This window comes from Fundulus heteroclitus, chromosome 10 (genome assembly GCF_011125445.2).
Source record: "Fundulus heteroclitus isolate FHET01 chromosome 10, MU-UCD_Fhet_4.1, whole genome shotgun sequence".
In the NCBI taxonomy this organism is placed as follows: Eukaryota; Metazoa; Chordata; class Actinopteri; order Cyprinodontiformes; family Fundulidae; genus Fundulus; species Fundulus heteroclitus.
This window is the reverse complement of record NC_046370.1, coordinates 6,708,789-6,850,706: the sequence shown is the minus strand read 5'-3', so window position 1 is coordinate 6,850,706 and position 141,918 is coordinate 6,708,789. Positions and strand designations below refer to the sequence as shown.

The window sequence follows — 141,918 nt, the reverse complement described above, 5'->3', positions numbered from 1 at the left end:
AAAGGCAACTGGTCCTGATGATGAACCCATGGAGCTATGGAAGTGTCTAGGAGAGACGGCAGTACACTTTTAGACCAGGCTGCTAACTGAGTTCTTAGAAAAGTTAGAAGATGCCTGAGGAATGGAGGAGAAGTGTGCCGGTTCATATTTTCAGGAACAAGGGAGATGTGCAGAGTTGTGGCAACTACAGAGGAATAAAGTTGACGAGTGATACAATGAGGTTATGGGAAAGAAGAGCGTAAACTAGACTGAGGTCAGAAGGTAGCATCTGTTAGCAACAGTATGGTTTTGTGACGAGAGAAAGAACATTACAGGTACATTATTTGCTTTGAGGATATTGATGGGGAAGTACAGAGCGGGTCAGACGGAGCGACATTGTGTTTTCGTAGAACCAGAGAAAGCATAAGACAGAAAAAATTGTGGTGTTCTATGAAGATGTCTGGAGTAGCAGAGACGTTAGAGGGGTGCAGGACATGAATGAGAGCTGTAAAACAGTGGTGAGGTGTGCTGTAGGTGTGACAGAGGTGGAAGTGGGACTGCATCAAGGATCACGGCTCTGAGCTCCTCCTGGTTTGCTGTGGCGATGGACAGGTTTGACAGATGAGGTTAGACAGGAACCTCCATGGACGACGATGTTTGCAGATGACGTCAGCGGTGAGCACAGGGAACAGGCGGAGGGACATCTAGACAGATAGAGGTTCACCCTGGAAAGGAGAGGAATGAAGATTAGCCGCAGCAAGACCGAATATGTGTGTGGATGAGAGGGACCCAAGTGGAGCTGTGAGGTTACATAGAACAGAGATAAAGAAGGTGGAGGATTTTAAGTACTGAGTGTCTACAGTCCAGTGTGGGACATATGTGAAGCAACATGGCCTCCTGGTTGTAGGCGTCCTAGCTGGCAGGAGGATTAGAGTAAGACAAAATAAGAGACTTATGGAGAGAGTGAAAGAGGACATGAAGGTAGTTGGTGTGAGAGAAGAAGATGCAGAAGACAGGGTCAGATGGAGAAAGGAGACTCGCTGTGGCGACCCCTGAAGGGATGCGTTTCTCAGGGGCTGTGCACTTTGGCTCTGCTTATCTCTGCACTTTACAGTCCATAAAGACCAAAACACGGTAATCCTTTATAAGTTATTGCGTTTTTTGCATGCAAAGTGTCAAGGTGCAATTGTGAAATAGGCTGTTGCAAGTTTCACTAAATTGCATGCTGTTGAAAATTCACGTCGTTTAATTAAACCTGAAAAAGGTGATTTTGGGCAGAAAATAGTGGATTATGCTCAGTTTTGTTTTTCTAAGAAGGTAAGTGAAATTATTTGAAAGCTGTTTGAATTATCTAAATATTAAAGGAAATGACATTTGAGCTGTCCTCATTTGCTCCCTTAGCATAATTGACACCAAAGGAAAGCAGTTTACTACATCTATATATTAATAAGTTCAGAATTATTAGCGTTGTCGTCATGTGAAAATATTTGTTTAATTTTTTTTTATTTCTTAACATTAGCATTAAGTAAAATTTTAAAGTATATTTTCATGTTGTTTGTTTAACAAAGTTTGTATATATCAATGCTGTAAAATGCTTTAAAGATCTGTGCTTTTCACACTGCGTTAATGTAAGCGCAGCTCAGTACCTCTATCCACTTATCCGATCTTCACTGCTAATAAGATAAGTTTTAAACTAGTTTAACTGTCTTTTCTGTTATATGCTATTCAGATTTTCTAATGAGGTCAAAGAGGAAAGACCAGGAAATTGCTAAGTTATCCATTCATCCATTATTTATGATGATCTGTTCTTACAATCCACCCATGCATATCTATCTATCCTAACGTCAGTGTCTGTGGGCAGCCAATGGAAACCAGCAATCCAGGAGGTAAAACCTATATAGATTCAAGCAGATCATGCTGAAAAGCCCCAATAAGAAAACATTCAGACATCTTCATAATAAATTTACAACATTCATCTATCTGTTTTCTTCACCAGCTTCACAAGAGGCCATTTAACCAAAAAAATCATGGTTTTGGACCATGGGAGGAAGTTAGAGTACCCAGAGAGAACCCATGCTTGCACAGGGGAGAACATGCAAACTCTATGCATACAGAACCCAGACCAGGAATCGAACCTTGCACCTTCTTGTTGCAAGGCAACTGTGCAAGCAAGAGCACAGAATTCACAGCATTGCAGGGTATATTTAAACAAAGCAAGAGTAATGTGTGTTATTTTTTTTTATGTGAAGATTAAGAACTGGTAGTTTAACAGAGAAGGTTGTCTCTATCTTTCCATCGAAATCAATAAAAACGGAAACAAAATCCATATCTCTCAGAGTGCGAGTGAAAAGAACTTAATGACATCCTATCTTTATCTTCAGGCTGTCTGCGAGTGACATTTGGAAAAAGCCACTTTTCACTCCGTACCTGTATTTATTGCGTCGCGTATAGCCCTGTTGCCAATTGTTGGTCTGTTTAGGCGCGATCAACATGACTGAGAATCTGAATAAAAAAGTGCCAGACAGCAGTGATGTGCTACACAAATATGCGTGGGACGTACAAGATGTCTTGTGCATCTGTTCAGAGTGCGTGTGTCCGCCAACCATCCGTTTTTTGCAGATGCATCGAGAAGAAAGGCAACGCGGCGACATACAGGCCGACGGGCCTTTTGGCAGCCATATCTGCAGCCTGATTTATTACTTTTCTCGCAACCACCTGTTGTTTTTCATGGGGCCTAATTAGAGGACGACCGTTTGTGTCGTGATGTGGCGACAGTCACGCAAAAGGAGTGCGGGAAATATTTGCCACCGTCCGCCATGTGAGGCGACGGTACCGGAGCGCGTCGTGTAAAACTTTGGTGCTTTTAGGATAATCTTATCTTACTTTATAATTTAACAAGCGAGCTATTTCTGCCCTTTTCTCCCACTCTCACCAGTCTCTCTTTATCGCTTCCACACGTACCCTTTCCCTCTCCCGCTCTCCCTCTCTTTTCCGTTTCTAGGCCGACGCAGATTGTCACTGTTATTTACCAAATATAGCCTGACAAAGAAGAAGTGGGATTTTTTACTGATTGAAGATCAAAGTGGCAAAGTCTCCTCCTCGAAGCCCGCCCCTTCTATTAGTCGCCCTTAAGAACAGAGGAAAACATCAATTTCTCACACATCAATGGCGGCTTCCTAATCAATTGAAAAAGACACTTGTATGGGGATGCAAATCTTATCTTTGTCTTATTAGAGCTTTCAGAAGATGCATGTCAGGATTTAATGTTACAAAATAAAAGGGGGTACGCTTTTTTTTTTTTTTTTTTTTTTTAATCTAAAGATGCAGAGGCGTTAGTAATGGTCCAAATCAAAGCCCAGAGACTGTGGTAATTACTGGAGGAGTTTGCCTATCCTTATTAATATTGATCAAATATTACTGTGATCTGATCCCCAGGCTTATGATAAATTTGGAAGGTGGTTAACGAGCACAAAGAGGAACATGGCACTCATTTCCCCCAATCCACCAACCGCAAATAAATGCCCGCTTTCCCCCCCCCCGTTCATGACAGTGATTTTGAGGGGGGGAAATAAAAACGCAGTGGCCCTGAGTTCTCGGTTTCGCCCCCCCGCCTTGAGTCCTAACAAGGTGATGCACCCTCGACTGGAAAAAGACGGCTGTGTCAAAGGGAATTCAAGGTTGCCTCTTTTTTTTTTTTTTTTTTTATTGACCCGTCGATGATGATGTGCCGAGCTTTCAAATGGTCCCAAACAATCATGGCGTCCTCGCGGCGAAAGGGATGCACAGAACAGGCCGATTCATCCACCTACAACGATGATTACAGACCGCAAAAAGATCCTCGTTTTGAAGTGTAAATAAGGCCAAGCTCAAAAGTGTTGCCGGTAAAGGCTGCGGTTTCTACATAATACGTCCCCAGCTCTGGAAAGCTCAAGTGCTATCTAAGCGGTGGTTAAATACAGGATTTCATGCTCTGAAATATGTATCCGGTGGCACATGGGACGGTGAAAAGGTGGATAACTCATTAATGTTTATTTCATTTGAAATTCAAATATCGGAAAACCTCCAGCTATGAGCACATAAACAAAAGAGTGAGTGAGCTGTGCAGCCACCCATGTGGAAAGCATTGATTCTCCCCCACTTGAAGCCTTCAGGAGCGTATCGGACAGAAAACTTTAGGCCAATTGATTTTTCTGCATTAATTTCTCAATTAGGAGCTTCGAAGGAGACCATGAGGGCTCCAGCCAAAACACAGAAGCTTTGGGGTGTTCATTAAATGACCGCACCGCATCTGATCTGCCTATAAGACAGAGCTGTCTGTGTAATTTGGACGACTTTTTTTATTTATTTATTTTCAAATCAATTTTAGAGAAAAAGCAAATACCTAAGAGGTGATCAATATTTGAACCAAGTATGCCCTTAAACTTTTTACACTCCTGCCCCTCCATCAGAGTCGAGTGTTACAACAAAAGGCCGACGGACCTTTGAGAGCAGCTGTGAGCAAAGAGTGTGTGTTGTATTGACAACAAAGACCGTTTCAGTAAAAAGAAAAATTACACAGAAAATATGTGCTCTGTTGTGTCTTTTTTATTATTATTTGATTTTTACAATCTTTTCGGGACAAAGAAGTGAAATATAAATTGCTGAGTGGTCTCAGAACGCCAAGATGACAATAGATTGGATATTTTCCTTTAAAAATGAAATTCGACAACAACAAAAAAGGTGACGGGTATTGACCCGTTTACTGCAGAAATGTAGAACAGGAACTGTAGTTTTTACTTCTTGTCTGACATTTTACAAAAAGTTAAGAGGATTTGAAACTTTTAATCCTTGGTTTGTGGAGCTTTTCAACTCATTCTCTAGAGGCTGACTGTAGTATTAGTCTGTTCAGCTAGACATAGTTTTAAGGGATGGCTTTAGCAGAGGGGTGAGGGTGACTGTCGTAAGGCTGGTGGTTCAACTTCTAGTTTTCCAAGTTCATGGGCCAAAGTGGCCTCAACCAAGACACCGAACAGCACTTTTTTTATGATGCATTTAATGGCGTGCAGATAAGGTGGAGAAACATTGCAACTCCTCTTAAGGAACCTAAACTGTCAGAATGGGAATGGAGAAAAAGCAAAGATGACCGTGGAAGCTCAGGAGGAGCAGCTGAGATCCACAGCTCAGGAGGGGTAATCTTTAAAAGGACAACTATCAGCAGTACATTGTACAAATCTGGTCTTTATGGAAGCATGGTAAGAAAAAACCACTGTTGAAAGACAGCCTTACAAAGTCTCGAGTAGTTAGCCTCAACCTATATTTGGGGCACAACAAACGCATGGAAGGAGGGGCTCCGATCACATAAAAAGAAGAGTAAACTTTCTTTGTCAGCTAGTACTGCTCATCACCTTGAACATGCAATCCCAACTGGGAAACGTGGTAGTGGCAGCACCATATTTCTAGGAAGTTTTTCTTTAACTGAGACAGGGAAGCTGGTTAGAGTTGATTGGAGGATGGATGAAGCTAAATGCAGGGGGGGAAAAAATTATCGTCTGTAAAACACTCAAAGGGGTTTAGATCTGTGGTCTCAAACTCAAATCCTGGAGAACTGGTGTCCTGCAACGTTCATATGTGTCCCTTCCCTTACATGAAAATTGCTAAACAAACTCACTGGTCGGGAGTCAAACTCTACAGAGCCACCCGTCGAGGACTTGAGTTTGAGACCACTGGTTTAGGTCAAACCATTTTCATGTGTAGAGGCCTATACAAGAACAGAGACATCATTCTGTTCTTGCAGTTTCCTCCTGACATCACCTGGGCAGTATCTGACAACCACTGCACAAAAACTCATATACTCCAGTCGGTGAGACCTAACAGGACTCAGCAGGAGTTCTGCACTTGATTGCTTGTGATGTATTAATTGTCTCGGTCAGAAAGAACTTGCATTTTTGGTCTTACCATCAACATTCGTCTGTTCTTCTGGCAGAGTATGCATTAGTCTTTAGAGCTGAGTCAAGGTCCAGACCTAAATCCAGTTGAGACTCTGAGGTGAAACTTGAAAATGGATTTAATTCTCTAGATGTGCAAAAACTTGGAGAGACATAACCACAAAACACTTTAAGTGGAGCCTGAGCTGTTTTTACAAAGTACTGACTCCCGTAGGCCGACCACAAATGTATGTCTCAAGTTTTCATGCCAACTGAAAACCATGTGTCATTTTTCTTCCTGTTCACAATTATAGAATACTTTTTGTTTTTCTACTACATAAAATCCAATTGGAAGGCTTTGAAATTAGGGTTTGCAATGGGATAAAATGTTGAAAAGTTCAAGGAGGACCAGCTTTGGCAAAGCATTGCACGTACAGTGTCAACTGGTGGTTTGAGAGGAATGTCAGATAAAGCTCTATAAGTAAATGCGAAAAGTGTCCTTAATACCCCAGTCCATAAGATTTACCCACTGGCAATTAATTAAAAACCACCTCGTTGTTAAATATGTTATAACTACTACAGAAGCCATGGAGTTTCATAAAAGTGACAATGTAAACATGTCCTCAATGTATTTGGTACCAAGCTGCTAATAGCTACGGTCATCATGTGAAATAGTTTTTGTCACTGTTGCCAAGTCCACTTGTTTTTTTTCTAAAGTCGCTTGTAAATTACGGGAGCTGCATTTTTTTTTTGGCCTAACTTCAGAATGGGTAGTCGCTTTTTGCTGTCTAATATAAACGACTATAAACATGAGTAAAGAGCTTGCGCTGCTGCCCATGAATACCGTGAACCGGCCGGCTGAAATATCCCTCCGCCCCTTCACATTCACACATACTCGACGAAAAAACTAGCGTCTCTGCTTGGAGGACAGAGTAGTTGCTGGACTACACTGTCCTCTTTCAAACATAACGTCAAACTAAACTTCACTGTTATACTGAATTAACTTAACTGTCCAGCAGAAAGCCTGTAACCTTCACATCCGTTTTAAATCTCCGCTCCCTCATAGTCTTCACTCCATAGCTCGTTTTCTCCTGGTCATTACTTCTTTTTCTTTTTTTGGTTACGTTCTCTTCCGTCTCGCTGGGCAAATAGTATGGACGGTCCTCCATTTCAACAGAAATCTATGGTTGTCTTTGCTTGTTAATACTCTTTCTCCATGACAGCACATCTTCATATAGAAGACAGATAGGAAACACGTATGGCTGACAGTTTGTCCCTTTTTGGCTACTGAAATCAGAAATAGCCACGTACCATGGCACCTCCCAGTGCATGCACCGACACCTATGTATTTATAAACTAAACTTTTAAGTTATGAGAACGCTTTCATTTTTGATGTGATGTTATTAGAATTTCCTAGAATGTGTATTTATGAAAGCAATACTTGATTTTTGCTCATTAAAAGCCAAATTTGTCACACACTGTCCCTTTAACCTCCTCAAATGGACTTTTTGCTTATAAACTGTATTCATGGATGTCTTGTAGTTCTGTCTACATGTCCCGATCATTATTTGAACAATTTATTGTGCACGTTGAAATCCTGCTCTTGTCTAAATAAGTCTGTGTGGCAAGATACGGCGTGACATCGGCCAGAAAAACTGAGGTCAGTAGTTCTGCCGCTTTGGGGTATAAATGCGGCTCCGTCTTGTACATGCATCCGAATAGTGAAGGAAAGAAAATCTGTGAACTTTGTGATCTTCCTATCAACTTTCAGGTTAGCAACGTATTAGCATTCAGTTTATGTAGCATTTATTTACCCTGTTCTAGTAACCCAGGCCACGCCCTCCGCGCTTTCCCTGGTCTGCCTGGCACAACCTGGTACCTCTTCCTTTAGGTACATTTTTCAAACATTAGATGTAATGCGCTGGTACAGGAGCTTAGAAGGTCTTTATCTGGTAGAGTGAGATTTGGTCAGATCAGAGGAACATTGAACGTTTTGTCAGGTGGGGTACTGGCATCAAACAAATAGAAGAGTAAGTTGTTTTATATATATATCTATTGATATATGAGGACATTTTAAATAAAGAAAAGGATTCAAAACATGACCAAATCGACACAGAAATGGTTCACATGGAATAACAACAACCTTTTTCTATGGCCATCTTAGGCCATAGATCTAAATCCTATAGAAAACCTGTAAAGTAAGCAAAAGTGAAGAGAGGATATAAGAGTAAAATCTAGAGAGATTTTGCAAAGAGGAATTGTCAAAGAGCTTTATTTCTCTCTCCATATGCTCTGACATTGTGAAAAATCATAGGAAAAGCCTAAGAGGTCTTATATTGGTAAAAGTAGTTTTACATGATATTAAAGGGAACATATCATGCTTTTCAATTCTTCCTTTTCACACTGAAATCATGCAGTTGGGGTCCATATAAAGTGGAACGGCAATGCTCTGGTCTGGATTCCTCATTATTTTACCCCCACATTCCCCCCTTTTTACCCTTGTTCTGAGGTGCTCTGAGAGCAATTTGTTTTGGTGCTGTCGCTTTAAATGTACAGGAGGCACTTCACACCCGGACTCCCTCCAGGTCGCAGATAATTCCACCTCACCCCGTTCGGCCATTTTTGTAGTACGCTGGGGGACGGTGTGATTATCCACTCGCAGTTTCAGCATCCTTCAGCTTGGACTACAACGTCGCTCCAAGACATAAAAATGCCAGATTTGAGAGACTGGTGAGACAATGGCCTCCTTTCGCAGCTCCACAGCAAATACTGTGATGCAATAGTTCAAAAAATGTAATAGAAAACAAAAGAAAATCGCCTGAAGAAAATTCCCAAAAAGCCTGAAATGTATGGCCCAAACAGAATGTAATGATGTCTCTGCAGCTCCTGGACAGACTACATAAAATGTCTGCATTCTTAGAGAATCCAAGTACACAACAAAATGCATTGGAGGGCTAAAAAGGGGTGATTTTACATGATGTCTCCCCTTTAACAACATGGGGGCCAATAATTATTGCACTGTGATAAAATAGTCTCTTAACGTAGCAAAGTGATGAGTTTCTTTACTTTCCTTATTATCAAACTGCAATGTACTTTTACTGTTATTTTCTTGTCCTATGTTTTTGTCGTGTAAAGCACTTTGAATTGTCTCTTTCAGCTGAAATGTGCTATACAAATAAACATACCTTGCCTTGACTGAGGTTATGCTACTGCACTTATAGATTTAATTATTGTAAGATTTTTTTACACACTGCACATGTGCTGAAACATACGCATTGTTCATATTCATTTCCAGTAATATTAGGCTGAGGGATAATACATCTTGTTCAATATGTTTGCATTTAAATGCATGTATAGCAAAGTGTTAGTTTATAGTACTGTGCAGAAAAGTGGGGAAAAAAATACAATTTCTGACATTGAGGTCATTTCCTACCTTCCTCTGATATTTTCTTTCAACAGATCACAAAATATAAGCTGCATTTTTATCAAATTGGTTTGACAAATCAAAGAAAGCCTCAATGTTTTTTGTGATAATAGGACAGTTTGTTTATGAGTTGATGTATTTCGCACACTGATCAAGTCACTGTATGCCGTTCTCCTGCTTATATTGTTTAAACATAATGACTGCAATATGAGACAGCTTGGAAATGATAATTTGCGTCAACTTTAACCTGCTCTCAGCTTAACATTGGATGATGTTCAGCTTTCTCTCCTCTCGTTTTGCGCAAAAAAGTCTCATTAATGGGCTCATTTTCCAATCTGTTAATAAAACCGTGGCCAAATGAACACGACGCGAAGAGGCCACTCGTTTGGATCAAGGTCACGGCTCGGTTGTGTAACAAGTGCAGCTGGTCCTCTCCAAGAACTTAAGGCATTAAGTAGAGACAGACTCTACTTTATACGTGAGGAAATGAGCTGTAATGTCAAGTTCAAATGAGCTTAGTGTATGAGTAATTATGATTTTATTTGTTTCTTCTGAGAGATGATGAGAAAACGTCAGCTTTCTAAATGATGTTGTTTACCTCGAAGATTCAGCCAACAAATGCTCTCAAAACTTTCCTCAAAACTCAGCTTACACAGAAACTTTCAAAAAGACACAATGGACATAATGAATCTTAATTTAAGAGAGCCCAAAAGGTCAACTTGCTCTCGCTGTGATTTTAATTAAATCCCCATTGTCAGAAAAATGAAGCAGACACATTTTGCCTATTTTTCTTCTCTCACAATAACGGCTCCTGCTTCCTGTTTGAGGATGTACCTTCCATAAGATGTCCCTAGCCTCCTAACCAAAACTCAGAAAGGAGATCCTCGTATTAACAGCACTGAGATGTGTAGGGTCCACCTAACATGACCGCCAGAAAAGGGTAGTTTCCGATTTTCTCCACAGACACAAAGCACGGGGTCAGCAGGAAGAGTCGCTCTCCATGTTTGTTCACTAGATCTGTTTTTCAATTTGGTTTTGCTCTGGGAAAAGGTCAGAGATTAAGCTCATTGTGTGACTTTTCCTCTAGCGGTCCACAATCTGACACCCTGAGCATCTCGGTTGTGACTGAAAAACTGAGATCAGACCTCATATCACTCACTCTGTGGGGAGGTCAAGCTCAAAGGGAGAACAGAAGGACTTATCCGTCTATCTTCATTAGCTTTATTTGACTCAGATATATTGTGAATAGGAAAGAATCCAGAACCTTGAAAATTAATTGATCTTTTTACCCATTTAGTCATGCTGTAGCCTGAAACATCAATGTATTTGATTGGGGATCTTAGGTTAGAGACCGATACCAATTTTACCGTGATTGTCCAAGCTGTATGCAAACGAAATTTTGTTCTGTACGCACTCTGTGGATGCAGGATGACAAATAAAGTTGTCTAAGTCAAAGTCTAAGTAAGTCTAATACATAAAGAACCTTGATTTGGGTATTTAAAGAAAAGGATGCACGTTTCTTTGACTGTTTTACAGAAATAAATCTCTAAAGTGTGGCATGCATTTATGTTACGCGTCTCTGAGTCAATTTCTTTCAGCCCGTTTGTCCAATTTCGTTGCAATTGCAGCTGCAATTCCTTTAGGTTATTTCAGTTCCACGTTTTGTACATCTGACTGAGATTTTTATCTATTCCTTATTTTATCTATTAGACAGCGATTTTCAGGGCTTTCCAATTGTACTCAGTTGGATTAAGGTCTGGGCCATTATAACACATCAATATAATTTAAACTAAACCGTCATTATAGCTCTGGATGTACATTTAGGGTCGTTGTACAGCTGGAAAGTGAGACCTTGACCCAGGTGCATGTTTTTTTGCAGTTTTTGTTCCAGGATTATCCTGTATTTAGCTCCATCCATTTTCCCATCACCAGCTTCCATGTTCTTGGACAAGAAAAGTATCCCCACAGCATGATGCTGCCACCACCATGTTTCAGTGTTTGGCCACATGTAGGCCAAAAGGTTCAGCTTTAGTCATATTTAACCAGAACACCTTCTCCCTCAAATGCTTATTGCACCTCAGATAGATGCTTGAATGACGCAGGTATCCATGACTTTGTGTTGCTCTATCACATAAAATCCCTGTAAAATTAACATAGGGAATGCAGTAGTTGTGTTGGTGACCCTGCTACACAGTTTCTCTCCAGTTTTAAGACATGAATCAGAGAATAAAAATCCCTTTTGGTTACCTGACGCCTTCATAGCAAAGCCAGCGAGAAAACCTTTCCCAAACCAACAAGCCATTGGCTTCTATAGCGCTGACCTTTAAGTAACATTTAGCAGCTAGCCGGCAGCAGCCTGGCTCGCCTCTCCCTGCGAGATGCTGCTGTGACGGACAGGTGAACGGAGAATGTGCGCTGGCCTGCAGACCTGCAGCAGCGGAGAGCACATAAGTCACCTCGTCTCTCAGGTGGATTCCATGTTTAGAGAGTCCAGGGCCATGCCTGTGACCTTGATTAATGACTATCGCGTCCGTTTCTGAAAAACGCTTGGCTGTTTGTTTTGGAGGCGACGGGAGACAGCTCACGTAGCCAGCCGATACGGTTCCCACGATGCCGGGGAGGGTGGATCTGGAGACACTCAGGCTTCTCCTCGTTGGGTTTTGGAAAAAGCATGTAGGTCTGCATTAATCACGCACGTCCACGCTGCCATCAGGAAACCTTAAGACTTGCATATTTATATGAAATAAAAAAAATGGTATCTGATCTGATTATTGGTTAATAAACTTTTAGCTCAATGAAAACCTTGTTGTGGTGTTTATTGCACTTTCTCAGAGATGAATATTGATCTTAGGTGAGTAAAGACCAACAGCTCATGTTATTTTTACTTTATTGTAGCCATGTGTTTCATCCTGATTGATCATCTGTTTATTTCTGTGCAATGATGGCTTCAGACATACCTGTCTAATATCAGGAGATCATCATATTATGAGCATTATTATTATTAATATTATTGTTGTTGTTGTTATTGTTTAGGCAGTTTTCTTAAGGATTTAAAAAAGCAGATCCAGCATGCAACCTTTTAGTTTTAAAGCACAGTATTCTATGGGGGGAAATATTTATAACTATAAGAAGAAGAAGAAACATATATGATTGTTTAGTTCTTTTGCTTCAGTTTGCAAAATGAGCACAGACAATGATAAATGGACAACAAGTGGGCTGACATTTACATGTATATTTGTCTTCTGATTTGTTTTTACTCTACCAATTACATACAGCATGAAACATGCTGTCAATAATCAGATAATTCTGCTGTCCAATCCCTGTTTTAAAAGTAATGATAAGCACCATTAGTTTCGAAGTAATTGCAGCTAACTATGGTATTATCCCACTGGTTAAATTTACATTAGCCGTACTGCCAGTAAATGCCAAATATGTTATACGGCATGAGTTCCAACAATGGAGAACATTTATAATCCACTAAAAGCAACCGAGGTTAAACAGAGAGTTCCACTCAGGGGAGAGAGAGAGAGGGGGAAAACACATGCAGGAATACACATGTTACATAAAACAAGATGAGTTTTGTGTGTGTGGGGGAGAAAAAAAGGCAGAAAATGTCCAGCAGTAAAATGTTAATCAACTAATGAGGGACCTTTTTACTGGCCATGGCTGGCACCATGGATGCTTGATGGATAATTAACAGTTTGGGAGAGAAATGTGCTGCTGATGCTGGAGGTAAAAGTTGGTTAGACACAAATGTTTTTTTTGTGTTTTCGTACTGCAAATTTGAAAGCATGACATTTCCTTCACATACGTAGTAGTTATGAACAAATGCGTGATGTTAAGTAAGCAAATATTTCATGTGACTCTGGGAGAACTATTTTTGTAAAACCTCCTTGAAGGATTGTGTCGACTCTACATTTGTAGTTAAAGTAAATAAGTGCTTAGAGAAAGCATTAAACTTATACAACCTCTCTAAAAATCTATACTGCTCCTGAAGTTCTTTTATTAGGATTTAGGCATTTAACTGCAGCCTTCAACTTTTCAGGCAGGTCTGGTAAACATGTATAAAAGCCATGAAATAAATCCAGGTTTTCTTACAGTAGCTTATTTTCACACTCAAAAAACTCATGCAGTTCTTTAATAGTTGAAGGATATTGTATTATTTTTTTTATCTCCCTTACCAACCTGTTCAGTGTACACTGTGGCAAGATAAACTAAGGACCTTCAGCCACTTTGCAGATACTTTAAATGTTTTAATTACCTCTCTGACTAAATATATATACAAATTTAGGCAAGAAGCTATTCTATTGCAGCCGTTTCCAGAATAAGGAAAATCAATAGATCTCTGCTTTACTTATACAGCATGTTCTCTTGTGTTTTCCATTTTGAAGATTGGCTAATAGAAATGAGCTTGAAATTTATGCCTTATCCTTGTATTCCTACTGCAGAGAAACAGGAAGTCAAGGATTACTACTTACTTATCTACTTTACATAAAGTCCACCCGTAAAAAGTTCAAGTAAAAATAGAAATTAAGGCGTTTTCAATTTCTGGTTAGAAATAAATTAACTCCACATTTATTTTGACTTTAAGTGGCTTAAATAAGCGCAAATATATCACATCAGATGCACATGATCAGAACGTTGCTACTCAGCATTTTGATGGAAGTTTGCCCTGTTGGAACCTCAGGCTTTTGTTTGGTGTGTTCCTGACTGCTCAAGAGGCAGCGAACAAATGTTGAACTCCAAAGAGCTGTAGGATACTGTAAGAAAGAAACATGTGGTCATGGCTTTAGATAGGTCTCAAATGAAGTTTCAAAACAACCATCAGCATTCCCAAGTTCACCCTAAAAGCAGGCTGGAAAATGCTAAAGAAAGCCTCCAAAAACCCTGAAATGTTATCACAGAACCTTAAGCACGCTCTTGCTGTTGTTGATGTGAAATTTTGATGTAAAATTTTGTCTGTACAATTATTAATAGACAACGCAAGTTTAGCCTCCATGGGAAATGTTCCCTAGTTATTTTACTTTGTTGTGTTTTATGGTTTTATTCTTATCAATATTTAACTTTTTACACTACTGTTAAATTTATACCCTATGCAGCATGTTGGCCAACTATTGTTGTTTTTAATGTGCTATGGGCAGTAGAAATAAACTTTAACTTGACTTGACATGTTTTCACATGTCAAGTCAAAACATTTTATCCCCAAGAAAAACATGAAAGCCAGACTGAAGTTTGTCATAAAGAATGTAGACAAAGACCAGGACAGATGACTCGGAAATTGAAATACTTGCCAAAACAGAGAACGTGCTTGACATAAACCAAATATAGCACTCAAGAAAATAACCTTTTAATCACTGTGAAGCATGGTGGTCTAAGTTCCATGGTCTGTTTTGGGGGGGTTCCTGACCAACAAGCATCCAAAATGGACTCCACAGACTATATATATATATATATATATATATATATATATATATATATATATATATATATATATATAATGTTGGTTATAGGTTGCTTAAAGGTTTTTTTTTTTTGTTGTTTTTTTTCCAAAGGTACTCTTATTCTGACATACAAGCCTCTTGGAGGATATTTTTTCAAAAAAGATTTTTTTAAAGAAATTTTACTAATTTGCACCAAGGCTGCTAAATGTGGTGAGTGCTGTATAAATAAAAATCATTCAATTTTAGGAAAGTGGGAAAAAAACAACAAGAATCATGAACAAGGCAATAAATAAAATAGAAAAGACCAACATTACATAAACATTTTAATTGAAATCCGACAAGCAAGTTGTCCGGTATTTTGTAATTATTTTTGTTTCCTTTACCATTGTTGAAAAGTTATTTATCTAAAGAAAGAAACATGCTTGGAGAAATAAAAAAAAATAAAAAAACGATGAGACAAATACACTTTGACACTTCAGAAGGACACAGAAAACAACAATCCCCTCAACGTTTCCGGTGAGGTCACCCAGTTAGATGAGGTGCTTGTGTTTTGCATTTTCCAACCCAAAAATGTGATTGTTGTTGACAGAAGAAGTGACACTGAGATCCAGTAAATTCATGCTCGGGGCTGTCAGGGGATCAGAAGCTGATGTTGCCTCTTGAGATGAGGGTGGTGGACAATCCTCAGTTTGTACCAAGGAGCCACCACAAGGGGCAGAGGTGAACATGCAAAACCCACAGCAAACATAAATAACAGCAGCAGACGCCGTGCTCGCCTCATCTAGAGCAGTGGCGGCGGCTGCAGCAGCAGCAGCAGCAGCAGAGCCTATCATCTTGTTATTAAAGGGTCCTGTAGATTAGAATCACTGGGGCGGCATCAGAGGCAGGTGTCCCCATAGCATGCGTGATAACACGCTGCCAGCCCCCCAGTAAACTCTCCGCTACCTGCTGAGGCAATCCGGGTAGAGGCCAGCTTGGAGCCCCCTCTACTTTGGTCTGGGCTGCGCGGGGTCCGGGTTTTGAGGGCCCCCGAGCAGCAGGGTGCATCGTCTTCCTCCATCGGCTGCCTGAGCACAGACGAGACTGGATGAGAACCAGCGCCTGCAACACCTCTCTCTTTTCCTTCACCTCATCCAGACATAAAGCACATCGGCGATCACTGAACGCAGTCGTCTGCTTTCATGGTGCAGCCTGGCCTGGGTGCGTCTGTGAGCAGACTCCCAGCGCTTTTGCTGCTGCATGCATGCACAATGATTCCCCACCGGTGCTCTCTGACAAGCCCGCTGACAGCAGATACAGAGGAATTAGTGTCATAATATTTAGTTTTCATACGTCTTACAGCATGAAGGCACCAGACAATATTTTTTAATCAACAATTCCGTGTTCCTGTTTTGATCTCGCTCTGCTTTATTTGGCGAGACTGTAAGTGTCACCTGAAAGGATGTTTTAGCTCAATTTCTTGCAGCTAAGACTGAATTACTTGATGTTTTTTTTTTTTTTTTTTTTTGTGTGTGATTGCAGCATCAAATTTCTGGCAGATATCAGAAAGTGTATTTTCCCAGCTGATGAGATAAGGAAAGTGTGTTGCAGCTGCTGAGCTCATCACTGCTATATACCTCCGTTTAACAGGGTTAGCAGGTATGGACTCTTCTTTTAATTTTAACATATATTTCAGATGGCAATAAGCTGTTTGGAAAATGGCTATCTAATGATTATACTCCTTTTACATAATTTTTTCATACCTATTAGTTATTTGATATGTAAAATATTAAATACTATGTCTACAATTCATAAGATACCTGCGATTTCTAAAAGAATTAACCAAAGCAAACATTGTTCATTTCTATCAGTATCAAACCTAAAATAAATTAAAAAGAAAATCTCTCCTTTGTATCTTTTAAAAGATTGATCGGGACTAAAATAAGACGCGGAAATGGAGCATCCAAATCTGAATCTGTTATTTGTGTCCAGACCGGCTGCTGCTGAGGGAGGTGGAAAAGAAAAAACGCGAGGAAAAGTAAAATAAATAAATAAGAAAAACAGCTCAGTCTTCTGCTGCCAGTGAGGAATTCAGGTGCGTCCCAGAGGACATCACACCTGTCAAGAAAGTAGGATGCAATAACACCCTCCATCCCAAAAAATAGATCTAAGGAAACATTAGCCAATATAATGAAAAATAGATCTAAGGAGCTGACAAAGCAGATAAAATGATATTGCTAAAAACAGCTCAGAGTAATTTTGCTTCTGATACAGGCCTCGAGTATTTAGTGGGAATAAGAACAAGGAAAGAGGGGGAAAACAGGATGGATTCCAGGCAGAAAAACTATGTAATAAAAGCTATAAAATGTTGTTTATTTGGTGTACGTGTGAAAGACTATTTGAGAAAACTGGAAAAGGCCTGACGGAGGTATTGAGTCCCAAAAGGGTCACAGTGTCATACCTAAAGGCATTATAGAATAACTATTAAGATATAATAGCATATGTAATAAAGCCACATATAATTGATTCCTTGTTCAGTTCTTGCTTCTTCAGAGCAGTGCTAGCCCCGCCCACTTACTCTGATGCAAGGCTCGCCCAGGGCTGAATGTGGGCCACTGGGCTAGAACCAGTTCTGGTGCCTTACCCAAGCAAACTACAACATACTGATAGTTAAGTACACGTCAACGTCGAGCACTATAAGCGTGGTCTACATGAGAACAGAATGTTTCTGATACAATCTTTGTCTTTTTCTTGTCTAGGAAGATCCTTTCTAGAAGTGAGCTCACACAAATGTCACAGTAACTATTCCACCTTGTTTGCGGTGATGTAAAACAGTCCCTGAAATACACCAAAACTATGGAGGGAGGGGTGAAGAATATGCTTTTGGATAATCCATCACTATATTTTCATGTTTTTTATGGATAACAAAACAAACATTGTAAATGTGACGTTCAAAAAAAAAAGAGGCTTTTAGATGCTTTTGTCATCCTATTGTGGAAGGGAGGTCTTATGTCACCTTGTTCCGTCAAAAGCTGCTCAACCTTTATACAGGGATGACTGGTAATTACATCAGGGAGACCTGCATAATAGGCTTCTTAATGTATTCATAAACAAAATAAAATAATATAATGCAACTGTGAAATAGTCTTTTTACTTGTAATGCACAAAGAAAATACCAATAAATGTTTCAAACATAGGAAAAAAATCGTCACTTCCTTCTTAATTTCCCTCAGAGGCTGATCTCTTTTGGAGCAGGAGAAAATGAGAGTATTTACAAGGTGCTCCAGGATGTCCTTTTCTACTCTGATCAGAACAGATAATTAACCTGTTGCCAAAACGGATTCTTCTGTTGCAATTGTGTTAGTGGTATGAAAGTGATGCTGCTGCCACCATCTGTTTTGGAGGGGAACTGCTTGTTTTGAAGGAACATTCTGCGGTGGGGTGGCCTAAGATTGGCTTATAGCTCCGCCACTGCCTGTTATGTTTGGCTTGCAAAATAATAATAATAAAAAAAGGACCATTCACGTGTGCCTCAAGATGCTTTATATGAAAAGCACAAACCAAGTCATTCAAATAAAGACAAGAAAATATGCATTTTAATTACACTAAACAGCCCACCTGATATGGGCTTCTATTTCTTGCTGTTGTTATATATAAATAGAGTATTTGCTAAACTTCCATTAAATAAATACATAAACATTTTTGGGCCCAGGGCTACTGCCCCTGTAAGCTTTATCTAAATGTCACAGCAAATTGCTGTTAAAATGGAATTTTTTATTAACAATATAATTGAGTTAAATTATTGTCTAATATGTTATCAGTGTATTTGTCCTTCCTGCAAATATATATATTTTTTTAGTATTCACATATTCAATGTCTGACTTATTTTGATTGAACTGTGCCACTTTTGGACCTCTGTATCAGCACATGACCATGTAATAATAATAATAATAATAATAATAATAATAATAATAATAATAGTAATAATAGTAATAATAATAATAAATTACTTTGATAATAAAATGTGTTTTATGATTAACCTTTTCATTTAAATTAATCTTAAACAAACAATCATTAAATATGATTAAAATGCATAAATGAGTAATGACACATTTAGGTAACCTGATTGATTTATTTATTTTAAATTTGTGGTTCTTTTGGATCAATTTATTGGCATCATGAAGGCATATTTTTCTTACAGTGCACATAGCTAATGGGGGGGTCTGCCATTTGTTGTTGATCAAGAAAACAAGAGGTTTTGCAGAAAATTCAAGAGCTGCAACCCCTTCAAATCAGCTTTATGTAGAATTATAAAAGCTTTATTGCATGTGTATCTTGCCAGGTGGAGAAAAACACAAACCAAAAAAAACACTCGAAGGTATGCCCATAACCAATCAGCAAGTCAGACATTTTTGATCAAAGCCTCCGATTTGAGGTTTTCTTACATATTTCAACAAACTCTTTCTATGGATCTTGATGATTCAGGTTTAGCCTTCTTTCCTTAAAGCCTTGGAGATCAAACGCCTGAGTTTTCGTCAACAGCAGCCGTGTTTCCGTCACCATTTTTTTACTGCTCATTTTGTATGTATCTCGCATTAGAAAAAGATTTTTACGTAGCAAACATTTACCTCACATGACTGATCAGCTGTTTCCACTGTCGGAAGTATATTAGTAATGCGGATAGAATTGCATTTCTTTCTCTACGTCTCCGGACTGCAGGTAACAACGCCGTTGCTAGCTGACATGACAGAACAATTACAACTTGCCCAATAGCAACATTCCTAAAAAACCTCTCTTCTTTGTTTCTTTCTTTCTTTCTTTTTTTTTTTTTAGACGTGTGGTCCATGCTGGCTTGCAGCCTCTGCTTCCTGTTTATTACAGCCGTGGGTAACGTCAACTTTTGATGACATCACGCTCTGTGAAGCCAGGTTGATTTGCTCCATAGCAGTAGATGGAAACATGCCCAATTCAGTTTGTTTTAAAATTCGAAAGATATTTGGATGAAGACCTGGCTAAAGTGGAATGTGGGGGGGGGGGGGGGGGGCAGATTACGTTGTATGTTTATTTAATTTTAAAACATTTTTTGTGGTGGGGTGCCACCCCCGATGGTGTGCCGCCCTGTGCGGTAAGCCACATCTCCCATTTCAAAACCTGACAATGCATTCAGGCAATCAATGGTTTATTTACTCTTTTTCTTTACGGAATTACGGGCACTTTTGGAACGCCATAAAAAAAAGGGCCTTCTTTTCATTGTTTCTTTTTTGTTTTTTTTGCACAGAGACCGCCCATATGTGCGTTTAATCCACATTTACAAGGAAATCCTATATCTTCCTGCTATTCTACCACCACTGTCCTACTCCCAAACTGGCATTTTTTACTCCTCACATGCTTTTTTCCCCCCTCGCTGCAGCCGGCTTCCTCCAACCAGCACTCCCTCTTCACCCTCTCTCTCTCTCTCTCTCTCCCTCTCTCGCTCTCTCCCTCTTTTTTTCCTCCTATTTATGAAAACGTCACTTCAAGTCCCTCCCTGTTTGAATCTCATTAGTTTCTTGTGTGTTTCTCCCTGTCAATAATCCCGAATCCAGACTCTCTCTATTTCCATCCCTCTCTATCTGTCAATCAGCGCCGCCTTTGAACTGAAAACCACTCCGACCAACTTCAACTCACTCAATCCGAGCGGCTCGGCTCCTTCTCCGGCTTCCCCATTTTTCTGCCAACATTTTTCCCCCTTCTTTTTTCTCCCCCCTTGTGTTTTTGAGTTTTATATACCAGAGCTTTTGGAGAACGCCAATACGAAGACCCCCTTCCTCTTTCTTTTTTTTTTTTTTTAAAAAAAGAAGCAAATTCCCCTTAAAAACTTAAACTCTCGGACTTTCGAGCTCGCAGAGATCAAGGGTTTGAAACTTTTCGGTGGGGTTTTTTTCGACCCGAGAACGATTCTTCTGCTCGGGGGAAAAATGCCGCAGCTCAACGGCGGTGGAGGGGACGATCTGGGCGCAAACGATGAAATGATTTCCTTCAAAGACGAAGGGGAGCAGGAGGAGAAAATCTCCGAGAACTCCTCGGCAGAAAGGGATTTAGCAGACGTCAAATCTTCGCTCGTAAACGAGTCGGAAACGAATCAGAACAGCTCCTCGGACTCGGAGGTAAGTTCGGATCGATCGGCTCCGTTTAAGTTCGCATTACATGTTGTTTCGAAAGGGGTGGCCTACATTTCTTAACACACTTTTTTTGATAGAAAAGCCCCCACCGCAACTTTTAACGCAATCCTCTCTGTTTCGTTGCATTTCAAGGCGGAAAGACGGCCTCCGCCTAGATCTGAAACTTTCAGAGACAAAACAAGGGAAAGTTTAGAAGAGGGTGAGTTTCTTGCTTTATTCTCCTATCTTTGTTTATTTCTCAACCGTGACATTATGTGTTTCTAACAGAGGGAAGGGGTCTCCTCTAGATTTACTCCTCAAATAAAAAATTCCAGGGATAATAAAAACACATTCCAAGGCCGGTTTATTAAAAAGTTTTCCTCTTCTTTTTCCCCCCCCTCCTCCTCCCCCGCCATGTTAGCTGCGAAAAGGCAAGATGGAGGGCTGTTCAAGAGCCCACCGTACCCGGGCTATCCGTTTATAATGATCCCCGATCTCACCAGCCCCTACCTCCCCAACGGATCACTTTCTCCAACAGCACGCACAGTAAGTTCACTTATTTTACCAGCTGGATATCTGCACACACTCTTCCTCTCTCTCATATACACACACACACCGAGGCTGCAAAGCTGTGCTTGTCACCCAGAAAATGCAAAAAAAAAAAAAAAAAAAGATAGGGGAAACCAAGTTTTCCAACTTTTCCTGAAGTGCACAGTACCGCGCTCGTGAACATGGAAGCTAGCATGCTAATTGTGCTAATGAAAAAAAAAAAAAAAAAAAAAAAGAAATAGACATTTAAATCATATGCGGTAGGGGTAACGGAATAAAAGCAATTCTAAACAGTTTTGTGAATTTATTTATTTATTATTTTGTTTGTTTTGGATGACAATATTTGGCCCTGCTGTATAAAAAACCAGACTAAAAGTGCGTGATTTTCCCCCCCTCGTAAATAATGCAGCTGATTTGTGTTTGCATGGCCTCATCAAAAATGCCCTTTTTTAATTTCCCCACTAACACTACAGGGAGCTGCACTTTACACTGGCTCTCTGACACACTGAACAGTGTTTTTTTTTTTTTTTTTTTTTAAAGGGAGGGGGGTGGCGAAAAGGCAACAAATATGCAAATTAGGTTTTGAGAGTGATTTGCATGGATCACATTATATATATATATATTTTTAAGTTGCATTCATGCATCTTTGCAAAAAAAATAAAATAGTTTACGTCTTCTGTATAATATATAGGTATTAAATGGAAAATTTCAGTTTAGGTTGGGATTTGTGTAACGCAGGTGATTGCTGTTATGCATGCTACCGCTTTTGCTTCCCGAAGGAATCTGCTGGCCTTTTTTTTTTTCCTTTCTTTCTTTCATTTATTTATTTTTTAACCTTTTTAAAAGCTCTGTTGCAAAACAAACTCATATTATTTATTTTGACACAGTCGGCCCTGTGTAATTATGGACCCTCACTCATTTAGCTCGGCTGGTCCCACGGGGGCCAAAAGCAATCCTTTTTTAAGCGGCATCATTTTTTATTTTTATTTTTATTTAAACGCCTGCTGCGCTTTAGGAGATGCCATCTCATTTTACAAGGCTAAAGCAAAGACCGGGCGCTAGGAAATCTGACCCACAACCACTAAGCAGAAATTTATTACCTCCATATTTTTTGGTTTTGTCGTGCTCGCCTTGAAAAATGAACTTGCACCTTGACACATAATGCCTTTTCTTTTGTGTTTGACACAATTTCTGCCCGTGGTCTCACGTGAGACTACCCACTCTCTTTGTGTGTGTGTGTGTGTGTGTGTGTGTGTGTTTGTCTTCCGCATAGGAGAGCATATTTTGTCAGCCTCGTTAATGCTGCCGGCTGGTATGTGGAATTAGTCACTCGTTACTCTCATCATCAGGCTCTGACACAAAACTCGCCTTCGTAACGTCGAGCCTGCTTTTTAAGTGAAGGGCTTCCTGCCACGGGTTTTTGTTTTTGTCTTCTTAATTAACATTACAGCGACGTGTGTCCCGCGGCCTGCTTGCTTCCATCATGCAACAGTTCGATGGGGAAAACACCCCCCCCCCCCAAAAAAAAAAAAATTTAATGCGTCCTAAGAGATGCTCCTCTGAGACTCCATCAACCTTTGCTCTCCTCATCATGCCCTTGAATCCCTGTTTTCACATCTAACCGACAAAAGCAGGGCTGTTTTTTTTTTTCTTCTTCTTCTTTTTTTTTTTTTAAAACAAAAATCATGTTCTGTGATTTATTACCTGCTATGTCATCACCACCAAAACTAAAACGAGGAGGTGCTTGTTTGCGGGCTACAACGCGACATTGAAACCGGTAATTCCAACAAGCGCACCTAAAAAGAATTTTTTTTTTTTTTTTTTGGCCCCTACTGTACTACCTCGCCTGAGCCCCCCCCCCCACCCCCCCTTCCGTCTGCGGCGCCCTGTGTGTCTGAGCTGTTGGAGCTTTTGAAGTCGGCGGTGGCTGTAATATAAATCTATTAAATTTAAAGCCGGGATAAATAATTCACCTGGACATTGATTAGCTGTCTTGCTCCCTAACGTGTCCCGTTAGGCTGCAAATATGACTGCTGGTGTTATTAGAATGAGACACTGTCTTGTCCTAAGAAGCCTTTGATTCTAAAGGTTTTTCTTTTTTTCTTGCTTCCGTATCTTTTCTTTTCCAGTTTCCCCCTGCGATGCAGTGCTAGTTCTCTGAATATGATTCAATCGTGGAAATTATTTAAACAGATGCTTTAATTAGAAGTAAAAAAAAAGAAAAAAGAAAAAGTGTTCCCCGGTCCATCAGCTTGCGTTTTCTCCTCCTAATCTGCTTGGACATCTTAAGTCGCTCGTGTTATTTTCTGTGTTTGCACGACTTAAGAGGCGGTAAAGGATTCCTGCACGAGGCCGCCTGACCTCTGGGAGCCACAACCGGCGAGAATTTGTTTTTCCTACCACCTAAACCCAAGGAGGCTCACAATTTAGTATCATTTAAGCAATTTGACATGAAGCTGTGCCCGGGCTTTAAAAAGCTCTCCTCCTCTCCCCACCATGCAGTCTCCCCTCCTCCCCTCACCCCTCACCCTACCCCCCCCTACCCCCCCCTCCTCACACAAAGACCTGCTGAATCACTGGGTGCAGGTTGAATTGGGGAAGTGGCCTGCCAAGTTCAGCCCCCGGTTTTCCATCTCCTTTTTGCGTTCACCTTTTGTTTCCTGCAGTTGCTAACGCGGGGGGGGGGGGGGGCTTGTAGGGGAGAACATAAAAAAATAAAAAGAAGAAGAAGAAGAAGAAGAAGCTGGTGGGTTAACTCCGGTGCTTGTGGGCTAACATCACACCTCAACAGGTCTGGAGACGCTGAGGAAAAGAAGAAATGGGGATCTGGGCACCCGGCTTTTCTGAGTCGGGCCGTAAATCCACCGTCTTTTTTTTTTTTTTTTTTACCTTAGTGCCCCTCGGACTTATGAATGTTAAGATGTTTAACGTGGCTCCTGGCCCCCCCCTGTTAAGCTTTTGGCGGGGGTTTTGAGTTTGGACACGTAATTACGATTAGTTTAGGCACAAGTAAGAGGTGGGGCAGGTGTTTTCCTTTTTCTTTTCTTTTTTTTTTTTTGTATAAATCCACACTCTAACTCACCCCCGCTAACTTCTGTTGAATAGGAAATAACCAAACTCTTAAGTGAACGCGACACGTCCTTTTGTGCCAGCCGTATTGCCGTGGCCTGATGTGCGGCAAAGTGGCGCGGACCGCATCGCTACGACAACACGTGAGCCACATGAGCACGACAATGCCCCCCCCCCCCCCCGTATGGATTATGTGCGTTTGGCCGGGGCTCAATGGAGCCTCTGCCAGAGACCGGGAGGAAAAGATGAGTTTTAATGCGGATTTTAGGGGATAGGGCCCACACCTTATCAAATGGGCTTTACATGTTAATCGGGCCTAATTGATGTCCGCGGGGCTTTTTTTTTTTTTTTTTTTTTTTTTTTTTCTTCTTCATGGCACATCGTTGCTGCTGTTTTTTTTTTTCCTCTCTCTCTCTCTCTCTCGCTAAAGAATACACTCTGAATTTACTCGCAAGGTTGCGCTCCTTTTGTCTTGCAAATCACTTTTGTTTACAAAGTATGGCGGAAGCGGCTCCCGGTCTCCACCCCCCCCCCCCCCCCCCCCCACCTTTCTCTTTCTCTCTCCTCATCCTGTGTGAGCATAAGAGAAAGAATAGGTCCTTATGTATATATATATTTTTTTATTTTATTTCCTTCAACTTAATAAACAGCCGCAAAAAGTACAATCTGCCTTGGATTTAAGGAGTTGGAAGCGAGAGGGAGCTGGGAAGCAAAAAAAAAAACAAAAAAAAATTGGCACCATTAAACTGAAATTGGGGTCTGCTTGACATTAGCGGTGCGCAGCAACATTCTCCGAGCTTAATTAGTCCAAACTGTAATTGTTCATGGTCTGCCAATAGCAGTATTGCTCAGGAAAAAAAAAAAGAAGAAAAAAAGAAAAGCGCCGTTGCTTTAAATTGGCCGGGTGTTTTTTTTATTTTTTTTATATATATTTAATTTTTCCCCCCCCGAAACAATAAATCATTCGCATATTTGCGCCGTGATTCAGTTCGAGGCTCGACCTCTCCCATCTCGACATGTGGTAAATTGTAAAGTCAATGAATCACAGATGTAGGGATGGTGAGGAGGAGAGGTAGTGGTGGGGGGGGTTAATACAGTGAGGTTTTGTTAGCGCCCGGTTAAGGAATGGAAACAAAAAAAAATCTTTTTGCTGTGAATATTTACAGAAGATATGTGTTTGTGTTAGGAAAATCTAAAATATCAGTGGGGCCTAATTGTCCAACGCTGATGATGTCAGCACGTCGTCGGTCTGTGTCTCTGGGCTCCAAACACCACAGAGGCGGGGCAGGGGGCGCGGGGGGGAAGAGAAAAAAAAAAAGCCCATCCGTTTTGCGGGGTGTGTTTCTAATCAGATTTTAAACTAGTGCGAAGGGAGCCGAGGCTCCCTGGTGGGACTGTGAGCTGCGTTTGGCTGCAGCAGCTGCAGTCGAGCCTAGTGTTCTGGAGCCCCTTTTTTTTTTCTTTTTTTTCCTTCTTTTCTTTTTTTGTTGTTGTCTTCAAATTAAATCACTGACTTCAGGGTTTTTAACGCAATAACGTCTAATCTGAGGCCTAATTTTGACTGCGGCGTGACAGATTACGCCTGTTACTCATTAACACGGGAGTGCAGCCCGGTCAAACAAATTATTCTTTAAATGAACAAATCCATTTTCACCTTTTGTATCTCTGCCTGTTTTTGTCAGGGAGCCCCCATATCCTCTGCTTTTCTTTATTAGTTAGTTAAGCAGCTGTGCACCGGGGTCTCTCTCTCTCCCCCCTCCTTTTCCTCTTCTGCTTTCTCCTTCGCCTCTCCAGTGCATTTCTATAGAGCGAAACAGCGAGATAGCGCTGTACATCTGGAATGCAACTTGTGTCATCTGTTAAATATAGGGTAGCTCCGCTGCTGGCCCACAGGACTCGGGGCTCCATCGAACGTGGAACTGAAATCATCCGGCGTCTGTGTGTGTGAGCATGTAGCGACCGGTTAAATCTGCATCCAGCCGTTGTCTTTAGACGCTGGGTTCTCTCCAGTCGTACCCAGTTGTGTGTGTGTGTGTGTGTATAAAGCCTGAATTCACTGCACATCGTTCCGATCATATATGTTTACATCCAGGTTTCAGAAAGGCTTTCCCCCAGTTCATTTTTTGACGTCTGAACACCGGATTGCGTTGCCTGTTCTTTTTTTTTTATCCTGTAAAGAGGTCCGTCTTTTGAACAAATGTCACCATGGTGAACACGGTCCTTTTTAAATGGATCTCACATACTTGGAGGAGCGTGGACGGTTATTAGGAGGCCCGGATACCCGTGCAGGTGTTTCCAGTCCTTTCTGAAGCCATGCCTTGAGCATGCAATAGCGGATCCATCGTAGGTCGTTTTATGTCATTTTCAGCTGAACGTCATGGTTCTTAATGGTTGCCATCGCTTATACGTTTGGTTCTAAGGTGAATTTACTAAAATAGCACGTAAAAAGGAACCCAGATTCCTCAAATGCAGTCGTTTTAGCTCCATTTCTAAGAGTTTAGCAGGAAATGCAGCTAAAACCAATATGGCCGCTGGGTAGCCCGGTGGTTCTGAGGCTTTTCACGCTGAGCCCACTCCTCTTTAACAGAACGTTTTCCACCACCTCCACCCACACCGAGGAGACGCTTACCTTGTGTCCTCCAGATTATGTCTCCCAACATAAAGCAGCGACCCAGTCGGACCCGCCCCTTGCTAAAACGCTAAAGATAACGGAGACTGATGCATCGGCCCTTTGCTGCTTCAGAAACACATTGCGTTAGGTTTAACAGGTGCAAAGGCACACAGAAAAGATCTCTATTGACAGCATGATACTTTAGATGTAAGGGGGGGGGGGATCAAATGTTTGCCTACGTCATTAGAGAGCTGCTGATGTGCACCATGGTTCTTCACTGAGGCTCTGGTTCCTTTAGACGAGTTGCATTATGGTCCTGTTAAGTTTTCAAGCTTCTGGTCATGATAGCCAAGTCTGTTTTTTTTTTTTTTTTTTTTTTTTTTTGTTTCCCGCTGGGCGTCATGTCTCCATCCATCCTCATTTGTCCACTAGGGCTGGACGATATAGAAAAAAAAACATTGATAAAATATAAATCATATTGATAGATATCGATATTTATCAACTAATTCAAAACTTATATCTTAGGCGCAGCCCTGGCCATTTTAAACTTACTTAGCGACTCAATTTTAGATACAGAACACAAAAACACTGAATTCAAACTCAACCTTTTTATTCAACCAACTTTTAACCAAAGCTGCAAGGATTTAAAAAAAATGAGAAAGAACGCGTGATCTCTGAACTCTTTAAATAGGGGCGGAGCGTTCCTGGGTCTGCGATTGTGATTGGCTGGGAGGATGTAACGACTGTAATGATAACTTACATGATAGGCTTAAATGCAAAAGGAGAAAAAAAAGCTCTATTGAACTTTTTATTTACCCCTTTTCTCTATCATCGATATATATTGTTATTGAATTATCGTCCAACCCTGGTGTCCACTTATCGTTTCGTGTCCCTCTTTCCTCTTTAAACGTATCGCCACGCAGAGTCGTCCATACGTCTTTATTACTCGGACAGCTACTGCCCCCCCCCCACAGGGAGACACTTTGACATTCGGTTTTGTAACCAAAGTAGATGACTTAAATGGAAATGGCTTAATCAGCACTGGTAGGCAACACATGAGGTCCCATCAGTGGTGCACGGAGCCGTGAAAGTTTGGCTCTTCTGTGGGTTTTGATGCGCGCGCGACTGATGTCAGAGTTTGCTCATATTTTGGCTTCATTGGCCACCAATCACCCGTCGCCTGTCATCGAAAACAGCCCAACCTCTACAAACTTGCAGAGAACGGCGATAAGATGAACTAGAGTGTCTGTTGAGGATTTGGCGTTCTTTGTTGGCAGCGCTGCATCTGCAGTAAACGATAAAGTTAATGACTATTGATTACTTTCTTTTAGATATAAAGGTTATGGGTGGGGTTTTGGATGAAGCTGGATTCGAGAGATTATCTCGCTGAGTTTTATTATTTATTATTTTTTTCTCAACAGATAAAAAAAAATAAAGATTTTTTTTTCTCTCCAGAAAATGTGCATCTGGCTGCATGTAAGCAGTCTTTTGAGCTCAGACATCAGTCCAGAAATACTTTCGGTGTTTCTTTTCTTTTTTTTTTTTTTTGCCTGCCTGAATGGTTCTGTAAGTTCATTCATAATGGCTCCGGTAGCCAAATGAGTTCACCAGCAGAAGAGTGGGAGGGAGCAGAGAAAAGCGGGAAATGTGTGTTCGGCCTGTGCGTGTGTGAAGGGCCCGCGGTGGGGTGGGGGGGTGCGGGGGTGCGGGGGTCCGGGGTCGGACGCACAAAAGCCGCCTGAATAGACCGCATAATTGCTGTTAATGCCAGGGCAATGAGAGCAGCGACAGTTCCTGGTTAGATGTCCAAACAATAGTGCCCCTGGGCTTCACATTTATCTTCCTCTGTGCGAAGAAGAGGGAGGGGGGGGGGGGGGGGGGAAAGAAGAAGAAGAAGAAGAAGGGGAGCGAGGACGGATTGGAACGGGAGAGTTTAGTTTTCAGTCATCGCTGGACGACCAAGCGTGTGTTTGTGTGTGTGTGTGTGTGTGGCTTCTGTCTTTGAATGCACCCCCCCCCCCCCCTCGGGTTCCTATATGAAGAAAAAGAAGAAAGTCCGCCCTAAAAGCTCCCGGTGCGAGGGCGTCCGTGATGCTGGAGGAATTCCGGTAGCGTAGGCCTTTCTGTTTGGATTGCAGCGCGTGTTTGGAAGGGGGTTAAAGTGCAATGCCGCTGACATGAATTTCACCACGAAAGGAAGTCTCCCCCCTCCCCTCCCCTTCTTCTCCTCCTCTTACCTATTTTCTTTTTTTTTACTTGGACTGATAAAAATCCTTGAGTCTGTTTAGGAGTTTTTCTTCCCCCCCCCCCCCCCTCCCTCTCCAGATTATGCATGTGTCTGCGCACACGAGGAGGAGGCGCCACGCTGCCATCTCAGCTCTTAATGATCACATTGGGCCAGATAATGACTAGCTGTGCCAGTGTGCTGGGAACACCTGTGGTACACCAGCCTGTTATGGATGTGGTAAAAAAAAATGCCCTGGAACATGATATGGAGGAGGAAGGATCTCAGTCATGCATATATCATCTGCCGTTTTTTTTTTTTTTTTTTTTTTTGCTCCACGAAGCCCCGATTATCTCCTTTATCTTTATAAGCAACTTAGAATCTGTGCAAAAAATCTGCGACCTTGCAGCTTTTTAATGTTAATACAGCACGTTTCATACGTTTTTCATAAACTTACACGGATTGTGTGTGATTGGACCTAATTGTGGAAAGAAAAATTATTTGTTTTTCAAAATCTGACAAGTCTGGCATGTATTTATACATCCCCTCCTTACTATATAGCTTTTAAACATGCATCGCGTTTCCTTCAGTCATCCGTTGGCATTTTCACAAACGCCGCTTGAATTTATGTTGGCGTGTGTGGATCGACGCCTTGCAGTGAAACACGGTAGTGGCAGAATCATGCTGTGGGGGGGTCTTTCTTCAGCAGAAACCAGGAACCTGAGCTACGACCTAAGGTCACAGCTGATGATGGATCTAAATGCAGCCAGCCAGCCAATGTTATACTGCTGCGGTCCAGAGGTTTTAGCCTCTGGGTGTGCGATCCTTATCGACACACTGCTGTAACTGAATTAAAATAACTATACAATAGCAATTCAGGCGTTTATTTGTGGAAATAAATGCGAAAGCCACGTATTCTTTTCTCTCCTTTCACACAATTACGCTCTACAGTCTGTAGGTCTGGCTCATAAAGTCCAATAAAGTCCTGGAGTTTTCTGGTTGCGGCATGGAAAGAAAAAAAAAAACAAAAAAAGGTGAAAACGTTAATGGGGTGCAAATAGTTTTGCAAGCCTTACTTTTCATTTGACATCTCCTTTTTGGCCGCGCGCCATCTGCGACATATTATGCAAACTGTTTTTTTTTTTTTTTTTTTGTTTTCTTTTGTGTCCAGTTTATATCTGCGCTCTTAAAGCAGCCAGGGGGATTTTCAGCGAGCAGATAATCTGTTCACAAACGGCTCAGATGGGGAGAGGAGGCAAACGCGTGCGATAAAAACCAATAATGGCCAGAGTTTAAGGTGATAAAACTCCAGTCCATGTATTTTTAATCGCACTAATTAAACTTTTAATTGTGGCCGGATAAGCTCCGAGGAGCGAGAGCGCGAATGCGCGTGGGGTTTTTTGCAAGCGAAAGGGGCTAATGAGGTGGGCGCCCGCTTGTTTTGCTCTTGTATTATTTATTTATTTTCTCAATAAATAAAAAGGTTTTGGTTCTGGAGCTGCCGGCGAAAGGTGAGGCCCGAGGTTTTAAGAGTGCAAGCAGAAATAATTTCATCTGCTAATCTGAGGATTATGTCGGGATTTGGAACAGAGAAAAAAAAAAATGTTGGCAAGATTACATGAAAATGCACAAGGCTAATAAAATGTAACCCCTGCGACGTGGAACCACGCCGGATTTCTCCTCTTTTTCCTTTTTTTTCCCCCCCTTTCCCTCCTCTAGTTGATGAACCAATTCCAGTGGAAAACAGATTAAGAGTAAATTCCCATGTGAGCTCTTTAACCAGCTGTTAGAAACCTATTTACACACAATAATAAAGTGCCTCTTATAAAGAGACAGCTGTCAACTTGTGTACAGCACTAAATAACATGTCATGTGAACAGGCTGCCACGTCCGCACATGCTGAGTTCGGTTCGCCGGGCTTTAAAACGCGCCGTTGAGCAAAAAAACAGCTGAAAGGAAGAATTTCCCCAACCGTTTTTTATTCCGTTCACTTCCCCTCCTTTTTGGCGGCAGTTTTTAAAAGAATTGCTTCGGAATGTAATTAATTTATATTTCTGCCATGTCTTCTTCGCCTGTTGTCACCCGCTCCCCTCATTGTGTATTCAGCCCTCCGCAGTTAGAGGCCAGCGTGACAGCGGCACTCAGGGTCAGCTCCGAAAGTGAACAAATTGACTCGTGGAAGTGAATTGTCAATTGTCGTTTTCCCTCGAGGGGTCAGCAGTGAAAGGAGCGTCTTGTTTGGACAACTGTCCCGAGGTGAGACGAGTGGCCCTTACCGTCCGGCCTGAAGGGATGCACAGAGACGGACGCGCAGCCAGAAGACGGAGCAAGTGGAGTGGCAGACAAGCAAGCAGGGAACCGGGGGGGGGGCACTGCGGAGGCAGGAAACAATGGAATCTGGCCACCCTGAAATGACTGTCTGATTGGAACAATGACCCGCGGCTGGCAGCTAGGGCCGAGTCCGCATTGGGGAAAGCTGTGATTGGAGCCATCCCATAATAATAATAAAAAAAAGAAACGAGCCCGAATGAGTGGCAGCTGATTCACAAGCCCTCTGCGTTAAACATTAAACACAGATTAGTGCAGCACATGTTTCCGAAACTTAAATTTACATGCTTTGGCTCAGGCGCGGTTCAGAGCGAATATTTTACGTGCTGGTTCTCTGAATGATGATGGATCCTGATCCTGAGTTGAATAAAAGTCTTATTCCACGCAGGTTCCCCCGGTGACTGATCCCTTATTAAAACTTCAGATTCGGTTTGAAAAACGGCCAAACAACCAGTAAAGGACATTCTGGTCTCTTAGCCACAATTCTTTTTAGAATCCCTGACACTGATGTCTATAGAAGCTTAAAATACATTTAAACGTTTTATTTAGATTTTTTTCCCAGCCTATTTCCTCACTCTTCTGGTTGCTATGAGCCCTTTGATCTCAGCTCTTCCTATAGATATGACCAGATTGCACCTGTCTGATTTCCTTGAATGCCATATCTTGTCATGTTTCCCATTTTGAAAAGTGTAATTTAAACCACAGTGAAGCATACCTCACCTATTTTTAAAGTCATGACCTAAAATACAGTTTTGTGGTTTATATTTATCGGTGATGGGGTGCTAATAATTGTGGCACCGGTAATTTAGTGAAGGAAATAGCCCTTAGGCTACGTTTTTCGTACATATGTGACCTGTATTCGTCTTTTTCATGGCAGTGTGAACGCCCCAATCCCGATCTTTTTACCCCCACCAAAAAAAATTGGATACATGCCACTTCCATATATGGTACTAATTCAGATACGTATGGGATTGTTTTCAAAGCGTCGCATTTTATCGGGCTTTCACATCTTTTCACGTAGCGGTTAGCGCTCCATAAAAGACCGTTGTTAATAGCTGTGCTGCTCTCTTCTTACCTTCCTTCGTCTTACTATGACGTTGCTCAACAACTTTTTAAGAATAAGGAGAGACACCAGCCGGTATCTGCGTTGTTTTTTTTTTTTTTTAACAAAACTTTATTGAACCCTTCTAGAAACAATTACATTCATTGTAACTTCCATAAACGGCGCGCTGCTGTGTGATGTCTCCTGCTATCTGCGCGTGCGGGTCGCTTTTTCGGTCTTGGACCGCTCAGACAGCAGTATGATGGCGGTTGCATTTATTAGTAGTATGAACGTATGAAAAAAGTCTGATTCCAGCAAAAAAATCGGGTTGAGCATCAAGACCTGCAGCGTGAACGTAGCCTAAGTCGACGTTTCTTCAGCGTGAAATGTTGCCGAAATAATAGGTTATTTTTGTTATTTTAAACCTTTTTGCCAGTGTTGCCAAACATTGTGGTCTCATAAGGTGGAATACTTTTTCAGCTTGAGTAAAAATGTCAAAGTAGCCCATCAGATGGTTTTCATTTTTCACCCTTTATCAATGCCCGTTCTCACGCAAAGCTGTTGACTGTCCCTTGGTAAGTAAACCAAAGGTTCATTCATTTCCGTGCAGCTCACTCATAATGAAAGTTAAGGTCGGGGGACCAGCATCACTAAACTGGCCTGGCCTTTGTGTCATGTGATGCACGTCACCGTGCACTTTAGAACCAGGAGGCCCTTTTTATCTCCTCTTTACTGCGTCTTCTATCTTTATTGTCTGCCACGCTTTGCATATTTCAAATAACAATAAAGATAAATTTCTAGCCATGTCATTACGCACGGAGTCGAGCAGTTTCAGGAAGGATCCTTTAAGGGGTTGGGATGATTTTCGCTAATCTCCCTTTCCTTGGGAGGTCCGCCGGACCCGCGTCGGTCGGCAATTGCCAGCAGTGAGCGTCGCAGGCCCTCGGGAGCGTTTTGCTGGAGACGAATCTGGGCTTGGATGTGTATAAAAGCTCTTTTGTTTGTTGTGGATGACCCTTGCCGGTGTGAGGCCTGTGTCTGTCTCTGCTCAGGCAGGCGGGCCGGCCGGGCCTGCAGTTAGGATGCAGCAGCTGGCCAGGGCCCAGGCACAGGAATGCTGTGTGCGCTGTTTAAACAGTGACTTGTCTCAGTGCAAGGCCTGAAGGACTGGAGGGAAGGAAGTCGCTGCATGTTTACATAGCCGAATTGTCCATTCCCCTCTCGCCCCCTCCTCCAGTGTCTAATGCACTTCTGTTCAAACACTCACAAGTGTGGAGATGACCCCCACTGATGCTCACAGCTCTGCCTCTTCTGGTCGGGATCAGTCCGTGAATAACCGAAACTTGTAGCTGCTACTTGCTTCCCCGCTGTGGGTGTTTGCTGTTTAAACCTGGACGGCTTGGATGGCAGATAAAAAAATGTCTTACAGGCGGACTCTGTTCATCACACTGAGACAGAAGAGGAGGGTAACATACAGACAGATGAAAAGGTGGAAAGCACCTCATTGCTCTTGCCGAGGGCCCGTCCAACAAAGATCCAGACATTGACATACGGCGGTGGTGTCAGGCTAATTGTTGTTTGAATTACCTGTTATGATCCAATGACAAATCTCTCGCACTCTCGCCACCAGAGCGGAAAATGCATCCGGGGGTGGGGGGGATTGGCACGGGGGGCTTTGTGCGAGTGTGTAAACCTGGCTTCAACAAGATGGATAAATGCAATTATTGGACAGACCTGGAAAGGAGAAAATCAATTTAAAGCCCGTAAAGCTAAGCAGGGGCCGTGGTTAATTCATTTGGCCAATTTACGGGTGATGTACGAGTGTCAGGGCACATTAGTCAGGCAGGGTGAACGGGCGATGTGTGTGTTGGACCAGTAAGATGGAAGGGGAGGGGGGGAGGGGGGGGGGGGGGGTCTTCCTCGCGTGGAGATGCTCTCTGGATGCGGAGCAGTCTCCTTGAGACCCCGGTAACACTCTCCTCCCGGCTCCACGCCGCTTGGCGTCTCAGCGGACAAAAGCCAATGGAGCCTGCTTGTGGGAATGACAAAAAGATGCACTGAGCGCACCGAGTGGGAGGGAAGTGGAATTGCTTTGCAAATGAGGTGCGGAAACGTGGCTGTGGTCTGCTGGGCAGCAGAGTGAGTACCAGAGTGTTTTGCCACACCAAGAGCTCAATCAGGTCCTGTCAGCACCCCCCTTCTCCCCTCCACCGCCACCACCCCAAGTTAAATGACTGCTTTTTCACTGAGCAGCAGGTGTACCCATGCTATAACCCACCAATTTTGGCTCCCAGCTTCTACTTACTAAGTAGTAAATAACGCTGACTCCGAATGCTCTGAACTGGTTTCGTAACGCCTTGAGTGATTTTTTTTTTTTTTTTTTACTGGGATTCCTTGTATTGGTTAAAGATTGGAGAACGCCGACGTTGGATTGCTTTTGTCTGCCCGGTCTGTTAAACAGCCCTTGTCTCGGTGGTGCAAAACCCACTGAATGGTTACACAAGCTGAGTGGTATGCAAAAACAGTGGTTAGAGCCTAGTTGGGCGGGTGAGAGGCGTTGAGGGAAGCTTTGGTTTACAGCTTCAAGCCACAGCCGGAATCATGGGCAGGGTTTTGTCTATCAGAGAGAGAGAGAGAGAGAGAGAGAAGTGAGAGAATATGACCTCCCTCGCTGCAAAGCCAAAGCTCTTCAAGTAGCTGCCACCGTGCTCGAGTGCATCTCCGTTTAGTCGGTGGGATCGCAGCCCGTGTCAGGCGGCGTGCACGTTAGCATGCGTCGCCTGGCTGTGAGGCCGTCGCCCTGAAGAAACCAGAGTCTGCGTGAATGCCGAGGCTTTCTAAAGACAGGTGCCACCCGTGACTGCCCTACAGCAGCTGGGGGGGGGAAAGACTGCAGGGTCCGCGGTCATGTGTGGGCCGCCGGCACACGGCATCAATCCTCGGACAGAAGGACCTGAACAGAAACATATTCATCCATCCTGTCTCTGCTATCTTAACCTGCAGCCACAGAGTCAACCCTGCTTTTTGTGCTCGTGTCAATGCAATGATAAAAACCCCTTAATACGTGCGGGTAAAAGTCTAGAGTTTGTGTTTTCGTGCACTTGGAAGGAAAATGCATGGAGCGGTTTGAGTATTTTAGATATTCCAGCTTCTCTTCCACAATGAAACTCAAGCAGGAAACCTTTCCCCTTCCTCTTCGTTTTAGTAACCGTACAGTGGATGAAACCTGCAGGTCCTCCTCAGAGGAGATTTACAAGCCGTTTCCCTCAACCAAAACTGCCTTTTGACATAAACCTGAGTCATTCAAAATCAAAAAATCGCGAGGTGTGACTTTGCAGATCTTGGCGCCATCTTCTCCAGATTTGCCTAGGAGTTTCTTCCCAAGTGCTTGCTGCCTGCCGCCCCTCTTCCACCCCATGGGAGAACAACTGTTGTCTACCATCTTGGAGCCCGTGGAATTCCTCACCCTTACTCATACAGGGAGGGGGGGGGGGGGAGAAATCATGTGAGTGCTTAATGATCCTGGATATCATTTTACAATTGAGAAAAACCTGCCTCTCAACTGTTTCCAGTTAGTAGAAGGCTTTCAGACAACAGTGCTACAAAATAAACTCAACAAGTTTTGCTTCTGTGATCTAATAAGAAACTATTCTTCTTATAAACGATCTAGCAGGGATATCCTGACTGCTATCGAGTCGGGACGTTCCAGTTGAGATTAAGGGATTTGGTTGAACAGGTCTCCCGTACCTTTGGCTTCCATTCAGCCGCGTTTTTAAAGCTAATTCTAAGCAACTATGGACTGTTTTCATGTGCACGGCTTGCAAAATTCTTTATTTTGAGGCGTGCATATTACAGGGTTCCCACGGGTCCTTGAAATCCTTGAAAGTTTGTGAATCTGAAAAAAATGATTGAAGGCCCTTGAAAGTTCTTGAAAACAGCCAAAAAAACACCTTGTCCTTGAAAGTCCTTGAATTTTTTGTGGGGTTGAAAGTTCACACGGATGACGACTCATGTGTCATTATTTTATTACCACACGATCTTTTAAAATTATGTTGATTCCGCAAACTTTTAATTTGCAAAAGTACGTTCGCTCTTCTTCGTTAGTTGGTAGGCTACGGTTTAGGCCTACGTGCGTCCAATAGGTTACATTCACGCAGTGTTGCCAACTCAGTGACTTTGTCGCTGTATTTAGCAACTTTTCAGAGTCAAAGTCAAAAACTAGCTTAATCAAAGATGAAAGTAAGTGAAACAAATTGATATAATTCTGAACATCTCAATGCTGCACTGTTTTCCATAAAATTCCATGAAACGGTAGGCTAATGTACATCTTATATGTAATGTAGTATGGCATAGCCATGTACTGTGGATATAGATGTAGGCTATGAATATGATCAATATCAATGTAGGCTATAAATTAAGTCCACTTTCTTGCATTGCTTCTGACCCAACAACTTCTATGCCGTTTAGTCTTTTATTGAATTTGCATTGTATTAAAATATGATAACCTATTCAGCGGTCACAGTAAGTAAATGCCGCCACGTGTGGTCCTTAAATTTGAGGAAATTGGTCCTGGAAAGTCCTTGAAAGGTCCTTTTAATTTGATGTTCACCAAGGTGTGGGAACCCTGATATTAATTTGTTGGAACGGGTAATCTTTGATTGAGTTCACAGTTGAGGTCGTCCTCTCGCGTATTCAGAAATCTTTCGCACTCGACATTTACCAGTCGAGTCAGCACTCTCGTTTTGCCGTCGTTTAGCTCCGTGGTCGTGGTAAATCACAAACAGGCCGACAGACCTGTCTCTGTCTCTCTGTCTGTCTGTCTCTCTGCGAGCCAGCTTGAATCGCTGGAGCTTCCTGGCCAGAGATTGAGATGGGCTGTTCCTAAACGCTGGGAAACTCAACCTCTAATTGTTCACAGAAGCCGTTGGCAGGATGAGGGAAGAAACAACGAGCGAAGAGGAGACATCTACAGGGACCCGCCGTGGATGTGGAGATATGAGACCGCTCGCACTTGTCTTTCCCGGCTTTTCAGGAAAGGAGGCGAGAGCCCGCAGGGTGTCTTCCCCAATGTCAAGCCGGTCGCCCTTAAGAGGAAAAGAAAACTCTGGAAAACCAAAACTCTGGCTTTTTCTCTCTCTCTCTCTTTTTTTTTTTTTTCCCTGACCCTCTTTTAAGAAACAGACACTTTCCTAACATTTTAAATTGCCCTTGTCATGCGGTTTCCTAAGCGGAGCTGCCGGGAGCCGGCTCTTTCCACACGGGCCGATGTTCTGTACCAGGGCCTGGTTTTCAGAAAAGAAGAGAGATGTTTTTTCTGGCCCTCCGCACCGCTGCATTAAACCTCCAGTTCTCCCCAAAAGCTAACACAGTCATGCTTGTAGTCGTCACGCTTTTTGATCCGAGTCACAGTTAGCTTGGCACGAAGTACATCTGCCCCCTCTGTCCCAGCACCTCGCCGCCTCAAATCCCGTTTTTTTTTTTTTTTTAACGTGTTTTTGCCCCATTTTGGTAAATAACGTAAGTAATGATTCAATTGGGCCTAAAGTAATTGAGCTGCGCCCTGCTTGCCATCTGTCTGGTGAGATTACCACTTTCTGTGTAATTAATCATGTGACCTTGTGGCCGGTGGGCAGCCGCTGCCAAAGAGCCAGGCTGTCTTACTTGAAGTGGGGTTGTTGGGGTGGGTGGGGTGGGGGGTCGTCTGTGGGGTGAGAGCTGTTGTGCCGTTTAAAAAAAGTTTAGCCCAGCTGCTAAAGATAGCAGAGGCTGATGTGAGCTGAGCTCCAGTGGCAGCATGGCTGTCCCCCCCTTGCATGTGTTCGTGCACACGCACCAACAAGCCGACGACAAGCCTCGCTCAATTTGGTGCCTCCAGAGTCTCTCCGCTTAGGTCGGCGTGATCCCTGTGTGCACACAGTGTAACCGGGAGAGTATAGACTCGGGTCAAACGGTGTGTGTGTGTGTGTGTGTGTGTGTGTGTGTGTGTGTGTGCTGCTGGGGTCATGGTAGGCTGGATACAGACTGCTGATTTTATGTGTGGTTTGCTGAGCTCCTGAGGTTTGGTTTCCCTTGGACAGAGTCCAGAGACTCCAGGGCCTGCTTCTGCTCAGCTCCCCACGTGAGGCTGACGTGATTGGATTTCGGTCGCGATCTGGTTGTTTCGCGCGGTACACAGGACATTAAAGACAGGGAGAAGATGTGGAGGGGGGGCTGATGAGCCTTTGAGTCAGCGTGTGTCGACCTCGATGGATGTTTGTGTGGTTTTTGTGCTTTCTCCTCCAACCTAAATGCGACCTGATGCGGTTTCACACACAAAGCCCAGAAGAGGAAGCAAAACCTGTGTAGTACCCCGATGACATTCAGTTCATGCGCACACACACACACACACACACACGAGTATGCAACTTAACTGTGGCAGTTCTTGCATGAATGACGCTCTCAGCGAGTCCCTTTCTCTGTGCCCTGATATAACAATAACCCATATATGCAACAAATCTCTTCCTGACTTTCAATCTGTTAAAAGATCCAGTGGAACTGTTGCTCTCTTTTTTATTTTTTTCTTCCCTCAGAACATAAAGCACTTAAAACACTGACGTATCACTTCGATTGACGGATTTGCCCCCTTTCTCTGCCCGTAAGCAGACGTCGATGGTTTAAACGCGTTTGCAGCTAAACGTGAAGGGAAAAAATTCAACCAGTTCACAATCTTTAGCACCGTCTCTCCACAAAAACTCATTCTGAAGTTCCTAGTAAGTGCTAGTAAATTTCTATATTGGGAATTAGTTTTTAGGCTGTTAAATGCAGTAGAAATGGAGATGGGTAAACGGCATCTGCAGAAAACTGCGCAGCTTCCCGCTGTCGAAACGCACTCCGAGTTTGTAATAAATCAGTCGCTTTACGTTTTATCAGTCGTTACAGTGCAGTTACCACATATGTCTCCTTCAGAGGCGGCCTTAATGCCAAAAAACCTGCTGAAAACGCTCTATTGTGGGTTTTAACAAGTAAACCAGAGGTTCCGTGAATCTCAAATTGTTTTAAGGAAGTTGTTCAGTGTACAATCAAAACCTTAGACATGAGTTTAAAAAATTGGGAATTGGATGCCCCCCAATAGTGTACGGCTAGAGGGGGTCACCTTAACCCTATGGACCATGGCTGAATGTGTGATAAAGCAACAGAAAACCTATTAGAAGGTCAATGTGCAGATGTTTTTATATTGTTTTTGTATTGCTTTTTGCAGTCAACCTCCCATTAGCTGTGCCGCTCAGGGCAACGGGCCTTATCGTCCATATAAAAAAAACAAAGCAAAAAAAAAAATTTGGTGTACAAGAAAGACATCACGACAACCTTCATGAAGCATGGATGTTTTTTTTTTTTTGCAATACTTTGGCTGACAGCTAAGTCAGAAAAGGAAAATCCTCCTTTCTTCGCCCCCACCAGACAAAAATAAGCAATTTAATTACTATGGTTTGCGTTGGTGCCGCCGCAGTACGGCTGGTAGGACACAGCTAGGGTGGCGCTGGCCGCCTGGGGTTGGGGACGAGGTCTGGGCTGGCCTCCAGGGAAATTATAGGGTGACGTCGAGGGCGGGGAAGGGGGACTGAGTCCGACTTCCACTCCCAGCAACAGGAAAGCTTCTGTTTGCAAGTTTCTGTTTCATTTTCAGACCAGGTTCGATGCGTAGGGTCCGGCTGTCTAAACATTTTGTTTGCAGTTATTCCAAGCTCTGCATATCTGCTCCTCATCCAGAGAAATGGATCATTTTCTTCCATATATCAATGTGCATCTGTTTTTTTCTTTTTTTTTTTAGCCTCTTCAACCAGCTCTTGTCTCCCTTTTCTTTTTCCACTTCCCTCCGGCCAGCCATCCCTCCCCTCTCCGGCTCTCTTCCCTCTCAGTATGTGCTCTGATTACCTCTCCAAACTGGCAATAAGTTGATTGCTTTACAGAGATGATGTAAGCCCCTGCCCTAGGGTACATCAGGTTGGATTTCTCCCGCTTTATCTTGTAAAGCCTAAATTAACAGCTGGTTTGGTTGGAGTTCTCCTGGATCTGACTAAAGGATTAGGCTTGGTTCTCATGCGAGTCAATCCGGTTTGATTTATTGCGGGTCTATCAAAAAAGATCAATGGGAGTCCTTTTGAAAGTAAATCCTTAATCGCTCTTTGCACTTACGTGTCATCATTGTGAATTTTTTTCCCCCCGTCTTCTGTCTCTTGCGCTCTGCTTTCTACATTTCTCACTCCCTAATTCTTATTCTGCCCTTATGCCGCTGCCTTGTCTGTATTTATTTCTTTTTCTTGCCTCCTTTACCGTCCCTAACACGATACGTTTTTAGCAATCTGCCCTTGCCAGTGGTATTTCTTGAGCTTTTTTTTCCTCCCCTCTGTTCTCATTAGCCAATCATCTCATTTTTGCATCTTCTGGTTGAAATCGGAGCCATTTAAGCGAGGTGAAGAGTTTTTCATTTGCAGATCTATTAATCTTGGATTTCCCTGTCAGTATAAGTGGACACAACCGTTGGGACTGAGATGCCTCGACTGGTGAGAGTTAATATGAGATGTTCCGATATTTTTAGTTTGGAAATTCTACACACTTAATGTGAGGCTCCCTGCGAGTCACTAAATCAACTGAGCAGCTTTGGCTTTCACCTGCCAGCGACATTTGGTTTTTCAGATTTTCAGTCCCACCCCCCACCCCCACCCCAACACCCCAAAGCATTGGCTTGAACAGAGGGAGTTTATGGAACCGAGTCTCTCAGAGAGTAAGGTTGCTTGGTATCCACTTCCCGTTTGGTCGTCTATTCTCTCCGTGCCACAACTGATGCAAACATACCGTGACCTTGCAAAAGTATATGTATGCCTGGAGCTTTCTTAGACTTAGACTTAGACATCTTTATTTGTCATATTCGTATGTACAGAGTGCATACAGAACGAAATTTCGTTGCATACAGCTTGTAATTAAAAGTAAACAATTGCTGTAACAACCTCAAACTGGAATTTTATATATATTTTTGGAATATTCTATATGATCGACCAGCACCAGGTGGCACATAATTAAAAAGTGAAAGGAAAAAAAAACAATATATGTGGTTTATAGTATTTCCCTTTTACATAAAAAGGCGTCTGAAGGGTGTTGTTCGGTTGTATTTAACCGACGTTACTGTGCTGTCCCTTTATTAAAATCCAGTGCAAGCCAAAGCTTTTATTAAACGCTTAGTAAACATTCTGTTTTAATCTAATTTTAGTGTTTTGAGAAGGTCTCAGGGGTCTTTTTTGGAGAAGATTGGTGAACAAACAGCTTCACGAAGACAATGCAGAGTTGGATTGTAAAGCAATAGGAGTATGGAACAGCCGCAGATCTACCAAGACATGGCCGTCCGCCTAAGCTGATGGTCGGAGGCATCAAAACTCTTGGGACAAAGAATCACCGTCTAGCTGGACAGCGATCGAGCATTTTCATGTGTAAGAAGGGCCTAGTCAAAGTACAGACCTAAATCCAATTGAGAATCAGTTGCAAGAATTTGCAATGGCCATTAGGGCTGGACGATAATTCAATAACAATATATACTGATCGACAGACATGTATTGATGATATGAAAAAAAGGGTCAATAAAAAGCTCAATAGAATAACAGTTTTCCTTCCCTTTGCATTCTAGCTATGTAGATTAATATTATAGTCATTGCATCCTACCGACCAATCACAAACGCAGACCCAGGAACACTTGGTCCCCTTCAAAGAGTTCAGAGATCACACGTTCTTTATTTTTATATTTTTAACTTGCAGTTTTGGTAAAAAGTTGGTTCAATAAAAGGTTGAGTTTGAATTCAGTGTTTGTGTGTTCCGTATCTGAAATTAGGTCGCTAAGTAAATTTAAAATAGCCAGGGCTGCACTTAAGATATACGTTTTTAAATTTCTTGATAATTATCGACATCGATCATTATGATTTCTATTTTATGGATACGCTTTTTTTTTTTCTATATCGTCCAGCCCTAATGACCGTTCACAGATACCCTTCATCCAGTCTGAGCGCTCTGGACATGATAGCGATGGCGGAACGTGCACTGAAATGAAATGCAGACTGAAACTACCGAAAGTCCGTCTGGCCTACGTCCTTGAGGCAAACTTTGGTTAAAGAGGGGCATGTTCTGGTGAGTCCTGCTGCCATGTTGCTAGGTGAGCAGGTTGGCCAGGGTTGGGGGGGGGGGGATCCAGTGGAAGGAAGGCTGGGGGTGTATGTGTATGTGACAGAAAGAGCGAGGTATGGGGGGTGAGATCGACGCGATACGTGGGAAGGAAGGGCTTGCTGTCAGCCAGCTGGACCTCTTAATCCCACAGCCTTGGGGAAAGGGTGTGTTTGTGTGTGTGTGTGTGTGTGTGTGTGTGTGTTTGTCTCGTGTAGATTTGTCAGTTTCAGCGCACCTCTGCTCTGCTCTTTGGCCCAGCTGAGCCCACAGTGTGTGTCTCCGCTCCGGCGAGACTCGACCGGGGCTTCATGTGCACTCTGTGTTTACCGTCGCTTTAACGGCGCACCTTACAGTACATTCATGTCAAGACGACACTCTCTCTCTCTCTCTCTCTCTCTCTCTCTCTCTCTCTTTCTCGCCCTCCTTGATGTCGGAGAGCAGCCGGGGTTTGGTTAGAAATAAGGGGGGGGTTGGATGTGAGGTGCAACAAACACTCTCGGCACCCACCGCTCCGCCCCGCTCCTCTAAAACTTGTGCACTTTATTCGCCCCTACGTCATACCTTGGCCGCCCGATTGCGTCACCCTCCGTGTCATTCGTTAGGCACACATCGCAGCATTAGGCCGCATTCCACGCGCGCCTCCTGCACCTCGTGTTCTCCTCCGTCTCTTCCTCTTCGCCCGACTCGCTCTCTTTTTGGCGTAGACTTTTGCATATATAACAGGCTGGCAGGCTAAGAGCTTGGGACTTCCCCACGCCACACTCCAAGCCTTTGATCCTTTGCTTTGGAGGTAACATCAAAAGGAGAGGCATAGAAAGGCAGCTACTACTGTGAAGTTCAATGTTCAACTTGATGGCTTGGCTGAGGGCTTTTTTTTTTTTTTCTTCCTCTCTTCTCCTCCCCCCCATACCTCACCTCCCTCCTCCCATTGCTCCCTCGATCCCTTCGCTGCATCCCTCAGCTGACAAAAACACACAGTTTGTAGCCGAGGGTTTTTCTGTGTTTTTTTTTTTTTTTTTTTTGTTGTTCTTTTGACCTCGGTTCCATAGCTATCCGACATAAAACAAGATCACGTCCCCATAAAAATTCAGGTGGACTGATGGTGTACACAAACCACTCAGATCTGTGTGTCTTTTTTTTTTTTTTTTTTTTTGTAGGTAAAAGGTGTTCTTTCTGTGTGGCTATCATGCAGCATTCAGCGTTGCAGCTTGTTGCATCCGCGCCGAGGCGGGCCGCTTGCTGCAGCGAATGTGGAAAGGTCGGGAAAGGTTAACGGCTTCGCGCTGCGGTTTTTGTCTTAATTGTTGGAAGGATTTTGGGGATGTGTGGAATGCATGTTTGAGAGTTGGATAGCTCAGAAAATCCCCAATCTTTGTTCTGTTCGAAATCCATTAACTTCCTCTAAGTCATATCCACTCAGTATTAAGCAAAGGCTCAGTCCGAATACCCTTACAGAGTAAGAACTCTTTAGCCAAAGTGCCATGATAAGTGCCGTCCGAATAGTGCTGTCAGTAGGTGTGTTTCCATCCAATTCTCATTAATGAGTTTTTTTTAAATATCGCAAAAAAGAAAATGCACATCAGACGTGTTAGCAATTTACTGGCTTGTAGCAAATTAATCAGAAGACGCACAGCGTAGCGTCGTCATACGTTGTTGTTCGCTGTAATCAACAGGAAGTAGATGTTGCTAAACTAGCACGGATCAGTAATGGAGCGAGACTTGAGACTTAGAAATGCTCGCCTCTCTTCGTTGGTCTACATGTACCTGTTGTTGGTTCCAGACCTGTTTTTGATCGTTATGGGAATATCTGAGAAGACGGCGGCAGCAGAAACAGCTGATTACCCATGTGAGGTTCGCTACGTCGGCACTGATTCGACAAATGTGTTTCCATTTCCTCCTTAGCGCATTTACTGTTTTTCTAAAAAGCCAAAAACCACCTCAAGCGAGCGTAAAAACTATTTTGTAAAATTTAGTGAGTTAATTACAATTTTACTGTTTCCATCAACCCCTTCTAATGGGATACTTCAAAATGCGCATTAAAAAAGTTGATGAAAACGTGACTAGTAAGGAAGGAGGTAGGAAATGTAGCCTGTAGCCTCTCTCCCACGGCTAGTTTTGTCCAAGGAACCCTGCGACGTCCCTTACCAGCACTAAGAAGCCTTAGGGTATCCCACAATCCTTTGCGTGACATACCGTATAAGCACAGCCCCCTCATTGAAATCAACAAAAATGTCCAGAAAGAAGAGATTGCGCACTTTGTAGTTAATTATCGTAAGGCTGTAGGCCTGGATTTGACTCCTAGCAGAGATTTATGGTGAATTCCTGACCTGTTGATACCGACTTTTTTGCAGATTCAAATGTTTTCTAAAGAACGCTCATTTGTTTCAGGAACAGAGGCAACGCTGTGCAATGGATAAAAGAGTAATTGTGACCAAAGTCAAATTCCTTAGTCGTGCACACAACCATGGCCGCATAGAGATCATTCTGACTGCTAATATTTTAAGGAGTAAATAACCTGCACACACTGAGGTCTTGGTCTCTTGTTGCAGCCTGTATGAACAGTCAACACCACTCCAGAAAATACATCTTCTCTTACCTTTTTCTGATTTTAAGCAACATGACTTATATTAAAAAGAAAGACATAGACATAGACAGCTTTATTTGTCATTTTGTATGCACCATCTGCGTACAGAACGAAATTTCGTTTGCATACAGCTTGAAAAATCACACTAAATTGCACTAATTTTCAGGATAAAGATTTTCAGGACAAAATAACCTTGAGTATTCATCCTGCTGTAACATCTTCCACCCCAAACAATGTTGTCAGTAGTGCAAACTGTAAGCGCTTAGGCCTGGTGCTTTCACAGAAATCCAAATCTGGGAATGTCTGTGAATTTCTGAACAAAAAGGGGCGGTCCAGTTGGAAATAGTCTGATTCGAATCGGCAGAAATTTGTCGGTGCGGCTTTAGTGCAAAAGACCTAAAAGATTTTTCCCCTTATAGAGACTTGGACTCCAAGACTCCACTCTCTGCTGCGGGGCTCTAATGCCTCCCTTACCGTTCTCCTCGCTCTGCGTTGTGGCAGGATGAGCTAGAGTCTTGGTCCAGCCTGGTTTGTCTCAGTTCCAGTTGGTCTAAACTTTCAAATTACCGCTGTGACTAAAATGTGAACAAGTTTGGGCAAGAGGCCCTTTTCCTGTAGGCGTTACCCGACCCATGAAGATCGACGCACCTTTGATGTGTTCTCCTGTCTTTTCCATTTTGAAGAGTGGCTAAGAGAAAATGGCCTGTGTGTGAACGCATTTCTTCTCCTCAGGAACAGGAAGATTAGATGAATTACTAATTAAACCGTTCTTGATTCTTTGATCTTCTTCAAACAGAAAAGTATTTAAAAAGAAAAAACAAGACACGGCTGTCTTGGGTTCGAGTCCGGTTCCATTGACCTCCCCCCCCCCTCTCTCGCTCCCATTTCCTGTCGGCTTACTGTCAAGTAAAGGCGACTAGAGCCAAAAAAAAAAAGAAAAACATGAATCACATCTTTGAGCTACATTTATGTCACAGGAATCGTTAGCAGCGTCAGGAATTGCTGCATCTGTAATTTCTTGATATGGGATATTTTTTTTCATCCCACCCGTGATAAATTAATTTTTAAATTTTTAAATTAATAAAAATTACACTCAATAAATGCCTGTGCCAGATTGCGTAATTGCAATAAAGGATACTTTACTTTGAGACTAATAAGTGTGGAGAGTGCCAGGAGTACATGCACCAAAGAGAAATTGGTATTGGAGAGTTAAGAAATGAACCACTCAGGCGTAGTTACTGTATATTTGTTCAACTCCATTGATTGTTGACGTAATCTGACCATTAAGCTCTACTTTAGGGGTTATTTCTATGGCTTTTTCCAGCTGCTGTGAATTGCTGTTTTGACATATAAAGCTCGCAGTGAGGAAAAAAACAAACGATTTATTTTTTTTATTTTTTTCATAATGAACAACACAGCCCAGTTCCTTTTTTACAGACTCTAAATGAAGAAAGCGTGAGATGAAGCTGAGGAATTCAGGTCAGAGCCGTGTTTTTTTTTTTTTTTTTTTTTTTTTTTTTTCCTGAGGATGTTATCAACTGTATTTAAATGACACAGACTTGATGAGGTGATCTAGAAAGCTGAGGTACGCCACTAAATGTTTTTTTTTTCCCCCCGTCGTATCCTTCATGATCGTCGCCGTCTGACTGTGCCAATTAGCAAAGGCGTGTGGCCTGCCTTTCTTCTCGTCTTCTCTCCTCTTTTTCTCCCCCCCCCCTCCTTCCTTCTCTCTCTCTCTCTCTCTCTAGATAGACACCGCTGCACGCACGGCGAGCACACATTCGGCGTATCATTAGCTTAGTGTGCGGGGAGGCGTGCGAGCCAGGGCTCTCTCCTGCCTTATCTCCATGTCAATCACAGCGTGTGTGTGAACATCAGTTGTAATGATCTCCATCCAGCCTGTCGGTGTGTGTTAGCGCCCGGCTTCCCTCGCCCCCGGAGCAAGCCGTTCCCCAGCTAATAGATGCAAAATTAAGCTGATCAATAGATGGCCTCGGCTCATTATTGACACGTTATCGCGGCGTGGGATTTTTGTCCGGGGTTTTCTTTTTTTTTCATACAGACGTAGCCGAGAGATGCAAGAAAAGAGGGAGTGATTCTTTTTTTTTTTTTTTAAATAAAAAAAAAAAAAAGGGGAAGAAAATGAAGCTATCTGTCTTCTCCCAGTGATGCCGGCCACTTTATTCCAGCCCTGCAATGATGCTGCACATAATCTGTTCTCACTCGATATTTTTTTTTTAGCGTAATACGCAAGACGCCAAAAGCCTCTCCTGGATGTGTAATCGTCCGCTCAGTTGAAGGAAATGAGATGTAGACTTTGCAAAACGGCATATTAAAGATTCATCAATAATTGGCATGTGTGCTGCTGTTTGTGTTGAGGCGGGAGGGAGGGAGAGAGAGAGAGGGAGGGAGGGGGGGGGGGCTCTTATGGCAGGATCACCACGTGATTGAGCTAAGTGGTAATTAACTATGAGAGGTGTGTGTGTTTGCTAGCATGTGGTTGCAGCTGTGTGTGTCTGTGTGTGTGCAGATTTATGAAGATGTATCAGGGAGTGCAAAACACCGACTGGGTTGATTTGGAGGTGAGAGCGGGGGGGGTGGGGGGGCTCCGTGGTCAGGTCATCTATGGGTTGGGTGGGTTTCGGTGGCGGTGGAGGTGACCCAGCCCCAGTTGCACCACCACTTTCACCTGACCCTCTTCAGGTCTTTTTTTTTTTTTTTCTCCAACTTCGAAGCATCAGCCATTTTAATGAGCTCCAATAACTAAGTCCTTATTACTTATTTATTCATTAAGCTGCCGTGGCAAAGCGGCGCTACCCCACTGTGTGACTGAGCATGTAATTGCTTCTGTGGGATCTTTTTTTTTTTTTTTTTTTTTTTTTTTTTTTGCAGCATCATTGTAAATACGCTAACGACCTAATCCGACAGAAAACAGACGGCTTGAAGATGAATTATCCCAGGTGTTTGGTTTGAGTCGGTTTGGTTGGGTGGAAACCATTAAAATCTCGGGTTGTAGGTATGCTGAGGGAGCGGGGCCTCATGAATATGGACGCTGAACTGCTTCAAGGCGTACATGCACACGTGAACGAGGCTAAAAAAAAAAAAAAAAAAAAACCCAGCTGTTTCGTATGATTCTCCTCTTCGTATTAATTGTCTGCCGGTATATGCGTGCGATGCCTTCGACGTGCTGCTTTCTGATTGATGAATTCGCGTAGGTGGAATTGTGTGATAGAGCGCGGCGCTCTCAGAATATCGGAAGTCTTTGTTAAGCCTACCACTGTGTGTGTGTACACATTCTCTCCCTCTGAGGCATGTTTCGTAGCTTCCTTATATCCAGTCTGCCGTTTAACTAATTCATAGTGAACTCTCGCGGAACAAAACCAGACACCCAACATCAAGGGCAGCGTTCGGCTCTCCTCTCCGGCAGAATGTGGGCGCTGCAGTCGGCTTTACTCCTTCTCCTTCAGCACAGCTCAGCTGCTGTTCAGACTTCTTTAGTTCTCCTCTCCACACCCCTGAGAGTTTTTCTTGCAAACAAAGGTAAGTGTGTAGTAAGCGTACGGGTTTCCCAACCTTTTTTCTTCCCAATCACCTTTCCTCCGGGGTCTCTGACACACCTTGGGCTGGAGACACTCCTGCTCACCTCAGTTCTGGTCTTGGCGTACGTCAGTGTGTTGAGAGCTCAATCTCAGAAGGATTTCACTGTGCCACCTCTGCTAAAAACACAATGCTGGCATGCAACTTTTGCTGATTCCGTTTGGAAAGTATTAGTTGACCATATTTTGTAGCCCAATGAGTCCTGTGTGACATTAGTAGCAGAGATGCAATAAGAAATTGGCTTTTTACCTAAATCAGATGATTTTTGGCTTGATTGGCCCCAATCCATCAAAAATCCCAGCAATGACAACCTTTATCCCATCAGTTACTCAAACGTACATAAGCGCTTAGAAGTTGAGCTGACATCATTCTTTTTGTGAGGATTCTTGAAGATATCTCTACTGCCGCTATGTGTGATGAGTTTGAACGTTGGGTCAGAGTCAGCTCAGAGATGCAAGGAGCTTTTTGAAAGGAAAGCCTATTTTCATAACATGTCTTCGGTCCATTTTGTCTGCAAGAGGGTGAATATTTCTGCAGATAACAGGAAGGGTGAACTCATTATACGCAAGTTGCGCTTTCATCCTTTTTGAGCGTTCCACCTCAGTCCTGGATCATACCGGATTTGGAAATGTTAGCAGCCTTTTTAAATCTAAGAGCTGAACTAAAGGTCTACGTTCTTTAGGAATGCATATGAAGACCACCTCAAATTATGGATTTGACAACATACAAGTCTTTTTGATATATTATTCTACCCTACTTCCAGGTTTTATTCCTTTGTGAACATGTGATTTAAACGTTCAGATAAGTCCAGATAAGTGATAATAGACACATTTTATTTGAAACTGTTTAGTTTTCCTCTTGATCGGCCTTTTCCCCCTTTCATAAACGCACACAAACCAAGGACTCTTTTCTTTCTGGTTAATCCAGGAACCAGGAAACTGCATGTTTTTTGGTTGGCTCCCTGCCTATTTCCAATACAGACATGTATGCAATTTTTACTTAAAAACTAAACCATTGTATATCAGGTCATCTCCTTGGTAGTAAGGTACTGTGGATGAATTGTGGAGATAAGTAATCATATGATGCTCAAGTACTTTAATTTTATAGTACATCCGTAAGGTTTTTGTCTCACCTCCTTTGATCAGTTGTTATGGCCACCTGATTTTATGGAAATGAAAGAGAATGTTGTCACTGATGAAACCAAAATAACTCTATTTCTTGGCGTCACATAGCCCTGTTTCCAGACAGTAGATCATAGAATGTTAGTTTTAATTATGGGTTATCAAAGCAGGTATATACCGTCCCAATTGCAGGTACGAATTGACACATGGTCGCTATGTAATGTCCTGAGAACGATGGGTTGAAAGCGACTATAACTCAGAAGTATGAAATGACAAAGCTGGAAAAATAAACACTGACTTAAACGCAACTAAATATAACATGATTTAATTTGTATTCAGTAAAAACATTGGGGATATGAATAATATTTTAACCCCTTAATTTGTTTTCAAGATTTAGACTTACTACCTCAATTATAATCCTAGGGAGCAAAGTTTTGTTATGGTTGATGTTTCAGACATTTCATTGTTGAATTAAAACAAAGTTTTAATGGAATTTGACAAATCAGACTTAATATCCTCCATGGAAGACAAGGCAAACTCGCTGAATCATATTATTTGCTGACGATGTTCTCCTTTTCATCACCATTAAACAAAAAAAACGGTAGCTCTTGTTTTATTACTCCTCACTCTGTTTCTAATTAGAGAAAGTTAGATGGCACTGAGCTTTTAAGCGGGAGGCCCCTAAAGAGAACGAAAATAAAAACGTGGCTTTTCAGACAGGAGGGTATCATGTGCAAAAGTACTCTGGAGAATGATTATTGGTTTGGCAAATAAAACTAACAAAATAGATGCATAAATGTTGATTCAGTTGCTTCACTCAATATACAAGCTTAAGACAAGTCAGTTAAGCAGCATGTGGTGCCTTTAAAAGCACCACAAAGGCCACGTTATCATGATATCTGAGTCACTTGTAACAGATCAGCTAGTGTAGCTTTGGGAAGCAGGAGAAACACCCGAAGGAACAAGCGATCTTCTGCAGCTCCTGATGCTAAGGGTACCAGACTGACTGTTCATTAACTGATGACTGATGGAAGACCAACCAACTCCGGCTGGCCTTTACCAATCACCCCCCCCCCCCCAACCCCGCTGCCCGTGCCACTATTTATAGAGCCGCCAAGAAGCACTCTTAATGACCTGGGACAGCGGTAAAGAGAGCGGTACAAAAGTCGGATATAGAATGCTGTTTTCAGCTTGAACCTGTTCAGGAGTCGGGGTATTTATACGTACATCCACCTAATGTCAAATCAAAGAAAAGCGAGACCGCATTTTCGGTAAACATTTGTTGTTGGAAAGAAATGTGTCGCCTCGTGTTGCGCAATCCTTTGAAACTTCTCGGTCAATCAGCTGGTGTTTGAACAGCACATTTGCCCACACCTGCTAAGTAAACAGTGTCAGAGTGGAGCCTTGCTTATCACATGGACCGGTGTTCAAGAGAGCGAAACTAACTACCAGAATAGGCTTGATAAAAAGCCAAGTGTCCATGGAAACATGTTTAACAGACAACACAGAAACATATCAGCTCAAAACTAAGTACTTCTCTTGTTTTTTTTCCCCCTCAAAGGCTGTGCAATGCTCTGAAATATTTTCAACAATAGCAGTTGCACAAGCCTGTCTACAGCCTCATTTTATAGGGCAAGCAAACTCAGAGTCTGGTGGAAGGGAAAGGAAAGGTCACATGCGCCCCCCACCCCACCACCCCCTCCATGGAAAGACAGGCCTGTATGAAAGTATCAGGTTCAGTTTTTTTTTTTTTTTTGTTAGAAAAAAGGAGAGAAGGGGAGTTTGGGGTTGAGATGGAGATTGCCGGCAAAAGGAGGTTGGAGGTGAGATTTCGGTACAGGTCGGCGGCCCCAGCGCTGCCAGAGCCGGTGAAACCCCCAAGCGGTTCTGGCTTCTGAGTAAATACGGGCCCAGCGGACCCCCTTCCCGCCCCAGGGCAAGCAAACCCCAGGCCTTCCCACATTTCACTTTTATTTTCCTGGTTGCAAAATGCCTCTGGCTATCAGAGCAGGTGGGGCGCTTCCCCCCCCCCACCCCCCTTTAATATTTACTCATAAAATGTGCATTAGCAGAACCAAAGGAGCTGTGATGGGCCCTCTAGTGTTGGCTAACTTTCTCTGTCTTATCAAGGAATTCTGACACTGCTTTTTATTTGCTTTACTTCTCAAAGGACAAAGACTGGACAAAACACAACTGTGTGTTCGCACCCCTTGAAGTTTTTGTCACGTTGCAACCACAAACTTTGATATGTTTTATAGGGATTTTAGGTAATTGGAACAACACAAAGTTATGCAATTATGAAGTAGAAGGAAAATTATGCATTTATTTATTTTTTTACAAATAAAAATCAGAAAAGTGTGGGCTGTATACATATATTAAGTAAATACTTATATATTTAGCTGTGATTTCAGCTACAAGCCTTTAATGAGCTTTTCAGATTCAGGTTGGATGGAGAGCATACGTTTTGTATCTCTGGCTGTATTTTTAGGGTCACTATCCAAAATCAACTCTGAGCAGCTTTTCCTGTTTCTACAGAAGAAAAACCTGCCCACACAATGATATTGCCACCACCATGTTTTCATGGCGAGGATGGTGTAGTCAGGAAGTCTGTTTAACTCCCTCCTCAGTGTTTTACACGTAGACCAAATAATCTTAGCAGAACCCCTTCGTCTACATGTTTGTCATGTCTGCCACATGGCCTGTGGTAAACTCCAGAGGGGACTTTTAAGCCTTTCTTCCACTAATTTGATCACTCTTCCATAAAGGCCAGATTTGTGAGAGGCATTACCAATAGCTGTCCTTCTGACAGATTCTCCTGCCTGTGCTGTGAACCTTTGCAGCTCATCCAGACTTGCAATGAGCCTCTTGGCTACTTCTGTGTTGATGCTGGACTTGCTTCTCAGTATTGAGCAATGGGATATTATTTTATATCTTCACCCTGCTTTAAACTTGTCTTCTTCATCTGTGACCCGTCTGCTGTGTCCCTTGGCGTTCATGAGGTAGTCTCTGCACTAATGTGACGTCTCAAGGCAATTGGTTGCGTTGGATTAGGTCTCGGTAATATCAGAGTAAAGGGGGCCGAATCCAAATGCATGTCGTGCTCCTCAGTTTTATCATCTGTAGAATATTTTCCATTTCACAACGATGCAAAAGTTTCCCAGAAGTTCCCATAAAATACAGCAAATTAAAGTTTGTGGCTGGTATGTCGCAAACCACACATACCATAAAGTGGCATTTTTACTTTTGCAAGGCACTAACTAACAAAAGGGATTTTGAAGCGTCATTTTTAAACTATTACTTTCACCCCTTTTCTCTTTACTTTGTTTGCTTAAGAATGTTGCTGCTTATTCAGTTGCACCTGTGCGTGACAACAAAGACAGAGAGTATTATCTGCTACAGATCGAGACAATATGCCCGGCTCTCATTTTTCAAGGGATAAAATTGTAGTCAAACTGGATAAACTAATCTTTTAAGCTCTTGGCTGTTTACTTACCAAGCTTTTGAATGGGCTCATCTTACCAGCCTTGATCATTTCCAGACTTAAATAAAGCTCTTTATAGTAGCAGTTTGATTGGTGTAATCTGCAAGCTGTCAATCCAGTCTCCATGGGGCTCTCCCAGCTGGGCCATTTGGCCACGAGTTTGTCAAATACGGGTGGGTTCTGTTGATCAGGTGTGAGTAAGTAAATGTGCATGAAGAGTATGTCAGGGTGGCGATGAAGGGGAGGTTACACTGAATGTATAGGTTTCGATCAAAGCCGTGTTGTGTGCGTGATATGGAGGGAGAGCCACAGATGGCCAGAAGATCCTTTAGCCTCTCTGGAGCAACACCCAGCGTCCATATGCTGACTCTAAACCAAAGCTGCTATCTGCCTTTTTTTATCACTCCCTCCGCTCCATTCTCACATTGCACACATGTCTGGAACGCCCCACTGGTGCTCATCGTTCGCTCCGTGGTCGCCCGTTGGAGAGGAGAGCAGTGTTTGCGAGCCACATTGGCACATAAGGAGCCCTGTTTGTTTGATTGGTCTGGGGCCCTTTTTTGCTCCTAATCCAAAACAAAAAAAGGAACAAGCCATGCAGTGGCTGCCGCTCCGGCCCCGTCAGGCAGCATGTGATAAGCACATCAGATGGGAGCTTGATTGGAAAGAAGCTGGTCGTTGACCACAAACGGTCTAAAACGAGTTTGCGGCTGATGTGTTCGCCAGAAAAGGGGAAAACTGGGTGTGAACGATTTTATTTGATCAGCTCCAATCTGTGATTGGCAGGTGAGACACCGACAAATTCAATTTCATGTTATTAAATGTCTCAAAATGAAAATGCTTTGCATTTTCTGTCTATAAATGCTTTAACCCCGAGTGAGTAGTTTTTATCGGATAAAAATTTTAGACATACGCTTTTTTGTGCGTCCATAAAGGTAATTGTAAATTCCTGAAATTTCTTTTTGTTGCTCAAAAGTTCTACTTCTATCAAGGACCTTGCAGTACATTATTTCTCTTCAGGCCAGACGTCAAAAGAAAACAGGGAATCGGTATTGATCATAAGAAAAACAATCAGCAAATCTCTAATTTAGTGGGACAAGAAATACCAATTTTTCAGAGTTTGCTTTTGTGGCTAAAGAAATCCAGAAGTTTTCATGACCAATGTATTACTTTATAATTGACTATACAATATTGGTTATATACAAAACCCTTTTGCATCCACGTATCAAACTTTCTTTCTGGTCGACTTTACCCCAGTTTTTCTATGCGCTGAACAAAATCTGTTGTTTTGTTACATGGATTATGACAACGGTAAACTAGATTCTTCATTCAACTAAATTAATCTTGCTTAAAAACAACAGAGCTAAATAAACCTATAGCACTTTAATGGGGGTGTTTAATTCTGTGTATATTGTTGTTAAAATCAAAACCTTTGACAACTCCGTACTGTAAGTCGGTCAATCTTCATTTATGCCATGTTTTGTGTTCCTTTTGTTTAGTGCTCGATTGTAGGAAATAGCTACAATTTAACTCCTCCCGACCAGTAGGTGGTGGACTCGTGCTCAGCCACTCTCGTTACAACCCACAACTGTACAGTTTGCCAGCCGGTTGCCATGTCCGGTAGCATTAGCATTAGCATAATGGTTAGCATCAGCAAACATTTAATTTATCAGTCCAGAAGGAAAGAGGCTTCTAAGCCACTTTGCTTCCTTAAGTTGGCACCGATGACTGATGTTCACCCTCGTTTTGGTTGTTTTTTGGCCTGCTTGAATCTGAGAAATGTAACGCAGAGAGGAAGCCAGTCATTTCACTCATTACATTTTAATGCAGTTCCAGTTAGTTGTGCGTATGCAAAAATTAGAGATTAAGTTGTTCTCCTTGTTGTCCTATAAACTTCGCTTATTGGGTCATAATTGTTAGTGGCCAGTGTTCCAGCTGCTCTCTAAGATTGGTGAACGTTGTGCTTGCATCCTCCGTGTCAACTGGCAAACCTCCCCTCCCCAACATGCTAGCATGTCTACAACAACAAAGTATTGTTTGATAGAAAGCTTATATTGTTCAACAACTGCATTAGAATCTAGCACAAGTACCAGGCCACGAGTAAATTGAATTGCTTCAATGCCAGTTTAAGGTGCATAGATCAGTGATGCAAACAGGTATGTGTAAACGCAAAGAGAATGAACCCTGCTTAGGTCCCTGTCCTGCTACCCTCTCTGGTCGTGACTATAGGGCCAGAGACGTGGCTTGTTTTCACAGTGATGATGACCGTAAGGCAAGGCAAGGCAAATTTATTTATATAGCACAATTCAGTACAGAGACAATGCAAAGTGCTTTACATGATTAAAATATAGGAATAAGAGCAAGTAGGGATAATGTAGAAACAAAAAAAGAACATTTAAAAACAGTAAAACAGTTTAACTTGAACATTCAAAGGCAATTTTAAACAAATGTGTTTTTAATCTCGATATAAAGGAACTCAGGCTTTCCGCACTTTTACAGTTTTCTGGAAGTTTGTTCCAGATAAGTGTAGCATAGGAACTAAATGCTGTAAGGATCTGGTTTTGCACACAGTGGTTATAACACGGCAAAAGCAGTGAGTTCTAGACTGGTGACTTGCTCAAACATTGATTCCAGGGCCAACCAAACTGCAGAAAAATAGGTTGAGTTATCATTAAAAGAGAATTGATCGTCCAGAAATGCCTTTCAGCGTTAACTTTGTTTGAGACCACCTTATGATGGGCAGAAAGATAAGCCGTTGGGAGTTTTATTGAATAAGTTTTTAACTGAAAAATGCCACACATTTGATAATGCGGCCGACGATGAGAGAACTGGGTCAGGGAGCGTGAGTTCATCCCTGTGTAAGGATTTAGAGGACTCCGTTGTCTTTCACTTCATAAGAGACAATTGAGTCATTCAGCTCCCATTGTGGGGCTAGCCGGGCGAGGAGGAGGTGCAGGCAAGGGGGGGGGGGGTGGAGAAGAACAACTTTGCGAGGCAAGTCTGAAAGGGAGAGGGGAGAAGGAAGAAGTGCCGCTGTGAGAGCACGGCTACTGGTTGCCTCTTGTTCGGTGGGGTTCTGTCAATCGGGGGGTTGGGGTTAGGCTGATTAGCGTTTGTGCATGGGTGGGGTTGGGGGCGGGGTGAGACAGAGGGAGAAGCAGGCGGGAGAGCTACACTGGAACTCTGGAGCAATTTGTCACTTTGGAATGGCTCTTGAGTTACATGGGGGGCCCCCCTAGCAGGAGAATTTTTAGGTTGCTGAGTGGGGAAGTGAGGAGGGGCTTGGCGCAGCAGAGGGAGGGGGTCAAGGGTCGCAGCCTTACTCGAGCCCAGCCGGTCCGTCCGTTAGCAGGTCAGACGGGTGGGTGGGAGGCGGAGAGCGCATGGAGGGGGGTGGTCTGGGAGCCTCCAGTGCTTGCCAAGGGTCCGTCTTCCTCGACATGCCTATAAAATCTTAGCGTGTGAGAACATTTGCAATTGGTGAGGCTGAAGTGGAGCCACTTATCAGAGCATGTGCTCCGGTATCCGTCGTCTCACTTATCATTTGGTGTAACATTCTGAGGGGGGAGCGGGGGGGTTCACCTTCATGCTTCTTCCACTCCTCTTCAGAATGTCCTCTCGTTTGACCCTTCTCTCCCGGCTGCAGCGGTGTTTCAGGATTTGCATCTGTCAGCACAAGATGCCTCAACCTTTCCATGAGTGGATTACGATGAAGCGGCAGTGGTTTTCCCATCAGGGATTTTATAAAGCTGGGACCTTCTAACACTGATTTTAGCCAAACTCTGTACTGTTTATAATTTCTACCTTCTGCATGACTGATTTTATTTATTTATTTTTTTTTTTTTTGTAAAGGCGTTCATATAAACAGTAAAGTGGATCAGAGGCAGCGTCATGCATGCGAGAGAGCAGTTTGTGTTACACAGCTCTGCAGTTGAGCAGGACTTCAGTATTAATTTAAAACAAGGACAAAATAATTAGAGTTGACATGTCTAACTGGTTTTTAGCAATCTTGTTTTAGCACCTGGCATGATTAGCACTGTTAGCTGGGATAGCAATAATAAATCAATACCTAACTGTAAGATTTGCTAACGAATGTAACTGAACATGTTCCACGGCATATAGTAACTCTTTAAAAAGATTTTAAAAATCTTTGTCATGAAGCTTAAAGTTTTGTAAAACTGGCACTCTGAACAAGCAGCCTACTTACCTCTGTAGAAAAGTAACTTTCCTTTCCAGAAATGTCTTTGTGTTTCCTCTGACTTAATGTTTAATTGCCTCAGAGACACTGAAAATAGCCAACAATATAGTCTTCTTCGCTCAGTAACCGCAGCATGATGGCTTAGCTCATAGACATGGTGCATTCACTGATTGTAAAAATAAAATGTAAAGTTTTTAATCAGCCTGGAGCTGGGCCATATATTGAGATTTTAAAAATATCGAGAGTTATAAAGTATAAGATGAGACTATATTGTTTATATCCAGGTGGTCTATGTTGCGTTATAATTCAGTTTTTATGTGTTCCAGTATTTCTTTTTTTTCTAGCGGTTTCTCATATTTATCTAAAGCTGTTTGTTAAAAAAACATGTGCCCATGAGACATTTGGGATAAAGCTTTGATTCATGGATGCCTTCTTATAATTTGTTCATGAAAAGAGAAACATATCGAGATAAATATTGTATATCGGCATTCAACCTAAAATTATCAATGTTACTTTTGGTCCATATCGCCCAGCCTTAAATCAGCTCATCACTGATCAGTTACAGTGAAGTGTAAAAATGGACTGATCTCTGCCCAGTTAGCAACATGTCTTTGCCCAGTCTTTAATAAACGGACACCCTTTTTCTTCTTCTTCTTCTTCGTTTTTCTGTCGCAGTACCACCCTCCTCTTCCAGTCATACAAATGAATACCTAGTGTGGGTAAAAGGGGGGTAGCGGTTTATGGAAAAAAAAAAAAAAAAAAACCCGCAGGAGCTTTTATAAGCTTTCCTTTTTCCACTCATACAGACATACAAACAAGCATAAACAGTTCTAGTGCAGTAAAAGTCGTCTTTGGGTCATAAACGATGCTGGAGAGCGACCCGGCGGCAGGCAGTTTTCTCCGCGCCAGGGCTGTAACTGAGGACACGCAGTCAATAACTCCCTCCAGCGTCTTCCACTGGCAGGCACCCCACAGTGAACTCTTGGCTAATTACCACTGATTTAAACACAGTCTCAGGAAGGGTCGCGACACACTCACTCTCCAGCCAGCACCGAGACGGGCGCACACGCACACGAAAACCGGAGCGCACGCATATAAACCGGTGACCGTCTTTGCAAAAAAAAAAAAACAAAAAAAAAACGGCAGCACAAAGAAACCAAATGTCTCCGGATAATTAAGCCCTGCTGCCCCTGCGTCTCATTGATCGTACGAGAAATGGACAACAATTTATTAAACTTTTTTTTGTCGCCTCGTGCCAACATGCGATCCCGGGTTACAATAATTACGGCAAAATGTAACAGAAGCTGCTCGAGTCATTATTGCGGAGTCTCAGCGAGTCACCAAATGGTTCTGGAGACGAACGGGAAGAGAAGAAAGGCCTCTTCAGATTTTCTTTTTTTTTTTTTTTTTTTGATCATGTCAAAAAGTTCGTGTCCGACCGACGTTGCAGACGCAGCTCAGAGTTCAGGCTCGCTTGTCGCAGCTCTTTGGTTGCATTGTCTTGAAAATGTTTAATGAGTATTGGTGGCAGAGAGGTTACAGCATAGGCCTGCTGCCCTACTGCATTAATTACCAGACACCAGTGATTGGTCCTGTTTCTTCATTTGGTTGCTTAAAACCCAATCTAACACTTTAATTTAACCAGCAAACTCTGGATTCTAAACCAGAGTCTGCCTATTACGCTACTTAATTAAAGAAAAAGCAGCAGCTCTGGCTTGAATATGGCATTAATTATGGCCCTTTAACAATTCATCTGAATTTTGTTGTGTTTTTCAAGGATGGAACGGTTATACTACATACAACTCAAATGAATAAAAAATGCAACCAGTACTCTGGGCTTCATCTTATCCTATCAAAGTCAAAATATAAATATACACATACATTCAAGGAAGTCTTTCAATAAGGAGTGCTGGAGGTTCCAGCATTTCTTATAACCCGCAAAGGCTGATTAACTTCTTGGTAATACAGCCGGTAGGTTCTCTGTAGCAGCATGAAAATTATTTGTTTGCCAGCACTTGTTTTCTTGACAAATACCCAGAACAACAGAGATCTAAGAAGAAATTTAGTTTTGCACAAGTTGGGAAACTCTGTCGGGAGTCATTTGTAAACCGCTGCTCCTCCCATATCAGTTCAGATAATTGCCCGGTAAATGCAAATCGTAGTGTCGCTATTTGCCAAGGGTCTGTTGCCCCTCAGGTGAAAAGGGAGTGGATTAGGGTTTTCAGGAACCACGCAGGAACCAGTAAGGCTCAAGGCTACCATTAACTGGAAAGTGCTGGAACACCAGTGTCATTATCCCCAATAAACCCGAGTTTTACGCCGCCGCGGAACCGAGATGGGGGCGTGGACCGAGAAAGAAGCAATTACTCAAAATCAGCGGCTTCAAATTGGACCGAGATCTGCCGCTGCCCACGTGGACAGACTGAAGAAGAATGCGGGACTTCGGATTTGGAGCGGGTTGGCCTCAGTCCCGAGAGAGCGGTGTTTGGACGAGGCTTTTCAAAACCGTGCTGGTGCTAGCTTCCTGCTCAGGACTGTTCATTTTTTTTCCTCCGTCTGTGCTGGTGCATTGCACATAACTAATAAAACAATTAAAAGGGGGATTTATTTCTAGCCTGAATTATGCAAAAAGCTTGTTGATGGCTAAAGAAGACTTGTTGCTGAGGTGCAAACCAATAAATTCAACAGATATCATTGGTAATGTATGTGTATGCTTTTCAGAATACACACATAGTTTTGGTTGTGTGAAACTGAGATAATCCACTTTTAAATCAAAATTGTGCACCCGGTGTTTGTCCTTTTTAAAAAAATAAAATTCTTTAAATATATATTTCTTATTTATTTATTTGCACGTTCTTGTTCGCTGGTTTTAAAATGGCTTGGATAGATCATTATAAGACCCAGATTATTGTAAAATTTTTGCCCACGTAGAGTTTTTTTTGTTTTTTTTCCCCCCTGTAGCGTTTCTAAACGTTTGACTTGACCTCTCTACCCCAGGCTAGGTTGTTGTGACACTGATGAGCAAAGTTTGGCTCTTTTTTAGATTGTCGCAAAGTCAATAGCAGGCATCCAGCGGCTAAAAATCAATTCAGGTGACTTTATTATGGCAAAGGAGGAGAAGATGAAACGAAACAAAAGTGTTTCTACGTAACTAAACGCTACAGTTGACTGTCTATGTCAGGGGTGTCAAACTCATTTTGGTTGAGGGGCCGCATACAGCTTAATCTGATCTCAAGAGGGCCACACGAGTTAACTCATTGCAAGATTAAATAGAACTAATAAATGTGGACTTGTTGTTGATTTTTATATTAAGTTAATTTCACTTTTACACAATATATTATGAATAACCTCAGCGTTTTTAAGAAAAGTATGTGCAATTTCAACAATACTTTTACTCAGTTAAACATTTACTTGTGCATTATGCATAAGAACTGATCACAGTGATTATACAATGTTGAAAAACATTTTTTCACATTTTTTGGAACTTAAAAACTGTCCTGCATGACAAAATACATCAAACAGATAAAAATTAAGAAATGATTTTAATTTTTCCACACCATCATTCTCTTCCTTTTATCTTGTCCACTTGTGAAAGTCAAATCTGATGAGCTCTTTGTGGCATCTTATTGCCACATTGCCAGACAGGACACTGAAAAAAAAAAAAAATTTTTTTTTTTTTTTTTTTTTTTTTTTTTATAATGATAATGCATTTAGCCACAGGGCCAGACTAAATTGTTCGGCGGGCCGGATCCGGCACGCGGGCTGTATGTTTGACACCCCTGGTCTATGTAGATGTCTGCAGGCGGATAGGTCTTACAGCCTTGTTGCTGCTGATCCGTTGTCTTCTTTTTATACCTTAGTGTAGGTGTCTAGAGAGGAACGACGGGGGGGCGGCAGACATTCTGACTTCAGATCGAGGCCAGGTCGATCATTTATGGGAGCAGCCAGGTGGTTTGGCCTCACAGGAGCGTGGCGAGGGACCACACTTTGCCTCTTTTTTTATGGGTTTCAATAAAAACCGTCACACTGATGACACGAGGTTACCATAAAGCCGTAGGAAAAAGGGAACCAGTTTAGCGCCGGCTCCACGCGAGCGACTCGGGGATGTTTTTAAAAGTCACCTGTCTTGCTGCTCTAAAGTAAATCTGGCTTTCCGGCTCCAGGAGAATGTGCGTTTGTGTGTCTGAGCGAAAACGCTGTACATTATTTAGTCTACGCAGCCTCTGTGCGCGCTCCTCGCTCAAATCTGGGATGCATGCTTCAGGCCATTCTCATCGCCTCCACCATCTGCCTTTTTTTTTTTAAAGTTTTGATTTGCGTCTCCACGTCTTTAAGTTTGCAGGACGCAGCCCTCTTTAGGTCGCGTCCTGCTGTTTTTGGTTCCTCCTTTTTTTGGTTTTTGACCCCCCTTGTTTGTTTTTTTTTGCATTGTTTAACATGTTTTGTTTTCTTTCTTTCCATTCTGTTTCCTTTTCTGCCATTCAGTACCTACAGATGAAATGGCCCCTTCTAGATGTTCAACCAGGAGGTCTTCAGAGTAGACAAGCACTTAAAGATGCCAGGTCCCCGTCACCGGCACACATCGTCGTAAGTAAACCCTCCGCTCGGTCCTTCTTCACCCTCTCAGAAACAGCTTTCCCACCCAATCCCCCCTACCCTGACCCCCCCACCCCCCCGCCCTCCTCCTTCGTCTGTTTTTGACTGGACACCTGTGTTTGTTTCGCCTAAATCACAGCCACTAACACACCCCAAGCCACACTAATTCTCCTAAAAAGTGCACGCGCGGACACTGAGAGGCGTTGTGGTTTGTGGACGGGGTTGATCGCGAGGTGAGTGGCAGCGGCGGAGACGCCGCGGCAGACGCACCCGTTTGGCCCTTTGCACCTGGCCGTGTCGCCTGTAATCTCTGGGAACGATAAACTCCCAGGTCAGGATTGCAATTAGTCTGATTTTTTTTTTTTTTTTTTTTTTTTATGGGCAAACTATTTGTTTAATAGGAAGAAACAAGATAACGGACTGCAAAAAAAAAAAACGCATGTCTGCAAGGGAAGCGTGGGCGTTCCTTTGCCTCCGCTGATCACGACGCCCGTGGCGTTGGGATTGTCGGGGCTGGCGGTACGTACAGATAACGGCAGGATACCTCGGGCATGTCGATATCTGCCCGCTCTGAGAGTTAACAGCGGGAAGTGGTTGGTTTAAGGCTGAAAGTTTGGAAAGAGGTCAATGGAAGCGTTTCAACGTGAGGAGGTATATTCATGTGGTCACATGGTTGGCGAGAGCGAGGAAAATCGATGTGTGTGCGGGGATGGAGAAGCAGATCTGATGTGACCGTTGGTGCCTCTGAGCCATAAGTAGCTGGTGCTTTTGTTTTAAAGTTTCACATATCTTGTCTGTTTTGTTGTGCGTGTGTGTGTGTGTGAGGAAAACGAAGAGTTTGGACGGCACAGACGCTCTTCAGAACGCTCTCCTGCGGTGCCACGTGGCCCTTTTTTTTAATCCAGCGTCCTGTAAAGTGGCGCCGGCGAGTTGCCGGTACGGCTCCGGAGCTCAGGGAGGAGGATGTGGGGCTTTTTTATCACACTGATTACAGTATTGAGACACGCTGTCCCCTCTGAGTCACACTTGACATTTGATCATTACAGCCTCGTTTATGGTCCGTTATAAATTCCTTCTCGGAAAAGAGAATTTCACGTGCTATTTAAGGAAGCACGTCTGAAAATGGGGAACGGTGCTTCGCTTGAAACCGAAATGTTGTCAAAACGTTGTGTCGAAGGACAGGGAATAGCTAGAGATGGGCAACGCTGTTCAGGTAGAAAAAAAGAAGCCCAGCTAAGGCAATAATTATCCTTCTCTCGCTTGCTGTTGGTGTTATCGTGCCAAAGAGTTCAGGGGCATCTTTCTTTTACCCTGGTTAGTTCAGGAGATGATGTTGGTGAAGATTCTCAGTCATCCGGGTCACGATCAGTCCAAAAAAAAAAAAAAAAAAGGTTTAAAAAAAATAAAACAACTGGACCTCTATTCTGAAGCTGAAACAAACGATGATTCTAACGTCTCTCCGGGTGAATCTACATACGGATCCAAGCTCCGAGGCCTCGTCGGCAGCTCCTGGAACTCCACACTGCTCCAGACGTTTTGCACTGAGAACGCTTCCTGGATGGGAAGCGAAACGTCTTCGTCATCAGAATAGAAGTCCAGTTGTTTTATTTTTTTTTTTTTTAAACCTTTAGTTGGATTCAGGAGATGTTGAGAGAAGGAGTCCCAGCTCGCATGATGTAATTAGACCAGCAAATGTGTAGCAAATGCTGCAGGTAAATGTAAATCCTTCAGGTTTTCTCCAGCTAAGAGTCATATGACCTCCCCGTTTGGTTGTATGTATATACAGTATGACTCTGACTATTAGGATTTGTGGATTCCTTACTGCAAAATCGGATCTAAAAATAAGTAAAATGTTCTTAAAGTTAGTGTATTTGTCCTTGATTTGAGCAGGTAAATAATATGATCTGCCAATGGAATTAGTATTTTGACCCCTAAAATAAGATAATTAGACATCCTGCACTTGAAATAAGATGATGGAGATGAATTGTTCCTATTTTAAGTGCAAAAATATTATTCCATTAGCAAATCATCTTATTTACCTGCTCAAATCAAGGACAAATACACTACCTTTAAGAACATTTTACTTATTTTTCGATCCGTATTTGCAGCCGTCTTGCTGCTTTTGCTGACGTGAACCATGATTATAAGGAACGGAGATGCGTGCGGAAACTTGATGTGCTACAACTCGCATCAGCTGGGGCGAGAGCTTAACTGTAGGACAGCGCTGCTGCAGAAAACACCACTCCTTCATCGTATTTACTGGAGATGCGCCCTTAAGCCCGCACCTGGCCGGTACCCGTTTCTGGTTTTCTTTCAGGTCCGACCTGCCCATTCGGATCCTGTTTATTTTATTTATTTTTAATGTCAAGGACAATAACTGGTAAATGCGAAAAAGGTTGTTTAACATAAGGGGTGGTTTTAAAACCAGCTGATTCAGACAGGAATGCTCAGGCGTGTGAGATCATGGGGAGGCTTCCTGTCCTGTCAGCTCGCTTTGCAGAGTGCTCCATCCAAGCATATTAGTGGGAAGTTGAGTGGAAGGAAAAACTGTTTGATGTGAAATTGGCATCTGAAGCTCTTCTTTTTCCATGTTTCTCCTTTTCTTCTACTAAAGTTCATGCCTCGGCACCGAGCAAAAAAAACCAAACCAAAGAGCAGCGAATCAAATACCCTGTTAAGTAATGGCGCTGATCAATACAAGAAAAGCTATTGTGGTATCTGTGCTCCTATTACCCACTTCTGTGTTGATGCGTTTGATGCACAGACTGGTTAAGATCAGAAGCTCTGCCGCATCGCAGCGCTCCGCTGCCTGTTAGCAGCATTGATGAAACCGAATGTGAAATGCGGCTCGTATTGTCGGCTGCTCCTCCTCGGCTGCTCCGGCATCCACCTCTGGCTGAGAAGGGGAGGTGGGCTCTCCGGATGTTTCTCTCGTTTGCATCATGCATGCCGTGGTACGTATAGAAAAGGAAAGATTAGCTGCGGTACAGCTGCTGTGAGACGGTAACGCCGACCTCGTGTGGAATCCTGCAGGTGTCACTCGCTCGGTCCAAAAAAAAAGAAACGTTCGGGAGCGATATTCTCTTATCGGCAAACTTGGCCGCCAACAGTAGCTCCCTTTTTTGTTTGCAAAGGCAGAGAATCACTCAGGTACCTTGACCTGTGTTTGCCTGAAGCATGAGCAGGCTGCGCTGTCGGTGATAAGACGGTTGAAACGACCGTAAAACAGCCCCGGATGAAAGCCGAGATATACATGGCTGCAGATGAGGGGCTTGGATGGAGAAGTAAACGGGCCCTTCAGTGCTTTCACTTCGGTCTGGACAGCACAGGTGATGATCCACCTGTTGATGTGCGTTTTTTTTAGGGTGAGCCCGCAAAAACAACTTTTGTGCATCGCGCAGCTGCTAAGGGGTAAAGATCAACAATGCTAAGCGTTTATTCGTGTCTTTACATGATGCTGCACCCTCTTTTTAGCATAAATTGGCCTGGTAGATGTTGAAAACTTTTTTTTTTTTTAAGTTTTGTGCAGAGCTTACAAAAGTATAGACACCCGGTCGATGTTGTTCACATTTTCTCTCATCATAACCAGAAACTTCAGTGTATTTTATTTGGATTTTAATGTGACCGATCAATGAAAAGAGGAATAAAAAGGAAAGCTGTCCTCTAATATCTGTTACAAAGAAAGATCTGTTCAGCTTACTTTACATTGCTACCCCTAAATGAAGGGGAACTGATTACAGTAATTATAAAATAAAGTTTGTCCGTTTTTCATTAAATTTCACTGTAAATGGAGGCGTTTCTTGATGGTTTCTGAGGTTTGGCTCTTTTTGGAAAGCATACACTGACTGAACCCAATCCACGCGGTGAAATCTGAAAAGTGTGGCATACCTCTGTATTCAGCCGAGTCAATATTCAGCAGAACCACCTTTTTGCTGCTACTACAGCTGTGAATCTTTCGGGGAAGGCTAAATGTCTCGTTTCTTAACGGTTGCCAAAGATTCTCTGTTTGATTGAGGTCATGGTGCTCAGGATGATGTTCAGTTCATTTTTGGTTTGCATGTATTTCAGTTTTGTCGTTGTAGGAGCTAGCTTCTCTTTTTTTCTCTGCCAGCAGTGGCTCATTTTGCCACTTTACCAGATTTGTGGAGAGCAAAAACGATGGTTATCCCATTTGTTACCTGAGGCGTGGGTATCTGCAGCTCACCCAGAGTTACCCTGGGGCCTCTTGGCTTCTTCTCTGATTAATACTCTCCTTTAATCGGCTTGTCAGATAACTTATAAGACCCGGCTTTGGAAAGTCGGGAGTCCTGCCATGCTCTTCTAATTTTCAGAAATTTTCAAAATATCATCATCGACCAATGTTAATAATTTTTTTCATCGTATTGCTATCTGTCCCATTAGTGTGACTGGGCCGATATTAAACTGATGTTTATTTCGATCAGTTTTTTGCCACTTGCCAGTGTTTTAAGAGGGGAAGTGGAGCGGGAGGTGGTCATTTGTCATCAGCCATAATAGCATTATTGGTATTGGACATCGATGTTGGCCCAGATTGTCATATCGGTGCATCTCCAGTTTGATCAGAGCTCTGTGAGACGATCGAAGGTTGGGATATTCTTCTGTAACCTAACTCAGCTTTAAACTTCTCCACAACTCTCCTCGTGTTCCTTCTTGGATTTTCCCCAACAAACCTCAGAGGCCTTCAGCTGGATTTTTGCCGAGGTTAAATACCAAGCAGCTGGAATTAATTTATAGGTATTGGAGTAAAGGGGTTTGGATAGAAAAGACGCACCACGGTTTTCAGAATATACTCATAGAATCGACTAAATCCTGCTGAAATACAGCGAAGTCTGTGGTCGCAACGCCACAGACTTGGCTGTATTTGTATTTATCCGCAGCGCATAACCTCAATGAGACAACAGGCCCGTCCCGACTGTTTAGTAAACCTGCAGGCTCGGGCCGCGCGCGCTGATGTTATCAACAATAACACAGCGGAGGCGGCGGCAGGAGTCCAGGCTTGTGCCGGTGATGTCACGACGGCGCGTGACGGAGGAGCGTCGGGGCCGACCTCGTCTCCAGAGTCAGGAGATCAGAGTCGGGTTTTGATTTTTTACATCCGCCGTTGCTTTCGCAAAGAGCTATGAAAGCAAGTTAAAGCAGAAATACTTCTCATCTTAAGCTTTAGGAGGAGAAAACGTCCTCATTTTAAGAGCGTACACACTGATTTCTGCCACACACACGCACACACACACACACACACACACATGCACGGGCGCACAGCCTGGGAGTCTAGAGTCTAGCCCTGGCCAAACAATGTCTCCATTGTTTTGTGGGCTTTCACTGGCAGCAGGGGGACGGCTGGAGTGTTAACCATTTCCCAACTGCACCTTACTGTCTGTGTCGTGTCGTGTGTGTGTGTGTGTGTGTGTGTGTGTGTGTGTGTGTGTGTGTGTGTGTGTGTGTGTGTGTGGTAGAGTGCGCTCGCTCAGAGTGTATCGTAATTAGGATGGAGGAAGTGATGGAATGGGTCGGTTTTGACCTCCCAGCCGAGTGTTCAGCGCCGCCGTACTCGCTGATTTTTGTTCCCATTCAGACGAACCGGTTCGCCTGAGGAATGCGAGCTGCAGAGAAGGCTGACGGACAGAGCCGCGTCTCAGTTCAGAATAGGCCGGTTACAATGACTCTGGATTCCTGTAGTGGGTTAAAGAACTCCCAACTCCAGTTCGGCTGGGCGGGTAGAGGAGGGGGGGTTACATTCACCTTCTGGGACCACTTCTCTGTCCATCCTTGAGTAGTAAACCTTTAGTTTGGAGTAAAAGGGGGGCTTCCTGTGGTCTGAATACCCCATACACCTGGGCTGTCCAGACAATTGCAGGGGATTCTGGGAGGCCCAGCCTTCCCTGTTGTTAATGAGCGACCCCCGCGGTCAACAGGCGCCACCCATGCTCTGTCCTTACGCCGCTGTCTTTACCTAGAGGCTTTCTCTGTCCCTAACTTACGCTGACCTTTTACGCTGTTCTTTCCTGCTGCATTTTAAAAGCCTTTATCCAAATTACACCCCCCCCCCCGCCCCCCTTTGCTCCCCCGCGCTTTTTGCTCTTCTGTTTGTGCATGCAACCCTCTATCCATCCATCTTTCCCTGCTGCCTAGGACGGCTAATATCCCACGCGTTTGTTTATTGTTGCTCCAGATACTCCTAGCATTGCAGGGCTACGTTTACGGCAGTTTTATTTTTTACACGCATGTTTTGCATAACGTCGTATCCTTATCGACTCGTTAATTTCGATTTCGCCGCTGTTGCCCGTGCGTAGGGTCACGCTGGCGTCATCGGTCCGTGCCGAACACCCGAGCTCGGCGAAACGTTGCGGGAATCCCACAACGGCCGACTACAGAGTCTTTTTTTTTTTATTTTTTGTGTCCCTCGGACTTTAAAGAGAAGCTTAGAATCATTTAAAAGGCTTTTGCCTTCCAGGGGTAGTAATTGTGAAACTTGTTCACGCTTTGTCACAGCCAACAGACTGTCGTGTATCTCATGCGATAGACCAACTCCAAGTTTGAAATGAAACTCTAACATTAATAAATAGAAATCTGAAAAGTGTGGCATGCAGCTCTTGGAGCTTTCTCTGCTGTTATAGCCGTAAGTCTCTGTAATGAATCAGTCTATTCATGTGAGCAGTTGTAGTTTTATTGTTGCCCTTCCGTCTAGTTGACTGGTAAATAACCCCCATGAACCTCAGTCTACCCCACGGGGGGGGGGGGGTTTGACTCTGCGTTGGACATGCACTTTAACGAGGATAATGGATATTTGTGTGTAGAAGCGTGCATGCGTCTGCGCCAGTAAACCGCACTGTTTACTGACGAGCTTTTATGAGGAGCCGTCTAGCTGGCCCCGGGGGGTCGACACAAGTACGAGTAAAGCCCGGTGATCTGAGTGCACCAGAGATCCCTTCAGTCAACTAAAAAAAAAAAAAAGCCCTGTTGCTTCCCTTTGCATGTCCTTTGGCTTTGACTAGTGTATCCTTTCTTGTGTTTTAAATCTACACCTTCTTTTCCTCCTCCTCTGTCCTCTTGTCATTTGTTTGGAGTCTTATTTCTTTTGCTTTAAGTTACAAGATAGTCAGAGCTCAGATTGCCCCCTGCTAAATTAAAATGAATAGTTGTTTTTTTTACATGCACGCTCTGAATTGGTAAAGTTTTTAGATATCTGCTTCGGGAATGTCAAAAGTCATTATAACGCCTCGTATAATTGGGATTAAAGGAGCTTTGAGCCTCGGAAGCTATGTTGCCGATCAGCTAACGCAGCCGAAGCATCCCAGCTCTCACCGAGGAGGTGAGATGTTTTACCAAAGCGGGACGGTTGTTTAAACCACCGAGCAGCTGTAGAACCAGTTCAGAGCCAGCAACGCTCCCGTTTTTCCCCGTGTAACATTAGTTATGAAAGGAGCCGACCGTGCACCCGGGAGAGAGAGAGCGCAGAGCGGAGCCAGCACGGATGAGGTGGTAGTTTAAATTAGTAAAACAGCCAGAGGATGCAGCTTTTTCCCCCCCTCTCCCAATGCGAACATGTTTCTTTTTGCATAAAACCTGGTCTGCTGAGATTATGTGTGTGTGTGTGTGAGAGAGAGAGAGAGAAATGGAAAGGAGAGACGGAGAGCTGATATAATTGTGTGACTTGGGAACGTCCATCTTTGCCTTTCAGGGGCCCTTCTGCTGGGAATTCCCCGGACAGTCAGATCTGAGCCTTCACCAATTTCATTTGGTGAGAGACCTTTGAATTCCAAAAATAATGTGATTTATTTTATTTTTAATTATCATTCTTTCTTTTTTGATTGATTTACACACTCAAATTACCAACTGATTATTTATTGATTGATTTTAAGAATGAGAAGAGTAGCGAATGAAAAGCCTGAAATCGTGATGATGATGTTGAGCTCATTTTCATCCATGGCTGCTGATTTGCTGCTTTTATGCTTCTGAATGTCCGCACTGCCTTATCACATGAAATCAGATGTTTATGTCAGATGGATGGTGTTGATCATGCATATTTTGTTTTTGGAAACTGTTTAAATCTGTTTAGTGCCTTTCAAAAAGTATTTCCAGGCATTTCATGTTGACGACTACAAATTTCTGTTTATTTAATTGGGATTTTTTTTTCCTTCTCCAATAGACCAACACAAAAAAAGTGCATCATTGTTTCTAATTTTTGTTGCAGCCATTTGTATTCTGCCTCCTTCGCTTTGGCACCTTAAAGTAAAATCTATTACGAACAGCTGTGTATGATTTTCATCTCGGTATTCTTCGGAGGCCGCAGAGGTTTGTCGAATAACATGAGTAAGTAAAAGTAATTACAATGACATGGCACACAGGTTGCGGAGAAGCTTAAATCAGGGTGAGGTTTTAATCCCGTAGCCTAAGCTTTAAACACCTCACAGAGCAAACATGACAAGAAACGCACGTCCCACTTAACGGGGAGAGAGACCCAGACACTCTGGAGGAGCTGCAGAGATCAAAAGCTCAGGTGGCACCCCACAAATCTGGCCATTGTGGAGGAATGACAAGAATAAAAGTATTTTTGGACCAAAGCCAGGGGGGGAAAAATGTGACACAGCAGCACTTCACCCTGAACTCACCGCCCCCGATGTGAAACATGGCGGTGGCAGGACCCTGCTGGCGGGATGAGGAAGCTGGTCAGAGTTGCTGTGGAAACTGGATGGATCCTGCAGGCGAAGGCGCTGGAGGCGGAAAAAAGAGTCTGTGGCAATGCGGTCTCCATCCAGTCGGACTGAACTTGAGCTCATTTGCAAGGAAAAATGCATAAAATACGCTGGTAGGACCCTAAGCCAGAAGACGAGATGTCCATGCAGTGGACGGTGGGACTATAAAGTCTTGACTCAGGAGGCCGAATACAAACATCATTACAAAGTTTTGTAAATGACGTGAAGCATATGAGCTTTTCTCTGTACTCCATTGTTGTGCGCTGCTTTGTGTTGGTCCGTCACGTAAGATCCTAATAAGATACGTTGTAGTCTGTTTCAATGTGACGGCGTGTGGAAAATGCCCTCTGTCTTTGTTTTGGTGTGCCTTTTTGTGTCATGTCTTCACAGTTTCCGATTAACATCCATATGCCAGACCTTATTGCACCAAAAAAACAACAACAACAACAACCCTGTGTGATATATTTCTGTTTGTGTTTGCACTTTCCTGCGCAGCTGCTTTCCAGAAAACTCCTCTGTCCCCCGCGCAAACCGGCTAACAGGCTCTTCTTTATGCAGAGAGGCAGTAAACAAAGTGTTTACATCCACCGGCTGAAGATTTAGAGCCGAGATAACCGCGTTCGACACCGAAGGTCCCTCTCTAGCTCTAGTTTTCTTGCATCTATTTAAAAACCCTCAAAGTGATATATATATTTAAAAAAAAGTGGAGCCCCAAGGTAAGGTTAGTTGTTGTTTTTAGTGCCGCCGAGCTGACGTGCTGAGGGACTTGAGTAAGCCTTGTTTGGATTCGCCTCAGTCAGGCACTGTGAAGCCAGAAATAGGCCGGGGCATTACGAAAACCCAGAGGAGAGGAGGCTTAATCTCCTCTGAGGCGACCGTGGCCTTCTGGAGGGCCCACTTGAATTGTTTGACTAATCAATTGCTTGTTGATTATGCACACTCTGCTGGCGCCTTTGTTGTCTGTAAATAACACTAAATAAAAAAAGAAAGGTAGTATATAAAAAAACGGTAAATCGTGTTTGATAGATGGGGGTTAAAAAAAAAAAAAAAGCGAACACCTTTTCCTCATGTCAACTTGATGCCTCAGTTCCCTCCCTCCCGTCTCTGCTAAAACTTGTTTGACAAGGTCTGGCAGGATCAACTTTGGGTGTGCCGGTCTGTCTTTAGGCATCCGCGTGTGTTTGTGTGTGTGTGTGTGTGTGTGTGTGTGTGTCTTACAAACACGCCATTGTCTGCACCGGTGTGGACGTAGTGTCCTTGAGCCTAAGGTGTGACTCGATGTCTTGGATGACGACTTGTCAGGGGTGAAGCCAGACAGGGATGCTTCCCCTGTAACAAAGACAGTCGGCCCGTGCAAGCTTAAAAAAAACAACAAAAACAAAAAAGCAAATTGGTCTTAGCGAGGTGTTTCTAATTGCAGCCCTGCACAAAAGGACCAGGATCAAGAATAAGACGCGTCGCTGATGATTAATCTTAATTCCTCGACGAACCGCTCCCCCAAACGCCGACTCGCCTGCCGCGTTCATCTCCCACAAATTCCCCCAGATGATCTGCATTCTGCGGGGCGACGACGGGATCCGCACGCTCCCGGATTAATACCGGAGGCCGTTTTGTGCTGGGGGAACTTGTTTTGACAGAGCTCCAGGTGTCTCATTGTTGGGGATGGCATGGTTCAACAGATTTACCAATTAGCAGCGGGGCCGAGGGCACGGGGAAAGGGTGGGAGTGAACACGCGCGCGGGGAGGGAGCGGAGTAAAAACGGGGGCGCTGCAGTGATGGAATGAAGTTCAGAGCGAGAGAGGGTATAGGAAGGGAGGGAGGTCGGAGTATAACGAGTAAGATGATCCCAGACCTTATTTTTTAGGTGTTTTTTTCCCCCCCTTTGCCCCAGCTATAGCATGTCGGGGGGAGGAAGAGGGGATTACGTAGGAGAAGGAGGAGATTCCAGCTGAAAGTTAGTTTTCACTCTGCCATTTGTTGAAACCCATTGCTGTTCTCCTGTTATTTAGAAGGAAAAAAAAACCCTGCGTCTTTTTATTCAGGGTTCCCACAGGTCCTTGAAATCCTTGAAAGTTTGGGAATCTGAAAAAAAAAAAAAAATTCAAGGCCCTTGAAAGTTCTTGAAAACAGCCAAAAAAACACCTTGTCCTTAAAAGTCCTTGAATTTTTTTGTGGGGTATAAAGTTCACACGGATGACGACTCATGTGTCATTATTTTACTACCACACGATCTTTTAAAATTATGTTGATTCCGCAGACTTTTAATTTGCAAAAGTACGTTCGCTCTTCTTCGTTAGTTGGTAGGCTACGGTTTAGGCCTACGTGCGTCCAATAGGTTACATTCACGCAGTGTTGCCAACTCAGCGACTTTGTCGCTATATTTACCGACTTTTCAGAGTCAAAGTCAAAAACTAGCTTAATCAAAGATGAAAGTAAGTGAAACAAATTGATATAATTCTGAACATCTCAATGCTGCACTGTTTTCCATAAAATTCCATGAAACATTAGGCTAATGTACATCTTATATGTAATGTAGTATGGCTTAGCCATGTACTGTGGATATAAATGTAGGCTATGAATATGATCAATATAAATGTAGGCTATAAATTAAGTCCACTTTCTTGCATTGCTTCTGACCCAACAACTTCTATGCCGTTTAGTCTTTTATTGAATTTGCATTGTATTAAAATATGATAACCTATTCAGCGGTCACAGTAAGTAAATGCCGCCACGTGTGGTCCTTGAATTTGAGGAAATTGGTCCTGGAAAGTCATTGAAAGGTCCTTGAATGTGATGTTCACCAAGGTGTGGGAACCCTGTTTATTTGTTTAGCAGTTAGGGAGTTGGGAAGGAAACTTTAGCAAAGTGGTTAAAGTCATTTTGCAGCTGTGCTCGAAGACTTTCACGCAGTGTCTGGCCGCGGGTCGCCATAACCGTTGAGCATGTTTTTTTTTTGGGGCTGTGGACGCGTGAAATCAAACCGCTTCATCGAGTCAGAAAAAGGACGCGTCTGATTTGTCTGAAGTCGAGATCTGCGCTTGTTGTTGACGAGCGCGTATTTAGCTGTAGTTCCAGCACAGATGAGCAGAGCTGGACTGTTCTGAAACGCAAAAGGTTTACAGCAACATCTTATGCAAACAGTAGAAAATTGTACAGATTGGTAGCAGATATGAACCCGTATCGGATTCCTAATGTATTATGACTTTTATTGAAGAAGAAAAAAAGTACGAGCTCCTGCCAACTAGGCTTAAATTTGGAAAAAAAGATATTGTAGAACAAGATCAAATGTATTTAATACAGAAAGGAAACAATTACTCCTATCGCTTTTTCATTATCTTATCTAAATATTAATTTTTACTTTATACACTTAAAAGAAAGGTGTCGTAAACATTGCTGAATCTGGAAGTAGTTTTCAATGCTTATTACATAGCAAGCTAAAATACTTTGGGCTTTTTATATTTTCTTATTATTTAGTCAGGCTGTCTGCTCCGGCAGCCACTCGCCAATCAGCGCATTTAACTCCAACAATAACTTTAACTCGTAGTTCACCAACTGCAGATTTAAGACGCCGTTAACTAACTAAGGGTGATGGATGCCGTTTTTTTGTTTTGTTTTGCTTTTGACAGGAAACTTTTCCAAACTGCTGAATTAGTTTTTCTTGTTTTCATGGGAGTGGACAGCCTTCCTCAGCCAGCTGAGCAGCAGGGTGCAGCAACATTCTCTGGCAGAGCTAAAATCCGTCCGTGGGTATCTGGTCGCTCTTTGGCCCTTTAATATTCCAGCACACCTTTGTTGTATAACCTGGTCGTGAGTCTTGTTACCAGGTCAGGCTGTTGAAGAAATCTAGAGACTTGAAAAGCAGTTTTAAATCCTTAACATTCCTTAACATTGAACGAGAATGTTTAAAACAAGCTAAAATCTTTCAGAAATAAAAGTAAGAAACACTTTTCATGATTTATCGCCAAAGCACATTCATTCTCCTGCCTGGGTAATGACAGGCCTCGTCTTGAAAAGTCTAGAACAAGTATAGAGTTTGATTAAAAGTCCATACATCCAGATTTATATAGATGTTTTGTTTAAGAAAGTATCAGATTGAATTTTGTGTGCATCCATTTGCTCTTCTATCTATCTATCTATCCATCCATCCATTCATCCATCCATCCATCCATTCATCCATCCATCCATCCATTCATCCATCCATCCATCCATTCATTCATCCATTTAGTCCTTCCTTCCTTCCTTCCGGCCGGCGGCCGACGGCGGGGATTTTCCGGCAGGCTTTCTTTCCTTCCTTCCTAACGCGGAGGGCCTTCCGGCCTTCCGAACTCTGGAGGGGCCTTCCGGCCGGCGAACTCTTATTTTCCGGCCGGCCGGCCGGCCGGCCTTCCGGCCGGCGGCCGGCCGGCCGGCCGGCCGGCCGGCCTTCCGGCCGGGATTTTCCGGCATTCTTAGGGCCGGCCGCCGGTAGGGGATTTTCCTTCCGGCCTTCGGCCGCCTCCGGCCGGCCGGCCTCCGGCCTTCCGGCAGGCCGGCCGGCCGGCCTTCCGGCCGGCCTTCCGGGGAGGGGCCGGCAGGCGGGAGGGCCGGCCGGCCTTCCTCCGGCCGGCCGGCGGGGAGGGGCCGGCCTTACGACGGGGAGGGGCGGCCTTCCTTCCTTCCGGCCGGCCGGCCGGCCTTCCTTCCGGCCTTCGGCCGGCCTTCCGAAACAGGGATTTTCCTTCATTCTTTCTTTCCTAAAGGTTATTTTCCTTAAGGAGAGCGATCGTTCCTTCCTACTCTTATTTTCCTTCCGGACCGGAATCCGTTCCGAACTCGGAGGGGCCTTCCTTCCCTCCAAACGGGGATTTTAGTTTCTTTCTTTCTTTCTTCTTTTCTTTCTTTCTGGAGTTCTTTCTTTCTTCTTTCTTTCTTCTTTCTTTCTTCTTTCTTTCTTTAGTTCTTTCTTTCTTTCTTTCTTTCTTTCTTTCTTTCTTTCTTTCTTTCTTCCTTCCTTCCTTCCTTCCTTCCTTCCTTCCTTCTTTCCTTCCCTCCCAACTCTTTGTTTATTTCCTTCCTTCCTTACTTGCTTGAAGTTTTGAATTTGTTTATTAAACGATTTCCCAAAACCCTTAAACGAAGTTAAGACTAATCTTTCCCCAAACACTGAGCTATTTGAAAACCAACTTCTTAGAGTCTTTTCGAGCTCGGCCCAAACAGGTTACCGCTGTAATCTTCGTCAGTCTCAGGTCCGTGCTCTTCCTCGCGGACATGTCTGACTGATCGCAGAGCACACAGCTTTGGGGAAGCGTCGGTTTTCTGCATACGAACAAGCCGCTTGTGATTGAGAGTGACGGAGACAGCTTTTTGGAACTGGAAGAGCACGCTGGGACTACAAGCGGGGTAAAAAAGATGGGAGCGAGAAGACGGAGCCCCGCCAAAATTCCCCAAAGGACAATTTACTGTTATGGATGGATACGCCTTCGCAGTCAAATTTCTGCTCGGTGGACAGGACGGGGAAGGGAGGGGAATGCTGAGTGATTCCAGAGAGCACTTAAGCCGCCTTGAATTCAGGTTTTCGTTCCACACCCACCTTATGACAGTAGAGAGGCTTTTCTTTGGAGTTTGTGGGGGTAAACATGGGCTATCTGCTTCTCTGAGTCGTTAAGCTTTCAGAACAATGTTTTTTTTGGTTTGTCTGGACAAATTGAACAACTGCAGCTCCCCAATTTATCTGATTCTGCTCCTCTCTTCAGTGTCAGCCAAGACCTTTCTGAACTTTTCTCAGATTTGCCTGCCTCTGTTTTTTGATGCTAGCGTTGTTGTGTTGTGTGTTTTTTTTTTTTTTTCTTTCCCTTCTCTGTCTCGCTCGTCTGTGCAGTCAAGAGTGCTGGGCCCTTTCTCTTATTTCAAGTCTCGGTCCAGGGGAGGAATTTGATATGATGCTTATTTTCTAACCCAGACAGCTTCTTGGAGCAAATTTCCACTCCTTCTGTGTTTTTTTTTTTTTTTAATAACCATCCTTGTAGTTTGCGACACTTCTTTGACCTTTCTTATATACCAATGCAGGCGTATGCAAGCTTGAGTATTATTGTTAGTCCAGGTTTTTGTTAACACAGGGCATTGCAACTGGATCTGTTGACATCAATTTGCACGGCTTGCCACATATTCTCAATTGGTTTAAGGGTTAGACTTTGATTACGTTTTTATCTAAGCCTTTCTATTGGAGCTCAGGCTGTGTGTTTACTGTCTCGCTGAAAGGTCATCCTCCGTCCCCATCTCAAGTCCTGCTGCTACTAACATGCTCTCTTCCTTCAGATATCACAGCTAATGTTTGTCCCGTCAACAGATTCCTCCACCTGAGCTGTGGATCTCTGCAGCTCCTACAGAGTAACTGGCTGCTTCTCTGATTAATGCTCTGATTGGTTGACCTGTCAGTTTGAGGAGACAGCCATGTCCTGTTAGGCTTGCTGTAAATGTTAATTTGCATTTACCGGTAAGCGCATATATCTTTGCAACGTCCATTTGTGCTTTATTGCATTAACAAAGGCAAGCTAGTAATATATGTTGCTACCTGGCTGTTGGATTGACTTCCCAGGCTCTCAATGCTCACACTGGATGCATATTGTTAGTTGCTAAAAATGCTAAAGTTTACAGAGTGTGGCAGTGACAGATTGGTGAAAGAGTCTAGAAAATGTGGGCTAATCGATTGCATCGTTGCAGAGTTCTGCAACTGTGTTGCAATTGCTCGTTTTCTTGATATCGTTAAGCCGTGATTTGGTTTAACCTTCTTCGCAGCTTTATCGCTGACCGGTCTGCTGGTTCCTTTGGTCATGATGATGCTCTTTGTTTAGCAACGATCTCTAAAAATAAAAAAATAAAAAGTCAGAGGCCTTTACAGACCATCCATGGTGTATACTGCTTCTCCTTATAGACTGGTGCCTAGCTCCAGGGGTGATGTGGCGAGGGCCGGGCCCCCTCCTGGACATGTCGCTGGTCAACACAGACACACATAGGACAAACAACCATGCACACACTTATAGCTAAGGACAATTTGGACAGAACAATCAACTTAACAGTCTTGTTCTTGTACTGTGAGAGGAAGCCGGAGTACCCGGAGAGAACCCACGCATGCACAGGTAGAACATGCAAACTCCATGCAGTGAGACGCCAGGCTAGGATTCAAACCCAAAATGTTATTTTTATTTAAAAAAAAAACAAAAAACATACATGCAGTCCAAATAAAACACACTAAAGTTTGTAGTTGTAAGTTGGCTGGAGTTCAGTGGGGGATGAATACCTTTGCAGGTGACTGTAAAGGGAAGGAGCAGTAAGAATTTTTGGAGAATCAGTCATGAAACAGAACAAGGAGTGATGAAAAGGAGGATCATGCTGGAGCTTTCAGGATGAACGGCTCAGCAGTGACAGCGTATGAGCTGAGAAAAGCCTAAATTTGTCAGAGCACTTTTTTCTTTTACTCGCCTCATCAGCAAAGTGCGGCGTAGACGCCCGGCGTCGGCCGCGTCACCGTGGAAATCCGTCGGCAGGCGAAGAATAAACAAGCCTGTCACCAAACTTGGAGAAGGAATCCTGAACGGCTGACACAAAGCAGCTTCCGTTTCATGCATTATTAACGGTACCTAAACACATTATTTGTGTATTTTATTCATTCATTTGTCTTGTTAACATCCTCCCGGAGTGAGATAAACAGCACGGCCAGAACCGGCTGCGTGACAGCCGCCAGCGTGAGAGATTTGAATAAAAAGAGAAGGAGACGGCGGCGCACTTCCCTCCACTCCGGCTCATTAAAGGACAGCCAGGCGATGATGTCCAATCGGCGCGCACTTTAGCGGCCACACATTTTTTTTTTTTTTCTTCTGAGGGGGAATGGCGTCGCCCTCTCATCTGCAACATGCCCTGTTTCCCCACAACAAGACGCCCCGTCTGCATCCAGACACTCTCCTCTTACTTATCTAGTTTGTGTAGAGAGAAACGGCCGGCGAGTATCAGGCAGCTCCATTGAAGAAAGCTTAGCTTTAAAATTCGCTCTCTTTTATTTATTTATTTTTTTTTCTATCTGGGCAGACATAACAAACGGATATTTTAATTGGAACTTTTTGGCGCTGTCTCCATCTTGCGTTAGAGTGGCTGGCGAGGCCGGGGCTGATTGGTGTGTAGCGAGGCATGCCTAAATCAACTGGCAGCATGAATAGCTCGCTTGAGTCTCACTGGAATCCATGGCATTTTTTTTTTTTTTTATCCTTTCTCGGGGAAAAAGTGCGGAATAACCAGCAAGAGAGAAGTAGAGAGAGGGCGAGACCACCGCCCACTTCGTTCAAGCATGACTTCCCTCTTTTTTTGGGGTTTTGTTGGTGCAATTTACTTGCCTTGGTGCCATCTCGCGCCTCAGTCTCATTGTGCCTTTGTCAGAAGAAAGCGGCTCACCCTCGTCGTTGCTGTCCTCCGGCCTTACTTTCACTCATTCAAAGACATCAGTGCTTTTTCATGAAGTCGTCCTGGCTTTGTTTTCCCGCAGTTAACCGACTTAAAAGAAGCTGTAAATGAAGTTGTAATAAAGGCAGATAGCATCAGCTCTGTGGATAATCTGAGATCTCTGCTTTTTTTTTTTTTGTGATATTCAGCCTTCAGACTAGGTCCCAGAGTTGGCCGGGATTCTTTTATGTACTTTTGTGTTTGAATGTCTTAAGTGCTTTATAAGATCAGTGGAAAATAGAAACGGCAAACACGGGTCTTTGCGTGCCGTCACGTTTACCTTGGACAAATCGAAGGGAGTTATGTTTAACTTGGGGGGGATAAAAGTGATTAAACGCTGAAGCAGAGCATGTTAAAGCCTGTTACTGTCAATGAAATAAAAACACATGACTCACCATTCACCAGTTCACTGCAGGTTATGTGAGCATTTCATGCTGATAGAGTTGTGTTGATTCGTTTGAGAGTTTGACACGGTTCCTACAGGAACTTCTGTTTGTTCCTACATAGGGCATCAATCTATCACGTATCAATCTAGCCGACGTTTTACCCATGAACTTCCTTCCTTCCTTCCTTCCTTCCTTCCTTCCTTCCTTCCTTCCTTCCTTCCTTCCTTCCTTCCTTCCTTCCTTCCTTCCTTCCTTCCTTCCTTCCTTCCTTCCTTCCTTCCTTCCTTCCTTCCTTCCTGTTATTCATTTTCTTTTATTCTTGTTTCCTGGTTTTCTTCCTTTCTTATATTCTTAATTCGTTCCTTCCTTCGTTCCTTCCTTCCGTCCTTCCTTCCTGTTATTCTTGTTTCCTTATTTATTTTCTTCTTTTTTCCTGGTTTCCTTCCTTCCTTTTATCCTTGCTTCCTTATTTCCTTTCTTTTATTCTTGTTTCCTGATTTCCTTCCCTTCTTTCTTTTATTATTGCTTCCTTATTTCCTTTCTTTTATTCTTGTTTCCTGGTTTCCTTCCTTTCTTTCTTTTATTCTTGCTTTCTTATTTCCTTTCTTTTATTCTTGTTTCCTGGTTTCCTTCCTTTCTTTTATTCTTAATTTGTTTGTTTGTTTGTTCCTTCCTTCCTTCCTCCCTTCCTTCCTTCCTTCCTGTTATTCTTGTTTCCTTATTTATTTTCTTTTATTCTTTTTTCCTGGTTTCCTTCCCTTCTTTCTTTTATTCTTGCTTCCTTATTTCCTTTTATTCTTTTTTCCTGGTTTCCTTCCTTTCTTTTATTCTTGCTTCCTTATTTCCTTTCTTTTATTCTTGTTTCCTGGTTTCCTTCCCTTCTTTCTTTTATTCTTGCTTTCTTATTTCCTTTCTTTTATTCTTGCTTTCTTATTTCCTTTCTTTTATTCTTGTTTCCTGGTTTCCTTCCTTCCTTCCTAACGTCCTTCCTTTTATGCTTCCTTCCTGCTGCCATTGTTTTGCCCATGATCATCCATCCCGTCCCTTAAAAATGTGCCACCATTGATTAAATCTGTAGGAACCGAGGAATCCATTCATGAAAAACGTGAAGGTGTTCTGATCTCAGCAAATGTCCCCTCCCCGATTGGGGGGGTGGGGGGTGGGGGGTTAACAGCGATTTGGTTGCTAATCGGGACCCTGCTCCCGCTCCGTGGAGAAAGGTTTGCTTTGGGCTCCGCTGCAGCAGCAGCTAATGCAAACCACATGTTTGAGCTGCACATCTGCATAAGCACACACCTGTTTAAACTGCGGCCAGCGTCGCTCACTGCAAACAGCAACTTCTCGTGCCAGAGGCAGCGCTGCCATCTGGGCCCACGTCAGGTTGGGATCGTTGTAATCCTGCATGACATAATGTAGTCTTTGTTTAAAGTTGAGCGTGTGTGGAGGTGGAGCAGCATGTGAGCTGTATGCTCGGTGGATGCACATAATTGTGTTTTTATTTTGTGCATATGTGGGACCTTCCTCCTCGGGCTGTGAAGACAGTGCTATGTAATTACCTGGCCTGCTGCCACTGAGCCCCACCGGAGCAGAGCTAGAAAGAGGAGCCCAGTCCTTGCACAATGAAACACAGCAGCCCCGATCTGATACGAGAGGCCGGAGTTTTTTCAGCTTAGAGTCGGGAGACAACATGTTGACTTGTCGCACGAAGGCAAAGTCTGAAAATTGGCTTATAACCAAATTTTAATCCAGAATTAAACAAAAAAATTACAACTATACAAGATTCTTCTGTTAAGATTGTTGCCTTTTGTGTTGCGTGCCCTTTATCCAAAGAGAAAGCTCCCAGAAAAGCAACAACTTCATCTCTGCTTCTGTACCAATACTCCCGCTGGATAATGAGAATTGTTAACTAGTCAGGTCTGACTTATTCGTATTAAACGTTGAAGTCCAGGGCCACGGGCCAGACAGAGTTGTGAAACACTGCACTGCTGCTCGTAACTGACAGACGCAGACAGAAACGTGTCCAGCCAATCAGGAGCCGGGCCCGTGCGCCACGGCAGATTTACAGCTTTGGCATAAAAATACATCTGAGCGCGTCACTGCCCCTGCCACCCTTCAGCTCCTAGGGGCCGGAGTTGAGGCAGGCACATGCTCGCGTTGCAAAGTCAGCCTGCCTCTCCTGCCTTTTTTTAATTGTTATATCTCCTCAGCCTTGATATGAGCAAAAAAGCGAGGCCTCTGCAAAAACTCGGCACTTCAAAGGCTACCTCCCCCCCAGTCTTACAAGTTGCCTGTCTTTTCCGGGGAGCCTGGGCTTTTCGGAGGCTGAGAAAAAGGGGATCGGAGAGGTGGCGCGGGATGAGTTTGATGGGCTAATTGTAGCCCCCAGTGGACGCAGGCACGCATCACAGCGGGGGCGGGTGGGTGGTTGGGTGGTGGAGCTGCACAGGCTGGAAAATGTTCCCTGAGACTCTCCCTGGACTACTGTGCATGACTGTGCTTTCCCCTGTCAAAAAAGTAAATGGATGTCTTGAAGTATTCCGATCATATATCACTCCCCACTACGCCGTGTCTGTTGCGGTGCACATCTTAGTCCTCTGCAGACCTGCAGGGAAGCTTCTCCAGCATTTTCTGCAGCTAATTTAACCCATTGAAAGGAGACATTTCTGCAAATGGGGCCACTGGAATCAGCAGAACCAGCGCTTTATGCATGAATCAGAGATCAACAAAGGCACCCACGAAGTATTCCTACAAGTATTTAACCTTTTTTTTTGTTGTTTTTTTTACATTATTTCCTGTTAGAATCGCAGATTTGAACGTATTTTGGTGGGGTTTTATATGCTAGACAGACATAAAGCAGTTGATGCTACTAATAAAATTCTGAAAAAGTGTGGCTTGTGTGTGTGTGTGTGTGTGTGTGTGTGTGTGTATATATATATATATATATATATATATATATATATATATATATATATATATATATATATATATATATATATATATATATAGATAGATAGATAGATAGATAGATAGATAGATAGATAGATAGATAGATAGATAGATAGATAGATAGATATATATATATATATATATATATATATATATATATATATATATATATATATATATATATATATATATATAATATTTCAGCCCCTTTTAAGCTGATAAAGGACTTCATTAATCAGGGAGGCAGCCCATGTTAACTCTGATTAACTACATGGTAGTGGCAGCAGCATCCTGTGGGGATGCTTTTGTTCAGCAGGGACAGACTGGATGGATGGAGGTCAGTCATAATAAAAAAAACATGCACTGAATAGTTTAGTAAGGCACTTTAAAATGTTCAGGAAGCGTTTCCCACTGATCAAACAGGCTTCCAGTAGCTTTTAGACAGTTTAGGTTTGTGTTTTTTTATTAATCCTTATCTGCATGAAAAAAACAAAACAAAAAAATCGATATCTAAAAACTTTGGATCACACGTATCAGTTTTTTTTCTGACTCCACTCCAGCGCTACCAGTTTGGCAGGTGCACAGCGAAGCCACAGGAGCAAAACGCAGTTAAAAGCGGAGAAGCAGAAGGAGATGACACCGCAGAGGAAGCAGCTCGTGTAGGGTAGGGCCTCGGCCGGGACAAAAATCGATGGGAGGGAGCACTTCCATACGCGGAAACGGCACAATGGGAGGGAGAAGAGGGAGTAAAGATTTTTCTCTTTCTCTTTTTTTTTTTTTCTTTCCCAAACTGGAAAATGATGCATTTGTTTTACCCAGGGAGAGCAAAAGCAAAGACGAGGAGAGAGGAAAAAAAAAAAAACAGTCTTCTGAACATCTTTTGAAAAAAAAAAAAAAAAAAGAGAGAGAAAGGAAAAAAAACTGGTTCTTTGGTGAGGTTGAGTTGTGTGGTTAAGGTTTGTTTTATCCAACTGTGCGGAAGCGTGTGTAGCTGTCTTTCAGGTCTCTTTTTAGTCGAGGCGCAGAAAGACTACTCATGGCATGTTCAAGGGCACTCGGTGGACACGGATGCCCTGCAGGAGGCGGAATTATGAATACAACATGAGTAAACAGACACCTACATATACAGCTAAAATAGCAAGCATAGTACTTGGCAAGACACCATCTTTTAGAAGCAATTTGAGCCAGTCCGCAGCAGCTCGGCCTCCCCCCCCCCCCATACCACCCCCCCACCCCGTCTTCTCCTTTCCGAGGGTCATTGATAAAGTCTGGCGGGGAACAAAAAAAAAAAAAAAAAATCGTCTCTAATTTGCCTGATAGTGGAATAATTTGCACATTGGCGGTAATGTATTCCTCTGTGCATTCCTCCAGTACAACCGTTTTAGTATTCATTTTTAGTGATAAAGGATTTTTTTTTTTTTTTTTTACTCCCCTCCCCTACACAGCAGCTGTGAACAAAGGATACAATAGCGCACAAACTTGAAACACAATTCGGAGCCGGAGCTTTGAATGGCATTCAGGCTTCACTGCGACTGAGCGAGCCCCATTCAGCGCGAGCGCGGGGCGGCTTGAAGAGATGGTATCAAGTTGCCTGCAGATGGAGGTCAGTGTGACTGGCACAGTTGGCACCTTGGCACGGCGGCGGCGGCGGCGGTGCACGGAGTCGGGAAGGATGCGGCGGCTGGCGGCGGCGGCTGGCGTTTGAGGGGTTGGATGGTGGTGGGGGGAGCGAAGCATTCTCCTCACTTCTTCTTCTCTTTTTTTTTTTTTAATATTGTCTGCGCTTCCTGTTTTGAAAGCCATTAAGGAGCAAATTTCCTCACAGCGAGTGGGGGAGATGAAAAGGGCCCGCTCTTTTGAAACGTGTCCAAGCGCAAATGTGAAAACGAGGGGGCGAATGATAGCTATCTGTAAACATCCCTGTCGAGGGGTCGACGGAAAAGGAATTGTGAGGAGGGGGGGGAAATGATACATTCATTTGCGTGTCTTTTTTTTCTGACTCGCTGATGAAAGAGATGCTGCAGTTTTTTGTTCCCAGCCAGCTGTATTGCTCTTTTCACTGACACACTGATGTGTCGGGGCAGAATCGCATAACTGCCATCATCCCCCCCACCCCCCCTCCACCCGGTCCCCTTCCGAAAATGCTTTGTGACATCTGCATCCACACATGTCTGCATTCACTGTAGCCGCGGAGTATTTATAGATGAGTTGCTTTTGTCATCCATTGATCCCCGCACAATCTCTGATCACTAAAAAAAATGCTTTTCACGTCGCTTTCATGTTTCATTATGAAAGTAATTTGGGTGCATCAGGGGTTACCTCCTCGACTGGACTCCATTAGGTTTTTTAGCTTCGGATTAGTTGGCCTGAAGTTTATTTACAGCTGCTTCCTCTCAGCTACGCTGGCCTAGTTCCTCAACAGCAGCAGTACACTGGTGCTGCAGACTCTCCTCCTCCCTACACCCCCCCCCCCACCCCCCAACCCTCGCTTTCCTCGTCCTCCCTCCCTCCTCCACCCCACACTGCCCCCAAGCCTGGCCAGTCTGTGCCTCTTAATAAAACCGACAGCCTCTAATTGGGCTTAATTGCACCCTTCGGGCGTCGTCAAAAGGAGTGTTGCTAAACAAACTGCAGGGTCTGCAAGCGGGCCTGGCAGTTTTCTGCAGCACGTTGGCCGCTAAGCTCACGCCTGCAAGTTTCTGCAGGAAAACCTCATAGGTCTGCCGCAGGCACAGCCTGCCCAACACATAAGGAAGCTGGGCGGCTGCTGGGGACTTCTTTTTCTGAATCTGTGTGTCTAATTTGCACGAGACGGGGTCAAAAACGCAGCAGTTGACTGTCATGATTTGAAAGTTAGACTAACAGAGTATAATTTTTTTTTTTTTCCGAACATTTCATGTAATGCTCAGGTTTTTTTGTCTCATGATTGCTTGCAAACAAAGCATTAAGCCTTGGCCCTTCTCCATGACCTTTTGTAATAATTGCAATTGGCTTAGCTGGAAAGGAGCCCCTAAATGAAATTCTGCTGAGAGCCAAATCAAAGATGGGGGGCTCATGTTTGCAACTTAAGACTTAAGTTGCTTTTAGGTCACACAGACTTTAGGCTTGACATAAACTTTCCCCTTAAAGGATTAAGAGTTATGTTGGACTTGGAATGAATGACCTATAAACGCTTCTGGACCAAATACCAATAGAGATCAGCTGTTTGACCTTTTGTTTTTTTTCCCCCCGCTGAAAACAATTTTTGTGATTTTCGACATGCCAATTCTAAATTGACCGATTCTGGATAGGTTTTTGTTTTTATTCCAAGGACTGTAACTGATCAAAGAGGAAGCATGTGTTGTGGGTTTGTCGATAGACGTAGTAGCTTTGAATCCATCAGAAAACAAATGAATTTCAAGATTATCCCCATTTAAGCATCAAGAGAAATGTCCCTAATCTTTATCTGAATATTAATAAACTCAAACACGTGCGTATGGGTGCACCTCACTACATTTAAATATCATTGAAGAGTTGAACTGTGTCACTCGTTCAGTTCAGACAATTAAATTTTGGGTTTTCATCAACTGTAAGCACATGTTTTCAGAAATACTCACAAAATAAGGAGATTACACCAGGCCAATACAATATAATGTTTAATACCTACTCAAACGTATGTAATGTGGAACGTATTCACTCAGTTAGAGCTCTTTTTGCTCAATACATGCTACAGCTTTAGCCCACTCCTGCAGATGCATCTGTGTGTGGTGGCTCGTCAAGCACCACACACACACACAGATGCACACCACTTTTTCCTTCCACCGAACTTTCCATTACTTTGTTCGGATACATCAGTCTGTGAACAGCCAATTTCTTAAGCAATGACCTTTTTTTTTTTTTTGGCTTTCCGTCCCTGTCTCAATGACTCTTCGCATTTCAAGTTTACCTTCTTTGCCATGATTGGAGAGAACGTAACATTTGTGTGTTGAAAGCTCCCTTTTATGTCTTCTGCCGTATATTATTTTAGAAATTAGCAAGAACATGCCACACCTCACATTTCTGAATTCGATTGTAGTGAAATTTGGTCTAATTTTCACATCTTCTTTTTCATCATACCTGTAAAAACGCTTTGTTGACGGACCTATTAGAACGAAATAAACAAGTTCTTGATGTTGATACATTTCATGGATAGGGGGAAGAAAATCACAGGTTACAGTATTCAAACCTCAGCAGTTTGAACCGATGAAGGGAAAATTGCGCAATTCCCATCTCTGGCCGATTGATTGATTGATTTGCATCAATGGCAGCACGTGTGAGTGCATAAACACTCATTGAGAGTCCCAACGAGCAGTCCGACCGCCACGCATGCACAAACCCTCAACTCTGAGGATCTCTTGCTTTAACATCTTCTAAATGGAATCCGTTAACTCGACACAGACTGGAAAACAGAGCGCCTTTTTTCCGGGAAGCCTACGACAAGTCTAAGAGTCAGAGGAGCCTTTTAAATCCCAGTTATCATTTCGTCACCACTGAACAAATCTCTTTTCTGTCTTTCAGCTGCATAAGCTAAAAAAAAAAAAAAAAAAAGAGGAAGCCGCGCTCTTCATCCCAGTAGCACCACCTCCTGGTTGACGGGCGGGGGGGCAACGGTGACGGCGGCTTTCTTTGAAAACACGGTGGAGCAGGCTGTCGCCACATGGGCCTTTGCTGGGTCACTGACCGCGGTCGATCCCAATAAGATTTGGCCCCAACCATTGCTCTGAAATCCCCCCCCTTTTTTTTTTTAACGTCTCTTCCCTGCTTCCTCGTTTCGCAATCCCCGTCGGTTCCGAGGGCAAATTTTGATGCAGAAAATGTCTCCAGCGGTATAATTGTCGTGCCAGGCGATTTGCTTTTGGGGAACAAGTCATCTGGTGTGTTTTTGTCCAGATTTCCAAAGTCATGTAATGATCCAGTTGGGGCCTCAAAAAGACTGGAAGGGCCCCGTTCTTTTAGGAGCACATAATTAAGACACGGAGGCTGAATATATAGACTGAAAGTATAGAGGAGCAAGCCAGTCAGCCTCAGTCCCAGCCTGTGGTTTTGTGTTTTGCTGCAGACGGTGCCCAGACTTGTGTTTGTCTGTCTGTGTGTGTTTCTGTGTGTGTGTGTGTGTGTCAGCAGAGCGAGCAGCATGCTATAAAAGGCTGCTGAGATGAGCCATAGCCTCTCTGTGTGTCGGGGTCACAGCGAGCCAAACTGCTTGTGTGCGTTCGGAGACTCGGTGTGTTTGTGTGCCTGGGTGCCGACCTGCTGCCTGACCCGGACTTTATTCCCCACTCCTCGGCCGATCCCTCCACGCTCGCCGCTGCCTTCGTTTAAGCCACTGCTACCGTTGCGTCCGCGCGCGCCTTGGCGCTCCCGCCTCGCTCGTTTCGGCGCTTTGTCACCATCTAATGATAACTATCCATCAATGGTGAGGGGGGCGTTGCTGCTGGAAATGAAGATGGATTGAATTAGCGCGGAGCGTGCCGGCCGGCCGCTGCGTCGCGGCGGCAACCCGTAATTACACTGTCAGGACCATTGAGCCTCGCCACCCCCCACCCTCGCCGCACGACACGTTGAACTTAACACATTTACACCGTCGTTGATTACAAGGTCTTTTAGTCTGAGCAGCTCCACATCATGTAGCTCCTAATAGCAGGTGAAAGGCCCGGTCATTCGCGGATGATTTGTGTACAAGGGGGAGGCGGAGCAGTGGCCTGCAGTGAGGCTGCAGCAAGATTCATACCGGTTCAAAGATTTCTGCACGTTATGGTAAAATGAAATCAACAGGAGGAATCCGTTGTTGTGTTTTTTTTGGCCTTCGGGCTGCAGTTAAGGGCAATATCCAGCTGTGTTTTGTCTAAAAAAAAAAAAAAAAAAAAGTGCCCTGTAAGCAGTATACTGTAAATAGAATAGTAGGTTTTCTAAACGGAGCACAGTAGGTATCTACTTTTGTTGGCTACTTACAGGTATGAGCCTGTATGAAGTTCTCAGTCTTATATCTTTGAGTGTAAATACTACCGTTTAATATTATATGCACAACATTATACATCAAAAATTGCTTTTCTTTAAAACAGGAAAGGTACAAAAACACAACAGCTGCTTCAGTAAATCATATATATTGGTCTATTATATTTGGAATAATGTTATTTCTAAAAATGTATGTGTAGTTATTCTAATTTGATACATCGGCTTAAGCAAAATTATACAATAAACGCTTGCAAATATGCACGTTTTGCTCTTCCACCCCTGATAGAAAATCTAAAGAAGTACACAGAGCTAATATTAACGGGTCAATATGACTGCATCAATTAACACCTGCTTAATTGATGCAGTCATTTCCCACATGCTTACTGCGCACTGCTGGTCAGCTGGCTGAAACAAGGTTAATCTACCTTTCTCTTGCATACCAGAAAGGCAAATGCTGTCCAGCACTGTGCAGCAACATGTGGGGGAGGGGGAAGCTCTGCAAACTCTTAAAAGTTAGTATCAGTAGCTGGCCTGCAATGCAACATCCAGGTGTTTTTTTTTTTTAAATTATCACTGAAATAATTTTTGAAGTTGCAGTAAACATTGCGTTTATTCATATATTCCACCTCTGTGGTGATGATTTACATGCAGTCGATGAGAATAATCCTAATATTAGGAAGCAAAATCAGCTGTGACTGATCGTAAGCGGGTCAAATATTGAAGAATCTGTGGTTTTCTTTTGCCCGTTCATTAAATGGGTCAAAACTGAAACTTCCCACTTTTTACCAGTGTGTAAATGCATCACCCAAAAGGGTGTTCTGTGATGCATGTTGCTTTAAATTTCAGAAAAGTCAAATAAAGGTTTAGGGACCATGTGCTGTAAACCTGCAGCACAGTTTCATCAGAAGGAAAATCAGGAAACTAAACATGAAATCGGAGGTTTCAGACTTTAAAGAAGCCCAGAATTGGGTAAGAAAACCTGATCTCGACTAATTTTTCTGTAATGAAATGTCAAAGGGTCATTTTAAAATGGCATACCTTCTTTGCATCCCCCAGTTGATGCCAAAGTCAACCTTTCCCTCCGCCACCCTTTGCTGCTTTGCCCCTTTCGTCTCTGAACGGAAATTGGGCTGAAGTGTTTGCTAATAAACACGTCCAGCCAAACTCAGAGAAACGGGCCTAATTTTCCTATAGGAGCTCACAACTCGCCGGATCTTAAGCGAACCAATTAACCTCACCTCAGCTCATTAAAAGCTCTCCTTTCATGGCCAGAAGCAGTAACTCATCTGCCTACACGGGACATGAAAGCGCAAATTTGTCCGTCCGAAACTCTTAAAAGTAATTGGAAAAGGTAGATATGAAGGGCCGGTAATCCGGGAACACAGCCCCGACTTGTGTGAAGTTGAAAGCGGATGTGATTATAGGGAACAGTGGCACGAGCGGAGAGATCACGCAGACATTGTCATGTAATTCGGGAATATATAATCATCCCTGGGTGCATGCGGCGGAACGGGGGACAGTTCAGCGCAAGGTCACGAAGTGTTTGAGAGGAAATCAAAGTGCACCCAAAAAGCTGCAAACACAACATTTCTGCTCAAATCAAGACTTTTTTTATGTTTGGAAACGCGGGCGGAAGATTTGTTGTGGCTACAATGTCTTCCTGTAAGATTGGCGTCTCTGGAAGCTTTGGAATTCGAACAGACCGGAGCATGAAAACTGCCTCTTTTCCGCCACCGAACGTGCCGCGCTGGTATTTTTGTGCAGCTGTGGCACGCGACGCGTTAGCTCATCACATTCAATTGTTGCCTGAGGTTTTCACTTTCAGTCTCATTGAAAGTCCATTTCTGTCACCCCATATTTGAGCATTAATATTAGTCACAACATAAGGATTGCAGCAGAGTAATTTCACGTCTTTTTTTTTTTTTTTTTTTTTCTTCTTTGCGCACATTGAGCCATTACTTCCAGGCCTTTTGTTGAAACTATCTAATGGATTAATGGCATTGAGGGGGCATTCATGTAGCTCTTTCTGTTCGCAGGCGTGTGTGTGTGTGTGTGTGTGTGGCTCACACTCTGCGTGCGCTCGTCCGGCCTCATGCAAACAACCAATCTCTGTCATCTGCATCAAAATAATTACAGAGAGATAAATGGCACCATTTGACCGTTTTCACGGCGATCTAATCTGAAGCGGGGCTGTGAAAGCGCGCTGGGGGGGGAGATGATCAAATCCTCTCTTAATGGAACCGATCGCCGCTGTGTGTTCCTCCATTCACCCGACAGCCGCGTTACAGATGCGGCGCTTCATCTTTGCCTGCATTTAGCGCGCGCACCCGCTTTGTCCCTTTCCGGAGCATCTGCTTAGATGAGACCACAAACCCGAAGGAGTTATAGTTTGCTTGACCTGTTCTTTTGTTTTATTTTATTTTAGGTATTTATTTATTTATTTTTTTTTGGTTGCACATAGCAGTTCAGACATGAGACATGGAAGCGTGGGGCCTTTCGTGTCGAGGTCAGGGCGGGGACGAGCCAGAAGTGTATTGGTTACAGCCGTAGCGCCCTGCACGTTTCCATCTCCTTTTTAGCTTGAAGGCAAAAGCCGAAATCTGATTAGCCCCCATTATAAAGAGTGATATTTTCATCCCGCCGATTCTCGGCACTGCGTCAGAGCATTCAGTCGCTTTTAATGCCGGGAAAGGCCTGCTCCTTTGACAGATAGTAGATATCCCCGACATCGCTTGTTTGGACATTTCTGTCTTTTGTGACATGGACTACAAGACGGGCAAGAAAATAAAAAGCAACTAAATAATGTCAAAAGATCAGAAATCAATGGGCCGGAGGAACGTGATCCCCACCCCTACGCAATCCCACCCCCCACCCTTTCTCCACTCGCCCCCCAGTTGCATTACGAGTGTCTTCCCACCAGCCGCTAAAGTTTCCTTTTGTCCGCCGCCCTTCGGAGATGTAACTCAAGCACGAGGAAGCCGTCTGACAATGTTTGGATATCGGGCAAAAAATAGCCCTTTTACTTAAAGGTTACCGGCCGAGGTTTATTGAGTTACACGTTCATCAGAGGAGGTGAACCTTGAGAGAGCTTCATTAATGCGACGGTTTGTGTTTCACGTTTTGATACAACGGCGACGGAGAGCGGCAGGAAATGATCAATGACGATGTGGGTGAAATGTGTTTTTGTTTTTTTTTTATTTACGTTTTTTTATTGCTAACAGGAAAGCAAATCCTATATTTAAAAATAAAGCCAATGTAATGGGAGTATTAATCACTCAAGAAATCCTATAGGTTAAAATAAAAAAGTAGAAAAAATAAAAAATATATATTGAGAGAAATTACAAAATTGCTTAACGTCAAGTAAAAAACCACCAAACTAATCATAATTAATCAGCATAATCCACCAGTCATTCTGAAATGAAACGAAAATCTAATTATGCATTTAAAATATTCTATAAATCTTGTATATCTTCAGATACATATGAAAAGAAAAATCTTAAAAGCGTTTTCTTCCTTTAATCTGATAATGGCTCCCCTCGTTGGGTAAAAATAGACACTGCGTTTATCGCTGTCTGGTGTTTTTGTTAAAGCCATAGGTCACGGGAGCGCTACTTTATCGCGCTCTTTTCGTCTTCGCTGAAGAAATGTAGGGACTCCCTTTTAAAATAATTTTTTCTGGGTTACACCAGAGGTTACCGGATATGGTTTCAACTTCTGTGGGAGTTGTGATCTGTTCTAATGAGAAAAGGAAAATGCTGCACCACAATGCTTTGTGTCGCCCACTGTGGCTGCGAGATAGACACGGGATTAAAAAAAAAAAAGAAAAAGAAAACATAAAGAAAAAAGGAGGAGAAAAAAAAACAATTTCTGGACATTTCTGGGAGATAAATTAAATTTCTTTGCTATTTGGAGGTCTTCTTTGAAAAACGCAATTGTAATGAACACATTCAAAACTGGAGAATAGATTTACCCTCGGCTTCAAATGAGCCGGCGTTATCGGACTCCGTCATTCGCTCTTTCCCATTTTCGAGCTGCTAATTGATGTTTTTGATGTCGGCGAGAAAATTGAAGAAAATGTCATGTGTGAACTGGCGCGGAAGTTAATAAGATTGACTTCGTTGACTGAATTCACAATGAGCGAATGGAGAGGCATGTAAATGGAGGGTGGGGTGGTGGCGGTGGTGGTGGGGGGGACGTTGTGAATTCGCCGGTTCTATCTGCCGAGAGATGAAATTGACACCGGGGTTCGAACGGGCCTCCAACGTGGGCGATACCCAGTGATGGAGCATGCACGACGCTCCAGAAATGTACGATTCTTCGCGTCCTTCGTAGCCGTTGAGTTTTGTTTTTCTTCTCCTAGTGATCGGAGCGTTTGAGCAGCTGTTTTTTTTTTTTTTTTTCCAGAGGGCTCCCGACCCAGCTTGGTGTCCAGCTTTTCTGTGGAGGCTTCTCCCGGGGCAGCCTGGATCCAAACAATACTTGTTCTTTATGCCGTTTTGAGTCTGAAAAGCTGCCCGGGCTTTTATAGAGGTTAGATTAGGATTGTGGCTAAAAGATGCACCGATATCAGTTAGGGTCATTGCATATGCTTGGCCAATGTGTAGCCGAGCCTGAACTTAAATCCCCTTAAATAAAAGGATAGAAGCACCACCGGGGTCGCGCCATCTTGAGCCATTTATCGAGTGTTGGCCGCGAGCCTGATGCACATGATTTTCTTTTTTTTTTTTTTTTTTTGTCTTGAAGTGAATTTCCTTTTAATAACCACCTTATTAGCCAGAATATATTAATGTTTGATAGAATTATCCCTCATTTTCTAATATTTATATATCAGTTTATATTAATCTTTGGTGTCATTGTTTTGGGCAATATTTAATTGGGAAATGGATTAGTTGACTTAGGTTCAGTGCTTCTGATTATTTCTCCCCGACATAAAGGGTACTGAGCTCACCCCCCACCCCCCAATACGTTCAGTTACCCCTAAGCGCTCTTCTTTTTGAAGACGCCAAACACAAAAAAAAACAACAGAAAAAAAGTGCCCTTTGCTAGCGTACGGCCCTCCGAGGATCACGGCTAAGGGACATTATTCTGGGAATAGGCAATTAATTCCACTGGCAACGATCGGTTCGAGCGTCTTTTCCCCGCCGCCCCTCCAGATGCCCTCCTCTCCACCCTCCGCTCGCCATTTGAAATGCTAAAACGATGAGAAAAAAAATTTCTATTGGTCCGTGTCCCTCGGCTAAGCCAGCCGCCGCGGGCGAAGAATTTCATCGACTGATGAGACCACAGGCGTGCCCGATAAAAAGGTTAACCGTACGTGACACGCTCTCCAAGTAGCCCGCAGTACCTTGAACTCTCAAGTTCTGTAACTTTTATTTGACTTTTTTATTGTTGGCGAGTCTGAGCCTGTTTAGCCACTAGAGCGGTTCGGTGTTCGTGTGTCGAGGACAGTCGTCGTTAGCGTGACTCTTTTTTTTTTTTTTTTTGTTCATTTGTTTTTGCCGTAGTAATGACGTTAGCATTGCCGTCGTCTTTCAGGCGGTGGTATTTAGCAATGAATTTTCAGTTCTCTGTTTATTTTCCAGATCTGTTTTTTCCTTTAATTGATCAGTCTTTAATCACAAGCACTGCTTTTGGAGAGTCAAATGTAGTGTTTAATTTTCTATGGCTAGGATATAATGCATAAAGTGGTATTGACTAAAGCCTACAACAATAATATGCTATTTCTCATAACTAATAGTAGAAATACTGAAAACATTATTACTGCTACTACTTCTAATACTACTAATATTAATCGATTAATCGTAATAATAATAATACTGCTACTGACATCACTACTATTGCTTCTATTAATTGAATAATAGTAATAATATTCCTACTAACATCACTACTACTTTTACTACTCGTACAACTACTGTTAATAACAATGATAATACACTATTGCTACTATTATTGCTACTACTACAAATAACCTTATTAACAGTAATAAACATCAGGATAGTACTACTACTGGTACTTCTAGTACTGCTTATTCAATTACTACTACTACTACTACTACTACTACTAGTAATAGTATAAATAATAATGATAAAACCTCTACTAACATCCCTAGTACTACTATGCCTACTAGTAATAATAATGAGAGCAATACAAATAGTATTACTTCTACTAATGGTACTGAAGTAATTATGACAATAATAATAATGATAAATGATAATATACTACTACTACCACTACTCTTAGGGATACTTCTACAAATAATAGTAATAGTAGTAATAAAAGTAATTATAGTAATAGTAGGAATAAAAAAGTGGTAATAATAATAATAGTACTCCTGGTAATATCACTACTAATACTCCTACTACTACTACTAATAATAATAAGAATAATAAAAAATATATGTTACTGCAACTAATTATCCTACTAATAAGGATCATTTAGATACTGATAGCAATAATATTATTAATACACTACTATTCTTACTGCTACAATTAATAATATTCATAGTAGTAATAAAATTGATGACTATACTACTACTACTATTACTACTATTAGTAATAGTAATGATGATGATATAACTATTATTTCTGACAGCAACATAATAATGGTGACAACAATAATTAAAATAGTTGAACTGCTGCAGCTGTTCCAGTTAGAAGACATTGTATTATCATTGCGTCGGATTTTATTGCAGTTGAGCTTTGCTGAGTGAGAATAAAGAACAATCCAAGATGGCACATTTCTCTTCCGCCTTCCCGAGAATGCGAGGTAGACTGCCAGAGAGTGGGAGGAGGATTCCAGGCTGTTCTCAAATTGTTAGTAAAATATATATGGGCACAGAATAGGTATGGCTGCTGCAATACCTCCAACCCCATCCCTCCATGTGCGCACACACACACACACACACACACACACACACCCATGCACAGGCACCGAGTGCTGCGCAAGGACTGAGGCAGGTGGCTCCCCATGGCTGCAGCTTCATGACAACATGCCATTAGAAATAGCAGGCCTGTTGATCAATCCTGCCGACATGACAGCTTCGCCGCGAGGCCTGGCTCTTTGAGTGCCGACGCCGCGGCAGCTCCCTCTCCCGTTTCTCCCCACTAATTGGTGAAGGTTTCTCTTATATATGCTTTTGGCACAGGGCTTTCTCTCTCTCTCTCTCTTTCTCGCTCTCTCTCTTTCTCTCTCTCCACCACCTCTTCTTCTCCTTTTCTTCTTTTTCTCCCCTCTGTCTGCTTCTGCTTTTGCTTTCCTAGCTTCACCACCACCACCACCACAACAACCCCTTTCTAATCTGACCATATTTCGCTCTTTTTCACCCCCTCTCGTTGCAAACGCAACCCAAACACACGCTGCGTTCTGCTTGACGACACGAAATTAGATTATTATCTTGTTTGCTTATCATTCTAGCACCGTCACGTTGGAAGCCATAACTTTGGGCAGAGCTATTGCAAAGCGGGTTGAGTAAAGAGAAACGCGTGTGCCGCGGGCGCTGTTCATTCTCATTTTTTTTTTTTTTTTTTTTTTTGTGGGACATTTGGAGCTGAGGTTTGACATTGACTCTAGGCAATGTGCATCAGCGAGAGATACACAGCGGGGGATCAAGCAGGAGAAACATTAAGTCTTCGTCACGTGAAGTGAAGGAGAGACGAGGCCCTCGATAGTGAGATGTGTTTCATATTGACTGAAAAAGCACAATATACATAAGAGACATAACTTTAAATGAAACAGTTTTTTTTTTTTTTTTTCAAAAATATTTTCTGATCCAATACCTTTTTTTTTTATGTCGTTTAAAGCGTGAAAAGTCGAAACATTTGTCGGGATTCGGCTGCTCCCTGACTTCTGCGGCATCTTAATTCCACCCTTCAGCGCCACCCACTCTGAATCGCTCCCAACTAAATAAATGAAGGAGGGGGGGGTGGAGGGGGGGGAGAGATAAGCACACATTAAATGTTTAACTGTCTCGCATTTATCATCTGTTTTACCCCGTCTTAATTAAACAGACGCAGCTTATCCTCGCCACTCTTCCTACGCAGGCACACACACACGCTCTTCCCCGCCTTTGAGCGCTGGAGCCTGAGCGCAAACACCGTCCTGCCGATGATTAATTTAGCCGTCCCTATTTGTTTTTTTTTTTTGTTTTTTCTCTCTCTCTCTCTCTGTCTCTGTCCTGCAAAGTTAGCAGCTCAGTGGAGGGTAAAACCTGACTTTTCTGCCCCTCTCTGTTCTGTCTGGGCTGCATGATTTGTTCTAAAAATTAAGGCATTTCATTTTTAATCCATAATAATTTTAGCTGGAAGTGCTTTTCACTGCAGGTCGGTAACATTAACTACTACCTCCACCCAGTGGCATTATATATATATGGCACTACCTTTTTATATATATATATATATATAAAATGAAGCTTTGCCTTAAGCAAAGAGGGGGAAGTATTTATCACACAATAGTGCTGCTATCTCCCACTCTGCATTGTCTGTCTCATCGCCGACCTTATTACAAGCCGTATTTGGCACGAAGAAGCCCCGTCTTATCGCCGCCTGAATGGTAATGCCACCAGGCGAGAATGGCCGCGCCGCTCTAGCAGCTGTTTTTTTTGACATCATGTAGCGTTTTTGTTCCCATTTCAGGTGTGTTGGTTTATTTTGCGTCCCTGAGAGTCGGGAGTCGGCACCTGTGCACGTTTCCCGACTTGCCGATGCGCTGCCCCGTTTCTTTGGGGGGCATCGGGGCAGGCGTGATGAATAAAAGGGGGGGGGGGGGAAGGAGTCAGAGCCTGAGCTCGGGGGGTGAGTGGAAAAAGAAGGAAAAAGAAACGGGAGTGGAATTGGGGGGTTCCTCTGATGCTCCCTCTCCAGATCCGAGGAGCGGCGCGCGGATCAAAGTGGCTTGTTTTATGTGGCTGCTGCGAGACTTTGAAGTCCTCCGAGTCACCTACAGCACTCACTTCATCAAGTTCACTAGTGTCTTAATAGCAGATCAATAAATTTCAAAGTCGCCGAGTTAATTTGATACCAGCGCTGATGTAATCACGCTGTGCCGGCGAGCTGCTCGGCTCTCTCTCTCGTCTGCTTCCTTCCTCCTCTCCTCCTTAACCCACGCTGGAGCCAGCTCAGCCGCTCAGCTCAAGATAATCCCCTTTCTAAACACATAAAAACAATTAATACAATTTAAACATTTGTTTAATTGATACATTTAATTATAGCATTCCTTTAGTGTCATTTTTATTGGGAAGTAATGCATTTGTGCCTATTTTTTTCCCACTGTTTATCAGTATAATTTTCATTTACGTTTACAAATTTTTTCACCGCTGAAGTGGCCTGATCTTACGTCTTACGTATTTTGTATAAATGTTACGCTCAAAATTAGAGCTTTTCCTTGGATAACATTTCGATTACCAACAAACTTGATATTTTAACGTTTTAGCAAAACGGAAAGATGGAAGAAAATAAAGCCGGCGGCTTTCGGGAATCGGAAGAGTCGGTGAGAACGGAGCACTTTCTGAAGAGCTTTTCATTTCACAGAAAAAAGATTAAGCAGCACCATCTGCATTCGATGCCGCGACACCAGCGGCTTGCTGCGGCCAGATCTGCGCCTTGAGAACAAAAGGCCAATTTAATATGTTCATCTAAGGGTTGCTAATGGTATTAGGGAGCCGGCAGGGTGGTCGGCAGGAGCCCGGCGCTCCGAGGTGAAGCCCGCAGCTTGACCCCATCGCATTCGGGCCGATTTATCGAGCCGCTGGCGTTCTGGTGCCCCACATCTGCCGTTTCATTGTGTCTGCGAGATCCTGTTGGTGCCTTTTTTCTTTTAAATTTAGGGTTTGTGTTCTTTAGAGTGCCGCAAACTGAAAACAAGATTGTAAATTAAACCGGAAGGCAAATTTTTCTTTTTCTTTATTTTCTTTTGGATGCTGTTGTTGTGATGGAAACCAGGAAACGGTGTGAAAAAAAAACACAAGAAAAACGGTCTGGGATTTTTTTTTTTTTTTTTGAGGAGGGGGGGTAAAAAGAGGGTTTATTCAGAGTAGCTGAGAAGTTGAAGAAGAAAAAAAGAAATCTAAAGCATTAGATAGTTTTAAGCCTTTACTGTATGCCATACTAACTGTGCACTGAGAGGGATGCAGGTTGGTTTGCTTTTCGGATCTTCTTTTTTTTTTTTTATCACGTTTCTTCCGGGAGGAAAAAATTGACAGACGGCATTATTTAGAAACAATCTTAAATCCTGCTTTGTGACATGTTTGAGGAGGCTTTGTGGAATCGTGCAGACGGCCGTGTTTGACAGAGACGAGCCTCCTGGATGGAGCTGGAGCGCTGCTGCTGCTGCTGCGGCGGAGGCGGCAGCGGCGGATGGTGCTGATGCAGGCTTGCCTGTGTGTGGTCCTCAGCGGTCGGCGCTTCGCTGGGCTCTGCTGAGAGAGAGTGCCGGGGGTCCCGAGATTTTAATGAATGTTTCATGTTAACTCCGGCGCTAGCGATGTTCGAGGCGCAGCTCTTCGCTCGTACGTCTTATTCTTTTATTCATCTCCGTGCTCTGACAAAGGTGGGGGGAAAGAAAGCAGACCCAGATAAGGGGGTCTGCTGCTTTTCCTTAAAAGAGGATAAAAATTGTGATTTTCTTTTCTTTTTTTTTTTTTTTGATTGAAATTCACTTGAAAATTTGCAGTTATTTCAAATATCTCCTTAAAAATTGGCTATAATGCAGCCCAGAGAAAAAAAATGCTATATTATTTTCTTTTTTTTAATATCTTGACGCTCCTGCTGTTCATGCACCATGAAATCTCGCGTCATTAAAAGTGTATTAATCTTGTCTCATCTCATGGGAGGTACCTTAAGATGATGTTGTGTCTTTTTCTTTAAATTGTTGGAGGAGAAAAAAAAAAAAAAAAAAAAAAAAAAGAGAGAAGAAGGGAGAAAAAAAAATCTTGCAGATTTGGTCCCTGTCAGTCAGAAATAATTGTGTGCTTAATCTTGTCCCTGATGGATGACTTGGAGTTCAGCAATGGGCCAGCTCCAATGACAAATACAATATTAATATTCATTAACTGCTTTGACAATGCTAATTTTGATGCAGTAGTAAAGGGCCTTTCCGAAGTTGGCGGCCAAAGCATCAGAGCTGAGCAAGGTGGCAAGATAATTTGCGCTGCTTTGCTGAGCCGAAGGCTTTTAAAGTCTTAAGCAGGGGGGAAAAAAGGCTAGGTACCACAAACAAAATAAAAGAGAAAGGGAAAAAGTTCAGACGCATTGGAAACCAGGACTGTGGAAGTAATACGATCAAGAGGCTGCTGCAAAATATCTGACACCGCTAATGCTGCATCTTTGAGCGGGTTCTTTTTTTTTTTTTTTCTAATTTCTATTTTTCCTTTTTAACGAAAAACGAGGCAACTTTAAAAAAAAAAAAAAAAAAAAGAAAAACAGGAGAGAACAACATGGTAAGTCGGCGCAATCTAAATCTTTTTTCTTTTCTTTTTGTTTCATCTTTTTGATCTTTTCAATTATCGCCATTTGAAGATCAATAGTAATTTTTTTCTTGCTGTGGTTAAAAGGCTCACAGCGGTGGTATAGTGGATGGTCGGATCGCGGCTTTAAGAGTGGGCTTCCTCTCTTCAAGCCATCATTTGGACCGGCTTGAATTTTCTTATGCCAGCTCTTCCTTAAACCCAGGCTTCGGCTTTATCTGCTTATTTGTGCTTCTCGGTGTTGTTTTAGCTGCCGTCGGTGCCCTTACCTCCGGCGGGTTTCATTCTTAGAGTCAGTGCAGGAGATCCGGAGGTGCAGGAGCTGCTGTTCCATGATCTTGTAGAGATAAACCTTTTTGCATTTTTGTGTTTTTTTTTTTTCTTTATTATTATTATTAAAATTTGTTGCTACCGACGGAAGCGATTATTGTGTTCGGCTTTGCTTCAACTTTGCCCCGGATCGGGATGCTTTCTCATCACCGCGACACCTTTTTTGTTTGCTGTCTGCTGTTTGTGTTTTTTTTTTTTTACTTATTTAGCATTTAATCCAGTGTGACCGGCAGTCAATGGAGCCTGGCTAGTGTTTCTTCTTCTTTTTTTTTTCTTCTTTTTTTTTTAGGGTGGGTGGGGGGGGGGATTAATGACATGACGAGAGACACCCCGCTGCTTGAGTTTAGCCAAGTTAGGGCAACTCCTATAGACCCGGCACTCCAGCACCTTTATGTCTGCCGAGCCGCTGAGAGAAAAAGCCCTTCTTTTCTCGCTGCCTCTTTTTGCTGTTCTTTCAACTTTATCAAAGAAAGAGAGATGGACACAAAAGAGCTTATTAGAGAGGGGGGATATGAAGATGGGCGAGGGGGTAAGAGGGGAGTCCCGGGCCAGACGTGGAGGAGAGCGCTGGTTTGAATGCATCGGGAGGCTGAGAGTGAACAGCCGGCACCGGGGGCCCGGTCCCACCTCGCCCTGCTCTGGGGAAAGTTGAGGGGCTCTCCTGCACACCTGGGCTGTCCTTCGCCGGTCGTCCGATCGCCGTCTTATCGGCTTAATCCATCGGGGCTTTAGCGAAGGGGGCTGCCGTAGATGAGGTGCTGCCCCCCAGTGGATTAGTGGCTGACATGGTGGTGGGAGTCTGCTTGGAGTCTGTGCACTACCACGAGTGCCAGCATGCTTGTTTTAACCAGGAACCGAGCAGCATCCCAAATACAGCTCTTTTAAATGGTAAGGCTTTTTAACATTTAATCGTTGTGCTTCTTCGCTTTCTGCCGCTTGCCTGACTTTAAATATGATGTCCCGATTGAGTTTTACTCTCAAACATTTTTTTTTTTTTTTTTTTTACTGCCGTTTGTTTGGCAATTTGTAACACTTATGCTGCTAAGTGACAGATTGACAATTTGGATAATGAAAGGCACTGTTTGATTGCTTTGTGCTGACAGCCTGACAGCGTAGTATTGCAGGACATCAAGCTAGATCTCATTCATTTATTGCACTGGGGCTGGGAGAAAAATCACAATTATATACAATCTAATTGTTAATTTTATTGCTTACGCTGAAGGAAATTATTTTGACATTTAAATTTACTTAAATTTCTACTACTCTGTTGACCTCTGTAGTTCTTTTGATATTAACAAATCAGACTCCAACTTTAATGTGCATTTTTTTTTAACCAGGTTTTCTTTTATAATTTATGTTTAAACACTTTAAGAATTATTCTTTTTAAAATATTAAATCTGTCATTTTTTTAAATAATAATTTTAGTAAATGCATAAGAAAATACTTTGATGTTTGGTGTTAATTGTTGCATCGCCGCTGTTTTCTCATTCTTTCCTTATAAATCAAAGAACGGATTCTTATCGTAGTTTGATCTGTTTCCTTGTTTTTGTCAACTTTTTTTTTTTCTTTTCTTTTATTCTTGCGGGTCTCGTGCAAATTTCCAAGACCGCGGCGAGGAAAGGAGTGCGTTTCTCTTCCTTTTTTTTTTCTTTTTTTTTTTCTCACCCCCCCTGTACTTTTTCTTTCTTTAAATGTCCGCGGTTCTCTTGCGGCGCGGCGTTGACGCCATTGTGGCCGAGTGATTGGGAGCTGTCCATCACGCGCCGGCGAGCTGGCAGTTTACTTTAGAGCGCGCACGTGGGACAAAAGGAGATGGCAGGAGCATGGCAGGGCGGCTGAATGGAGGGAGGGCAGGCAATTAGCCGCCGCCTTGTCGGAGCTCTTTTACTTGTCAAGCCGAAGCCCCGGCGCCATTGTCCGAGTTGTGTAAAGAACATTCTCGGGGCTTTTGTTTTGGCTTTTTGAGGGCCTCAGGACTGCTTGCTGCAGGCCAAGAGAAGCGCAGGGTGCTAACAGAAACGGAGAGGCTGCAGGAAGACAGGAAAATAAAAAAGGAAGAAATGGAAATAAGTTTTTAGCTGCAAACTATTACACACACGTTAAAATGTCTTTAACCGTTTAGTCTTTTTCAGCGTAATTTTTAATTAGTCCATTCAATTATTTTAAAAATATATTAAAAAGTTACTTTGCTTGAGGGGTGGGGGGGGGGGGTTACTTATTCGATAAATATTTTATTTGTTACGGTCGTTAGTTAGATTTCAGCTCTTAGAGGTTATTGAAGAATGACAAGTGGAGTTAATTGGATAATGCAAAAATTGCAATGTCGTTTGCATTCAGGGCAGTTGTTGTTAATATTAAAAGTTTTGACATTTATTTGTTAAAAAAGAATACATTATAATCAGGATTTTGTTTATTTTTGGTTATTATGCACAATTTAAATGAAGTATTTAATGCGGCAACAATTTTTTTTTAAATGGTAAAATTTATGAATGAAAAGTAATATTTTAAATTTAATTAATACAATTTTTTTAATGTAGAAAAAAAACCCCGAAATCATCCTGAATGATTTATTTCTACTCAGGGTAATAACGTTTTTTTGAAGGTGAAACAGTTGCGGAGGAAAGAGAAGGAGGAAGAGGAGGACCACGAGGAGGGGCTCGAGGCCTTGTTCAAATGAACCTTGAATGGAGTTTAGCGGGGGTGGGGGGGGGGGGGGGGGTCTATGTGTTAACAGAACAATTGTTCTCGACTCTGAGCTATTGTTTGTAAAACAGGGAGAGCACAGAAGGAGAAAAAATGTAAAACGAATGCAATGAAAAGTGCCACGTCGGTGTCAGAGTGAAGACTTTCTTCGCTCCGTTTCACACCTTCCCTCCTGAAAAGTGGGCATGAAGTCGGGACTGTCAGCATCACACAGACCAAGTGACTGCTAGCCACACTTTGCTGAGCCTGCCCTCCCTTTGTGGATGTTGTTGTGTCTTGTTCCCTTTTTTTTTTTTTTTTTCTTTCCTCTCTCCTGCTCTCTCCTCTTTGTTTCGATCTGCTGCTTTCACTCGCTTTACCTCGTAGCCAAAGCTTTTTTTCAAGCCGCCAGTCCGTCTCTGGGCATCCTGGAGGCGCCGCGGAGCCCACACACTAACTCACGCAGACACGGCCCTGAGACGCGCAGACACACACCTGCCGTACGGCGGGGATTAGTGTTCGCTTTTTCAGTGTTTTACGAGTGCGTTTTTTTTTCTTCTTCTTCTTCTACACTAGAGTGGTTCCTCATTCTGGCTCTAATTTCTGTCTTTTGTTTTTTAATTGCTGCCAACATCAAATCTTTCCCCAAGAAAAGAAGAAGATAGTGTTGACTTTTCTGGTTGGCTTTGAAACTTTGTGCTGACTGTGTGTTTACGGGGAAACCGAGGCCTCGAAGGCTGAGATGCACACACTCCGGACTCCAAATTTGGGGCGTTTAATGGTCACTTGCCTGCAAAACCAAAGATAGGCGGGGATTTTAAACACACGTGCACAAACAGAAGAAGAAGAAGAAAGCGTCTAAGAGCAGCAAAAGGGCTTCTCCCCAGCGTAGGAGGAGGAAGGGGGAGTAAAGAGGGGGCTGGGACAGAGGGGGTCATGTACCCGCGGGATGGAGTCGGGCCGGAGGAGGCGGGAGCCAAGGCAGGAGTGTTAGGCCCCGGGCTTTCGCTCCTGCAGCAGGTGGGATGCTGGCACCTCAATCTGAGCAGCTGGGTGAGTAACGCAGCTCTGCTCCCCTGCTTCCTCGCCGTCTCTGCTTTCTCTCAAGGCTCTGAGCAGCGTTTGGCGAACTTCATGCTGCCTGTGTGCAAAGGGGGTCTGGGTCAAAGGAGCGTCTGTGCATAAATGACTATGTGCTCATACACCTCCCTCCGTTTTCACTGGAAAACAGAGGCATCTTATTTCTGCCGTAGCACCGCCGCTCAGCGAAATATTTAGAATAGGCCCATCTTTAATCTGACGTGCTTTTGTTTAGTGGGGAGGTCTCATTGAATATGGCAGAACCCAAAGGAGTACAGTTGTGTTGGCCACTCTTCAAAATGGGAAAGCCTGGAGAACATGTAGTAAAGCAGGAAATGTGTTGCTTTAACGTACTTTTCTTTTTTCTACAAGCATTTTTAACAATTTTAAAAGCCTAAAACACCTGGAATTGTGACAACAAGCCAGGACAAGGACCATGAAAGATTCAGTCCAATTCAGTTTACTGTACTTTACTGCTATTAGTCATACAGTTTAATCCAAATCCTTTGCTATACCTGATAAAGATGTGCGACAGAATTCAGTTTTTATTGCTTGACCATAAAGTCACACTTAAACCCAGCCTGTTGTTTGAGTACATGTAATCAGTGTATTGGGTCATTGGGGCAGAACCTGCATTTATTGGTGCAATAATGTTTCACATACACTGGGATATAAATATGACTTGGGCCCATTTTCCCATCAGCCACACCTGAGAATGGGAAACACAAGAAAGCATGACACAGTAAATGTCCACAGGAAATAGGCTCCTCACCTAAATTTGAACTGTAAAAAGTAGAAACATTGGCCTAGGAGCCAGATTTATGCACTAAGCTGCATGTAGCTTAGTGGGGTTGGAGCACTGCCCCGCCCCCACCTGTTGCTGTGCACTGCCGCTCAGCTGGCTGTAAAGAAGGCTATCACACTTTTGCCTTGTTTATAAAGAAAGACAAATTTGGCTTTCTGAAATACTTCAAAGACTTTTGCTTATGTCCGTGTATCAACTTTATAATAAATGGTTCTTATAGATAACAATATCATATCCGTAATATTCAATAAATTTTAATATAAAGATAAATTGATTTATGGTTTTAAATAAAACCAATTAAATTATGTTTAATTAAAAAACATTTTTTGCACACGTGTGAAACTACCCCATGCTTCCCCCCCCCCTATTATTTGATATGATTAGAGGAAAAAAGGGCCCTTAACATTTCTTCGCTCACTTTGATGAAAAGTTTGTAAACGCAAACCTTTTATTTTAATTTCATTTTTTTTTTTCAAAATCAAATATGATAAACAACACATTTGGAGTAAATAAAAAGGTCAAATGCTGAGACGAGATCCCCTCATAAGGAAATCTTATTTACTCAACAAAAAAAAAAAAACGTTTTTTGATCTAGCTCATGCCTTAACCATGAAATGTAAAGTAAGATTTCAATTTCCTCGCAGATTAGCATATCCCTTTGTTAACGTCGCCTACCAATTCAGATTCCTAATTGCTCGGCTTTCAGATGAAATTCTGAGGGGCTGATTGCATTTCAAAAGGCAGAATTCAGTCTGGCTCTTAACACCGTGATGCAACATCACCTCTTAGAGAAGCCCCCTTCAACTCAGGTATGGGGAGTTCAAGAGCCTGTTTACCCTGAAAGGGATGCGGGGGGGGGGACTGGTTTAACACACGTGCTTGTCTAAGAGGCGATTTGTCTGCACAGAATACAACGGTTCTGCCAAATAGCACTCCATATTTAAGCTATTTGATTTTATTTATCCCTGACATATCTGAGCTTGTCCTTTCTGCGATTCTATTTGATGTGCCGACTATCAAAGATGGGAAGCGCAAATAAATGGTGACGAACGACTTGAAGTGCTGGCAGAGAGAGAGAGAGAGAGAGAGAGAGAGAGAGAGAGAGCAAGCAGGAGGAAGGGGAGCAAAGGCTCTGGCCCATATAATATTTTTGTTCGGCGCTCTGATCAAGCAGTCAGCGTGTCACTGCAGCAAAGTGAATAGATTAACTTTTAAATATAACTCTGGTCTCGAGAGCTTCTTGCCCTCTGAGATGCTTCTTCTCTGCAAGAGAACTGATCAACTTCTTCCTATTTTCTGCGTTTTAAAGAACCCCACATTCTTCATAATGAGGTTTTTTGTTTGTTTGTTTGTTTTTTAAGCCCTGCAAAAGACACCTAAATCTGAAATAAGTTAGGGTTTTGGTTTGGCCATGTGGGGAAGTCCATACCACAGCTGAGCCTTTTCGTTTTGCCAAAGGCTTTTTTATGTTTTACTGCTATCACTGTTTCACTTTACGCAGCATTCCTCGCAGTCCAAAAAGTTTGGGAAAGTCTGGAATTTCACACATGTGTTTTCCAGGTCTCGATAATTGGGGGGGAATATTTCTGTTTCCATCTTTTTTTTTTCCTTTCCTGTTATTTTAAAGTTACTTTAACCCACCAATCCATTCACTCATGTATCCTTTCTTCCTTGCTTTCTTGCTTCCTTCACTACTTCTTTCCTTCCTTACTTTTTTCTACTCTTCCTTTATAAATTCCTTCATTCTATTCCTTGCTTCTATCCTTCCTTTCTTGCTTCCTTCCTTCTTTCTATTCTTCCTTTCTTATATTATTCCATCTTTATATTCTTCCTTCCTTGCTGTCTTGCTTCCTTCCTTCACTTCTTACTTCCTTCCGTACTTTCTTCTATTCTTCCTTTCTTCCTTTATAAATTCCTTCCTTCAATTCCTCTCATCTTTTTTTCCTTCCATGTTTCCTTCCTCAATTTTTTGCTTCCTTCCTTGCTTCCTTCCTTCCCTCCTTCCAGTCAGTCTCAGGAACCTTTTAATTTATTCTAGAGATGCACTAATCAGGCTTGCCCTTATGGTTTTCTTTGACGAATGAAGAAAAATGTGCTTCAGAGACATAGATGAGGTGTTAGGTTTGATTCCAGAAAATGTATGAAAATGCATATATGTCCATAATCCTACTAAGTGAGAAAAAGTGTGCATCAAAGTCCATGCTGGTCATTATGTCTATAAGCCAAAAATCACATTAATTCTTACTTTTTTATGTATTGAATAAACACAGAATAAAAATCATATAATTGCAGCTTTTGACCCGCTGATTGCAGATAGGATTGAGTCAAGGGAAGACTGGCTGATTAACAGGAGCATCTCAGTTTATAATAAAATAAAATGTGCTCAAATTGGAGAGAGAAGTCTGGAAATTTGACCGTGGAAAGTCTGTAATTTTGATGAGTAAGTCCGAGGAACCCTGCTTACTCCGTCGCCTCACAGCTGAGGATGAATTTCACCAAATTCTGAAGCACTTGTTTGTTTGTGTTTGTTGTCATGATATGGGGGTCTGATTTGGAGATGAAGATCTGTTTCCTTGGAGGAGGCACTCTAAACCTCCCAGAGGATAACAGCAATGTGTGCAAAAAGGATCTGACAATGAGTGAAGCCAGATGATGGCTAAGACTTTCTTTTACTTTTACTTGAATCAAATGCAAGCCTGGCAGAGATGCACTAAATTAAGCTCTTTCCTCAGCTCTTCAGTATTGCTTTTGTTTGTCTGTGTGTGTTGTTTTTTTTTACTGTATTGTGTCACTTGGATCTGGGAGAGAAAGCACTGGCAGCTTTTTTTTTTTTTTTTTCTCTGCTTGCTTGCTTTAGGAATTCAGAGGATCTCTAATCCATCACATCGCTGTCATCCCCACATCTCTGTCCGCTCTTCCCTTTCCCTGCCCTGGCCTCACTACAGCTCATTAGCGCCCCGCAAGCTGTTGTGACAACTCATCATATCATGACATAAAGCAGAAAGACAGGGGCTCCAGACCCCCACGGGGGCCTGCAAGGTCACCACCTTCACATTTAGGGCTCAAATTGGCCCTGCGAGGTGCCACCAGCCGGAAATGCAAGGCCAACAGCTTTTTCCTGTCCGGCCTCCACCTCTGGCGCTCCCTCTCTTTGTCTTTCTCCGTCCTGCTGTCACTTTTTCTCCTCTATCTGCCTTCTTCTGTACCCCCACTATCACACCCCACAGTGGGAGGACTTGAAGCAGCTCATTTATTCGTCCACTTTCAAAAGGCTTTTCTCTCTGCGTGTACAGGAAACTTTTCCTATGTTAACAAATTCAGTTTGCTGAATCGAGGCGGCTTTTAATGTGTGCAGATGAGTTTTTTTTGTCGTAAATTCGGCCGAGGTCTAGTTATAGATTGACTTAACGTGTTCAGTGGTCTTCACATATGTTCCCTTTAAAATTTTCTTAAGAGACTTTTGAATTTTGCACCTTTTCTGGGGCTGCAATATGTGGTCTGTGTTTGTCATAAGAAGAGAGGTGCAAGCCAGCAGGGGTGGCAGGGGCAGAAACAGTTTTTCTTTTCTTTTCCTCCTGGCTTTTGTGGAGAAAAAAGAGGAGAGTCCAGCCTCCCACGTTGCCTGCTTTTGTGTCTCTCGGGATGAGTTTGTATATTGTCCTGTTGCTGCCATGCAAGGCAGGTGCTGGAGTAGCTGCTTCCCACGGGCGACCACCGGTTGTTAGACCAGAGACGTAACGATAAATCCAGCTCACCATTTTAGCAATATGTTAAAGAAAACCAAGAAAAGGGAAATTTTACAAACAAGGGTTGGACAAATCACAAACTGTGTTTTAAAGAATCTCTGTACAGCGTAGAATCTTCCAGTTTATTTTTTATCAGTCCACGTTTTGCTATTTTTTTTTATACGTGTCCAAATCTGTGTGAATTTCAATAATAATAAAAAAAAAAAACATTGAAAATATTCCCTATTCATGTTTTCACCAATAGAAAAAAGGTTTCATAAATCTCCAACTGTGTTTGAAATAGAACTGCACACTATTTCAAGCTGCAATCATCACGCATGAGCAAAGTCACTTGAATGCAATATCTGGTAGGCTATAATTTTTCACGTGTTATGCATTCAGACTCTGAATGCCAACGATGTCCTGCCCCTGATGCCCATACCTGGGTTCACAGAGGTGGGGACATTGTCTAGATGGAAAAAGTGTGTAACTTTGTGCTTACTTAAAGTGATAATGTCATGGTAATATCAAACAATATTATCACCAATAAAAAAATTTTCCTAATATTGTGCATCCCTGGTTTCAAATAACTCCTACTTAGTGTTGAGCTATCCAGTTCAGGTTTTGCAAGTCTAAAAATATTCCATTTTAAATCAGTGATAAAACAAATTGCTAAATGTCTACATTAACCTAAACTTTAAAATGGCCCTTTGGTTTAGCATCAGTAGAAAGCAACGAAGCATTTGTCAACTTTAACGACCCTGGTGGCTAACAGTTAGCAGGTTGGTTTGTTCTCATAGTGTTTAATGAAACAAAAATGTTTTTAATTTTGTGCCAGATGATCAAATGCCAATTAGACTCGTTACAAACCTAAATGATTTAGTTTAGAGTCAAAAGTAAGCTACAACGCAGGTGCCAGACTTGACATAGTTGGTAGCTAGCGGTTAGCCATTTACGTTATTCTTACAACATTTATCAATCTGTTTTTTAGATTTTAGAATTGGAGATGTATTGCAGTCCCGACTCAATAAGAAAAAGTGTGAAAGTGTGTAAAAAAAACACAGGCAGGTGATGTCCCTGGCTTTCATTTGAGAAATTTGGTCTCCTTATTCTATAGCAAGCTATGAAACATATGCTAACGTTAGCATCATTAGCAGCTGCTTGTTAGCTAGTAGTGGTGTTCTCACATTGCTAGCAAACCATCTGTATCTTGTCTTCAACTTTAACTTTTCCACCCATCAAGTACCAAATACAATGACAGATAAATTATTTAAAAGGGCTGCATCTTCAAAACATTTGAAGGAGTTTTGAAAGGCAGCTTAATTGGAAGTGTTTATGGCGTCAGGATTATGACACAATAAGTCTTCATTAGCTGATTTCAGCAGAGGGAACCTCAAGAACTAGTTCAAGTCATTCTTTATAATAGGAGTCTCAAATATAGCTACAACAGGGTGTCAGGGTCTAAGCACTCAGCTTTATATTAAGGGTTTATAATAGCAGCTTATACTTTCATTACATGAACAAATATTACAAGTTGGTAGCAACAGGATCGCTCTTTGTGAGGCAGACTTCAATTTGACAAGGAATATTTTAGCAGTTTTAATATTGTGAGATTTCATGTCAGCTCTGATGCAATGATTGATTTATTTTAAAAGGCTTTTACAAGATTAATTTGCACACTTCCTAAAAAAAGATAATATCCAATTTACCAAATTACCTCTATGCTGAAATTCTGCCTTGAGTTCCAGCTACTGACTATAGATTGAAGTAACTAGATGCGTCGGTGCAATAAATTTCTTTTTGCATCATACTATAAAGAAATCTGGGAGGGGAAAAAGTTCAACCTAGCTCTGAAAGTGACTGTGATGTAAATAGTCCAGCTTCCCTTTCAGTCCCACCACACACCCTCTAGACTTGCTCTCGCTGGATGGGTCATTTTGAACCCTCGGCTCAATGGCTGTTGTCCCTGGACAAAAGAACTTGTATAAATGGCTACTAAAGCTTTTTAAAGCAGAGCGATAAGGAACTCGCAACATTCTTTCACATCATTACTCGAGGGGGGGGGGAGCGGAGAGGAGGTTAGGAGGTGAGGGATTGCGGGGAGGAGGCGCAGGAAAGACCCTCTTCTTACATTGACCTGCTGACTTTTGAGCCGCGTCTTTATTGTTTTTCCTCAAATTTTATTCCTATTCAGTCCTTCTTGTTGCGAATGTACGGCTCAGATTTGGGTTCCAAATGAGAGGCTTGGTTTCTTTTTAAGGAATCTCATTCCACCTATGCCCCCCCCTCAACACCCACACACACCCCTGACACACACAAACACATCCCTCCCATCCTCCCTCCGCTCCCCTCCTTTCCCTAGCCTTTTCAGCTCTAGGCTGTGAATGAGTCCCAGGAGTCCCTCTGCCTCCCTGGAGTTCTGCTGGGGTTCATTAATCTTTCATTGGGACCACGGCAATAGGGAACAGCAACCACCACCACCACCCCCTCAGCGCCACCACCCTCCCAGCTCTCTTCCCAGCTTCCCCCAATGTTGCCACTGTGGAAGAAAGCTCAGTATGGGCATACTTGTTCCAGTCCGACTTAACTACCAGGAAAAAAAAAAAAATAATAATAAAAAATCAGAAGCTTGGGCTCTGGATGCACTATTGCTGTATTAGGTTCTCTCATAGGTCTCGAATAGCTCCATCCTCAAACAGCCCGGGCGCATGATTAGTTTTGCAGCATTAAGCTCTGCACACATTTGTCTTGCCCTCGGCCCGCGAGCTTTTGCGTTTGTATTGTCGACGAGCGCGGGGGCAACCGTGCATCTTAAGCGCGCGGCCCCCCTGCCAGCAACTAGACCCATTAATGTTTTTCAAAGTCTCGTGGAAATGTGCCACAGTGGAGCGCTCTTTCTTTTCTTGCGCGGTTTAAAGTCACTAATGAGGGTGTGTGGCCTGCGAGAGAAGAGACCGAACACACAGACTCACACACACACACACACACACACATAAGCAGCTTGGTGTCTTACTCCTCTCGCCCCTCCTGAACGTATCATCCATGTTATGATAAGCCTGATTAGTGCTGCTTCTTTGGCTGCTGAGGGCAGGATAGGGATGTGTGGGTAAAGAGGCGAGAAGAGCCTAATCTTCCAGCGCAGTTCTAATCTGGTTATCTCGTGTTCAGGGGACTGTGCATGTCGGTCCCTGTCCTGACAGAGAGGGCCCGGGCCGCTGTTAACACCAGACCCCTAAAGCTCCACTGTAATCTATGGGTAATTGAAAAAAAAGGGGGTCTGCTTCACTTAGGAGCACAAAGAGAAGATTACATAGCTAAAACTAATTTGGCAAAAAAAAAAAATGCAGAAATGGATTTTCAGCCCCACCTCTCTGCTGCTAACCATACTCTCCATGACTAGGGCCCTGAGGGACTAAATGAGAGGAGGAGGAGGGGGGGGGGGGCATATTGGAGCAGAACTGGAGCTGCTAATAGCTGCAGATTTACTCCCGCTGCCTTGATTTTGTGGTTTACAGATGATCGATTACTTTACTGCAACAGTGGTTTACCAGCGTTTCATCAAACATCAAGCCCAAATAGGAACTGGCATGCCCACAAACCTCTTAGATTGTGTTACTGAATTCCGGGGTTGACGCCGCAGAAGTGTTTTTAATTACAGGCCGTGCTATTTTTGCTGTGGTTTGGCGGTTTTGGCACCTTGAGAGCAGCCAGAATTTGATTGGGATTTTTGTTTTTGCTCGAGAGCTTTTCAGACCGAGCTGTAACTCTTAACAGGCGCCTTCAGTCTTAAACCTAAATATTGACACCATTCTGTCTCCTTTTTTTTTTTCTCTCTCTCTCTCCCTTTCTCCTCCTGCCCGTCCTTCCTTCTGTCAGTCTAATAAGGTTCCAGTGGTACAGCACCCGCACCATGTGCACCCTCTCACGCCTCTGATCACCTACAGCAATGAGCACTTCACACCAGGGAACCCCCCACCTCACCTACAGACAGACGTGGATCCCAAAACAGGTAAGGCGCCAAAAAAGTTATTAATGTCTGCGGAAAAGAAGAATCCGAAGCAAAAAGTATCAAACATCAATGTGTTTACTGGGATTTGGGATCTGAAGTGGGAAGAAATGGATGTGTGGCTTCCAAAAGTGTTTTTCTAATTAAGATCTGAGACGTTTTCCCATTTAATCTGATACTCGTGAATAAAATTCACTTCAACCCAGTTGCCTTTGAAAGTCAAGGAATGGTGGGTGATTAACTTTCAGTAAATCAGCTGATCTGTGACGGCTTCAGATAGAGTTGGCGTAATTAAGAGTAGCAGCCAAGAGGCCTATGGTAACTCTGGAGGAGAGGCAAGGATCCATAGCTCAGGTGGGAGAGTCTTGTAACAGGAAACACTGAATGTAACATGCAGAGCGCTCTGTGGCGCTGCACGTCACCCTGAACACAAAATAAAACATGCTGACAGGTGTTTTTCAGCACAATGACGAGGGGATTGCTCTTCTCTTTGAGGTTAAAAAGACTCGAGACTGGAGCATAGGTTTAGCATTGAAATGGCCTAGTCAAAGTACACACCTGTGTCCAATTAAGAATCAGTGGCAATTAAAAATGAAAGGTTGGCTATTTTTTAACTTGGCAACCTCTGATTGGATGAACTTGGATTTTATATATTAGTATAAGAATAAAATGGGCTTCATATTTATTTATTCATGTTTATTTGAAGAAAACAAAAACGCATATATATAGCAATTTTCCTTACGCTTCAGTTATGCATTACTTGTGTATTCACATTTGTCACTTCATGTGATAAACCAACAAAGTTCAATACTTTAGCAACAATCTGGTGCTGCTTTTGTTCTGATATCTGCTCAAAACTCAGCGAAAGTTCAGCACAAGGTGTTTGAAAAGTGTCTTGAGGAGAGAGTAAAAGCATCAGATCTTAGAGTTGCAGAAAAAAACATTTGGAAGGCTCAAATTAAACACAAGCCCTTTTTTTTAATCTCCAACATGATGATTTCATAATCATGACCAGTCTGCAGGACTTTAAACTTGGGAAGAGTTTAGTTGAAGTTGATCTTTGTTCAGCTTCATGTGTTTCTGAGTCAGCTGGAGCGCTTGGTGGCTCGTAAAACATCCCGTGAATCAGGAAATTCGACAAGCACCCTCGAACTCGCGTGACCGCAAATCCGATTGCTCGACACGAGGCGGCCTCAGCACTTTAAGCTCAGATAAAACGGGGGGGACCTGCGATCTCAGAGATTCCTGGAAGTCAAAGCGCTTCATGAAGCTTTTTAATCCAGCTTTCACTGATCTAATTGGAGCCTGTTGGAAACTCCTTTTAGCCCGTTGATTCTGCAGATCAGGCGCCAAATACGACATTTTGCTTTGCGCCGCCGTAGCTTGTTCTACGAACATTCAGAGCACTTTTTTTTTAAGGTAATTTCATTCATTTCCGCGAAGCATCTTGACCCAGCACTTAATTCTGTTAACTGTCATTCAGCCCATTCTTCTTGGTTAATGTGCTTTTCAGCGCAGTGAGTAATTCGGTGCTTTTTTCTGTGGTCTCTGGCGGATTGGGCCCATGTTTTAGGTAATAATGTTCCCTTATTATGATTGCCCCTTACAAAGGAGAAATAATGTGCCAGCTGCTGTTTAATGTAGTGCTTAATGGGGCAGCTTAATAGGGCGCAGTGTTTAATTAATTAATGAGTTATATTGGGTCTTGAGCACTGCACAGCGATGGGATAATGCTCCCTGGGCTTTTCCTTTTAATAGCACTTGCCTTTGCAAAAACACGGTATTCCTGGAGAAGCTTAGATTTCCGACCACATGTAAACTCATCACGTCGCGCATCAGTAACAAAAGCAGAAATCTTGAACAGAAACCTGCTCCTAATGCGCAGCAGCGTTGTCGGTGGTGTCCGCAACACCTGAGGCAACTCCAGCTGCGTGGAAATAACACACCTCAGCCGCATACATTTCACCGTTTCTGGTTTGCGCGTTTGCAAAAACTCCACTATTCCTCGTTTGAAGTTTCTCCTGAGAGAGGAAAAGAGAGACGGTTATTTTTACACTAAGCTGTGCTCAGGACCTTTTTTTTTTTTATTATTAGTATTGTTTTGTTCGTTCAGGGCGGCTCGTCGATGGAGTTTCTTCCTCTGTCAGCTGCAAAAGAAAAACAAAAAAAGTGGAAGGAAGCTGAGATTGCTTTGGCGGGCCCTCCCTACAAAAATAAAATTTGGACGTTGGGGGGGGGATTAGCTGTTTGGGGGGGGCACGTTTGGGAAACGTTTGCCAGAACTGGGATGGTAGAGACGGAGACATGGCTAACGCACGGCAAAAATGGATCTAAAAATATGTAAAATGTTCTTAAAGTTAGTGTATTTGTCTTTGATTTGAGCAGGTAAATAAGATTATCTGCCAATGGAATGAGTATTTTAACCCCTAAAATAACATAATTAGACATCCTGCACTTGAAATAAGATGATGGAGATGAGTTGTTCCAATTTTAGGTGCAAAAATCTTATTCCATTGGCAAATCATCTTATTTTCCTGCTCAAATCAAGGACAAATACACAAATTTTAAGAACATTTTATTTATTTTTTTGTTCAGTTTTTGCAGTGCGTTGGATCTAATTTCTACTGCTGCGTGCATCAGGTAACAATCCGCGGCGCGGGGGAAGGCAGGTGGCTTTACCGTTATTGGCAGCTCTCTGATCACGGAGACGGCTTTTTAATTCCGTCTCTCTTGTTTTGTTAACTTCTGAACCTCCGTCATTTTATGCCATTAATCTCCTGCTTTGCCAGACAAAACGTGACAAGAGGCGCGTCGGTGTTTTCTCCTCACTCCTCCACGCACCCTTGCCTCTTCCAACACATTGTGCCGCCTCCCTCAAAGGCCTTTGATCAGGAAGTGTGATATTAGTGCTGTGTACACGCGAGCAACAAGCCTCCCATCTGCAGCCCTGTGATGTGTTTTCCCCCCGTTCAGATGTGAAACTCAACAAAGACTGGATGTGAGCGCTGACAATGATTTGCTTCTGTCTCCTTGTCCTGTCCGTCCTCCTCCTCTCTCCTCCCTGTCATCACTGCTTCCTTCCGCAGGCATCCCGAGGCCTCCTCATCCTCCAGACATATCTCCTTATTACCCGTTGTCACCTGGCACCGTTGGCCAGATCCCCCATCCGCTAGGATGGTTAGTACCACAGTAAGCAACTCCCTTTTATTATTACTCTTTCTTCTATCTTCTTTTGTGAGTTTTGTGAAAGGTCTCGACATTCAGGTTGTCTCCCTGATGGTTGAGTGGGGAAAGTTTGATGGCACCTCCCTCATATTGAAAAATAACATACATTCGCCCAGCGTAAACTCACCCTGTGATATCTTACCTTTAATGTGGAGAATAAATCCTTAATGGAAAACATTTTTTCAGTTGTTTGTACCCATGCATGTAGGATAGGACAGACTGGAGCATGCCTTTTCTGCTCATATAAGGGGTTTCTGTGTTGTAGCATACAGACAGAAGGATCTTTAACCACTTTTGTTGTTGTTTTTTTAGCCCTGGGTCCTTTCTTTTACTCTGTTCTCCTCAGCCCGAACCACAGGTTTTCCATAGGATCTAGTATTGCCATTAGGTTTTGGATGATTTTCCAGGTTTTCAGTTTTCCTTCAGAGGACAACAGATTTCTTGGTATTTCAAGAATAATCCATGATTCCATGCAGGTGTTTGTAAGAAAAACGGGCCCAGAGTACCACAGATCCGCCGCCCTGCTTCACCAGCGGGCAGGAGGTTTTCTAATTTATTCATTTATGAGATCCATCTTAGTCTCATCTGACCAAACCAGAGTTTTAGTTAAAGATCAAGGAGAGTTTAGCTTACATTTGCGGTGGCAGGACCCAAAAGGCTTGTTTCTCATACCAACCAGTTGGTATGTGGATGACATCTAATGGTTATGGCGACTCCCAAGACGGCAATCTGCTGCAGCTCTCAAACAGCGAGCTTTGGAGATTGTTTTTCTTAACTCTCGCACCATTCTGCTCACAGTGTGTGGTGGCGTGATAAGCTGGGGTCCTCATCCAGTCGACTTTCTAGTTATCTTTCTCTCACTGTGGATTAGGGCTGTAATGGCACATGCCATCGTAGGGAAAAATGTAGGGTTACATTTATTCCTCTAGCCATGCAGAGCGTCAGTATGCGGAACTAAAGTACAGAATTCTACGTTCCTCCACACAACTTTGACTGTGACACCGAAACAAAAGCAAAGTATGAGGACTTCCTCCACTACAGTCTGCTATTTGGACATATTGGTGGACCAATACCAAGCTTGGCAGTGTTTTTTATCATTAAGTTTAGACCAGTGGCTTTTTTCTTCTAGTGACTTATAAAGATGAAATATCATGTTTTCTTGCCTTTCCCATTTTAAGAAGCAGTTATCCCAGGGAAACAAAAAGGCAAGTAATGTAGAGATAAGTATAAAGTATCGGTAACATTAATGTTCTAGGACATGTTAGGGTTTCTTACATGATGATTTTAACAACAACGTGGAGGTTTTGTCCACTGAATAAAATATACTCAAGTTAAAGATTGAAGTGTTTAAAACTCTTCTACTGCAATAGAGTTTCTATTAGTTTTGAGTCTATTTTCCCATTTTATTAGGGGAGGGGGGGGGGTCTGTATGTCCAGCTCATGAATTAACAGAAGTACTGTACACTTAAGAAGATTAAATCTCTCATGATTCTTACTGAAAGTGGTTCCCCTCTTTGAAACCCGGACTTTATTTTCCAACGCAGTCGCTCCCGGACCGCTTTCTTAGACTCTCACCAAGCTCAACTTTCCATCCTTCCGTCAAGCCCTGTTCTGCACGTCTGTGTTTTTTCCAATTAGAGCAATGAACTGTGATTGCCTGTGTTTTACCCACAATTCCTCATAGAGGCTCTCCCCTGGTAACTCTTGTCAACACTTGTTAATATGACAAAAGGCTACAAATTAAGCTCTGTTAATTTAATGTTTTCTCACCGCGATCTAAATACCGAGAGAAGCCCTGAGCGCAGTCGTAGCGCCCTTTGATTCACTGCACTTTATTTTGGTATAAATTTACATTCATTATTGTTTGTCTTTGGATGTGTAGACCTCAATTAGCGTGATGGCTCCATTAAAGGGACCCGCGCTTCGTCTTTAATTATCACAACAAAACACCTAGTTCCAGCTCGGGGAGGAACGGGGGCCCCACTCCGTCGACTCCGAGCGAAGGGTTATGAAATTTAATTAGCCGCCGCTATCAAGATTTGTGGCATTCAAATTGTTCAGAGTTTTCCCCCGCTTTGATCTGCGCTCTGCTATCCCCTCGATTTTTGTCCTGATCAAATGAGAATAAAGAGGCCCACATTGGGGCTTTGGCGTCTCCTCTTCCATCAACCTTATTCCTTTACCTTATCCTCTTTCTTCTTCTCCTCCCCCTCTTCCCAGGCAAGGTCAACCTGTTTATCCAATCACGACAGGGGGTTTCAGACACCCCTACCCCACTGCGCTTACTGTCAACGCATCCATGTCAAGGTGAGTTAAGCCCAAAGCGCGTGTGCACCTTCACAACCCCACACCTCCTTCTTCTCACTCATCCGTCTCTCTGTCCTATCTGCGCACTCTCTGCTCAAACGTCTCCCTCAAGGAGAAGCCCGCGCGCAACATAAAGCCATTCCTCCGGTGCACGGGGGGGGCTCCAGCTCGCGTGCTCAAATATTAATTATATTTATCGTTTTCTAATGAGGCCCCCGAAGAGCGTTTAACGGCGGGGGCACGTCCTTGCTGCGAGTTGGAGCAGCCAAACGCGTAAACAGCACTTTGAAGGTGACACAGCGACGCGAAGCTCTGGTCCGCCCTGTTAGGGTCTAGTTCAAGTGGCGCTGTGGACATTAGGGGCTCCCCCCCCCTGAGAGGAGGGGAAGGGTGTGCGCCTTCCTGTCTTCATCTTGAAAACATGTGTCGGAGTCTTGCTGGTGAGGAACGCGTGTCCTCTGTGTCGGGTTGGATTCCTAAGGTCCCTAAGCGTGCCGCTCGTCTGGACATGGGCTTGTTTTGCAGTCTACGGGCTCGAAGCCGAGCTTGAGTTTTAATTACAGCCCGATTGGGAAAGCAGCTCCTCCGGGCAGCTTGTTTAGTCCTCTTTGACAGTGATGGATCACGTATGCAAAAAGCCAGCGGCGGAGGAAGCAAGAGTCTCCTTCAGGCACGGGGCAGTAGCAACATATACCGAGGTTTTTTAGAAAGTTAGACTTTGAACGTCGCACAGATTACAAGCATAGCCGTTTCTGGTTTTAATGGAGTTGTCGTAGAAAGCGGCGCAGTGACAGGAGTTTTCTCCAGCAGCATGACAAGTAAGCGTCGTCACCTTCTCCCTCGGCTGCTGCACACTGCAGCTGGCTGAAACGGGCAACTAGGCTTTTCACTCACAAGGCAGACAAATTAACGCCTGTCTTGTCCAGGTATGATTTCATTTATAAATGGCTAATAAAGTAAAAAGAAATATGAACAGCTGTCCCTCCCCCTGAATGCCAATATACGATATTTGTATCGATAGTTTTCCCTTTTCATAAAGTAATCATCAAAAGTAATCTCTGAATCAAAGCTGTATCCCAAATGTCTCACAGGCACATTTTTAACAAACAGTTGATAAATATGAGAAACGGTTGGAAAAATAACCTAATTCGCTGTTTTTATTTTTAAAATCTCGATATATTGCCCAGCTATAAGGCAAATTAATGCAGTGCTGCCCCTCCCCCACCTGTTACTGCACAGTGCCGATCAGATTGGCTGAAAGAGGGATTCTATACTTTTCCCTCACTGACAAGGAGGACATATTAACGGCGCAGTATCCCTCCCCCACTTGTTGCTGCAGGCTGTTTCCTGCTTAAACAGGAAAGACTAACTAAAGCCCTGCCCACACCCGTATATATAACTGAACTGCACGTCAGCTGCCTGTAAGAGTTCGTTTAGGTTTACTTACATAGAGCCAATTCATAACTCATGGTACTTTATTTAAACAAACTGGAAATATGTCATCAAGACAATCCAGTTATACAATTACATGATTGCAATGCAGTCACTTTAGAAAGCCAGTTGGTCCAAAAGGTTTCTCTCTCTTTGCAGCAAGAAGGCAAATTAATGCATTTGCAGCTGTGCACTGCTGGTCAGCTGGCTAAAAGAATGCTGAAGAGTTTTTTTTTTTCTCACTTGCATGCATGAAACGTACTTTGTGCTGTTTTGGAAATCTCCGCACAGGTCGTCTTGGCATTGGAAGCCTTTATTGAGGTTACACAGTTACTCTAATCAAGTCATGTCATGCACTTATAAAACCACGGGGTAGTTTTTCCCCTCTCGTGCCAGCCGATGCCCGTTCATGGCGCTGCCTTTTGAACACCGTCTGACTTCTCCTCTCAATCGTCTGTCCCCCAACAAGTTTCAGGTGCAGTCAGCCAGTCAGATGGCTGGCCTGTCTGGATGTTGGCATCTGGCGGCAGCATCCCGGCCAACCTGGGTTTTAAGCGGCTGCTAATTTGCTCCCTTAATGACAGCCCCTACAATGCGATCATCTTATTTCCAGTGCGGCTAATTGAATATACTGGCTGGGGGTGTATGGTGGGGGGAAGGGGGCTGGCCATGGGGGAAGAGCTAATGCCCCTGTGATGAGGCCCCTAATTGAATTAGTATAACTGAATAGATGGAGAGCTCTGGGAGTTCTCTGGAGGAGGAGGGGAGGGGTTTAAAGCACATCGCCCCACCCTTTTAAAAAAAAAAAAAAAACAGAGGAGAGGCGTAAATCTGAAACAATCGCCCTAATTGTATCAAACCTCCTTTCTTGCGTAGCCTTCAGCTAGTTGGTTTTGTTCAAAGTGGAAAATCAGTCGGACTGTTTCGATAGCTCCATCGGTCTGCTGCGAGCTCCACTGACTGGAAAGCGGAGTAAAAAAAAAAAAAAAAAAAAAAAAAAAAAGGATCCAAGGCGCTGCACTTTTTTTTTGTCTGGAGTTGGGTTGAATTAGGATTCGGGGGAACGGTGCTGATAAGTCGTACCCACCACCCAGGTCCTGTAAGGAAAACCCAGCCTGGTATAAAAAGGAGTCAGCGATGTACAGAGGAGCAAATCTGAGAAATATTATAATAATGGGGTTGCAGCCAGAACGAGCCCCCCCCCCCTCGTTTTCTGTGTCTGTGTGCGTTGGATGTATATGGGACAGGTGGGTGGATGTGAAGGCGATACCCCTCCTCCCCCCTCGTGCTCAAGCCTGCCCCTTTGATATGTTCTCCTGTCATGCTGCTTCCTCTCCTTCCTGTAGAACGGCCACATCATTATACATTAAACAAGCGCAAAGGGGGGGCTACCGGCAATTAAGCGGCGCTGGCTGACGCTCGGGCTCACTGCGCCGGTGACCCATTCCCCTATTTACTCCACCCCGACAGCCCTTCTTACCTTTTCAGATTGAGACGTAGAAGCCCCAGGGTTGGCTAGAGAGGTGGGGATCTTCCATGTCTCTATATGTAGCTTAAATTGGTCCAAGCTGCCGCTCGCTACTGATGAGCGTAGATGATGATGATGATGATGATGATGATGCTGCCCGGGACGCTTCAAAGGGATGGCCGTCATGTTTAAACCATAACCTGGGCCGTGCCGTGGCAGAGGGACCAGGGGGATGAAGGGCGGAGGCAGCGAGGGGACAGGGAGGAGTAGGGAAGGAGAAGAAAGAAAATAGATCTCGGGAACAGGGGAAATTTTAACAAGTGCACAGAGAGCGCAGGAGGGAGGATAAAAAAGGAAAACGGAGCGAGCGGAGCAAACGCAGCCCCTAATGACGGGCGCTGTGCAGCCACCGCTGCCGAGCTCCCCATCAGCGGATGACACGGCACAAACACCAGTGTGTCAGGGATGAAGGGAGGAGAGGGGGAAAGGAGAAACGGAGGAAAAAAGAGTTTGATGGGAGGAGGAGGGGGGGAGGGGGGGTGTAGCGCTGGTACTCCCCTGAGATGGCCTCCAACAAAAACTAGTTGTTCCTGGCGAGTTTATCCTCATCATTATATTCTGGCTCGGAGCCATGCAGCCAGACACTGTCGGATAATGAGCTGCTTTAACAAAAAAATAAAAGAATTATTCCTTCTTTTTTTTTTTTTTTTTTTTACTCCTTCATCCTTCCCCTAAATTTGTTTGGTCACGTTGAGGCCTTTAAATATACACCAGCAGATATAGGTGTATAAATATATACATATATATCATCAGATAATTAGCCCAACGCACACTGTGTGGCTGGAGCTCGTAGTGTTTTCCTGGCTGTTTAAATCATTTCTTAAATGAGGGTTTCTGGCCTCGATGTGTGGAACAGTAGGAGATTATGAAACGCTGATGGGAGCGTAGGGAGAGTGAGGTAGATAAAGATGGCAGCCATGCTGACGGTGCTGAATCTGCAGAAAAGCACATGGGAGACCCAAAATCTGGAGCGATAACTAGACCGTTTCCCCTGCTTTGCAGGATTGGCTCCACGGGAGATAATTGATAACGTCCAAAATCCAGACTTTCCTTTTCTTTTCTTTTTTTTTTTCTTTCTTTCTTACCTCTTAAACCTTTCCACATTTTGTTATGTTACAATCACAAACCTCATGTTGTCATACAGTCACAAACTTCAGTGTGGTTATTGGTTAGACTGACACAAAGCAGTGCATAACTGGGAATATCCAAAGTCACATGGCACCTTGCAGTTGGAAAGCTTTATTGGGCATTTGTATACTTTGTTGAAGTATTTGTACACAGACTTAAGTTTTTCTTTTCTTTTTTTTGTTGTTTTTTTGCTAATCTGAAAGGTGTGGCGTGCATTTGCATCCAGCCTCCCTGAATCAGTATTTTGGAGAAGCAGCTCTCTCAGCAGTTACAGCTCCAAGTCTTTTGGGGTATGTCTCTCACGGCTTTGCACATCCAGAGACTTTTTGTCCATTCTTCTTTGCAAAAGATGCAACTCGAGCTCAGTCAGATTGGACATAAATCTTCAAGTCACAGACTCACAATTGGATTTAGGTCGACACTTTGACTGCGGCCGCCATGTCTAACACAGGAAGAAAGATTGTACCTCTGTATGTATGTGTAGCTTTGTTGTCCTGCTCAAGCCTCCAACAGGATTTCCTGCAGGATTGCAATAAAGCAAAGCATTCCCACAGCATGATGCTGCCGTCGGCATGTTTTATGGATGACCTGGATAGTTTTTGATCAGACGTAAAGCCATCTTGACCACAGCCCCTACTTTAACATGTTTGTTGCGGCTTGTGGCAAACTTTAAAGGGGACATGTCATGCTTTTTAGTGTTGACTTTTACTATTAAAAGCATTCAGTTGTGGTCTACATAAAGTGGAACTGCAATGCTTTGGTCTGAGGTTCTTGTTAATTTACCCCCACGTTCCTCCCTTTGAACCCGTGTTCTGAAGGTTCGTCTGAGAACAACTTGTTTTGGTGCTGTCTCTTTAAATTTAAAGGAGGCACTTCACACCCCGCCCCCTTTCAGCTCGCAGAGCGTCCTACTCCACCCCGTTCGGCCATTTTTGTAGTATGCTGGGGTGTAATGAAAACGATGATTTATCCACTTGTAGCTTCGGCATCCTTCAGCTTGTAAATAAAAATTGCAGACTCGTGAGACTGGAGAGCTGGAAGTCCGTGACCTTGTTTAGTAATTACTCAGCAACTACTGTGATGTAATTGTCCAAAAAAAAAAAAAAGTAATAAAATAATTGAAAAGCTTGAAAAAGATGACCCAAAAAGACAATAAAGATATCTATGCAGCACCTGGAGAGATTACATTCAACTTTTCCAGAGACTTTGAGTACAGAACAAAATGTGTTTAAGGGCTATTAAAGTGGATTTTGTATGATATGTCCCCTTTAAATGGGACTTCTTATGACTTGCTTTCACATATTTCTTTGTTCTGCTCTTAATAAAAGACAGATTTTGGAGCGCACAACTAGTGTTTGTACCCGTCGACACATTGTCCTACCTGAGCTCTGCGCCTCTGCAGCTCCTTTAGACTTACAATTAATCACCTTTTCCCTTTTTTTTTTTTTTGTAAGAACTTGAGAGCCGTGTGTCATTTTACTTCCACTTCACAATCGTGCACTACTTTGTGTTGGTCTCTCATAAAACCCCAACAAAATGCTTACACAATGTTCTTTATTGCCATTGGTTTTTAATACATTCTGTAAATGTCTCTGTTTGTGTCTCTGTTGTGGTCAGTTCCATCTAATCACTGTATAATTTTATGACTAGAAACAAGCTCAGCTTAGCCGCATCTGCATTGTGTTGTTTGTTGCTCCATCCCCTCATTTCATCCTTGTCCATTCTGACGATTTACACAGTCTTCTGTCCTCTAGATTCCCCCCACACATGGTGCCCCCTCACCACAGTTTGCACACCACGGGCATCCCTCACCCGGCCATCGTCACGCCCAACGTCAAGCAGGAATCCTCCCACAGCGACATTAGCTCACTCAACAGCTCGTGAGTAACGCCGCCCGCGTCCCGACCCAATCCCGACCCCGCATTCTGGCTCGTCCCGTCTCACTTCGCCCGTCCTCTTCTGTCCTCGCTTGCAGGAAACAGTCGGACGCGAAAAAGGAGGAGGAGAAGAAGAAGCAGGTCCACATAAAGAAGCCTCTGAACGCCTTTATGCTCTACATGAAGGAGATGCGGGCCAAGGTGGTGGCTGAGTGCACACTGAAAGAAAGCGCTGCTATCAACCAGATCCTGGGGCGAAGGGTAAGTCCGGAAAACCGGCTGACTCGGGGGATTTTTTTAGTAAAGATATGACCCGGTTGTGCCTGAATCTCGAGGTTCGAGAAAGGTCTGATGTATTTGTCAATGCGCAGTGGCACGCCCTATCGCGAGAGGAGCAGGCCAAGTACTACGAGCTGGCCAGGAAAGAACGACAGCTCCACATGCAGCTGTACCCCGGCTGGTCAGCACGAGACAACTATGTAAGTTTTTAAGTTTACAAGTCGTAACGGCCTCTTCTTTCCTCCCTTTTTATTTATTTTGGACAAACAGGAGGAGTGTTTCTTCTTTTTTTTTTACACCCCCCTCTTTCACGACGTAAGAGTTCAGATTTGTTCTTCTGTGTTTCTAAAACTGGAGGAATGACCTTTTTTAAAGTGCGCCCTCTTAAGGGTGGGTTGGTGATACCTTTTGGTGAATCTTTGGCCGTGTCCTCATGAACGCCAGGGTTCCTACAGAGTCTGAAAAAGTGACATTTGTGGATAAGGGAATAAATGAAAACGAAGCGTGGAAACATATTTCTGTTTCAATCCGTCCGGGTTTCATTTGTCCATCCGTCCATCCATCATTACTTTCAATTCAATTTGAATAAAATTTTATTTATATAGCGACAATTCATGAAACATGTCATCTCAAGGCACTTTACAAAGTCGAATTCAATCAGATTATACAGGTTGGTCAGAAAGTTTCCTCTCTAAGAAAACACAGGAGGGTGCATCAAGTCTCTCCAAGCAGCATTTACTCCTCCTGAAAGAGTGTAGAGCCACAGTGGACAGTCGTCTGCATTGTTGATGGCTTTGCAGCAATCCCTCATACTGAGCATGCATGAAGTGACAGTGGAGAGGAAAACTCCCCTTTAACAGGGAGGAAAAACCTCTAGAAGAACCAGGATCGGTGTGAACGGTTATCTGCATTGACCGACTGGGAGTTGGATGCAAGGATGAATGCATCCATCCATCCTTGCATCCATCCTTACATCCATCCATCCATCCTGGGTTGGGTTCTTGTACCAAGCAGTCTTGTATTCTTTTAGATCAGTAATGAAACCGCCTCATTCATGCGTTGCTACAATTGCTTTCTGTGCAAAAATCACAACAACACCAGAGCCATTTTCAACAACTCCCTCAATTGTCCCAACAACTTAGCTCATGGTTAAGACCAAACATGAAGACCTTTGGTGGAATCTCATCCTCAAGACGTCCATCCTTTGTATTTGTATGTTAATGGGGATCTTGCTGCCAACTACCAGCGTGGCAGGTCCACTGGTCACATCTAGACAGATAGATGCTCATAAGTGGGAAACCTGGACTCAAATGGGTCACAACTGTCCTTTTGGATCTACAACCACAAAGTTTTTCCATAACAATTATAATTTCTGGTCCTTTTACTTTAATGTGCTCTGATAAAGGGAAATTAGCAACAATAAAAATCATCCTTTCTGGTCATCGCACACAATAGAAAAAAACAATGTCTGCTCGGTTGAGCCTGACTACTAATTCCTGGCGGATATTTTGCAGCTTCGACATTTTGTTCTGACTCATAGGTGCCAGATTATTCGGTTTCTTGCATGACGCGCCGCTGACCAAGGGAATCTCTGTTCAGCAGCTGCGGAGAAATCTGCGTTGCTAAGCAGATGCGCGTCAAAATGTCTAGCTTTTAACAGAGAAGACTAAAAAAAAAACAAGACAACAAGAAGAAAAGAGCAGAAACAGACAGCAAACAGAGAGAGGGGGAGATTTTTGTCTGGCCTGCAGTGGCTGTTACAAACCGGAGGGCAAAAACACAGCAGAGAGAGAGAGAGAGTGAATGAATAAATAAGTAAACACAAAGATGAGTCCTATTCTCCTGTTTCATGTTTTGGGCATTCTGCTATATAATAACTAAGGTTCCTGTCGGTGTCTATCTCTTTTTTTCTTTCTATTTTTTTGGCGGCTAACCAACAGGGGAAAAGGAAGAAGAGAAAAAGGGAAAAGCAGCAAGCAGAGAGCAATGGTAAGTGAGCTGCAATTATCTCTTATATTAGAAGAACCCCATCATGTGTCAGGCAGATGTGACATCTTGCAAGATAAAAGTCAAGCTTGTTTTTTTTATTTTTTGCCTGTTATGTGTTTTTTTTTATTATTATTGTGCCTGCCTTTTTTCTTTTTTTCTCGGTATAGTTATGCTACCCAGTGCAATGTTAAATGGTAGAGTTGCTTGTAAACCCCCAACCCCTTTCTCCCCCCCATTTTCCCCAGCTCTCCCTAGCTAATAACAACTGAATATGCATGATCCCCTGTAGTCCCCCCCCCATTGCACCCCCTCACCCACCCTGCTTGGGCTCTTAGCCCCCTGGTATTTTGATATGTGTTTTTAAGAACTTGAAGCATTTTGAGAGCCATTAACTTTGGCAGTGTTGTGTGCTTGGCCCTGTTTTTATAATTTTATACTGCCTTTGCCCTGCAGATCGACTTCACTACTGTGCCGTGTTGCGTGTGTGTGTGTGCGTGTGTGTGTGTGTGCTTGTGTGTGTGCATGTGCGTGTCCCTGAACTGTGCATGCATGTGTGCTTTTTGCTTGCTTCCATGCATGCCCTTTATTTTATTTTTTTTAAACAATAAAACAAATCACTTACATCTTAAAATTAAGGAGGTTTGCTAATTCTGTGATTTTTTTAAATTTATTTATTATTTTTTTTATCCATCTCTACTCTTCTGATTCATATTGTGAGGACGCTGTGCCGACTTGTTATCAATGTATTTTGCGCTCGTTTTTTGGTGACGGATTTCTTCTTGAAGGCCTCTCTATCTGTTCTTTTTTTTTTCAGAACACAGAGAATATTTTCCAAACCCTTGCCTTTCACTCCCTCCGATTACAGGTGCTAATGTCATTTTAAGTATCAAATTACTAACTGTTTCTTTGGTTATTCTACTTTTTTTTAAAATCCATGTATATGTATGGGACGGGTTTAAATCTTAAATTCTTTATTCTGAAATATGTTTTGTTTTTTTTCTCCCTTTGCTATGTTTGCTGCTTTCTTTTCCTAAAATGTCGATGTTATTTCAGCTAGGCTATTCCTCAATAAGTTTTTTTTTTTTAATGTTTTGGCAAAATCACAATGCAGTGTGCTTGAGGAAGTGATGGTGTTAAAGTTAGATTATTATTGTGAAGTGAGGGCTTGGGACATCAGGGTAAACCTCCTTAATCTAAGCTTTCAGTAGCTGCCTTTTTGCCTTTCCAACAGGCCAGCATGAAGTTTGGCCTTCTCCCTGTTTTTTTTAAAGACTTATTCCACTCAGACATGGCCTGGAATCAAACAGTTTGGTGCTACTGTACCTATTTTAATCAGACAAGCTGTTAATAAGCATGCTCATTATCAGCAGCAATGTATATACCACGGTGCTGAAAGTATGTAAATTATCTCAAATGCGGCTTATTTTTCTCCATAGAACACGGCTTTGGCACAGAATTAAAGCGCCAAACTGGTGTTGGGTGGCTCCCATAAGCCTAAGCCTACTTTATTTAGTTTCAACACTCTTATTTTGAAATAGAAAAAGGAAACAGTTGGAAAGTAGAAGGAAAAATGGATGTTAGGAGGTAAAGTTACACACCTATTATAGATTATTGCTGCGCTCTCCCCTTCCCACTTTTTGTTTTATCCCCTGCTTGTCAGCTGGCTGAAAAAAAAAAAAAAAAAAAAGATATTTACGCCATTCCCTTCACTGACCAGAAAGATGAATCCAGGTATTTGGAAATATTACCAGTTCCAAACAACCATCAGTTTTAATAGCTCTGCTAATTAAGCAGCTAATATAAGTTTTACTTGTATTAATAAGCTTGTATCGACAGATAACGAGTAGAACGGCGAAAATGTTTAAGAGTTTGCATAATACTAAGCACCCCTATTCAATTGCAAGCTAGTTTCATTCAATATTTTTGCTTTAGTTTGAGCCTCCTTATTCTAACTGCAACCCTATGTTATTTTAACAGTTGTAAGAACAATATTTTCCAGTTTGAAATAAAAGCCCTTAGATCTGGCCGTAGCGACCCAGGCCCGCTGTGGATGGAGAGATCCGGTGACCTGCAGCTGTTCTGCTTCAAACCGTCTGTGATCTTTGAATACAGTCAAACTGTTTGATACCAGGTCTAAAGATTAGCTTCCCTCTCCAAGGCCCTGCCGTTTTCTTTCTTTTTTTTTTTTTTTTAATCCTTCCCCTGGCTGGAACCAAATCTCACTGCACCCACTGCCTAGTTTTGCCACCCACAGATTAAAGTTGGTAGCATCTAACAGCAAATTAATCCAGCCTGCATTTGCTTTGTTTTTTATCCTCCTAATCTAATCAAGTGTATCCTAAGATTCGCTTTAACTACCTTCAGAGTTTAGTTTTTCGTGACTTGAAGTGATCGTTCCTGTAATAACAACTCGATCGTTTTTTTGCATGCATCTTGGGTTTCGGCAATGTGATTGTCTTTACAACTTTCAGGGTGTTGGAGCCACTGCTTAGCCTCACAGATTCACCGTTTTCTGTCTTTTTTTTCTCCTTTTCTCCTGATTCTCTTTTGTTTTATTTATTTATTTATTTTTTTTTATTTTACTGGTTTGGTTCTGTTCCTCCTCTGCTGGCTTCTCCTTCCCTGTTGCGGCATCAGACCTGAGCGCTCCTAAGAAGTGTCGAGCGCGCTTTGGGCTCGACCAACAGAATAACTGGTGTGGCCCGTGCAGGTGTGTATGGTGTGTGCTTGCACTGGCCAGGGCCAAGGTGAAGGCTGGGGACCTCTGAACGCTGGGACTGCCTCCTCTCGCTCTCTTGCTGCTCCTTTTCCCTCCTTCCCCCCCCCCTCCTCTGCGCCTTCCTCCCTGTCTGTCCCCGCCGGGCTATTGTGACCCACCCAGCTTCCTCCAGCCACGCCCTGCCGGTCTCTCTCTGGGTTCTCGCTTCCTGTTTGGGGGGGGAGTACGCGTATCAACGGCGTACTCCTTAGCGTTTGTGTGAATGAGCGATGCGTTTGCATGAACGTATGAGTGAACACGCGGTGCGGGTCATTGCAGGACGCACAGTAAGCCTCAATGAGGTTGCAAAAAAAAAAAAAAAAAGTCTAAAACTGGCAGGTCGGGGCTCGGAGGATCTAAAGTCCAATAGTTTGGTCAAAATGGAGGTTATCCTAGTGTTGCCAGCCTAAATCTAAGCCCTGGCTATGTTTTTTTTTTTGTCTGTGTAATGACATGTACATTTTCTTTTTTTTTTTTGTTTGTTTTCTTGTTTTTTCTTTTCTTTTTTTGTCTGTTTGTTTGTGTCTACCTCTTTGGCTAACAGATGCAAATACCCCAAAGAAGTGTCGTGCCTTGTTCGGGCTTGACCAGCTGAGTTTATGGTGCAAACCCTGCAGGTATAACTGCTGTAGTACCACTGACAGGAAGACATCCACACTGAGCACTTTTCCTCCTTCGTTAATTGGCTCCGATGTCTTCCTAAAACCCGTGCCGTCAGATGGAAATCTCTTTTATTTTTTCCTGCTCCTCTAAAAATTCTTGCTCAGCTGCTTTATTTTTTTCAATTTTTAATTATTATTACTTTTTTTTTTTAACTCAGTTCTAGCCCAGCGGCAGAAAATGGATTTCAGAACACGTCATATCTGGACGCTGCATCGAGGTTTTTTTTAGTGTAATTTGCAGTAATTCAAAATTATGGTTGAAATTCATTTTCTGCCCAAGCATTTGACAAACACCCTCCCTTTCTTTAACTGTCTTGTATGTCCGAATTGGCAATGTAATGCTTACAAATTTAGCCCTGCTTTTCTCTGAGGGCCTATTCAGTGACACTCTTTTCTGTGCCCTCTTCCTCCTCCTCCTCCTCCTCCTCCTTCTCCACCTCCTCTTCCTCCAAACTCCTCTTCAATAACCCTTACTTAGTCCCTACCTGTTGTCTTTCTGTTCTGACACAAGCAGTCTTTGAATTGGGGATATTTTCATGGTAGGTATTTGTTTCTGCTAAGTAACAACCCGTCTCTGTGTTTCCCCGCTTGCCCCACGGTCATCGCAGTGTCTCATTGTCCTTGTTTTCAGTATTCGAACGGATGGGCTCGAGGACGAGATTGAGTCCGTTAAAGGCGTTTCTCGGGTTTTTCGCTACCGTCTAGTCATGTTTCGGCTACCGGCGTCGAGGTGCGACAGGGTTTTAAAAAACCTTACGATTGTTCTAACGGTTTAAAATCCTTTTAATTAAGATACCTGAGAATGTGCCGGAAGGTTTATCTGGGCTCTGATTAGGATTTATCTAGAGTTAGAAAGCTTAGCTTAGTCTACTTCATGCCTCTGTGACCATGATAGGTCATGTATAGAGGGAGACAGCCCCAGAGATTCACATATGCAACAATACATGGTATGAAGGTACACCAAGCTTTTTCTTCAAATAGTTACAGTTTTAAAATCCCAGTAAACCATCTGTTGAAAGTCCCTTTAATTGAAAGGTTTTTCCAGTGCTGCACACTGCTGATGGGCTGGCTGAGAAAGGCTCCCTATAGCTTCTAGGAAAGGCAAATTTGGTTGTTTGGCAATATTTGTGGTTGTGAAAAACCAGAGCAACCATGGTATGGAAAGGAAAGTAGTGCCACCCTATCACTATTATTTAGGTAACCTGTTATTAAGCAAAACTCTAGTAATTTGTGCGTCAATCCTAGATAGTAATCAGCAAAATATCCAATAATGTAATTATTTTAGGACATGGGTAATTTATATTTACTCGTTTATACCAAGGTTTTGAATAAAGATTTCTCTCATACTATGGGTCCTACGTTTTAAAGTCCTTTAATGGGATGATAGAGAAGGGCGTAACCAGAGATTTCTCTATCCTTATGGAGCATAAAATAGCACAATTCTGCCCCTCCCCTACCCGATGCTGCACACTGCCGGTTAGCTAGCTGAAAAAGAGGTTCTACTCTTTTATTCATTTATTTAATTTATTACTTGCAAGAAAGGCAAATTTGGCTTTTTGGATATATTTCAGGAGAGGGAATATAGACGAGCAGAATGATACCCAATTTAATCTACCAGCCAGTTTAAACTTATCGTTGTGTTAAGAGACTAAGAACAAACTGGCAAAAGGTTTATTATTCTTTACAAAGAATAATAAACAAAGTTACAAAGTTTTGCATATTTATTTTTTTTATAATTTGTTGCAATTCTAAGGATCAAAATCGTAATAACAATACATCATATATTTTTTAAATAAAATAAATTAGTTTTTTACATATTTTGTTGTAAAGTTATCACGTTGCACACCGACCCACGCCCAAGATAATTTTAAATTTACTTGTGTGCGACTTAGAAATGTAGTAATGTACCCTCTTTTCATGCACTAGACTGCCCCCACCTCAGTCGCCTCCCCGGGGCCCTTTTATTTCCCTTCAATCCGACTTACAGGTTATCAAACACATGACTTTTATTCCTTAAAGAGCAGCAATCGCGAGATCAAGAGATTGAGAAAGTACCAGGATCCAGTCGGAGAGGTTAAAAGTTCTCTCTGGGCTCCGTTTCCTAAAAGATGCATCCGGTGTAATTTCCCGAGAGGCGAGGGAATCGATAGCATACACAGGCATGCACTATAAATCAATATGTCTGTTAAAAAATGGATATTAGCTCGTTTGTTGCAGTTTGACGGACAGTTACAGAGAGCGTCGTGCGTTTGCAGGGGTAAAGCGATACCGTCTTTGTTTACGGTCGGTGTTCTGCGCCGTGCGGAGCGGCCGCATCAGCGCCGACTGCTCCGAAAAGCCCATCCTCGTGTTCACTTGCATGCCTGTCTTTCCTCTCAGCATGTGGTCAAGGTTTTGTGAGTCTCTTTGTGTAATCTTTTCTTTCCTTTTTCTTTCATTCTCAGCGTTTGCTCTCTGCATTCATGTAAAAATGTTTTCTCCTCAGCATTACAAGGGGACGATTTAAAACCGACAAGAGCCCTGAAATGTAAAACACCTCTCGGTCTGTTTTTTACCTTCCGCAAGACTTAAACGCCCCGTAGCTTCTGGGATAGAGATGGGCGCTGAGGGAGACGGGGGGGTCAACGTCGGGGTCAGCGTAAAGACGAGGTGGGCTGAGATTTTCCCCTCCTCAACCAAATCTGAGCACGGTCTCCACAACCGAGCCACCGCGGATAAATACTGCAGTCCAAGCTCTCGACTCCCCCTCACTTCGTGGTTGCAGACATCGCTTTTCACGTAGCGGTACTGGCGTGGCCTCAAGACTCGCCGTGCAAGGGGGAGGGGGGCGGGGGGGTTGTGGGTTCCGACCCGAGGCAGGAATGTAAACACAATGCCTTGACCCCTAAACTCATCTTTGTGTCTGTAGGCCAGATGCAACCTGGATCTTGTTGGCTTTTTTTTTTTTTGTTGGGTATCCAAATAATTCTGTTTCCTCCACTTTGATGAGCAGATCCTTAATAAGTGTAAAGGTAAGACAGGAGAGGCGACTTCCACCGCGTTAGTTCTCCCTCTCAACCCCCTAATTAGACAAAATTAAGGATGGTGGTTAGTTTATTACACTGTAAAGCGTGACACCCCTTTGTGTTTTGGGTGTAGCATGGGCGAATAGCTAATCCTACGTCAAACTGGACATTGTAACAGGTGCTAAGGCCAAAAACTATCTTAACGGGGGGAAAAATACTTAATTTTTGATTGCAACGGTAAAAAAAAGGCTATAAATTTTAGAAAATCTCAGCCATTTTTATAGTTACTGTCTAAAATTATTCCTACCCTGGCAGATTTTTGGGTTAAAACTATGATTGCTCATCGGAAAGAAGGATAATAAAACAATCGGAAAGCAGCGCCACTTTTAATATATAATAAGTTATCTGTTTTTTTTGTTTTTGTTTTTTTTTTTTACATTTAACAAAAGAATGTTAAGTTGTTGATACCTTCCTTCATTTACATTAAATTCAGGGAGCAAACTGGATCACCTTTCGTCTTCGCTCATCCTCCCTGTTTGTGTTTCCACTTCCCTCCCCGCTTTCTGCCCTGTAACCTTTTCCTAAACGTCTGTTTGTTTGTTTTTTTGGTGGTTTAGTATTTCTACCCAATCTGTGCTTAAGGTTCACGAAGCCACTTAAATACACCCAAACATTCGTACATCCTTTTTTTTTTACCGAACGAGATCCGTTCAATTCGATTCCTACCGACGTGTATTTAAGTGGGCTTCAGTGCCGGAGGGCCGCAGAGTCCAAAGATGCTGAAAATGTCTTTCTCTCACCTTGTCCCCCCCTAGGAGAAAAAAAAAGTGCATTCGCTACATCCAAGGTGAAGGCAGCTGTGCCAGTCCTCCCTCTACGGACGGAAGCTTACTAGACTCCCCCCCATCCTCCCCCTCCTCCGCGGTTCCCTCCCCCTCCCCGAAAGAGTCCAAACCTCAGACTGAACAAATGCAACCTCTCTCACTGACTATGAAACCGGCCCACCAGCCACTCCACCACCCGCACCTCCTGGCTGGGCCCCCACCGCCATCTTTGGTTCAGCTGGAAAGCTCGGCCGCCGCCGCCGCCGTCAGCAAAACGCCCGGCGGCGGCGCCTCCTCCCACAACGGAGCTCTGGAGCACAGTGACGTCTCGTCCTCGCGGCAGCCAGGCTCCTCCGCCATGACCCGGCCGTCGGCTTCGCTGTGTCATTCCCACTCGCTCCTACCCTCCGCGGCGTCTCAGCCTCTGTCGCTAGTGACCAAGTCTATAGAATAATCTACCTTCTTCTTCTCTCACACACACACACACACACACTTTCTAGGCTTCCTCTTTGCTCTATTTGACTGTCAATCAATTTGTTTTCTTTGCCGCGAGGCTTTGAAAGTTTTAGTTTTTGTTTTTTTTTGTTTTTATTAAAGTTCATTGGTCAATATTTGACCCCTCATTATCAAAATAATCAAATTATTATAAAGTAATGATACAATGAGCTGTAGTATAGCTTTGTGAATCTGCCAAAATTTTTATGGATTTTGTTTTTAGTTGTTTTTTTGTTTTTAAGTCTTTTTTTTTTTGTTGCGTTAAAAAACAGGAGGAAAACGAATCTTCTTCACTTTGAAAATGTTTAAAAGACAGATATGAAATAGGTAGGCTAGGATATTCGACGAGCCCTTTTTTTTTCCTGAAAGAGTTGGTTCTTCTTCTTTATTTGTATTAAATACGAGCCTGCGAACCAATCATTCAACATCTGTTCGGACTCTGGGAGGGCACCGGGGCTAGCGGTGACGCCTCTCCGGGGAACTATTGTAATTGTCATGTTACTTGTTCTTGTTTAAATGTACAGAATATCGGGGAGGGGGGGGTGATTACTGTGTTAAATATGCATTCTTCCACTGCGTTGTCTGTTTTTTTTGTTGTTTATTTTCTCTGTTGTTTACCTTTTGGGGCGGAGTCAGGCAAGTTTGGGTGGGCTCGCCAAGTGGGGGGGAGGGTGGGGATCGGTCGGGAGGGTTGTAAAATTCAAAAATGTCACAACGCTAGGACCAGTAGTATTTATTGCTTTAGAGATTGCTTGTTGTATCTTGTACGTGTCTCTTTTTGACCCTTTTTTTGTTTTTTTTTGTTCCTTGATACATTGTACAAATAATTTTTTCTTAAGCTAAACAACTATATGAATGATCCATTTTTACAGGGATTTAAAATAAGGAGAAAGGAAAAAAAAAAAAACCAACAAAGCTTTTTGTTATGAATTGTTTCTTTTCCTCGCTGAAAGCACCCAGATTTCACTCACTTGTTCTGTGTAGATCTCATAAAACAAGAAGTATGCACAACGTCATTTCCAGAGCCGCGTCTATATAAGCCATTTTACACACAAAGGAAGAAAAGAGAACTTGAAACCAGGCAGTGGGTAGCGTGTCTCCAGTGGACAAAGTGTTTTAAAGCCCTTCTTTTCTATTGCACAGTCACATCTCTCAGACTGTAGATCCGTGTACAGATTTTTCCGTGCCAAATTTTTTGTGATAATTTGCCCAAGCCCTCACCTCCCCCAGTTTTAAAAGAAGAAAAGGAAAAAAAAAAAAAGCTGTAGGATTTTTTTTTTTTTTGTTTCATTTCGTTGTCGTTTGTTTTTATTTTCATTTTGATACCATTCTTTGCTGTGACGTTACATAGATTGCTATGTATGTAGTATAAATGTTGCTATAACAAATGTGTTTGGTAGCAAATTGTCAAATATTAAAATTTAAACTTAATAAAAAGACGGACATCATACTGTATAAACCCACGAGGGCCAAAATTATGTATATTAGGAGGTTCATAAAAAACTATTAAATGCAAAAAAAATACACAAACTGCCACTTTTAAGTACACTACTACATATAGGTAGATAGAAAAAATAGGCATGTTGATGTTGCAAGAGGCTGTAAAAAAGCTACAAGAGAATCATCCACTCGGTGCCATTGTAGTTGACATGACGCGACTGTAATCTGTCGATTTCTTCTCTGGTTTATTAAGATGCTAATGATAAATAGTTTGAATGTTTCCTTAACGGCTGTGATGTTCCTGTTCTATTTTATGCTCTTATCTTTTTTGTTTGTTTGTTTGTTTGTTTTTTTTTTTCCTGTTATTTTAAATGGTTCTAAAACCATGTTTTTTGTAATGAATAAATGTCTATGCTGTACAGTCTCTGTAGCATGCAGTTCTGTATTAATAAAAGCAACTTAGTATGTGCACACCCGGGTTTTCTTCTTATTCCATCCATCCGTTGTCTATGCCCGCTTGTCCTTGCAGGGCAGCTGGTGCCTATCTTCACCCCACCCCCCCAGACAGGTCGCCCGTCCAGTGCAGAGACACACGGGCAAAACAGTTATTCACAAACTTGTACCTAAGGGCGATTTAGAGTAACCAGTTTCCCAGCAGTCGTGTGTTTAGACATCAGGAGGAAGCCGGAGTACCCAGAGAGAAGCCGTAGGGAGAACATGCAAACTCCATGCAGAAAGGCTCCAGGACCTTGTTGCTGCGAGCACCCTTCTTCTTCCAGTCCTCAAAAAGGATGCAAAACTTCAGCTATCTACTTTCCAGTCCACTGATCATAGTTTTAAAGTGCTTCACGTCTTAAATATTTTGTACTTTTGGGCTTTTTTTCCCCCATTTTATTTGGCAGAGGTACCAAAAAAATGGCATACTGCCATTTTGCTCCTCTTTGCAGATTCCTTTTTATTTTAGCCACACATTGGGTGATTTTCAAGTACAAATGACCCGTTTAAAGTAATGCCACAGCATGTCAATGAGATTTAAGTCAATGCTTTGACTAGGCCATTCCAAAAACTCAATTTAATTTCAGACATTCAGAAGGTGGACTTGCCAGTGTGCTCAGGATCGACGAGCTGCTGCCTAACCCAAAGAGAGCTTCAGCTTACGGTCATGAACTGATGGCTGTACGTTCTGCTTTAGGATTTTTCTGCTTGGAAGCAAAATTGATGCTTCCACCACCTTTATCAGGACATCCAGGTTCTAAGGCAACGAGGCAGCCCATCACTCTACCTCTTCTATTTTAGCATGGGTATAAGTTTCTTTATCCCAAATGCCGTGTTAGTTTTACACCAGGTATAACCGGAAGAACACGTTCCAAAAAGCTCTATATTTCTCCACAAAGTATTTTAAAAAAATTCAAATGGATCGTCAAGGCAAATATGGCCAATTTAAGACGGGCCTTAGTTTGTATTCTGTCTGTTTTTGGCTTGAAACTCTCCCATGCATGGTATTTTTGTCAAGTCGCTCTCTTTTTGCTGACTCATGAACACAGAGCTCCACTGAGGCAACTTAAGATGTTCTGGCTTCTTTTAAGACCTCCTGGATGAATTGTTAATCTGCTCTTGCCATCTTTTTGGTGGGTGGAACGCTCCTGGCAAGGTTCACCACTGTTTCACGTTTTCCCTTTTTCTTCTGTTTAATGGATCTCTCTGTGGTTCCCATGAGTCCCAAACCCATCGTAACCGTTTCCAGACTGATGGGTCTCAATGACTTGAATTTCTTTAGATGAGTGAATGTGTTGCTTTTTGAGATCTTTTGGCCTAGTTCATGTTCTCTTTAGCACATTTTTTATTCTGCTTGTCTGCCAGTAATTGGGGACTAGTGAAATTGACTAAAAATGTAAAGCACTGGTATTAACCAACAGGGTTTAGCTAGTTTGGGTAGCTTTTGTCCCTTACTATATGTCAGAGGGCTCGGTGGCAGCAATGTATGGCAGCATCACCTCTGTCAGTCTGCCCCAGGGCAGCTGTGGCTACCAACATAGCTCGCCACCGTCATGGTGTGAATGACTGATTGCAGTGTAAAGCACTTTGGGGTCGTCGGTCTTGATAAAGCGCTACATAAGTACAAACCATTTACCGTTTTATTCACCCCCAAATCCTCCACCAGTTCCCTCTGCTGATCTCTTCATCCCAAACCATTATTTGAAGTCTGTTGTCACCAATTTAGGGGTTGTAATAGATGCTGCCCTTAGGTTTGGTAACCAAGTTAAAAACCAAGTTAATGATGTGGTAAAATTAAATTAGTCTTTAGATGTCTGTCAAATATTAAACATCTCCTTTTTGGGCCTAACTTGGAATCAGGAAACCATACTTCTAACACCTCCCGGCTAGATTATTGTTAATTTCTTTCAACAGGAATAAATGTGATGCTGTGAGCTTTAAAGCAGTGCCGTGTAAATTGTGACTCAAGTATTAGTTTAATTTTAGGTATATTAAATGATTTTTCAGGTCAATGTACAGCGCTGGATGCTCAGTGCAGGCTGCTCTTCTCAAAATCTAGCCTATGTAACTTTACAGGTGCGGATCTGGCTCTGAATGGGTCAGGTGACTTAGAGCGCCGCTTCACTGCAGTCTGAGCTTTCTTTAAAACTAACTTAAGTTAGACTAGCTTGTTCCTTTTTCATTACTATTAATTGTGTGTAGCTCTGTCGGTCTTTGGTGCTGTCACACCCGAATTTCCCGATTGTGGGACAATAAAGGAATTTCTTATCATCTTAGCTCCCCTTAAAGGTGAGAGCTAACTTTACATGCTTCTACTTTCCTCATCCTCTTGTCAAAGTTTTTCTTAGGCATGGTTATTTTTAACAAAATCCTTTCATAATCAGACGATGGAGCCCGTAGTCTGCCTCGTCCTCTTACACGGACAAGAGCAGGCCAACATCACGCTGGTGTTCGCCTCTTTGCACGGGCTACCGATTTATTCCAGGAGTATTTTAAAGTTCTCTTGTTTGTTTTTGGCATGTCGTGTTTAGTTGTGGCTGGTGGACCAAAGTGCAGGTAAGAGTTTGGGAGTTGCTCGATGAAAAGAAAGGTGGTTTATTATGAATAAAGTAGCAAACTTACGGCCAAGCAAGGAAAAAAGGACAAGGAGCTGATCAGAACAGGGGTATCATAACATAGGACCTGACAATGAGTGTCACTGAACAGATTAAATAAATAAACCATACTAAAATGAAAACTAACAGAACTGCATAATCGCCATGCAGGTCTTTGATTGATTTAAGGTTCCTGGGTATCGGGACAGTTTTTAAGTCTCTTAATGGCTTAATGGTAATGGTCCAACCTTCTGCAGCCCTATACCCCATGTTGTTCCTTCAGGTCCACTACCCAGATGCTGCTGGCGGTTCCTAAATCACAGAGGAAACTGAGAGGTGGTCAAAGTTTCTCTGGAACGAGCTGCCTCTACATGTAAGACAAGCTCCTTCAGTTAAAAACACACTTTTTCGCTGCCTTTCAACACATTGTGAGTCTGACATTGAGTGCAGGTTTTAATCAGATTTTATTGTGCTTTGTTAATGTTTTTTAATTATTTTAATGTTTGTTATCTAAGCCATTGCAAGGCCTTTGTTGGGCAATGGTATAAAGCTTGTTACTCCACATTACTCCAGACTTTTTGAATTGAGAAAGCTTCCTGGAGAGGAAGTGAAACGTCTTCAACTACGGAAAACAAGTCCAGTTGCTTTGTTTTTTACTTTTTTGGAATGTTTTTTAATGATTTTTTTTATTTATTTTTTTACTTTACCTTGTATTTTCCTTGTTGTGCAACCATGCGTTGGTTTAAGTGTTATATAAATAAATATCTCTTTCAAAGGAGAGACGATCTATTATGACCTAATGGGATCTCTTTATCAACTACATGTGCTCTTCAAAAAACTGGAATATGCCCATAAGCTCTATTTCAGTAATTCAATGCTAATTTAGAAACTCAGATATATTTATTGCACACAAAGTAATATTTTTCAAGTTTTTATATCCGTCATCACAAATCAAGAATCTCACCATGTGCTTCCATATTAAAACATTTATGAGACACACACCAGCTCAGGATGCACTCAGATTACATATAACACACACACAACAAGACATAATTTTCCACAGTTTTATTTATCTATTTTTTTTTTTTTTTTTTTTTTTTTTTTTTTTTTTTTTTTATGAAATTAGTTGACTGCATTGACCAACACGCTTCCCGAGAAGCTTAAAGTGTGCATATAGTCTTGAGGGTCTGATAAGTCCAAAAAGTCTGATAGAAGTCCGATTGAAAATGGTATGAATTACTGTGTTGTTGCATGAAAATAATCACTCAACAGTCTCCCGACGGTGCAATTGTGCCCACAGTATAAACTGTGCATTAATTTTAAGCCTTGATTTGCAGAACTGTCAATGCATTGCCCTAAATGCGTCTGGCCCTTTTCTGGACTTGTGCAGCATAAACCGTGTCCAGATCTTTCATCTTATTTGGCAAATTACGGCATACAGCTCATGTAAACCAAAATCCAGCTCAGCAAAAAAGGATTTTAATACAGGAAAGTTATGGCCTGCACAGTCATGGTGAGGATTGCTGACTTACAGTCATTGACATCCTTCACAAGGGGGTTCAGCCATCAAAGGTCATTGGTCCAGAAAAGGGGTTGGCAACCTTTTCATTTCAAAGAGCCACTTTTACCCCCCTGCTGCCTCAAAATCCAATTTGGCTTGAGCCTCAAAATGACATAGATTTTATAAATATTCACTAAATGAAATGTTTTATTTCGAAAGCTAAGATGAATCATCTAAGTTTTACAAAGGAAAATCTTTATTTTTTAGGAGGCAAGCTCACTGAACCCTTTTCATAAATATGGAACATGTAGAAAGATTTGTAGACCAAAGTATAAACCACATAGTTTGAAGCTAAAAAGAAAAGTTAAATTACTTCCTAAAGCCTTACACATTTAGTACCATCATTTTGTTGATATTCTAGGCAGGTATTGCTTCAAAATAGCCAAAATATTGTATTTACAATGAAAAACATTTATTTGGCCAAAGATCTACAATGTGGGTCTGGAGCTGCAGGTTGCAGACCCCTGGTCTAGAAGCTGTTGTGTCCAAGCATAGTAATGGAAAAGTAAGTGGAAGAAAAAACAGCCTTGAGAGGATTGTGAAGACATATCCCATCTAAGAGGTTTTGTGTTTCATTTGTGTTTCACAGAATCCATCCAAAAACTTTATGGAGATGCTGATTCTGCAGTAATTGAATTTTGGATTTTCATTAGCTGTAAGCGAAACACCTGAAGCACATCGTCTCTGTATGTAATGAATCCACTTGAGTTTCCATTTTTAAGTGAAATAAATCAACTTTTCTGTGATACTCTAATGGGGCATTCCTCAAATAACGTCAGATTACTAAATTCATAACAGGTAGTGTGCCTGTGTCACGGCTATCTTGTGGTCGGACAAGCTGTGTAGAGTGGTGAAGCACACAGCTCGGTCCCGAATGTTGCATCATGAAACATAATGGTAAAACAAAACACGGCTGCTTCGGTGTTTGCCGGAGTGACTCTCCATATGAGAGACTCCATATTCACTTTTCTAAACCCCAAAAGAATGCAGAGAAATGCCATCGTTGGATAAGAGCGTGTAAGCGCACTGCAAAAAGGGAACTAAAATTAAGTAAATTTTTCTTGAAATTAGTGCATTTACTCTTGATTTGAGCAGGTAAATAAGATTATTTGCCAATTGAATAAGATTTTTGCACTTAAAGTAGGAACAATACATCTCCATCATCATTTTCCAAGTGCAGAATATCTAATCATCTTATTTTAGGGGTAGAACTACTAATCCCACTGGCAAATAGTCTAATTTACCTGCTCAAATCAATGAAAAATAGACACATTTCTAGAAAATTTTACTTACTTTT

The 141,918-nt window shown here is 42.9% G+C and overlaps 1 protein-coding gene across 31 annotated transcripts; it reads left to right on the top strand.

Moving 5' to 3' along the window:
• Positions 1-20,247: 20,247 nt before the first annotated feature.
• Positions 20,248-136,442, top strand: tcf7l2 (transcription factor 7 like 2). 31 transcript variants are annotated; one of them, XM_012882372.3, is made up of 16 exons: positions 20,249-20,872; positions 21,020-21,086; positions 21,288-21,412; positions 62,341-62,442; positions 70,148-70,207; positions 112,894-113,026; positions 116,110-116,212; positions 118,469-118,555; positions 124,382-124,522; positions 124,618-124,780; positions 124,891-124,998; positions 126,724-126,787; positions 127,602-127,652; positions 129,425-129,497; positions 130,090-130,162; positions 134,028-134,125. In XM_012882372.3, exons 1-15 carry the CDS (start codon positions 20,684-20,686, stop codon positions 130,130-130,132), a joined length of 1,509 nt encoding a protein of 502 aa, XP_012737826.1. In that variant the 5' UTR covers positions 20,249-20,683; the 3' UTR covers positions 130,133-130,162; positions 134,028-134,125. The 31 variants fall into 31 exon arrangements, with proteins under 31 accessions (XP_012737812.2, XP_035997746.1, XP_012737826.1 ...); XM_012882371.3 differs by lacking the exon at positions 130,090-130,162 and adding an exon at positions 130,686-130,746 and having other exon boundaries at positions 20,250-20,872; positions 134,028-134,095; XM_012882358.3 differs by lacking the exon at positions 129,425-129,497 and having other exon boundaries at positions 20,248-20,872; positions 134,028-136,442.
• Positions 136,443-141,918: the final 5,476 nt, after the last annotated feature.

What these genes read in the sequence shown, in the direction of transcription:
- tcf7l2 (XM_012882358.3), top strand. Translation starts at nt 20,684, where the DNA reads ATGCCGCAGCTCAACGGCGGTGGAGGGGACGATCTGGGCGCAAACGAT. An exon ending in ATTAGCTCACTCAACAGCTC is followed by an intron (nt 124,523 to 124,617) that starts GTGAGTAACGCC and finishes CCTCGCTTGCAG; the next exon opens with GAAACAGTCGGACGCGAAAA. An exon ending in GGTCAGCACGAGACAACTAT is followed by an intron (nt 124,999 to 126,723) that starts GTAAGTTTTTAA and finishes TCTATTTTTTTG; the next exon opens with GCGGCTAACCAACAGGGGAA.